Source organism: Schistocerca cancellata, chromosome 1, assembly GCF_023864275.1.
Source record: "Schistocerca cancellata isolate TAMUIC-IGC-003103 chromosome 1, iqSchCanc2.1, whole genome shotgun sequence".
Classification (NCBI taxonomy): domain Eukaryota; kingdom Metazoa; phylum Arthropoda; class Insecta; order Orthoptera; family Acrididae; genus Schistocerca; species Schistocerca cancellata.
In genome coordinates this window covers 1,118,604,054-1,118,742,283 of record NC_064626.1, presented here as the reverse complement: position 1 = coordinate 1,118,742,283, position 138,230 = coordinate 1,118,604,054, and the positions used below count along the sequence as shown (strand labels likewise).

At 38.8% G+C, this 138,230-nt stretch overlaps 1 protein-coding gene across 1 annotated transcript; it reads left to right on the top strand.

Annotated features, from left to right (window-relative positions):
- The first annotated feature begins 48,137 nt into the window (after positions 1–48,137).
- LOC126132772 (protein NPAT-like) lies at positions 48,138–134,993 on the top strand. Its single transcript, XM_049915182.1, has 10 exons — positions 48,138–48,180; positions 48,268–48,435; positions 65,962–66,104; positions 70,682–70,814; positions 85,244–85,415; positions 88,762–88,855; positions 102,263–102,506; positions 113,099–113,401; positions 132,866–133,437; positions 134,862–134,993. Exons 1-10 carry the CDS (start codon positions 48,138–48,140, stop codon positions 134,991–134,993), a joined length of 2,004 nt encoding a protein of 667 aa, XP_049771139.1.
- Positions 134,994–138,230: the final 3,237 nt, after the last annotated feature.

Sequence of the window (138,230 nt, the reverse complement as noted above, 5' to 3'; positions counted from 1 at the left end):
GCTGCTGAACATGATATCCCTCATCTCAATGACTGTTTCACAGCCTGTGCCACATGGAGCTTTCCCACCAACACCAGCTTTTCTGAATTGCACAGGTGGGAACACTGCAATACATCCTACGTTCCTGTAACCCTCCTGGCTTCAACCTTTGTTAGTCACTGTCCTCATCCATTCAGCCCCCTCCCTGTTCTCATTACAGCACTACACAGCCGTCATTTTACCGCCACACCCAGTCTTTTAATTTCTTCGTTTTGTTTCTCTTCCTTTTATTTCTCGCCTTTCCGCTACTTAACCCCTCCCCCCTCTGCACCTTCTCTCCTGCCCTCTGTCTAAACTGCAACACTTCACTGTCCGCCACTCCCATCATACTATGCATACTATCCCTCCCCCTCCCTGCCCCAGCCTCGTCCTTACCCCCACCCAGTCGCCATTCACATCACGCACTGGTGCTGCTGCTTGCTGCATGTTTCCAGCTCTCTGAGACTGCAGATGTGTGTGCTAGTTGCATTTGCCTGTGTGTGTGTGTGGGTGTGTGTGTGTGGGTGGGTGTCTACTGCTGACAAAGGCTTTAATGGCCGAAAGCTATAATTGTATGAATCTTTTTGTTGTGCCTATTGTGACTCAGCATCTCAGCTATATGGTGAGTAGCAACTTTCCTTCTCTGGTATTGTTACATTCCATCGTGGGTTTTTCATTGTTTGCTTTATTCAAAAGTATCTCAGATTTAGGAAGGATGGAACATCATGCACTGTCCAGCCTTCCTGATTCAGGTTTTCCATGATTTTTACAAATCACTTCAGGAAGACGCAGAGATGGTTTCTTCAACAAGACCATGGCCGACCGTCTGTCCTGTCTGTTCTCTCCTAATTAAACATATGTGTACATTCATATATTTTTATATATGTAGTCAGATGTATGGGTGAATTACATAAATAAACTGTCATTACAACACACCTTTCATTCTGCAATCCTCTTGGCCTCAGTCTCTGCTGCTCCTGTCCCACACGAACCTCCACTCATAATTTCATTCATCTTACATGTCCCACTCCACAGTCTTCCTCTCCCTCTGTTCTATCTCCTCCCAATCCACTCCTCCATATCACCATGTGCCAGAATGAGGTCACAGGTGCCAAATTATTATCCCCATGTGCTTGTTGCTTCTCCCTTCTAGCGGTCAGCCTTCTCACCAACTATCCCTCTTGCTCACCTGCTTCCCCCTCTCTACCACACCACTGGCATAATGTAGCAAATGTAGCCAAGAAGGTATATGTGTATGCCTGTATGTATCTACGTGTGTATGTACACTGATGTGACAAAAGTCATGAGATAGTGATATTTGCACATAGAGATGGTGGTAGTGTCATGACACAAGGTATAAAAGGGTAATGCATTTGGTGGAACTGTCTTTTGTAATACAGTAATTCATGTAAAAGGTTTCTGATGTGAGTATGGTCACACGATGGAAATTAAGAGTTTGAATGCAGAATGGTAGTTGGAGCTAGACACATTTCGGAAATCGTTACAGAACTCAATATTCCGTGATCCACAGTGTCAAGAATGTGCTGAGAATACCGAATATGAGGCATTATGTCTCACAAGGACAACACAGAGGCTGACAGCCTTCGCTAAACAACCGAGAGCCGTGGTGTTTGCATTTTTTTTTTTTTTTTAGTTGTCAGTACTAACAGATCAGCAACATTGTGGAATGACACACAGAAATCAATGTTGGATGTGTGATGAATGCGTCTGTTAGGACAGTGCAGGGAAATTTGGTGTTAATGGGCTATGGCAGCAGATGACCGACACAAGTGCCTTTGCTAACTGCATTACATTGCCTGCAGTGCCTCCCCTGGGCTCGTGACAATATCATTTAGACCATAGACAACTGGAAAACTGTGACTTGGTCAGATGAGTTCCAATTTGAGTTGGTAAGAGCTGATGGTAGGATCTGAGTGTGGCATAGATCCCATGAAGCCACGGACCCAAGTTATCAACAAGGCACTGTGCAAGCTGCGGTGGCTCCATAATGGTATGGGTTGTGTTTACATGGAATGGACTAGGTCCTCTTGTCCAACTGAACCGATCATTGACTGAAAATGATTACAATCAGCAACTAGGAGACCATTTGCAGCTATTCATGGAGTTCTTGTTCTCAAAAAATTATGGAATTTTTATGGCTGACAATGTGCCACGTCACTGATCAACAGTTGTTCTTGACTGGTTTGAAGAACGTTCAGGACAATTCAGATGAGTGATTTGGCCACCCAGATTGCCAGACATGGCTGCTATTGGACAATTATAGAGCCTACCTGAGAGATCAGTTCATGTCCAAAATCTTGCACTGGCAACACTTTTGCAGTTGTGGGTGGCTATAGAGGCAGCATGGCTCAATATTTCTGCAGAGTACTTCCAGCAACTTGTTAAGTCTAGTTGCTGCACTACACTGGACAAAAGGAGGTCAGACATGATATTAAGAGGTATCACACGACTTTTGTCACTGCAGTGTACGTATGTGCAAAGGACATTCAGTAATTAGAGAGACAAATAGATGTAGAAAAGGAACTATATTTTTTCAAAATGGGACTTTTACTACTTCTCAATACAATCCCCACCAATATTAATACTCTTCTCTCAGTGATGGAGTAGTTTCTTTATCCCTGATGCAAAGAAGACTTTGTGTTGTTGTTTTAGTCATGTTCCTACAAATTCTTTGACCTCCTCATTGTTTGTGAACTTTTTTTCCCTGTATTGCCTCCGTGAGTGGACTAAAAAAAATGAAAATCTGAGGGAACTAAATCTGCATTGTAGGGAGGATAAGGTAATATATCCCAGCTCATTTTTTCAGCAGTTACTTGAGTCAGCTGAGCAGTGTGAGGGGGATAGCATCACCGTGTAGCAATATCACGCCTCTTCTTTGAGATCCTCAGCATTCTTCTCTTGCTGCTGGATTTACTTTGTTCTTCCAGAGATCATTCCCACACCACCTGCTGTCACCTCCTATTGCCCTTCTAAGCTCTGTAATATCCTAGCCAAACCTTACAATACTCCCAAAGTATTAACCCTACCACAAGGTTCCTACCCATGCTCTCATCTATAAGACCTTCCCCATGCACACATTACAACCTCCTACCCCAGCCCTACCACCGCATATCCTACTATATTGTCACACTGTAACCACACCCAAGTCCAAATCCTAAATTGTAACAATATTCAAGTCCAAATCCAAAAAGCAGGGCATCCAATGAAGTACTGGTACAAAACTCAGCAATGAAAGCATGTTTATTATGGACACCAACATACAGCCACAACAGAACTGAACTCTTGGATGGAGAGTGCTACTGTTTATAGAGACATCAAATTCTGGAATATACAAACATTACAAACACGGAAAATTTTGAGAAACTTCCAGAAACACTAGATAATGATTAACTGGTGGTGATTGGGTTGAACTGGTGACCTGCAGCATCTTAGCCAGTGATGCTGACAAGTATGCCACACTGTGCATGCACCACAACTTGCAGCCCTCTTCTGCAGAAACAGAGATTGCTGTTTCAGAAGTTCTCACATCAGTCACTACAGCACCCTGAGTCTAGATCTTGTCAGTGATCCCCTTATCACAGCGCTGCTGGTGGATCCTGATGTTCTGCTCATGTTGTTACATTTTTTTTCACTACGATGAGCATTGGATGTAGCCTCTCCCACCTTTAGTTTTACTATCAATGAGGGGGTCTTCATTTCCTTGATGAGAAGCTCTCTTGTTGATCTGTGCCTCAGGACTGTAGTAGGCCTGCACACAGAGAACATGGACAATGACTATGTAGTATTGCCTTGTTGATGAGGGGTCATATCACTGACTTTGAATGTGATGTATAACAAGCGACGAAGGATACAATATGCCCAAAAGTAGCACTTTAGTAACTTTTCTGATAGTCCCACTTTCCATATGAGTATAAAAATCCACTCCAAGTCTCCCTGACAGTATCTCACTGGCCAGTGCTTGGTGTTATAGCATTCTCAGTCTCTCTACTCATTGTCTAGGGTCCGTGTGTGCCAGCTGTTTTCGCTTTTACAGTCATGGTGATGAAGTGTTTCACATAGTCTTCTTAGTGTCATCTGGTTTGAAGTAGGATCAGTGTTTCCATTGTCATTTTAGCCTCATGACTGTGGAGCAGAAAGAACAGTGTGAAACTTGTAGTATCTTGTTTCACATGAATATGACAGCAGGCAGTATTGTATCTCTGGTTGACATCAATGTACATCGAGAGCATATATGCTAAGATCTCATTAAACTGTTCGATAAGACCATTCATCTGAGGGTGCTAGGCAGTTGTCATGCTGTGCTGATGTGACATGAAATTACCTGTAAAGCTTATGGAGGAATTGGGGAGTTGTTCAATCTGTAATAAAACCAGAAAACTATAACCAATGTAGAAAAGTTGTGGGGGCATTGCACCATCTAATAGCATGCTAAACAATTTTGTTGCCCTGTAGTAATTTTCTGAAAATGTGTTATGGTCAATAAAAAACTACTGTCTAGAGGAACATTTCTGTAATGAGAATTTGGAACTGCTATAGGATTATGGCCACAGGAGAATGGACACTACAAGAAACATGTTATAGGATTATACTTTAAGTTTTTGTGACATAGTTATAAGTCATGTAAATAACATATGAAATTTGATCTGTTAACTTTATTTGAGAAGGTAATTCAGCAAAGTATGCTCTTGTAGATACACTTTACCATACATCAGATATATGCATAGATTTGAAGTTTTTGCTTATTATGAAGCACCCTTGAATCTTAGGACTTATTCCAGTTAGCACCAAAGCGTGATATTTAGCAGTCTTCAACCAACACGTTTTAGTTTATTTTATATATACTGATGGATTAATGAACACTGATATGGTTATTGACATACATAATGGAATGCTTCATACACACTATCCTTCTGCAGTGCATACATGAAGAGATCTCAGAAATAAATTAGACACATATTCGATTAATGTCTTTATAACTTACAATCTCATTTTGTAAGTAACAGTTAATGGTTTGATGCTTATAATCACACACCTACACAAGTTACACAAGGATGGAACACAGAAATTTATATGTTCATATGAAATCATGAAACACGTTACATGAAAATTTTGATTGTGATCACAGTTATTACTCATGTTATAAATTTATGTACTTTGAAACTGTTATACCAATTATATACTATGGAAATACAATACTACCTTATTGGTTTGCAATTTATATGAGATTTATTTACACTGAGTGAAGGAGGAATGTGAAGTCATACACACTAGAAAGTCAAAATAACTTGTTGTTGTTGTTGTTGTAGTCTTCAGTCCTGAGACTGGTTGATGCAGCTCTCCATGCTACTCTATCCTGTGCAAGCTTCTTCATCGCCCAGTACTGTGCAAGCTTCTTCATCTCCCAGTACATACTGCAACCTACATCCTTCTGAATCTGCTTAGTGTATTCATCTCTTGGTCTCCCTCTACGATTTTTACCCTCCACTCTGCCCTCCAATGCTAAATTTGTGATCCCTTGATGCCTCACAACATGTCCTACCAACCGGTCCCTTCTTCTAGTCAAGTTGTGCCACAAACTCCTCTTCTCCCCAATTCTATTCAATACCTCCTCATTAGTTATGTGATCTACCCATCTAATCTTCAGCATTCTTCTGTAGCGTCACATTTCGAAAGCTTCTATTCTCTTCTTGTCCAAACTATTTATCGTCCATACAAAGACTTTCAGATACGACTTCCTGACACTTAAATCAATACTCGATGTTAACAAATTTCTCTTCTTCAGAAACGCTTTCCTTGCCATTGCCAGTCTACATTTTATATCCTCTCTACTTCGACCATCATTACTTATTTTGCTCCCCAAATAGCAAAACTCCTTTACTACTTTAAATGTCTCATTTCCTTATCTAATTCCCTCAGCATCACCCAACTTAATTCGACTACATTCCATTATCCTCGTTTTGCTTTTGTTGATGTTCATCTTATATTCTCCTTTCAAGACACTGTACATTCCGTTCAACTGCTCTTCCAAGTCCTTTGCTGTCTCTGACAGAATTAAAATGTCATCGGCAAACCTCAAAGTTTCTATTTCTTTTCCATGGATTTAAATACCTACTCCGAATTTTTCTTTTGTTTCCTTCACTGCTTGCTCAATATACAGATTGAATAACATCGGGGATAGGCTACAACCCTGTCTCACTCCCTTCCCAACCACTGCTTCCCTTTCATGCCCCTTGACCCTTATAACTGCCATCTGGTTTCTGTACAAATTGTAAATAGCCTTCCATTCCCTGTATTTTACCCCTGACACCTTTAGAATTTGAAAGAGAGTATTCCAATCAACATTGTCAAAAGCTTTCTCTAAGTCTACAAATGCTGGAAACATAGGTTTGCCTTTCCTTAATCTTTCTTCTAAGATAAATTGTAAGGTCAGTCTTGCCTCACGTGTTCCAATATTTCTATGGAATCCAAACTGATCTTCCCCAAGGTCGGCTTCTACTAGTTTTTACATTCGTCTGTAAAGAATTCGCGTTAGTATTTTGCAGCCGTGACTTATTAAACTGGTAGTTCGGTAATTTTCACATCTGTCAACACCTTCTTTCTTTAGGATGGGGATTATTATATTCTTCTTGAAGTCTAAGGGTATTTCGCCTGTCTCATACATCTTGCTCACCAGATGGTAGAGGTTTGTCAGGACTGGCTCTCCCAAGCCTGTCAGTCATTCTAATGGAATGTTGTCTACTCCCGGGGCCTTGTTTCGACTCAGGTCTTTCAGTGCTCTGTCAAACTCATCACGCAGTATCGTATCTCCCATTTCATTTTCATCTACATCCTCTTCCATTTCCATAATATTGTCCTCAAGTACATCGCCCTTGTATATACCCTCTATATACTCCTTCCACCTTTCTGCTTTCCCTTCTTTGCTTAGAACTGGGTTTCCATCCGAGCTCTTGATATTCATACAAGTGGTTCTCTTTTCTCCAAAGGTCTCTTTAATTTTCCTGTAGGCAGTATCTATCTTACACCTAGTGAGATAAGCCTCTACATCCTTACATTTGTCCTCTAGCCATCCCTGCTTAGCCATTTTGCACTTACTGTCAATCTCATTTTTGAGACGTTTGTATTCCTTTTTGCCTGCTTCACTTACTGCATTTTTATATTTTCTCCTTTCATCAATTAAATTCAGTATTTCTTCTGTTACCCAAGGATTTCTACTAGCCCTCGTCTTTTTACCAACTTGATCCTCTACTGCCTTCACTATCTCATCCCTCAGAGCTACCCATTCTTCTTCTACTGTATTTCTTTCCCCCATTCATGACAATTGTTCCCTTATGCTCTCCCTGAAACTCTGTACAACCTCTGGTTTAGTCAGTTTATCCAGGTCCCATCTCCTTAAATTCCCACCTTTTTGCAGTTTCTTCAGTTTTAATCTACAGTTAATAACCAATAGATTGTGGTCAGAGTCCACATCTGCCCCTGGAAATGTCTTACAATTGAAAAGCTGGTTCCTAAATCTCTGTCTTACCATTATATAATCAATCTGATACCTTCTAGTATCTCCAGGCTTCTTCCATGTATACAACCTTCTTTTATGATTTTTGAACCAAGTGTTAGCTATGATTAAGTTATGCTCTGTGCAAAATTCTACCAGGCGGCTTCCTCTTTTATTTCTTACCCCCAATCCATACTCACCTACTATGTTTCCTTCTCTCCCATTTCCTACTCTCGAATTCCAGTCACCCATGACTATTAAATTTTCTTCTCCTTTCACTACCTGAATAATTTCTTTTATCTCATCATACATTTCATCAATTTCTTCATCATCTGCAGAGCTAGTTGGCATATAAACTTGTACTACTGTAGTAGGTGTGGGCTTCGTATCTATCTTGGCCACAATAATGCGTCCACTATGCTGTTTGTAGTAGCTTACCCACACTCCTATTTTTTTAATTCGTTATTAAACCTACTCCTGCATTACCCCTATTTGATTTTGTATTTATAACCCTGTATTCACCTGACCACAAGTCTTGTTCCTCCTGCCACCGAACTTCACTAATTTCCACTATATCTAACTTTAACCTATCCATTTCCCTTTTTAAATTTTCTAACCTACTTGCCCAATTATGGGATCTGACATTCCACGCTCCGATCCGTAGAACGCCAGTTTTCTTTCTCCTGATAATGACGTCCTCTTGAGTAGTCCCCGCCCGGAGATCCGAATGGGGGACTATTTTACCTCCGGAATATTTTACCCAAGAGGACGCCATCATCATTAACCATACAGTAAAGCTGCATGCCCTCGGGAAAAATTATGGCTGTAGTTTCCCCTTGCTTTCAGCCGTTCGCAGTACCAGCACAGCAAGGCCATCTTGGTTAGTGTTAGAAGGCCAGATCAGTCAATCATCCAGACTGTTGCCCCTGCAACTACTGAAAAGGCTGCTGCTCCTCTTCGGGAACCACACGTTCGTCTGGCCTCTCAACAGATACCCCTCCGTTGTGGTTGCCCCTATGGTACGGCCATCTGTATTGCTGAGGCGTGGAAGCCTCCCCACCAACAGCAAGGTCCATGGTTCATGGAGGGGGAGGAGGGAGAGGTCAAAACAAGTACCAAGTAACTATATGAATTTTCTTTATACACTTGCTAGTACATCATCTAGAAACACAACTGACTATATTATCATACAGTCATACAAATACTTATGTTACTACTGATTGTTAAGCTCATTATATGTCAATCTTGAAATGAAGTATACCATTCTGCAGATGAGTAATCATCACATCCATATGTATCTAGGACTTTGTGAAGGTTTTCCCCTTATTAGTTCTTGGCCACCCTCACTAATTCCAATGACAAACAATTTAGGGAAATGTGAAGCACTTTAGATGTGGATACAACAGTTTTGTTATACTTGTGAAGATATACAGAGGAAAGGGGAGAAATTCTGATATGACAAATGAACTACACCACTGTGAAAGAACAACTCACATAAGTTTACACATGATGAAACATCTTTAAATTTTACTCTGACTTATATCTATATCCCTTATAAAGAAGCTGTGTATCATAGTAGTGTCTTATCCTTAATATTTAGATCTAGACCATGTTGTGTAACATGCTTTCTCTCAAGGAACTCTACAGATAAGAAATGTGAGTTGTGGAATGCTTTGCAAATCTTCTGGCCTTGATGATTTCGTCATTCACAATAGAAGTGGTTATAACATCATGTCTATGAGGAATCCCTATGACCATTACAGGTGTTCTCCTAGTAGAGTTCAGCATTTATTTCTTTGAATAATTCATTTTTATACACATCATTAGTGCCCTGAATAATTATTGTACATTTTAACAAACTGGAGAGATTTTCAGCATTTATGTTTCTTTTGATCTCATACAAAGGTGCCACAGGTTTTAAAATGAATTTACATGAAAATCAACATGTAAGACTCCAGCAAGGTGACATCCATGGCTATTAGAGAATACCATTATTTTAAATCTGGAAATCGAAATTTGTGTTTATCTGCACATGTTTGTGAAGTTTGCTGTACCTGGAGATAGTTCCGTATTTGTACTGAATATTGCATTTTTAACCATGACTATATGGAGGCCTACTGTGTTTAGTATGTACTTCATATTTCCCTACACTCATTTCTGTCTCAATTCCATGACCGTTAACTGCTGAATGACACATGTTTTCTCACAGTTTGCTATGCACTAGAAGGCTTTGCATCATGGGCTCACTGTTTTCTGCTGGAAGACATGTGTTTTTACTTTGTCTGCAATGCACTTGCTTCATTGACCTAACATGTTCACAACTGTTTTAATTAGTATTAATGTCTGAATTGTTATGAAGGCGCTCTCACTGTTTTCTGCTGGAAGACACATGTTTTCACTTTGTCTGCGATGCACTTGCTTCATTAACTTAACATGTTCACGACTGTTGTCATTAGTAATACTGTTTAGATTGCTACAAAGGCTATGCATCATTTTTTAAGCATTTTAGAATACTGTTCACACATTTCCATATCACACTGTAGAGAAGTCAATACACTTTCCGTTTGTCCACTGGCGAACATTTCAGTTGCGGACTGATGACTATTCATCATCATCGTCAGTTATCTGCTATATTAGCAGGTCCTTTGCCTCTCCATTTTCTGCGATCCATTGCTTCCTTCTTAAGGCTGCTGTATGTTGTACGTCCATCATGTCATCCAGTATCTGGAATCTCTTCCTTCCTCACTTCCTTTTCCCTTCTACATAACCTTCTAAAACTGTTTTTATCAGTCCGTCATTCTTTCTCAATATATGCCCAATCCAATTTCTTTTTCTTCTCTTTATTACATCTAGTAACTGTCTTTTCTCTCCCACTCTTCTCAGTACCTCTTCATTTTTTACTCTGTCCATCCAACTTATTCTTTCCATCATCCGCCATGTCCAGATCTCAAAAGCCTCCAGCCTTTCTCTGTCTTTTTTCCTCATAGTCCATGTTTCAGCGCCATATAGAAGAACACTCCATACAAGACATTTTATGAGTCTCTTTCTGAGTTCTCTGTCCAGACTGCCGCAGAAGATTCTCCTTTTCTTATAAAACACCTCTTTTGCCATTGCTATCCTTGTTTTAATTTCTGTGGTGCACTTCCAGTCGGTGTCTATCCTGCTTCCGAGATACTTAAAATTTTGCACCTGTCCTATTGTTTCTCCATTCAGCACAATTTTTATTTCCTTATTTCCTCCTATTGCCAATACTTTTGTTTTATTTGTGTTAATTTTCATTCCATATTTTTTTCCGTTAGTTGCAATGGTGTCCACCAAATCCTGTAATTCTTTTTCCCCTGTGGCTAGAAGGACCATGTCATTAGCAAATCTCAAGCACCCTACTCTTCTTCATCCAATTTCTACTCCTTTGTCATCTAATGAGCATTGGTCAATCATATTTTCCAAGTACAGGTTGAAAAGAGTAGGTGATAAACAGCATCCTTGTCTCACTCCTTTCCCTAGTCTCATCCAGTTTGTACTTTCTCCTCTCACTTTACCTGAAACTTTTTGATTAAGGTATAATGAGTTTATAAGTCTTCTGGTTTTCCAGTCCACTCTCTTTTCCCTCATAATAGTCGCCAGCTTGTCCCAAACCACATTGTCAAATGCCTTTTCTAAATCGATGAAGCACATATATAGGTCGCTTCCTTTTTCAATAAACCTTTCTCCCAAGATTCGTAGGAGCCCTATTGCATCTCTGGTGCCCGTATTCCGTCTAAAGCCAAACTGCTCCTCGCCGAGATTCTCCTCTATTACTTTTTCAAGTCTTTTACATATGAACATGTCACACTCACAATTTCAGTAATTTAAGTTAATATCACCAAAACACTCCGTATGGTACCATTTTTGTAATGTAGAACAAAATTGGATTCCTTTATGAACAATTTTATGACATAATATACACTTTACAGACACCAAGAAATTAGTTTTCCCTGAACGATTTATACACACTTCAATGCTGGACGCTGTATTACAGTGCTTTTCTCAACACTGGATGAGCCCTGAGAGACCCTTAGACTGCTCTAACCTACGTACCTGCCTGATCCATACACTTGTCCACAAATTCTTTCTCAGCTCTGGCATCAGTACTGCCTTCAGTGTCTTGGCCTTACTGCTCTCAGGTACCTTCATCATCAGAAGAGATACTTCATGGACATCATTAATTCCAAATGGACACATAATATAATCCACATATAAGTGAGTTATTTGGCCACCTGTAATTAGTATGATGTGAGATGAACTTGTTTGTGAGACTGAGCGCTGGCAGACAGCCCCGGTGCTGAGGAGAGTGGCACAGTCATCCCAGCAGAGGCAACCATTGCTGGTGAGCCTGAGTACAAAAACTTCACATGAAATGAGCAAACCCCAAAGCTGGGAACTTGTACAGCTTTTGGTTGCCTAGAAGAAGAGATGATGTGCCAGCAATGGCAGAATATCATACAAGTGGAAAGATGGCTTCTTACAGCACTTGCAAATGTTAACGATAAATTACAGTCAAATAACAAAACAAATCTGAATATATCTGCAATCTTGGAAACATGTGGCATACCCAATGAGACAACAAAACTTGCAATATCTTTGAAACTATAGAAGTTAATATTTTACAGTGACTAAACATTTTCATGCTGAATCTCTGAATTAACAACTTTTAAAAATTCATGTGATTTCAGCAAACAATATCCCAGATGATAGCATTGCACTACGGCTATTATGCCTGAAAGCTACTTGTCTGTATCTGTTTTATTTCTTGATTTATTATATTTTACTTTTTCATTATGTAAATGTTTGTACATCATAATCTCCATAATAACACAGGAAATGAATGTGGCATCAGTACCTCATATCTTGTCATACTTGTGTATTTACATAGTCTGGCTTCAGCTACCAGAGACTGTGGTCGTGTGTGTGTGAGCTGTGTTTGTGTGTGTGTGTACTTATTTGATGAATATGTTACTATTTTGCCAGGTATTTATTTAACTATTGATTACAACTGCTAATACAGAATCATAGTAATTTAAGAAGTGACCAGTCATGTGTGTTAGCTGACAGGATTATTGAAAAGAGACTAAAAGATGTTTCTATCAAGCAGATGTAAATAATTGTTTAAACAGTATTTAATGACAATTTGCTGTCATTTAACATGAGCACACTTGACAAGAATACTACCTTATTTATTTATGAACAAACCTTTATTGGTAATTGTTGTGAATCGCCTGGCTGTTATACCAGTATTTAGGTACTGGCGTCATAAGGAGGTGTGAGTAATGTTGATTATTTTGATGTGTGTGGTTGGTGGATACATTCACCAGCAGCAATTCAGGCATCTAAGTCACATCTCCACAATCCCTCGATACAATTACCACTGTAAAAATCTAAATTGATTAATATATTAACTGTCTTTTGAACAGAGTGATATTTATCTGTTATTTCTTGAAGAAAAGGGTGCACTGTTCATCTCCATGGTAAAGAATGCAGTATAATACAATATTTTAAAAAAAAAGCTCTATCTCATTGTGACCAAATGTTTACAACATTTCCTTATTTAAATATGGCTGTAACATATTAGTTTAGTGTGCGAAGTTGCAAGTGGAGTCAGATAATGTCCTTACAACTTAAGAATGATGTATTTTTGGTGGAGACGGCCTTCAGCCAATGGAGAAGCAGGCAGTGGTGGAATACTACTGGAGTGAAGTGGACAGAGACTTTTTTCTGGGGTGCACTCAAGGAAGTGATTCTAGATGCTTTATGTTGAGTTCTTGAAGAAGGCCAACCTGCCTATAGTATCATGTGGTATTTGACCATGTAGGTGATTGATTCTGAGTGGTGAACAGCTGCTACAATACTCAAACTTTTTCGGACTGCATTACAGAATTGAAAAAGACAAAGTACGTATTTCTACTCATTAGCTCATGTGTGTTAATTTGTGAATCCTCATGTTGAACTCTGAACTATTTTGAGCTGGTGAATATTTCATGTCTCATGATTATGAAATGGACTTAGTTTTAGTGCACCTTGGATAACTATTTAGCTTCGGGATTTTTCTACCATTCTCGTCACACTCTCAACACACCTTTACTGCATTTGATAAGGTTATTTTTCTGCCTGTATTTTAACTAGAAATTGTAGGGCCACTTTCCATCTATTTGAGGTGCACTTTCTTGAATAAACGTTATTCAACGTAATTCACTGCCGCCCACATCAATTACAGACATTAGATTAGAACCCTTTTTATTAAATGATTCATTTATCTTTTATTTTTTATTTCTATGCATTTTATTAATTTGCAATTTTAGCCAATGCATGGGAGCACAGCTACAGGTTATTATTTGTAGCAAATTAGCTGTGAGGCATGAGATCAGATGTATGTGGCTTGAACCTATGACTACATTGAGGTATTCATGTTGAACAGATTCATGCATAGCCCAGTATCTAAAGTATGAACATCATCAGGTAAAGTCTCAACTGGCCTTCTCTTATGGGATGTGGATAAGAGAGGCATTACTCAGCAGAAAACTGTAAGGCAGTATCGCAAACCATCCCTGGATCATGGGAAAGATGACCTCATTGTTTAGTCCCTTAACCTTCAAACAATCAATCGATCAAAATCATTTATAGAAGTGCAGATAAGCATACCTCTAATTACAGACATATTCCCCTATGTCCTATGTTCTTAAAAATGTTTAAGAAAGTGTCTTATAATAGAATATTAAACAACTTTTCTGATAAGATCCTTTTAACAAAAGCTCAGTTTAGCTTACATGCGGAATTCTCTACAGAGAAAACAATAAGTGATCAAACAAATATAATTTTGGTAAAACTAAACATGAAAAATTATCTTGTTGGCATTTTTTGTGATCTAAATCGGGTTTTGGACTGTGTAGATCATAAATTCATACTAGGAAAATTAAGTTTACATTACCCTCACATGGATAGAGTCACATATAAACAACAGCAAACAAAGGATCGCATTAATGAATGCTACTACATGAATATAACTAAATTTTGAGTGGGTACATGCTAAAAATTGTGTCCCACAAGGTTTGGTGCTTCATCCCCTCATGCTTGTGACCTACATAAAGGATTTACCAAATATGTTGCAGATCTCTTCAAAAACTCAGAAATGTGCAGGTGATAAAAAAAGACAAAACAATAAAGGCCTAACACATACTGATGCCAGTACTAGACAAATGAGGAGAATAGCAGAACAGTCTTGCAACTGATTCACAGCATATAGGATAAATCTTAATCTTAAAGTTATATACTGTAATTTAAAACAAATGAAAATGATGAACAGGTACCAGAAGTACAGACCAGTGGTCTCACATTAAACATAAATCAATGTTTGAAATTCAAGGTTGACTCTTACAGAGAAGAAAAGAGCAATCAGCAACTTTCATTAATGATATTTATTCACATTAAGAATGCCATTACTTGTTTTGAACTGACAGGTTCATCATCAGACTGCTGTTCACATTAATATTTTTGCAATTTAGATCAAGATAAACTCATGCTGCAGTGTTCTTCTTCGGCACACCAGTGTAGAAGTGTGCACAGAATCATCTAAGTGAAAAATCCATGCAATACACACTTGTATTTATATGTAAGACTTCGGAATTTTCCTTTGTGAGAAACCAAGTGCACAAGACAGTGTGCCGATCTAAAGTTCTAGGTCCACATATTTTACTGTTCATGGGTGCTTCTACATAATCTTTCATTGATTGCATCTATACCCATTTGTATTGTGATATACTGTGAAATTTTGAATATTCGCAAGTGCCACAATAAACTCATACTCTATTATCAATTGCTCTTTTGAAACTTTTAATAACACTAAGCCTATTCTTGTTCAAAACAACTGTTCTCTAGTTTCACTGTACAATGAGAAATAAGTTATTTTGAAAATTACAAAACTATATTTTCACATGCTGCCAGTAGGAGTGTTTTGGACAAATAATTTATTTCTTATCAAATCAGTGTTTGTGGTTCACAGTTCAGCCAAAGAGTATATCACCCCCTGAATTTCATTTTTTATCAACGCAAATAAATGAATGGTTTTGAGAATTTGTCCTTTGCATAATCTATGAACAATTTGTGATTTAGTTACTGTAGAAGATTTTCTAACTAACATATTGTGTTACATCTAGTTTTCCTTTAAAGAGGTGTAGCCCTATATATTATTTGCATTTATTGTAAATTAACTCTATTTTTGAGTTTGCTAACAACTGTAATCAACTTTGACATTTTAGGAAGCTAATAATTTTTACCACAGGTTATTGTGTTGCTTTAATAAATACATGTTTTGTATATTTGTTTCAGTTCTTATAAGAAATTAGCAACTTTTTAGCTCAAAAGATTAAAAGATAATCAGCGGGCTTAATTTAAAGTTATTTGCTCACTGCCTTGCAATACATTGTACCAGCCAAAATGCAGCCCCACTGTGAATATTGTTCTCGAACATGGGATGAGTTGATTGACATTTATAAGCAGCTGGAAATCGTTCTGACTACTGTCAAACAATTGGCAGCTGTTGCAAATCGGTGTGTCGGAAGAGCTCCTCAGAGTCGTGTACCTGTGATACCTGTACCAGAGGTACCTCAAATACTATCCTCTCCTGAGGATCCCTTCTCCTCTGCAGAAAGTACTGGATCTGCCATTACTTGTCCACTTGACTGCAATTGGTGTGTCAGTGGTAGATCTCGGTGTCCTGTGCAGGATGGATAGGGACTGGGATTTTGTACCGAGTCCCCTAACCAACAAGTCTGAGGTACTGTCTTTCACTGAAACTGAAACTGAGCTAGTGGAACTCACTTCAGCTGTTTTGGGAAAACAGTTTTGTCCAGTGTCAGGAGGAGGCAAAAGCAAAAGGGTAGGGGTCTATTTATCATTGGCAGTTCAAACTTATGGCTAATGATGGTACTACTTAGGGAAATAGCAGCAAGGGACACGAAAGGACACCAGGTAACAGGTTCCAACTGCAGATTGTGGCACATGTTGGAACAAATGATGCCTATTGTCTAGGCTCTGATATCTTTCTTGGATCATTCCAGCAACTGCAGAGAAGACTGAGAGGACCAGCATTGCCTGTGGAATTTCAAAAAAGCTCACAATTTGCAACATTGTCTCCAGAACTGATTGTGGCCCTTTGGTTCTGAGTTGAGTGGAAGGACTGAGCCAGAGACTTCAAAGGTTCTGTGACAAACTAGGCTGTGACTTCCAGGACTTACGCCACAGGGTTGAGAACTGTAGGGTCCTTATAAATGGGTCAGGTGTGGATTACACATCAGAGGCTGCTACTCAGGTAGCTAACTGTGTGTGGGGTGCACACAAGGGCTTTATTAGATTAGGCAACTCCACGTTCAATCCAGGTAATAATAGCTGTAGGAAACTTGGAAGTATCAGTGTAAGATCAAAAGAACTGCCTCCCACAGGCGAGAGTACCAAAATCCTAATGGTAAACTGCAGAAGCATTCACAACAAAGTGCAAGAGTTTGAAACTCACATAATAATAGGTACAGAAAGATGGTTGAAATCTGAAACTGACAGTGGTGAGATTTTTGGGGAAAATTTAAATGTATATTGAAAGGATAGGGAAATGGGAAATTAAGGTGGTGTATTTGTCCCAGTAGACAAGAAACTCAAATCCACTGAGATAGAAATTGAAGCTGCATATCAGATTGTTCGGGTAAAACTCAGTATCTGTGGTGAGCATAAAATGATAATTGGATCCTTCGATCACCCACCAGACTCATCTCCAGATGTAACCAAAAACTTCAGAGAAAATCTGAGTTTACTTGTACATACGTTCCCCAATAACACTTTAATCATCGGTGGAGACTTAAATCATCCAAGAATTAATTGGGAAAATTACACTTTTGTTAGTGGTGGGTATGATAAGACACCCTGTGAAACTTAACTAAATGCCTTCTCTGAAGAATACCCACAACAGATTGTTAGAAACCTCACTCATAATGGAAATAAATTGGAAGTAATGGCAATAAACAGACGTGACCTCCCTGAGGATGTCCACATCGAAACTGGTATCAGTGACCATGACGTGGTTGTGGTAACAATGATTAAAAAAGTAAAAAGGACAACTATAACGAGAAGAAAAATATATATGTTCAGTAAACTAGATAAGAAATCAGTAGTGGCATATTTCAACAAGGAACTTGAAACTTTCGGCACAGGGCAGGAGCGCGCAGAGGAACTCTGGCTCAAGCTTAAAAGAATAGTTGACTGTGCACTTTTGATAGATATATAGCCAGTAGAACAGTTCATAATGGGAGGGAACCTCCATGGTATAGAGTCACTGTAAAGAAACTTCTAAAGAAACAGATGTTACCACATAATAGGTGTAAAATGAAGCATAGGGCTACAGATAGAGAGATGCTGAATGAAACGCATTTGGCTGTCAAGAGAGCAATGCCTGATGCCTTCAGTGACTACTGTAGCAGAATGTTGTCAAGTGACCTTTCACAGAACCAAAAGAAATCGTAGTTGTATGTAAAGGCTGCTAGAGGCACCGAAGTTAGTGACGAGTCCCTAGTGAATGAGACAGGAACTGAAATTGAGGATAGCAAGGCAAAAGCTGAAATGATTAACTCCAGTTCCAATTGTTCCTATACAAAGGAAAACCCAAGTGAATTGCCCAGTTTAATTCTCATACCACAGAAAAGATGAATGAAATAAATATTAGTAGCACTGGTATTGAGAAGCAGCTGAAATTGTTAAAACTGAACAAAGCACCAGACCCTGATGGAATCCCTATCAGATTCTATACCAAATTTGCAGTTGAGTTAACCCGTCTTCTAACTATAATGTATAGTAGATTCCTCAAGCAAAAAACCATGCCCTGTTATTGGAAAAATGCACAGGCCACTCCTGTCTACAAGAAGATTACAGAAGTGATCCATAAAACTACCATCCAATAACCTTGATATCAGTTTCCTGTAGAATCCTATAACATATTTTGAGCTCAAACATATTGAAGTATGTTTAACAGAATGACCTTCTCAGTGCCAACCAGCATGGATTTCGAGAACATTTATCACATGAAACCCAACTTGTATTTTTCTCATATGACATACTGAAAGCTTTGGATCAAGGCAATCAGGCAGATGCAGTATTTCTTGATTTACGAAAAGCATTTGACTCAGTACCATTTCTATGCTTATTGTCAAAAGTGCAATCATATGGGAATCAAGTGAAATTTGTGATTGGACTGAGGGCTTTTCGGTAGGGAGGATGCAGCACGTTATCTTGAGTGGAGAGTCTTAGTCAGATGACTGTAACTTTGGGTGTGACCCAGAGAAGTGTGTTGGGACCCTTGCTGTTCATCCTGTGTATTAATGACATTGCAGACAGTATTAATAGTAAACTCAGGCTTTTTGCAGATGCTGCAGTTATCTATAATAATGTACTACCAGAAAGAAGCTGCATATACATTCAGTCACATCTTGGTAAGACTTCTGATACAGAAATTGGCAATTTGTTTTAAATGTTCAGAAATGTAAAATTTTACACTTCACAAAATGAAACAACATAGTATCCTCTGACTATAATAACAATGAGTCACTGCTGGAATCAGCCAACTCATACAAATACTGGGGTATTTTGTAGGGATATGAAATGGAACGATCACATAGATTCACTCATGGGTAAGGCAGATGGTAAGACTTCAGTTTATTGATAGAATACTGGGGAGGTGCAATCAGCCTACAAAGGAGATTGCTTACAAATCACTCATGTGATTGGTTCTAGAATATTGCTCAGGTGTGCGGAACTCATACCAGATACGACTAATAATAGGGGATGTTGAATGTATACAGCCGAGAGAAGTACAAATGGTCACAGGTTCATTTGATCTACGGAAGAGTGTCACAGAGATACTGAAGGAACTCAACTGGAAGACTCTTGAAGACAGACGTAAAGTATCCCAAGAAAGTCTATCAACAAAGTTTTAACAACAGGCTTTAAATGATTACTCTAGGAATACTCTACAATCCTTTATGTATCGATCACATAGGGGTCATGAGGATAAGATTAGAATAATTACTGCATGCACAGAGGCATTCAGATAATCATCCCGCCTGGGCTCCATACGTGTAGAACAGGAAGAAACCCTAATAACTGGTATAGTGGGACATACCCTCTGCCATGCAGCTCAAGCTGGTTTGCAGAGTGTAAACACAGATGTAGAAGATACCCATTTATTGTTGTTAACTTTAGTTATCACTTTTTTTTCCCCATTGTGGTGGAAATTCATTGGGTAGGTAATTACGTTGCAATGCTGCTCCTGGGTGAACTTCATTCAACTTAATAGATGCACTCTTGTATTAATTTCTGTTGTCACTCACATGAATATATGAGTACTACGGAGAACTATTACTAGTTTGGGAAATAATGAACAATTTTAATTCGTTGTTATGAAAGTTAATTGTCATCTATAAACACTGTTGGCCCGAACTGAGGATTATAACATTGGCGATGAGGTGTTCACGGTTTTTGTACACCAAGTGCTACCATAGATCTCAAGCTTTGGCAACAACAGCTAAACGAGCACCAGGAATTGATAAAGCACTTGACTGGATTGGGAGAAAGAGATGGAATAGAGGTAGAGGAGGACTGTGGAGAGGAGGGTGTGGGTGTAGGATGACTTATGTTAGCATCCTGTGGCAGGGTGGACTTGGGCATGTGGGGCAGGGACTGGCCGAGATTAAGGTCACGATTATGGGATCAAAGAAAGTGTGGAAATGACATATCCACTAAAGTTGAGTATATTGTGTTCAGCGGTGTTTTCCATCACTGTGTCACCAGTTTTGCTTTTTGCCATAGTTTGGTGGTGGCCATTTCTACATCTACATGACTACTCTGCAATTCACATTTAAGTGCTTGGCAGAGGGTTCATCGAACCACAATCGTACTATCTCTCTACCATTCCACTCCCGAACAGCGCGCGGGAAAAACGAACACCTAAACCTTTCTGTTCGAGCTCTGATTTCTCTTATTTTATTTTGATGATCATTCCTACCTATGTAGGTTGGGCTCAACAAAATATTTTCGCATTCGGAAGAGAAAGTTGGTGACTGAAATTTCGTAAATAGATCTCGCCGCGACGAAAAACATCTTTGCTGTAACGACTTCCATCCCAATTTGCGTATCATATCTGCCACACTCTCTCCACACTGCCATTTTTTTGCACCCTTTCGATGTCCTCCGTCAATCCCACCTGGTAAGGATCCCACACCGCGCAACAATATTCTAACAGAGGACGAATGAGTGTAGTGTAAGCTGCCTCTTTAGTGGACTTGTTGCATCTTCTAAGTGTCCTGCCAATGAAACGCAACCTTTGGCTCGCCCTCCCCACAATATTATCTATGTGGTCTTTCCAACTGAAGTTGTTCGTAATTTTTACACCCAGGTACTTAGTTGAATTGACAGCCTTGAGAATTGTACTATTTATCGAGTAATCAAATTCCAACAGATTTCTTTTGGAACTCACGTGGATCACCTCACACTTTTCGTTATTTAGCGTCAACTGCCACCTGCCACACCATACAGCAATCTTTTCTAAATCGCTTTGCAACTGATACTGGTCTTCGGATGACCTTACTAGATGGTTGGACAGCTGGCTGGTGGTCTTGTCTACATAAGTCAGTGGAGAAGTTTTAGCAGAGTTGCTATATGATATGACTGCTTCATGATTAGTGAGCTTGATATGGACAGAGTATTTTATGGAGACATCAGAGAGGTGAAGATCAACATCCAAGAGGCTGGAGGAGGACCAGGGGTAGCAGATTGGAAAGAAAGTGTTGAGGCAGTGGAGAAGTGAGGGTAGTGTCCTGGTCTACATTTTGGATCTCCATGTATAAAATTTCCGTCTAACATCTAACATTTTCATATTCTAAATTTCATTAAAATGATGCAATAACCCTGTATACACATATATCTAAAAACAAAGATGATGTAACTTACCAAACGAAAGCATTGGTATGTTGATAGAGACACTAACAAACACAAACACACACACAAAATTCAAGCTTTCGCAACAAATGGTTGCTTCAACAGGAAAGAGGGAAGGAGAGGGAAAGCGCGCACGCTGAGATATGATGTCAGTTTTAGCATACATATTGGAATCAGAAACAGTATGTCTCACAGGTTAAAAAGTTTTAATATGGTTCTAGAAAGATATGGGTGAAATACAATTAATTACAGGAGCTCATACAGATGAGCCACTAAGTGGTTGATAAACACACAAATAAAACTGAAAATTCTGCAAGACTTCAACACAGTCCATACACAAGTATCTATGCCCATGCCTATCCCATCCCACTGTTCACTCTTCATTGCAGCCATCAACCACCTTATCCCCACCCCTCCTTTCTTCTCTTAACAGCTCTGCCCAACACAACACCCCACTCACTCAAGCTGCAACACTTGGTTATGAAGGACATCTTAGCAACATTTTCAGTCTTGTTACTGTGCCTACAGAACACTCACAGCCTCAATTATGTAGCGAGTTGTTACATTTATTCCTTCCATTACTGGTGAAAAAATTCTCCATAAGCTGCCTTGCATTTATTTTTTTCTCAAATAAACTTCATTATCTGTCAGATAGTTGTTGTTGTTTTTGTGGTCTTCAGTCCTGAGACTGGTTTGATGCAGTTCTCCACGCTACTCTGTCCTGTGCAAGATTCTTCATCTCCCAGTACATACCGCAACCTACATCCTTCTGAATCTGCTTAGTGTATTCATCTCTTGGTCTCCCTCTAACATTTTTACCCTCCACACTGCCCTCCAATACTAAATTGGTGATCCCTTGATGCCTCAGAACATGTCCTACCAACCGATCCCTTCTTCTAGTCAAATTGTCCCACAAACTTTTCTCCCCAATTCTGTTCAATACCTCCTCTTTGGTTATGTGATCTACCCATCTAATCTTCAGCATTCTTCTGTAGCACCACATTTCGAAAGCTTCTATTCTCTTCTTGTCCTAACTATTTATCGTCCATGTTTCACTTCCACACATGGCTACACTCCATACAAATACTTTCAGAAACAGCTTCCTGACACTTAAATCTATACTCGATGTTAACAAATTTCTCTTCTTAAGAAACGCTTTCCTTGCCATTGCCAGACTACATTTTATATCATCTCTACTTCGACCATCATCAGTTATTTTGCTCCCCAAATAGCAAAATTCCTTTACTATTTTAAGTGTCTCATTTCCTAATCTAATTCCCTCAGCATCACCCGACTTAATTCGACTACATTCCATTGTCCTCATTTTGCTTTTGTTGATGTTCATCTTATATCCTCCTTTCAAGACACTGTCCATTCCGTTCAACTGCTCTTCCATGTCTTTTGCTGTCTCTGACAGAATTAAAATGTCATCGGCGAACCTCAAAGTTTTTATTTCTTCTCCATGGAATTTAATTCCTACTCCAAATTTTTCTTTTGTTTCCTTCACTGCTTGCTCAATATACAGACTGAATAACATCGGGGAGAGGCTACAACCCTGTCTCACTCCCTTCCCAACCACTGCTTCCCTTTCATTCCCCTCGACTCTTATAACTGCCATCTGGTTTCTGTACAAATTGTAAATAACCTTTCGCTCCCTGTATTTTACCCCTGCACCTTCAGAATTTGAAAGAGAGTATTCCAGTCAAAATTGTCAAAAGCTTTCTCTAAGTCTACAAATGCTAGAAACATAGGTTTGCCTTTCCTTAACCTAGATTCTAAGATAAGTCGTAGGGTCAGTATTGCCTCACGCGTTCCAATATTTCTACGGAATCCAAACTGATCTTCCCCAAGGTCGGCTTGTACTAGTTTTTCCATTTGTCTGTAAAGAATTCGGGTTAGTATTTTGCAGCTGTGACTTATTAAACTAATAGTTAGGTAATTTTCACATCTGTCAACACCTGCTTTCTTTGGGATGGGAATTATTATATTCTTCTTGAAGTCTGAGGGTATTTCACCTGTCTCATACATCTTGCTCACCAGATGGTAGAGGTTTGTCAGGACTGGCTCTCCCAAGGCTGTCAGTGGTTCTAATGGAATGTTGTCTACTCCCGGGGCCTTGTTTCGACTCAGGTCTTTCAGTGCTCTATCAAACTTTTCACCCAGTACCGTATCTCCCATTTCGTCTTCACCTACATTCTCTTCCATTTCTATAGTATTGTACTCAAGAACATCACCCTTGTATATACCCTCTATATACTCCTTCCATCTTTCTGCTTTCCCTTCTTTGCTTAGAACTGGTTTTCTATCTGAGCCCTTGATATTCATGCAAGTGGTTCTCTTTTCTCCAAAGGTCTCTTTAATTTTCCTGTAGGCAGTATCTATCTTACACCTAGTGAGATAAGCCTCTACATCCTTACATTTGTCCTCTAGCCATCCCTGCTTAGCCATTTTGCACTTACTGTAAATCTCATTTTTGAGACGTTTGTATTCCTTTATGCCTGTTCACTTACTGCATTTTTATATTTTCTCCTTTCATCAATTAAATTCAATATATCTTCTGTTACACAAGGATTTCTACTAGCCCTCGTCTTTTTACCAACTTGATCCTCTGCTGCCTTCACTACTTCATCCCTCAAAGCTACCCATTCTTCTTCTACAGTATTTCTTTCCCCCATTCCTGTCAATTTTTCCCTTATCCTCTCCCTGAAACTCTGTACAACCTCTGGCTTAGTCAGTTTATCCAGGTCCCATCTCCTTAAATTCCCACCTTTTTGCAATTTCTTCACTTTTAATCTACAGTTCATAACCAATAGTTTGTGGTCAGAGTCCACATCTGCCCCTGGAAATGTCTTACAATTTAAAAGCTGGTTCCTAAATCTCTGCCGGCTGTGGTGGTCTAGCGGTTCTGGCGCTGCAGTCCGGAACCGCGGGACTGCTACGGTCGCAGGTTCGAATCCTGCCTCGGGCATGGGTGTGTGTGATGTCCTTAGGTTAGTTAGGTTTAAGTAGTTCTAAGTTTAGGGGACTTATGACCTAAGATGTTGAGTCCCATAGTGCTCAGAGCCATTTGAATCCTAAACCTCTGTCTTACTATTATCTGAAACCTGTTAGTATCTCCAGGCTACTTCCATGTATACAACCTTCTTTTATGATTCTTGAACCAAGTGTTAGCTATGATTAAGTTATGCTCTGTGCAAAATTCTACCAGGTGGCTTCCTCTTTCATTTCTTAGCCCCAATCCATATTCACCTACTACATTTCCTTCTCTCCCTTTTCCTACTACCGAATTCCAGTCACCCATGACTATTAAATTTTCGTCTCCCTTCACTATCTGAATAATTTCTTTTATTTGATCATACATTTCTTCAATTTCTTCATCATCTGCAGAGCTAGTTGGCATATAAACTTGTACTACTGTAGTAGGCGTGGGCTTCGTGTCTATCTTGGCAACAATAATGTATTCACTATACTGTTTGTAGTAGCTTACCCGCACTTCTATTTTTTTTATTCATTATTAAACCTACTCCTGCATTACCCCTGTTTGATTTTGTATTTATAACCCTGTATTCACCTGACCAAAAGTCGAATAGTCAATATAAAAAAATCAGACAGTGTTGAAGCTTGCCATATGCCTGGCAGCCCTCTATGATAAAAATTACAAAACAAAACACCTGAATGAATGAATTGATAGAGGTTTTTCTTGCTGATAATAAAAAGCAGTTTCACGATTTGCCTAATCACAAAACAGAATCTAAATAATATTCATGTAGACTTTACCACCTCGTCTAGAGTTCAGATCTCTGGTGCAGAGATATTCACAAAGTAATATAAAGGAAGAAATTGAGAATCCCTGCCAATTTAAAGCAAAAAGAAACATATATCTAGAAGTTACACTAGTCAATTCATGCTGATTCTTAGTATTTCATTTGCAAACTCAAAAAATGAAGTCACAATTATTTCATTACCCGCCAACTTTTATATTATTATATATTAAAAAAACTGTTTTCATGTATGTAATTAAAAGAATATAATTTTATTTAATTAGATCAACAATTGACATATTTGCTTTAGGTGACTGTTGTCTGCGGTTTCAAGAATGACAACCATGTTTAACAATGAACTTTCCCTTAGAATAATGGCTTCTCCCCCAGGCCAAGGTTTTCTCCAACAACAGGTACAGAAGAACATCTGTTACAGATAGAAAGTATTCTGCTGAGTTGACAGAGGAGCAGAAGCTTTATTTACTGAAATAAGCTAATCCTGTCTGTTCTCCACCTGTGAATTGACAAGTGTAGAGTCAGCAAACAGTGTGTTTTGTCAAGCACTGTGTTTTAAGTTGCGTACATACTGAAACTGAAATGTGTTCTCAGATCCTATTTCTGGATACTATGTATGGATACTGTTTGGAACCACACTTCAAAACACAGAAACAGCTATCTATAGCAGTGTCAGTACAGATCAAAGGAAACAATGTTTCAGGTCAGACACCACTGCTGCACAAAGCTAGGATATATTTATGTTTCGTGCTGTGTTGTCTGTTGTAAAGGGTTGTTAAATATTGCGTTTTTTTCTAGCAGTATTAAGTTCTTCTGAAAATGGGGGGGGGGGGGGGGGGGGGGGGACGACTGACTTGTTCAGGGCTGCTTGTGGAATATACAGAGCAAGCAGTACAAGAACAGCAATAAAAAACAAGACTCTCTGCAGAGGATTTCTGCTACTTTTGGTACTGACAAAAAAAAAATGAAAAGTAACACCACGTGTTTGATTCACTATAATCGCTTTTCTACAATTTATGTCTTGCTGGAGATTCAAAATTGGTATATGGAAACCAGAGCCATCTTCCATATTCAGCACTGTAGCAAGTTATTCCTGCCAGTTCTTGTATAGTATGTTTTCGTTCACCACCGATGACTATGCCTTTCATTTTGTTTGTATGAAACTTCACATATTAGTAATGCAGCATCAAATATTACAGTTTCCTCATTTCTCGACATAGTGTAACAGACAATAAGAAAACAATATGCAAAAAGGCTTGCAGATGATGCAAATACACTACAAAAAATGTTTGTGACCAGTATGAACACAGAGACAAGATATAAAATCTAGAAAAGGTTGTGAAACACCACAGGAAGCATGTTTTCACTGGAAATTTGTAAGCAGCTGTATAAAAAATAAATACAAATTTTGTAATGTTTGTAAAGAATTCACTTTAAAAGCACAGAGATAAAATTTGATTCCTCAAATTAGAACAGCTTAAGAGTGTTGTTTTAACAATGAAATAGACCAGCTCCATAAATCTGTCATATTAAATGCCCGTCACTGGTCTTTTGCAGTTCCTATCTAAAGATCATATAAAAGACTACTACTGCTTTACAAATATATCTGGAATTAGTTCAAGATCCAAACAGACTGTTAAATATCTGTCTTTAGAATCAGCCATTCAACCACTGCCTCATGGGCCAGACCTTTCTATATTAAATTGGCCAGATGACATAAAAGTGACTGGAGATTTTGAAAGTGTTGGTGATTTACAATAGTGATACAGATTTTGTGAAATTAGTTACTACAAATGAACCTCAGGATCTAAATGACTTGGTTCATAATCTCTGGTTACCTAAAAGTAAAGCAGAGTTACTTGCTTCAAGACTGAAAGGATGGCACTTTTTACAGGATGGAACCAAATCCACCAATACCAAAGTGAATTTGAACATTTACTTTCTTAATGGGAGAACCTAGTTTTCTCTAATAATGTTGATTATTTGATAGAGTCGTTAGATGTTGGACATAAACCTGGCTCCTCAAACACCAGCTTGAAAGGGGTCTTGTTATAGAATAGAAATAAGTTTCCATCAATTCCTATAGCTCGCACAGTTGGTATGAAGGAAAGTTATGTGAACATGCATTTCTTGCTATTCTGTATCCAATATGATGACTACCCTTGCCAGATTTTAAAGTTATAGCTATTCTATTTGAATTACAATTAGCTATCAAAAGATTTTGCTGCTTCCTGTGCATGTGGAATTGCAGGGATAGAAATAATCATTATATTAATAAAAGCTGGCCAAAGGGGAAGTCATTCAATCAAGGACAGACAAATGTCGTTATCAACCAATTGCAAATGCTGACAAAATCTTATTGCCACCATTACATATCAAACTATGGTTCATTAATAATTTTGTGAACTCAATAGATCATGACAGAAGTGCATTTCTCTTCCTAAAAAACAAGCTCCCGAGGATCAGTAAAGTAAAACTATAAGAGCAAATATTTGTTGGCAAATATTGGTTGAATGGATCACTTGGATTTTCATAAACCTTCTAGGAAACTACAGGTGATTTCTTCCCTAAGAACCTTGGTGCTGTCACCAATGAACATGGCAAACATTTCCACCAGGACATTGCTGAAATGGAAGAATGGTAGCAAAAATGGACTCCAAAGATTTTTATCAGTGTAAATATAATCAAAAACCTACTTCACATAGATTTCAGGTAAATAAAATGTATTCTAGCTAACATTTTACATTTACTCAAATGTATATTTACCAAAAATGTTAAAACTGTGATGACTCACAAACTGTGGGTGAAGGGAAAAAAATCTGTAAAAATATTTGAAATCAGCACAAAAAAAGTCAGTAAGAATCACTCATTATACTTCTTTTAACATTAAAAAACTTAAAATTTGTTGAACAGTGCTATATGAATATCTAGATTCAAGAATTGAAAAGTTTTTTTAAGAAAATAATAAATTTAATTCATTGGCCTTTAGCTGACACCACACAGCAAATTCATACGTGCATAAAATATACAGGCACTGATAGAAAATTAGTGTTAGAGTATTTGTTTCTTTGCATGCACACACACTGTAGACAGTACATACATACATATAGTCCAATATCATATAATCACTGTAAAATCAAATGTAGAATACTGTAAATTGCCTCTGTTGTTATGGATATACATCACTATTTTCTACAAAAATATCACGTATGCAAGTAAATATTACATTACCAAATGAAAGTGCTGGCAGGTCGACAGACACACAAACGAACACAAACATACACACAAAATTCAAGCTTTCGCAACAAACTGTTGCCTCATCAGGAAAGAGGGAAGGAGAGGGAAAGACGAAAGGATGTGGGTTTTAAGGGAGAGGGTAAGGAGTCATTCCAGTCCCGGGAGTGGAAAGACTTACCTTAGGGGGAAAAAAGGACGGGTACACACACGCACACACACACATATCCATCCACACATATACAGACACAAGCAGACATATTTAAAGACAAAGCGAAACTCTTTGTCTTTAAATATGTCTGCTTGTGTCTGTATATGTGTGGATGGATATGTGTGTGTGTGCGAGTGTGTACCCGTCCTTTTTTCCCCCTAAGGTAAGTCTTTCCGCTCCCGGGACTGGAATGACTCCTTACCCTCTCCCTTAAAACCCACATCCTTTCGTCTTTCCCTCTCCTTCCCTCTTTCCTAGTGAGGCAACAGTTTGTTGCGAAAGCTTGAATTTTGTGTGTATGTTTGTGTTCGTTTGTGTGTCTGTCGACCTGCCAGCACTTTCATTTGGTAAGTCACATCATCTTTGTTTTTAGATATATTTTTCCTTCGTGGAATGTTTCCTTCTATTATAACCATAAATATTACATTACCAACAGACGATACAGAGCAGCTGTTTAAAATAAGCCAGGAAGTAACAGCTTTCCCTATAATTTACTAGGTTAAATTGATATGAGGTAAGTGTAAATAGTATTATGCAGTATACTGATAGTTTACCCAGTTTTAATGGAGTGTGCATTAAGTTTCTGAGTGTTGCTTTTCTTTCATTATTACAGACCTTACTCATTCCACACTGCTGAAGGTGGTTGTTTTGGAGGGGATTTACAGAACATGATAATGAATAAACAAACAGAAGGAAATGACTGTCAGAAATGAAATTTGTAGGTAGCATTAATAATTGTCAATCATTATACAGCTATATTTTACTTACACTTGCAAAGGAAAGTTACCACTTTCTGTTACACAAATATGTGCTACTGCTTTCTTGCTTAGTATTAAAGTTGATGAAACCGATAAGAGACTATGAAGAATAGGTACCTACATGCTACGAGGAAAGAAGTGCTTTTACAATTAAAATTGTTCTTTGTTGTTTTACAAACACATATTTATAATCCTTAATTCTGGGTAATTCATACAAGAAGTGGATAATACACAACTTTTTTTTTTTTATTTTCTCTAGGCCGCTACTTGTAAAAATTCATCAGACTACGCATATTCAGACTTTTACAGTACTGTATATCAAATACCAAGTTCACTGTAAATCACTCTCTCTTCTTGCAATATATAACTGTTTTTCTTTAACTAACAGTACACTTTTGTAAATATTAATCAAGCACTAACAAATAAAGAGCTCACAGTTACTCTGTCTGTATATATACCCCTATTTTACTCACTCTCATGCATACTTCCACACTGAAGAGGTATACTCCCAAATTTTAGAGAGAAAATTCTTTAGGGTGTGGAATGATCAACAGAGAAACCGCACTTTCCTGAGCTGTATAAAACTTGTTGAATGATGGAAATCAGATACTGATAATAAATTTTTCAATGTACCAGGCAGACAGACTAGAACATACTGTCAGCTACAAGGATAACTGTCATTCAGAACAAAGGTTCGTTCATATAGCAAAAAATAGAAAGAGATGATTTCATGCAATCTTTTGAGACAATAGCCTAAGCCACTGTGCACAAAAAGGGGAGGGGGGACCCCAACTGGAAATACGTTGGGAGAAGATTTTCAGATCACTGATTTCTGTCTTGTCCTGTTTTGTTTTCCCTCCCTAGAGCCAACATATTGAATGAATTTACTAATTACATCTGTTCCCACTCTTTTTCTCTTTCATAGAATAAAGAAAAAAGTATCAGTGTTTGACTACAGTTCTATCAGTGAGGCATAGTTTATTGACTGGGGTACAAGGTTTATGGAAAGATTAAGTAATAAATTTTTTAAAAAGATTTCTGAGTGGCATATGTAAAATGATCTGCTGGATCAAAGCCATTATTTCTTGCAAGAAAAACTCAACTTTGGTGTTGGCTGAGAAACTATGAAAACTACAAATTATAAAGCTAATTACTAAGGCACTTAGTACACTAAATTCTAACTGTTAAGAACAGGATAAAGGCATGGAGAAGGAATGATGTAAAACGTGTTGTAAAAAAAAGATAATGCTTTTAGAAACAATATCACTTTATTCAGCTTGACACATTTATTACAATATATAGAATTCAAAATTCATAACTAAAAATCACAACTATTTATAAACAGTTTAGTTCTTTATACACAAAAAGCAACAATAAATAGATTCTCTAACAATGACCATGTCACCAAATGACTGCTGGCACTGGCAGATCAAACACAAACAATGTCAAACAACACACAGACACAGAAAGCTCTGTCTGTTGTTAGGACTAGGAAACTATTTGGTGTTTGATTTGAAACATAACATAAATAAATAAATAGATAGATAGAAAAATAAATTAGTACAACATGAGTACAAACAAACCAGTCTAACTTCAGATACTGGAGACAAAACTACAGCTCAGTTCATGTATCTTCTTTCAACAGTTTTCTTGGCATAAACATGCATCTTTTTGATTATCTAATGAATGTTTTCATTTTTAATTGCAAGTTTGTCTATCTTTAATACCAAATGTAAATACAATGGTTTTTTGGCAATATAAATACGCACTTACTGTAAAACAAGCTAATTTACAGTTTTATACATACTTTCAGAAAACAGTCTTAAAAATGCTGAAGAGTCATCAAAAAATATTGTCTGTACACAGTACTGTAAATAAATAATTACTGAGACAAGGGAGAAATTACAAGTTCTACAAATAATTTTTTGGAGTATGAACTATTGTGACAGATTGATCTATAGTATTATCTGGGTCTAAGTTTGGTTGGAAGGTTGCATGGTCAACAGTTTTCATTACATAATATCATACTTTCAATTGCCCTCACATGATGCAACTGAAGCTGTCACACAGCCACATGATGAAAATGATCTGAAATGGGTGGTAAGATTGGGGGGGGAAAAAAAAAAAAAAAAAAAAAAAAAATCCATCAACATCATTTCACTGTCCAATAATATTTTCATAGTTCACATAGTCTATTTCTCAATTTTAAATGGTCTTGAATCTTACTGCATGAAACCTAATAATTTTATTTTATTATTATTTTTTGAGAAAAATATTTCACAAAAGTTTCAATTTAGATGCATAAATTATATTTTAAATTTCATACTGATGTAGTCAGTCAATGACTTCTTTCCATTAGAGAAATTACACACAGTTCACACATTTTTGTCAACTGAACAGAACCAGCACAACACAGAACTTAAGTACACAAATCTTTATTATACTCAAAGGCAGAACTTGACCTAATACTTAAGACCATAGTTTCTATAAGCCCTACTGTATGAAATGACACTTTTCCGGAGTATATTACAGACACATTTACACAGATACAAACTAACCAGAGGTAAAGAGTACTTCACATTGAATGAGAATTGGAAAAGCAATATTATGTCAGCATTCCTCTAGTTACAGTCCTTTAACATGAAAATAACTCTGACAGTTGAGCAAATAGAATCACTCTGTTGCATAGTTCGTGCTCTTCTTAGTTGGTTCAAATGGCTCTGAGCACCATGGGACTCAACTTCTGAGGCCATCAGTCCCCTAGAACTTAGAACTACTTAAACCTAACTAACCTAGGGACATCACATACATCCATGCCCGAGGCAGGATTCGAACCTGCGACCGCAGCGATCTCGCGGGTCCAGACTGTAACGCCTAGAACCGCACGACCCCTCTGGCCGGCTCTTCTTAGATGTGTACACAATAATCGGCATGGAGCAGCATTGAAATACTGCATGATACCATGATTTCCCATTCCCTGTTGTCAATCACAAAGCTATTTTAAAAATTCTGTAGTTTCACAGAACCACAATTGATGTTTCTTATCAATAACCATACTCAGAAGCTTTAATTAATACATGTTCTTTCTAGATACCGTACATAAAAACACACTTTCTGGGATGATTCATTCCCAAAAGATAAGCATATAGTTTATAAATTTAAACAGTCACATAAAATATCCAAACTAGTATTGCACATGCAAGTATGATATAGGCAAACATGTAACATTTATAATGATCTATGTCCAATCAAGTTTGCTTAAAGCACAAAAGATAAAATTTTGGTGGAGTGTTCCATGAATTCATCAGAAAGAATATCACAGACAGCAGAATTATAAAAAAAACCATAAAATATTATAGTAATGCGGGAATTCAGATGTGCACATTTAGACAGTGCCACAATATAAATACCACCAGTATCAAAATATTAAACTAAAAATTAATAATAAATGCTAAATAAGGTTCAAGTGTGATTTTGTCCCTCCTACTAATCCTTTGTTTTAGTGACAGATTAATCTGTAGCATAGCCTGAAGTCTAGGATAGGACGGAAGGTGACAAGCTCAGATGCCAAACAACAAAGCTGAAGAAGAAAAAATGTTTGTGGTAACAAACTGAACTGTAGCATAGTCTGAGGTCTATATTCATTCCATATTGTAACACTTTTTATTACAAATAAGCTGTAGGGTAAATTCTTAATAGTTGTGCATGTCTGTGGTGAGTATATTGTTGCATATTATTTACAGTTAATTAAGTAACATGTGAAATTGCAAGGATAGGGGGAAGTACTAGATTAAGTCTTTCCCTAACAAGAGAATTACCTACTTCGAAACTGCAGCAATGGGATCATGGGAACCTATGGAGCAGCACTAGAAAACAACCAAATAAATAAAACTGATAGGCCTATTGAACATATGATTCTGGAAACTTAAGATTTTTCTTCTCATGAAGGAGTAGGCAGAAAAGAAATTTAGAAAAAACTTAAAGTACAACAAACAGTTACTGCAGGAGAGAAAACTGAATTTGCAAAGACAGAGTTAGAAGTAAATAAGGGCTACAAAAGCCACGATTCCAGTTCTTGGATGCTAATAATTGGCAATCAGCATATATGATAGTTACACTTTAAAAAATTCGAGAATACAGAGACAAAATGGAAAAAGAGAGAGGCAATAATGGAGACAAATGAGCGAATCACAATAATACTGGGAGAAACGTACTGGCAGAAAAAGTGAAAATGCAAAGCAATGACGGAAGCAGGTAGTATACAGAACAGAAGTAAGATGAGCAAATAGATAATAAATTTAAACAAATTAAGACTACCTCATTGGTACAAACATTTTCATGAACTAGTGCTGGTATTACCTAGCAAGCTTCCATGCCTCTACTCTTTGTGCTAGTGACACAATACTGGATTTGGGTGTTGCGTATATTTGGTTTGTTCTATTCAAAATGGTCACTTAGACTGATAAATTCAAGGTATTTTCTTTCTTTGGGTATGGTGATCCTGCTCCTATTTCCCACTGTATGAGTAAGTATCTGTGACTCTTCATTTATAAATATCCTCACACAGTATTGTCATCTTCCCATCCACAAAAGCATATATATTTGGAAGAAAATGCACATGTTATCTTAATACACAACACAAAATGTAAACTTTACAGTACTTCAAAATATTATATCTCACTAGATTGGAGTATATTTGAGTATATTCCTGACAACAGAGTGAAGTTGCGCTTGATAGTACTGCTGATATTCATGGAGAAAGATAAAGAAGGAATATAGTGTCCCTGTATGTTGGTACTTACATGGTGTATTGTGTATATTGCTCTATATGGAACAGAGTGTAGTCAAAAGAATGGATGGCAACAGGGCCAAGTGCATACACGTGTTCCATTCACTGTTTTATGTCCTTTGTTTCTGTGTTGCCTATCTTTGCCACTATGGATGATGTGATTCATGTTCAGCTTCACAATATGAAGTATAGGCCTATGCTGAACAATTGATTGATTGTTTGATTACATGCTGAAGTAGATTGTATATGTTTGTCAAACTAAATTTCGTTTAGATTTCATCTGCAACTGGGATAATATGTACTACACATAGTTCATCTCATCCTAGCAGGTGGTATAATTACTCAAACTTTTGAGCCAACATCACAAATTGTATTTGGCACAAAATACCAAAATTAATCAATGCCATATTTCATTAAAAAAAAATAATTTCCTTGCTGGCTTCCATACATAGTTCTTTCACATGTTTCACATAGCTAATTGCTCCAATATTTTTAAACTGGACCACAGCATTTAAAACCATGTTACAAAAAACGAGACAGAGAGAATACTCTGACTTTCATAGAAGAAGACGAAAAACGTTGATGTACTTTCACTTCAAATGACTATGAATTTATGTCAACCAAACTTTATAAACGTACACAGTGAAATCATACGGTACCTATACAACTTCACATAAAAATTATTTTTAAGATACTGACTCATTTCTGGGCACATGCATCATTTCGAAATTTACCTCTGATGGTACCCACCGGAATCGTTGACAAAAAGCCGTTACAGACAAATGAAGCGCAACATTATTAATGCACTAATACCACTGCAGTCCAGTCTTTAATAGATTAGAATCACTGCACAACCCCCCTTCCCACCGCTTGTAACAGTTTGCCGGTTAACGATTTTGATCGCAGTTTTGGTTCCCAATTTGTTGACAATTTGGGCTCGCACATGACCGACATTCATGGAAAACGTACTGTCTTCCATCACTTAAGTACATGAAAACTGCCGTACCACAATATACGCAAGAATCAAATCTTGAGTGTGGCTGATTTCTGAAATGTTGACGTACAGAATCAACCGACCGACCAAATCTCTCGTTACATTGCGGACAAAAGTTAGAAAAATCCTGCGGAGCTCGAGTAACAAAGCGTGGATGCCCTGCGTCGACTGTCACTCTAGGTTCGCACTGCTCTGTATCACGTTTCATATCTGATTCATTGCTTGTCATTATCGTATAGCACTTCCTTCCCAACTGCGCTTCCTGATTACATATCTTTCTTCTGTCACAGCGGGAACAGGGTGACCAACAATGCGAAGTTACTAGTGCTCATAGAACTTCTTGAAGTCCTTCTCCACATGGAAAGAAAACTTGCACATCCATGCTCCACCACGGCATGGGCACCGGCCTCTCGACTGTACTGCGTGCCATCTGCCATGTAAGGAGAAATTTCAGCGCGGAGGAAGCGTGGAAGAAATGAAGTTTGCGTTAAGCTCGGCGGAAGAGAAGAGGATAACGATGTCGGGTTTGCTAGACCATGCTGCTGTAGACAACGATCAGGTCCATTCGCCTATGGATAAAGTATTATGCTATCAGGTCTATGAGAACAATATTAAATTTTAAAACCAATTTCGATTGTAAAAGATCAGAAAAACAGTGAAATTTTAGGGCATGAAAACTCTTTTGGAGTGCTTTCTGCCGTGGGTTCAGAGAACACGTCGGAAAAAGCTGAGAAGTTGGAAAATGAATCGCACAAAGTAAACAAACCGTTGCTCGTTGAATCTAAGTCAAGCAGTGAAAATACTGCACCAGGAAAGATGCTCAAAAATTTGAAAACATGTGCGCACACCTATAATGACATAGATATGAATTCAGTAACGGAAACTGAGAACTAGCAGACTGAAGTATATCTGGTAAACATGCAACAAAAAAAAACAACACTGGTCAGTGCAGAAGAAGAACCTTGAATCCGCATAATGTGTGTTAGGAGCTAGTCATGGTTGTGAAATCTCTGCATTGTTTATGGGAAACATTCAAGGCATCTGGTTTCGTAAAGTCAGGGCTCCACAGAGTGAAATAACGAACCTAAGTAAATTAACTGATGTAGCTAGTTTGAATAAAAAAAGATTTTATCGTGTTAAAAGGATCAAACAGCGTCTATGGATACAAGTCGTACAAAGTTACTACAAAAATGAGGAAATATTAAATAAGTTAATTCATACATCAAAAAGATGGTGTCTGTTGAAGATCTACAAGTTGTGAACTCCGTATATAATGAAAGAAAACGTAATAAGTGTTCTTTTGTGAGAAATACAATGCGGTGTATGATAATATGTGCGCGGCATGTCATATTGTAATAAAAAACATCGGAAGAAAAGTACGACTAGATCCAAATGTAAGTACAAGTTGCAGTGATCAGCTCCTAAAACACAGATCTTTGCATCAAAATAAAAACGAAATATTTTGCAACAGAAGAAAGAATTATTAAGATGCTTTGAGACAAAATAATCAAGCTTCAAAAGGATTTGAAGCATCTACAGTCATATAAGAGTGCAAATACATCGCAAATTACGCTTAACATAAGTTACGGCGAGTTTATTAGGTCTAAAAAGGTCACCCGAGAAAAATGCAGCAAATATGTGTTCCAAATACCACGATAAAACCGTTTGAGTGTCCTAGAGAAAGGCACAAGTGCAGAAGAAATGTGTGAAAACAAAATTACAAACACAAGTAGTCTTAAATGTATATATATGGCAGGAAAAACAGGACAGAAACCATTTATAAACATACTGATTGTCACGGGCGTGGACTATGGTATAAATGCTCGTAGTTATGTGGAACCAGGAGCACCAGGAAATCACAAAAAACCTAACAGGTGGGACTCCACCAAATGCAAACGCATGTATAGTGGGGGGTGCCAACGATATTTATAGGAATGATTTGTCTAGTTCTGTCCAAAATCTGAAGGTAGTACTGGACTCTAATTAGGGCAAAAATATGATCGTCATTGGAATACCACATAGATACGACCAGATAAAAGACTCCTGTAAATAGAGAACTTATTAAGGCCAATAAACGGTTTGAGGAGATCTGCAAAATGTATCAAAACTCTCAGTTCCTATATGTTGACTACCTGCAGAGAGATTGTTTCACAAAGCATGGAATGTACATAAATGGAAAGGGTTAGAGACTTCTCAACTCTAAAACTCTGGAAATGTTGACTACAATAAATGATGTGTCTAAAATAATAGCACCAACACTTGGATGCCAACCAAAAAAATAGCACAGCAACCATCACCAACTGCAGCAGCTAATGCTACTTCAGCAGAACCAACACCACCACCAGCTAAATCGGCATCAGCAAACACAAAACTGCTATCAGATGCAGCAACAGCAACAACCACAAAAGCAACATCATCATCATCATAACAGTCAACAGCAGAACTACAACCACCATTGGCAACAGTAGCAGGGCCACAGTCACCAGTGACAGCACCATAGCCAGAATAATTATCATCAGAAGCACAGGCAACAAGAAAAGAATTAACACCAATAATGGAAAATGCTATGTCAACACTGGCAGAAGTAATAGGAGCACTCATCTCCTTAACAAGACAAGAACTTCACCAACATGCCATCTGAAGGAGCAGTCAACATTGGAAAATGGGCGTATACCGAGGAAGAGAAAAGCAGCGATTCCATCCCATCTCAATTATTTTTTGCTGAAGGGCTACAGGAAAATCAGAGTAAGATAAGTACAAGTGTAATGTTCTTACATATTAATGTGCAGTCTTTTAAGAACACACTTAATGAACTTCAGTATTCTCTGGAAAGCATAACTGCATTGTGATATCAATAAATGAACACTGGCTTAGCAATGAGGAACTAAAATTAAGTGTACCATTTGGATATGAATTGCTAACCAGCTACTGTAGAACAAGTACTAAATATGGTGGTGTATCTGTATATGATAAAAATGTCGTGAACCTAATCTATGAAGTTATAGATGTAAATAGACTGTGCATAGAAACAAAATTTGAGGCTGCAGCCCTAATTTTACCAAAATAGGAAATTATAATAGCTTCAGTATACCGCCCCCCCCAAAAATGAAGACATTCTGCAGAAACTGATACTAAATACAAAGATAACAGAACACTAATATTTGGTGATACCAATATAGACATCAGGTCTAAGAATAGAAAGGTTGATCACTTGTTAAATACATTAAGAACCCTTAACTTCAGTTGTGTAAATGACAAACCCACAAGACAGGAAGTATGTCTAGATAACATAATTAGTAATTTTCTACTGAACAAAACAGAATTCGACAAATGAAGCTAGGCATTTCAGATCATGAGGGACTATGGCTCAGACAAACTTTTAACAGTAAAGCAACTGAAACTTCCACAGACTTTAGAGAAGCTATAGGCTAAACAAGTTTTTAAGTAAATTGAATTTAATAAAACGAGATAAAACAATAAACACTGAAGGTGCAAATGAATCTACCAACAAATTTCTATAACTGTTAACTGAAAATTTTGAAGCATTTTGTCATAAATGCTGCAAGAAAATATCAAAGCAAAATCGATACACGAAACTACAAAATCTAAAAAGTATCACACCCCACATCTAAGTAGAATAAGAATCACAATGCTACTCTATCATGATAGGTCCAAGCACAATAATGCTGACTAGCGAATATACGTGAAAGTGAGAAAGATTTACAGGTCTAAAATCAAGGCAGCTAAGTGCAAAGCAAATGATATATAATACTGAACTCGCCGAATAAATGCAAAGCTGCATGGGAAATTATTAAAACAGAAACTAGCTGTGATGATAAAGTATATCAGACACCAATTCCACCTGATATTCTATCACGTTTTGTCAGCCCTGAGTCAGGTGACAGCAATAATGGAGAATGTGAGTAAGGCACAGGCACTGCTGCCAGAAATGAACAATAAGTAGACAGACAGCTATCACTGGACTTTTGTAACTGAGAAGATGGTCAATGAATTAATAGCTAAGCTCAGTAATTCTAGAGCAGAAAATTACTATGGCTCTCAAATCATGTTATTAAATATATCAGAACTCAAATTGTAACTCCACTGACTAAAATAATCAACAAAATTTTAAATGAAGGTAATTACCCAGAGTGCTTAAAAATGTCTATAGTTAAACCAGCACATAAGAAAGGAGATATAGCATCTCCAGATAACTATCGACCAATATCACTTAGAACTATAATATCAAAAATAATGGAATACTGCATGCATAAACAGATGAGTCAATATTTTGAACATAATGATATACTCACCTCCTCACAGTATGGTTTCAGATCCAGCCTCTCTATAGTCAAAGCAGTTGAGAGTATGGTAGCAAAAATATACAATTGTTTTGATGATAAAGATATTATCTGAGCAACACTGCTGGACCTCAGGAAAGCTTTTGATATGGTCTCCCACAATATTCTAATAGAAAGCTCTACCACTATGGAGTGAGAGAGAATGCCCTAAGGCTAATGCAGTCGTGCTTCGACAATAGAAAACAGTTAGGCAAATAATCAAATGTCAGAATGCCGCTCAGTTGTAATGGATATGTTCTTGGACCTTTTCATTATTTATATAAATGATTTACCTGCAGTTGTATCATGTGATGCTGTTCTATATGCTGATGACACAACACTCATCACATGTGATACCAGTCTTGAAAATGTGCAACACAGCATGGAAGTGGCAATGGAGAGGTGCAAATGTACTGCAGATGAATGATAGTAAAACTGAAGCTATTGTTTTCAATCTGAATGCTCCCAATCATGATAACAAAACAGTAAAATTATTAGGATTTCATATATATCGAAAGCTCAGCTGGGATACCCAGACAGGGAAGTCATGTGGCAAATTAGCATGTGTCATATATCTGCTTTACAGCCTGAGGAACAGTGTCAGTATAGAACTTCTGTTATATGCATATTTTGCATCCTTCCATTCGCACCTTAGTTGTGGAATACTATTATGTGGCAATTCCATAAGCCCAAATTTAATGTTTAAATGGCAAAAAAAGTCATAAGGTGCATAGCAGGAGTTAGCCCGTATGAATCATGTCGAGATTATTTTAAGAAACTAAATATAATGACAGTGCCTGGCCTGTATATTTATAACTGCTTTGTCTTTGTTAAAGAGAACCTGAGTAAATTTGACGTAAGAAGAACAATTCATGACCATAACGTAAGAAGTGGACACACAATTAATATGCCAAATGCTAGGCTTGCAAAGACACATAACAGTTACAAATATCTTGGTCCTGTCTACTTCAACAAATGACCTGAAAATGGCTACACAGTGCTAGTAACTAAATTTAAAACTAGTCTTTCGAGATGGATGAAAAGTAAAGTAATTTACTCGGCTCAAGACTTCCTTGAGCATGTGACAAATGCCCCACTTTCCTTATGAGAATGAACTATAAATTAACAGCAAACTATACACATGCCACACTGTGCAACTAGTTTATTACTGCTTCATGTAGTTCATTTATATTGTAATTAATCTGTTAGGAAACTTCTTGTTGTTATTGACATTTGCACAAATATGTATTGCTCCATCTTGGATAATTATATTGTAGTTAATAACATTTGTCATGTAGAAGTTTATATTATTATTATCATTATTATTATTGTGTTAAGACTGACGACACCAATTGCATGTAAATATGTTCAACATTGGAATAAAACATTCATATTTTGTATTTGTAAGCTTACTAATTGTGACTATCCCACATCGTCATGATTTAATATAGTGATCATATGTGAACCGTGAAATAAGTGCTGCAGACAAATATATTACTGAATGTCGATATTTTATACGTAAGCAGCTTGGAGCGAACGTTCCATACAGTCTACATCTGCATCTGCAGTCTGCCAGCCACCGTGAGGAGCATGGCAGATGATACGTCCCATTGTACCAGTTACTTAGGGTTTCTTCCTGTTCCATTCTCACATGGAGTGAGGGAAGATGTCTGAACGACTCTGTGCGTACAGTAATTATTCTAATCGATCTTCACGATCCCGATATCAGCGATATGTAGGGGACTGTAGTATATTCCTAGAGTATTAATTTAAAGCCTTTTCTTGAAACTTTGCTAACCGTCTTTCTCAGAATAGTTTACGTCTATCTTCAAGTGTCTTCCAGTTCAGTTCCTTCAATATTTCTGTGACACTCTTCCTTGGACCAAACAAACCTGAGACCATACAGGCTGCCCTTCCCTGTATATGTTCAATATCCCCGTTAGTCCTATCTAGTACGGGTCCCACACACTTGAGCAATATTCTAGAACTGGTCACAAGAGTGGTTTATAAGCAATCTCCTTTGTAGGTAGATGGCACTTCCCCAGAAACCTACCAACAAACGGGAGTCTAATACCTAGTTTACCCAAGACTGAACCTATGTGATCATTCCATTTCATATCCCTACAAAGTGTTACACCCAGGTATTTGTATGAGTTGACCGATTCCAGCAGAGACTAATTGAAGTTACAGTCAAAGGCTACTACATTGTTTCATTTTGTGAATTGAAAAATTTTACATTTGTGAAGGAAGTTGCCAATCTCTGCACCAGTTTGAAATCTTATCAAAATCTGAGTGAATATTTATGCAGCTTCTTTCAGTTAGTGCTTCATTATAGAAAACTGCAGCATCTGCAGAAAGCCTGATTTTATTATTAATATTGTCTGTAAGGTCATTAACATACAACATGGACAGGGCAGATCCCAAGACACTTCCCTGGGGCACACCCAAAGCTACTTCTACTTCTAACGATGACTCTCCATTGAAGATAACATGCTGTGTTCTCCGTACCAAAAAGTCCTCAATCCAGGCACAAATTTCAGTTGTTACTCCATATGATCGTACTTTTGATAATAAGGGTAGATGTGATATTGAGTCAAATGCTTTTTGGAAATCAAGAAATACATCATTTACGTGATTGCCATGATCCAAAGCTTTCAGTATGTCATGTGAGAAAAGTGCGAGTTGGATTTCAGATGATCGACGTTTTCGAAATCCATGCTGGTTGACATTGAGGTCATTCTTTTCAAGATGTCTCATTGTGTTTGAGCTCAGAATATGTTCTAAGATTCTACAACAAATCGTTGTCAAAGATATTGGACAACAGTTTTGTGGATCATTTCTACTACCGATCTTGTAGACGGGAGTGACCTGTGCCTTTTTCCAACAACTGGGCACAGATTTTTGTTCGAGAGACCTATGACAGATTATAGCTAAAGACGGTGTAACTCATCCACAAATTCAGTTTTGAATCTGGCTGGGATTTCATCAGGATCTGGAGCTTTGTTCAATTTTATCGATTTTAACTGTTTCTCAACACCACTGACAGTAATACTTATTTCATTTGCTTTTCAGTGGTAATTTTCCCATGTTTTCCTTTGTAAAGAGACATTTGAAAATGGAGTTAAACATTTCAGATTTTGTTTGCTCCTGTCTCGTTCATTAGGGACTGGCCACTAACTTTGGTGCCACTAGAAGCCTTTACATACAACAAGAATTTCTTTGAGCTCTGTGAAAGATCACTTGACAGACTTCATTTATATGTGCCAGGAATACAATTACTAGCCAAAATATATGCATTCGCTTTTAGAGGAAAAGTGCAGGAAAAAGGACAAGTGGCAAACAAATGACGATTGCAAAGTGTTTTAGCTGAGTTGGAAACAACAATGTCATTGACCAAACACAAATTACCAAACCATTTACACTGAAGGGGCCAGAAGGAAATAATCAAGTCACCAGATAAAAGCAAATTACAAAATGATTTGAACTGAAGAGGACAGAGGTGAATGAAACAACTTGTACAAGCTCCAGAAGGTATCTCGCCTACTGACTGTGACCAGTAAGCAGAAGCCACACACAAGAAAGAAAAAGAAATGTTTTTATTGTATGTGCTGTATTATAAATGCCGTTAGATAAGCAAATAGAAACAATCTCTACTAAAGTTAACAGATTTTGCTGTAGTACACTATAAGGTTCAATCACTCATGCATAAAACTGTCTTGCTCGACTATAAACTAAATGTAAACATAATATGGATTACTCAACATTGGCTACAAAATGATGAAGTAAAATTTGCCTCAATCTAACGACATACATTAGCAACTTATTTTAGCTGAGAGGTCTCCAAACATGATGGCTCTGCTATATTTGTGAAAGACCAAATAAATTTCTATGGTACCAACAAAAATTATATCGACCCAATGGAAAAAGACTGAAATTTCCATTACGAAGCTGCCAGAGCTTAATTTCATAATTAATATCATATTAGAGCACCAATGAGAAATCTACCAGTCTTCATGAGCAAACTAGAGGTCCTCCTGATCAGCATCAGTGCATTAAATATGAAGATAGTGCTTTGTGGCGATTTTCATATAGATTTTTGAAAAGACAGCAGTACCAGGCTTTGGTAAATATGACCAACACATTCAATTGTTGTTGTTGTTGTGGTCTTCAGTCTAGAGTCTGGTTTGATGCAGCTCTCCATGCTACTCTATCCTGTGCAAGCTTCTTCATCTCCCAGTACCTACTGCAACCTATATCCTTCTGAATCTGTTTAGTGTATTCATCTCTGGGTCTCCCTCTACCATTTTTAAACTCCATGCTGCCCTCCAATACTAAATTGGTGATCCCTTGATGCCTCAGAATATGTCCTACCAACCAGTCCCTTCTTCTAGTCAAGTTGTGCCACAAATTTCTCTTCTCCCCAATTCTATTCAATACCTCCTCATTAGTTATGTGATCTACCCATCTAATCTTCAGCATTCTTTGCAGCACCACATTTAGAAAGCTTCTATTCTCTTTTTGTCTAAACTATTTATTGTCCACGTTTCACTTCCATACATGGCTACACTCTGTACAAATACTTTCAGAAAAGACTTCCTGACACTTAAACCTACACTCGATGTTAACAAATTTCTCTTCTTCAGAAACGCCTTCTTTGCCATTGCCAGTCTACATTTTATATCCTCTCTACTTCGACCATCATCAGTTATTTTGCTCCCCAAATAGCAAAACTCTTTTACTACTTTAAGTGCCTCATTTCCTAATCTAATACCCTCAGCATCACCCGATTTAATTCGACTACATTCCATTATACTCGTTTTGCTTTTGTTGATGTTAATCTTATATACTCCCTAAAGATACTGTCCATTCCGTTCAGCTGCTCTTCCAGGACCTTTGCTGTTTCTGACAGAATTAAAATGTCATCGGCGAACCTCAAAGTTTTTATTTCTTCTCCATGGATTTTAATACCTACTCCGAATTTTTCTTTTGTTTCCTTTACTGCTTGCTCAATATACAAATTGAATAGCATCGGGAATAGGCTACAACCCTGTCTTCCTCCCTTCCAAATCACTGCTTCCCTTTCATGTCCCTCGACTCTTATAACTGCCATCTGGTTCCTGTACAAATTTTAAATAGCCTTCCGCTCCCTGTATTTTACCCCTGTCACCTTCAGAATTAGAAATAGAGTATTCCAGTCAACATTGTCAAAAGCTTTCTCTAAGTCTACAAATGGTAGAAACGTAGGTTTGCCTTTCCTTAATCTATTTTCTAAGATAAGTCGTAAGGTCGGTATTGCCCCACATGTTAAACTTTTCTACGGAATCCAAACTAATCTCCCCGGAGATCGGCTTCTACCAGTTTTTCCATTCAGTATGATCCCCAAAATACACTATCCAACAAGATTAGCAGAATGTATGAATCCTGTCATTGACCAAATATTTATCTCAGACACAAGTTAAAAATTTACAAGTAGAGTACTGAGCATAGGTTACAGTGATCATGAGGCATAGCTGCTGTGTATCTAAATAACTGATAATAACAGTTGCAAAATAATTAGTTGAAAAGAAACGAACTTTTTCTGAAGATAACATTAGAATATTTCTTACTGGCTGAGAAAAAATTGAGGTAGCATCTGCATTCAGTAAAATGTTGATAGCATGTGTTTTCAGAATATTTTTCATTGTAATTTTAATATAGCATTTCCAAAGGAACTAAAAACCGTAAAACTTAACAACAATAACCAATGGGTAACTACAGGCATGAAAACTTCCAGCACGAGAAACAGATTTCTTCTCTATTGTTGTAGGAATTTTAAAGCTACCCAAGGATTTGAAGATTATTCTTAATCCTACAAAAGAAGAAGGAAAAATTATGTGGAGTGTCAGTTCGATAAGAAATGCATCTAACAAATTGAGATCCATGTGGAGATTTGTGAAGAAAGAAACACGAAACTCAGTACCAAAAGAAGACAATGTGTCATTAACAATAGAGGGTCAAAAGCCACAGACTCAAAATGAATCGTGTCAATTCAATGAATACTTGATTTAACTAGTTGAAAATCGCATTCAGGTGAACTGTAAGGCACCAGTCCCTAGTTCCTCATCTGCCTCTATGGATAATAATGAATCTAATCCCTATAAAATTAGAATTAAAATTAAATCACTGAGCAATAAAGTGTCAAGTGTATTTGATTTCATATTAAAGGCATGTCCTTATAACATAGCAGAACCGATGGGAAACATTTGCAATGTTTCTCTAGGAACTGGTGTCCTTCCAGATATTCTCAAAACTGCTCAAGTTCCACTGCTGCTAAGAACTGTTCTCCTGATGAAATGTTAAACTACTGAGCTGTGTCGCAGTTAAGTTCCTTCTCAAAAATTCCAAAATATATCTTTTATGACAGGCTTTTAAGTTTAATAAATATATGTTCTCCTCCTACTGTACAACAGCATGATTTTAGATAGTCTGAATCTACACATAATGATTTTTAAATTCTTAGACTCTGTTTTAAAATCCCTGCTCAACATAAAGCGGCTGTAGGTATTTTTATAGACCTTTCAAAAGCCTTAGACGTCCAGGAGAATAACATTCTGCTCGAAAAATTAGAGGATTAAGAGGTATAGCACTTAGCTGGTTGTGTTTGAAACTAAAAAATAGCAGGCAGAAGCTATCCCTTCAATATGAATTCAACACTAGGAATAAAACAAGAAATAACTCCTTCCTTCCTAGCGACTTACGAATAAGATACGATGTACCACAGGGCTCAATCATAGGTCCACTACTCTTCTTGTATTGTGTGGGCGACATTGATGAATATATGAGTCCCATAAAAACTATCGTATTTGCCAATAACACTATCTTATTGTTTTCTGGATGCAGCCCAGAAACCTTGTAGTCAACAGCAGAATATTCAATGAAAAGACTTTTTTTGTGGTTCACCAAAAATAAACTCATTGTAAGTACTGAAAAAACTGTGTGTGTCAATTTCTATTTATTTCCTCCATTTAATTAAATGTCTATTCAAGCACAAATAAAAAATGATCCTCTGGAAAATGTGTCTCAAAGTTTTTGGGTCTGTGGGTTGAGCAATATTTAAAGTGGGACACACATATAAATAACTCGTCTAGCAAACTCTCATTCATCTGCTTTGGTCTAAGACTAGTAAACTCAACAACGAGCAAAACAACAGTACTACAGGCATACTATGTGCAGTGCTCACTGCTTCAATGTGGGATCATTTTTAGGGGACACACAGCTCACAGCATAAAGGTTTTTGGAATGGAATAAAGTCTCTGAGAATAATTTAATTCCTTAAAAAACGGAGTCCTGTAAATCCCATTTTACTGAGCTTGGTGTTCTGAATGTTCCAAGTTTACTCATCTAAGAAACTGTCTTGCTCACTGGGGGCTACAAACATTGCAAACATTGACTCTACTTCCGAAAAAAATATATGCAGCTGTTGTTCCGAATGCGAACATATTTTGTTGATGCTGACCTACGTAGAGAGGAGTGATCATCATAATAAAATCAGGGAAATCAGAGCTATCCGCGCGCTGTTCGAGAAATGGATAATAGCGTATTATTGTTATGGTCATTCAATGAACCCACTGCCATGCACCTAAGAGTGACTTGCGGAATATCTATGTAGATATAGATGTGAATGCAGGCATTTGAAATGGATTGTGGAATCTTTTGACGTGGCGTGACAGTCAATGTCTATTGGCCTTGACGTAGAAAGAAAAACTCATTTCATAACATGATTCCTAATTGTATGCATGCCTTTTTTTCTAGTTCCATCAGTTTGTCTAATGATGCCTGGTATACGTGGGAATTCCGCAGATGAGAGGTTAGAATTCTAACAACAATAGTAATCCACGAGGATAAAACAATTGGCTCAAGACGCTGACATATGCCAAGACGTAAAATCATTTGATTTTTAGATGATTTTATTAATTCTGTATTTACTGTACATATACTGTCGTACGTTTTCTGCTTGTGTTTGGATTGTTCAACATGACATTGGAATTCACTTTTGTCATGGCTCTATGTTTACGACGCAACATCAGTACGTTAGACTTCGGCTGATAATTGGACTGTACAGCTTTACTGTCAGAGAACATTTTAACGTTGGCAACCCTGACATGTTTACAAGTTTCAAGTTTGAGCGTCGTCTAGAAACGCTGTATTTACAATTCTGGCGCCGCTTTCGTTTCCAATATCTTTGGTTTAGTATGATCTGTGTGTGGAATGTTTTGGTGCTTGTGACACTAAAGGAAATTGAGAACATTGCAGATTATACAAATTTAGGATAATTAACTCTGTTATTGACAATGGTGACGTAAGAAGGAATTTGCTTTTGTGATGTTTGTTCAAATGTTGTGTGCAAAGTCTGTGGAATTTTACAGTTCAACAGCCTTAGCTGTTAATTTATATAGTTTACAGACTTGGGATGTGTGTGCATCGTACGTTCCATTTATCACGAAGTAAAACGAATGTTTGAAGAATGGAGACATTGTTGCCATCGGAAGTTGCAAGGCTTGTTTTAGGTGAATATTGTTTTTGCTCTGAGTGATCTACGGAAAATTGTTTATTATTTGTTGCTTGTGTTATGTAGGTGGGGAATTATTTTGCAGGTTATCTGCAAGACAATTGTGAGGATGCTGCAAGAATTTTTTTAGAGCAGTCATCTCACCTTGCTGAATGTTTGGAACTTGCGAAGCAAGGAAGAAAATACACTACCAAAGTTATGGGGAACAGCCTCATTGACTTGCTGCAGGAATACTGTGCAGTTCATTGCTTAGGTAAGTTTTAGTCGTAGTGTTTGTTATGGCGTTTCACGAATTGTAACCAGCCTTCAACCCTTGCACCTTTTCTTCCACGATTGATGTGGCAGTTCCTAGGTTATCCATGTATTTACAGTGAATCCTTCGCCGAGGATAATGCCAGTGATTCCCTTCGATTGTTCGTATCTTTTGTTAGTGTTCGTGTGAATTATCATGTTTATAAAAGTTGGTCCCTAGGGTAGGGAAGTGATGATAGATTTTGATTACGCAGTAGTATCCGTTTGTCATTGAAACCGATTATTTTCGTTTGCTTTAGTGCGAAATATGGTAGTCTCTTACTTTATTAACATTTCTGTGCAATAGATACGTCAAGTAATCAATTCAAACACATACGAAGAGGCATTAGTTTGCAAATTTGAGTTTTTTGATGTAGTTACAAATATGGGCGACATTTAAGTGTTTTGTATGGAGCTTTTTTTCCTTATATAGTGGTTAACGGTGGACTATGATATCAAAATATTAACGGTATTTTATAGAGCAGTAGACGTATGGAATTTTGATCAGTAAAATGAGAAGGAAGTCGGTTTGGGCAGAAAGAATGATGTACCTTTTTGAAATAGCAATTTTCGTTATTATAATGGCTTTAATAGATGGGAACACTAAGTTGTGGATCAGCATATTCCAGCTGTGTTATTAAAGGTGTGTTGTCGTGAAGCAGTGTCTATTAAATATGACAAGTTGACAATGAAATATTTCTAAAGGCTAGAATTTTGTGCAGTAATAGGTATTTCAAACTTGTTTGAACCTCGTTTAATTGTATTTTAAATTACGAATATACAACATATGTTGTGAAGTAATTTCAGATTTACTGAGATTGCTCGAAATTTAACTTTCTCAGCAGATTTATGGCAGGTTACATTCAGAGGAACTTTTAAACCAAGCTAGGTGTGAAAATTTTTTTTATACATTATGTAGTTACCAAGTGAACTAAATACTAAAGGTGTCTTCCAATAAAGGCATCTGTTTTAATTAATCAAAAAGGAAGAGATAAACATACTAGGCGGCAGACTTAGATTTTTTTGTGCTGGATCCGTACCAAGTAAAACAAATGGAGGTTATTGAACACATACAGAGAAGGGATGCATTCAATAGCCCCAGGTTTATTTGATTCACAACCATGCTCTCATCCTGAAATGGGCAGATATTGGAAGATAGAAGCCAACTATTCCGCAAAAGCCTTCTTGTAAAGTTTCACCAACCAGTAGTAGGTGAAGAATCTAGGAATATCTATCAGCCCCCTATGTATTACTCCTGAGGGGCCACATTTACAAAATTAGACTATCGACAGTGTTCATAGAAATATTTAAGCAGTCATTCTGTTTATGTTCCATACATGAATGGAAGAAGGTAAAAGTGTAACATGTGGTACAAAGGGAAGTGCCCATTTCCATGCACATCACAGTACGAGACTGAATTGATATATTGTTGATATATTGTTTATGTGACTGTCAGTAAGAGAAACAGGAGCAAACTACCTGTATGAATAAGAAGAGCTCACATGGTAAGCCACTGCTAGGGAAAGAAGGAAAAGGTGAAGAAATGTGGAACAAATATATAGAAGGGTTGTGCAAGGGATATGTACATGAAGGACATATAAAAAGGGCAGAGGAAATAGATAAGATGAGAATTATGATATTACAAACAGAATTTGATAGAGCACTGAAAGAATTCAATTGAAACAATGGACCTGGAGTAAACAGAATTTCCTAATAAGTATTATGATCTTTGAGAGAACAAATCATGACAAAAGTTTTCCATCTGAAATGCTGGTTATAAGCGACTGGGAAACTATATTGAGACTTTAAGAAGAATGTAATAATCCCAGTATTAGAGAAATTAGACATTGACAGGTGTGAATATTACTGAACTATCAGTTCAATAAGTCACAGTTGCAAAATACTAACACTAATTATTTACAGAAGAATTGAGAAACTGCTAGAAACTCACTGTGGGGAAAATGAGATGCAGTACTGGAGAAGTGGAGGAAGATGCGAGGCAGTATTGATTGACCTTATGATATATCATAGAAGATAGGTTAAAGGAAGGTAAATTTATGTTTATAACATTTGTAGATTTAGAGAAAGCTTTGATGGCGTTGATAGGAGGACATTAATTGAAACTCTGAAGGGATAAATTACAGGGAGCACAAAGTTATCTTCTACTTTAACAGAAACCAAAACTCAATTACAAGAGTTGAAGGACATAAAAGAGATGGATAGTTGACAAGAGAATGAGACATGATTGTAGCTTCTCTCTGATATTATTTGATCAGAGATAGCAAATAATGTGAAAGGTGCATTGAATGGAATGAGATGAGGTTATAAGATGAATATTGACACAACTAAAACAAGGATAATGTAGCCAAATTAAATAGGGTTTTGCTGAAGGAATAAAACTACAAAATGAGATATTACAAATAGTGGCTGGATTTAGCAGTTTAAGCAGCAAAATGACAATGGACAATGTAGAGACGATGTAAGATGCAAACTGGCCTACAGCAAGAAAAGCAATTCTGAAAAAGAGGCTTTGTTAACATCGAATATAAATGTAATTGTTAGGAATTCTTTTCTGGTGGTATTTGTATGGAGTGTAGCCTTGCATGGAGTTGAAATGTGGACGATAAGTAGTTCAGACACGAAAAGGGTAGAAACTTGCTGTTAAGATGTGGTGCTACAGAAGGATGTTTAAAACTTCATGGGTAGACCAAGTAACTAGTAAGGAGGCACTGAGTTCTATTGGGGAAACAATAAACTTATGGCACAACTTGACTAAGAGAAGAGGTTTATTGGTAGGAAACATCGTGAAGCATCAAGGAATCACCTGTTTGGTAATGGAGGGTAATAATTGCACAGGTTAGAAGACTAGTGTGGAGAGCTGCAGGTGGATGAATGTTGTTGTTGATATTCAAAGATGAATACACTTCCATGGGGTAAACTAGTGTGGATAGCTGCATCAAACAATAGTTCAGATTAGAGTTTGAGTTTAACATGAAATCTGTGCCAACTATCATTAAAAAGTCCACTCAGTTTTGAAAATGTTCTTGAAAGATAAAGATTATTGTGCTAAAGATAGAGGGGAAAGAAATATGACCCCCTCCCCTTTATTATTATTATTATTATTATTATTTTAGAAAGGAATTGGTTTGATTTGTGTTTATTTCTGTCATATTGTAATATAGGTGAATTTAGGCAGAGTTTGTGGTTTTATTTATTTTTGAACAAACCTTTGTGTCATTGACTTAAAGATCATAGAACATGTCATAACATTACAGAACCTTAGAGATCACAAAATCAGAATAGTAAAACTTTTCACCCCTGAATTCTTGAATGAAAATTTCAATGCAAACAGCAGTAATAATAATAATAATAATAATAATTCTTATTATTATCAGTACTATGAAATAATGGTTTCTCATTACTCCTGGTAACATGCAGGATTCTGTCCATATTTATCTTAGAATGACTAGAACAGCCAATCAAGTGTAAACTTGGGAATATTGTAGTTGATTCCAAATCTAATGTTTTGAGAGTAGAACAAATATTGAACCTGACAATGTTATGAAGATATTATGTACTGAGAGGATGAGAATAAGCAGATGTTAAAAAGGTGAACAAATATTGAACCTGACAATATTATTAAGATATTATGTACTGAGCGGATGATGATAAACAGATGTTAAAAAAATCATAGACTGTGCTGTGTTACTTAACATACTGGAGGAAATGGGAGTTGATGAAAAACTACTACGGATTATAAGAACATTCTTGAACAACATCAGATCCAAAATAAAATTTCAGGGCTAGTTCTCTAAACCGTTTGAAATCAGAACAGGAGCTCTACAGGAAGGTGGATTCTCACCACCCATGTCCAACTACTTGTTGGAAAGAATAATAAAGAATGGTTCGGGGCACTAAAACTTCAGAAACTTTGTGGATTGGGATTAGTAAGAAAAATTGTGTGGAAATCAACTGTTTGCTTTTTGCAGATGTTATGGCTGTAATGATGGGAGATTTTGTAATGGTATCATCTAAATTAATGACTGAAAGAAGTAGCAGAACAAACTGTCGTACAGATGACTTTTGAAGAAAAGAAAGTTATGTTAAATATTAAGAATAATACTGCCCAGTTAAACACCAGATACGGAATTATAAAATGTGTGAATAACTTTAAATGCCTGGGTAAATAGATTGCAGCCTATGGATGTGACAAAGCCTTAAAACAAAGAGCCAGGAAAATGGAAATAATGAAACAGTGAAAATGCCATTCAATCATAACAGCTCTCTTGTGCAGCTATGTGTTTTATCCTGTCTGAGAGATACTTATTAGCATAATTAAAATAAAAAGAGGTCATACTCATTATACTGAGTCCAAATTATAAAAATAGTGTCTATATGAAAAATGGAAAGAAGAAATATTTTTTCAAAGTAGGAAAAAAATTATTCATTCAGTATGTTAAGGCCAACATTAATTTTAGGGCAACATACAAGGAGTGAATGTTTCTAATTGGATGGAATTCTTGTTTAACATCTTTGACTCAGAACTGAATACATTCATATTCTGGTACATGAGCATCAAAAAAGATCTAGAAGATATGAATATATAATCAGAAGAGAGATAAATCAGAATCTTTTCAGAACAGCTGTGCTGATTGTTTGGGACTTTCTTGAGATGAGAAACAGACAAGTACACAATGCTCTCATGACTGGTGTGCTGTACAGGGTGAATTGATTTGCCTTAATTTAAAAAAATACCATAAATGAGAACTGTCATAGTAACAGCAAATTTGTCCTTAGAGGGTCAGCTGTCAAAATCAATAAAATAGTAAACATTCATTGTAAGAATGTCCTACATTTTAAATGCCTCAATTGTTTGGAAAAAAGGGAAGCATTTTGCCATGGTCTCTCAGTGAAGGCTATTCATTGAGTCTGAATGATTTGGGGGTACCTGTTGTTGTGTTGTCTTCATCATCATCATTCATCCCCATTACGGTCAGAGGAAGGCAATGGCAAACCACCTCCACTAGGACTTGCCTAATACGGCGATGCGGGTCTCCCGCATCATTCCCCTATGCTCTGTCAAAGAGTATGGGACTTCATCATCATCAAACCATAATGGCAAGATAGGGTCTACAAAAGTGAACATTTTTGGAAGGTGACTATCAACAGCTGTCAAGTAATGTATTAAAGGCATGCTTGATCGTCAGCTGCTCTTATTTTAAACCTAGATATCGACCGATTTCAGTCACAGACCATCTTCGCAGATTAGGGTTAAAACAGCTTTAGCCACTTCATCACATCTGTCATTACTTCAATAATAGCCATGTCTCATGTGTAGAGCATCTTCTCTTCATTACTGCTCTGTTTACACCTGTTATTAGTATGTTTGCTTCTAAAAGTCCTGTGTTGTAAACTGGAATTCATGACGTGTTCTACATATGAGACGTGACTATTATTTCGGTAATGAGACATGATGTGGCTTTAACTGTTTTAACCTTAATACGTGAAGATGGTGTGTGACTGAAACCGGTCTATATTTGGGTTTAAAATAATAACAGTTGATGGTCAAACATGCATTTTATGCACAAAACTTAATCTGCATTTATATCTGTACTGTGCAAGCCTCTTTATAGCATATGGCAGAGGGTACTTCTTGTACCACCATCATTTCCACCTTTATCGTGCCACTCATGAATGGGGCTTGCACAGGACGATTATCAACAATGAGCTCTGATTTGTTCACTGTGATCATTTTGTGAGCTGTAGTTGAGAGGAAGTAATATGCCATGAGTTGTGTTACATGCAATGTGGGGTAGAACTTTGCATCGCGGGCCGAGATGCTGCAGGTCGCCAGTTCTCTATTATTTTTAGAAGGTTCTTGAAATTTTGTATGTTTGTAATGTTTTCATATTGGGGAATGTTTGATGTTTGTTTAAATAATAGCACTCTGTGACTAGGAGGCAGCTATTTTCTGTCTGTTTGCTGGTATCAACAATAAACATGCCTCCTGTAAGCTGATGTCAGTAATAAACGTGCTGTCAGTGCTAAATATTGTACTTCATTGATGACTCTGCTTTCGAATTTCACTTGATTGTGCTTATGATTTGTCATTGTTTAGTGGAGAAGCTGTGTAGTTCAAACATCTATTCAGTATGTCTTGAATTAGGCAATGTAAAAGCCGTTGCATACATGAACAGGAGCTGGAAAACAAGCAGTACATCATTCCTAATGTCCTTATGTTCAGGAGAGCATCCACCATTGTTTTACAGGGACACCAGTCAGGCCCCGACAAAATAGCTGAAAGAATAACTGTGTTACCAAGTACAGCATATGGGATGACGTAATGTGTTTGGAGACTAACTACCTGTGCTCGGATAACACCACCTGGCAGTGGTTCAAGAACGCATTCACCCTAAGAGCAGACTGGTGGCTACTCCTTCAGCAGGGTCTGAGCAGGCACAGGGGGGGAGGGGTTTACCAATTGTTGAGAGATTCAGTGTTAGGTGCATTATGGAGCTCCTTGGGCAGATAGCGTTCAGGGCCGGGAAGAAAGCCAATGTGTCACCTGTATGTCTGCTAGTGGGCCTCATCCGAGATGCGGAAGCGGCCTTGCCTGTAGACATAAAGTGTACAGGTGCAGGCATCTGCAAATTGTGGCTCACATTGGCACCAGTGACACCTGTCGCATGGGTTCTGAGGCCATCCTCAGCTCATACAGGTGGCTGATGAACTTGGTGAAAGCTGCTGGCCTCACACGTGGATTGTAGGCAGAGCTCACAATTTGCAGCATTGTTCTCAGAGTTAATAGGGATCCTTTAATTTGCAGCCAAATGGAGGTCCTAATCAAAGGATTTGTCAGCTCTGTGACAGCGTTGCCAGCAGATTTCTATACCTATGTCATCGATTGCGCATTTGTACTACTCCCCTTGATGGGTTAATAGAGCACTCCCCCAAAAAACAGCTGCTTGGGTAGAAGAGTACTTGTGGAGCGAACATGAGGTTTTTTTGGCTAGGCGGTAGTTTGAGGTACTCTGATGAACACTTGCCATTTGATACACAGCAAGGGAAGTCAGACAACATTCAGAGTAAAGATACTTCGACTGTCAAAATTTTATTTGTGAACTATCGAAGTATTTGTAACAAAGTTACCGGATTTACTGCCACCCAGGAAAGTTCTCTTGCTCAAATTATTCTCGGGACCAAGAGCTGGCTGAAACCCTAAGTGGAAAGCTCTGAGATATCTAGTCAGTCATGGAATGTATATCAGAGGAGGGGAAGTGTTCATTGTAGTTGACAAAAATGTTGCCTCTGTTGAAGTCAAAGTTGAGTGTGACAGTGAAGTTACCTGGTCGTGTATAACAGGTCTAGGTGAAACGAAGTTAAGTGTTGGATGTTTTTACTGCCCACCCAATTCTGTTGTAACAGTTCTAGAGTCATTTAAAGAATGTCTATGGTCAGTAGTGCGTACATACTCAGATCATACATTGCTAGTTGGAGGCGACTTTAACCTACCGAATATAGACTGGGATGTCTATGGATTCATTGCAGGAGATACAGGCAGATAGTCATGCGAAGTACTTTTGAACACATTTTCTGAAAACTGTCTTGAGCAGCTAGCTCGGCAGCCCACATGCAGTGGAAATATCTTAGACCTTGTAGCTACAAGTAGACCAGACCGTATTGTCATCATCAGTATAGAAATGCGGTCATGATTTCATTATAGGAACTATGCTTACAAAAATTAATAAATCATTTAAGAAGGCTAGGAGAGTATTTCTGCTAGAAAGAGCAGATAAACAGTTGTTAGTGTCTCACTTAGACAGTGAATTGTTTCAGTAAGATTGATGTAGAGGAATTATGTGGAAAGTTTAAGTAGATTGTGAATTGTGGTCTGGAGAATTAAGTTGACTAAGGATGGAAAAGACTCACCATGGTTTAATAATGAGATTTGGAAACTGCTGAGGAGGCAGTGGCTGTTGCACTCTCGGTTCAAAAGAGAATGCGCAAATGACAACAAAGGTTAGTAGAGATTTGTGTGTCTGTGAAAAGATCTATGTGTGAAGCATACAACTGCTACCACTGTCACACTGTAGCAAAAGATCTGGCACAGAACCTGAGAAAATTTTGGTCCTGTGCAAAATTGCTAAGTGGGTCTAAGGCTTCCATCCAGTCACTTGTTGACCAGTCTCATGTGGCAATTGAAAATAGCGAAATGAAAGCTGATGTTTTAAATTTCACAATCAAGAAATAATTCACCTGGGAGAATTGTACAAACATACTGTCGTTTTACCATCAAACAGACTTCCATATGGCTGACATCCCTGGTGTAGAGAAACAGCTGAAGGAGATGAAAACAAATAAGTCAGCAGTTCAGGATGTAATCCCAATTTGGTTTTTCAAAGAATACACTATTGGCCCCTTACTTAACTCACATTTATCATGAATACCTTGCCCAGTGCAAAGTCCCAAGTGACCGGAAAAAAGCGCAGATGACTCCCAAGAAAGGACTCGCAAATTACAGACCAATATCCCTAGCATTGCTTAGCTGCGACCAATATCCCTAGCATTGCTTAGCTGCAGAATCCTTGAACATATTCTCAGTTCGAATATAATAAATTTCTTGACACCGGGACGCGTACGTCCATGAATCAGCATGGTTTTAGAAAGCATCACTCATGCAAAAGTCAGCTTGCTCTTTTCTCATATGATATACTGTCAACTATGGATGAGGGAAACAGGCAGATTCCATATTTCATTGTTTCCGGAGAGTGGTTGACGTGGTGCCCCATTGAAGGCTGTTAAAGAACGTACAAGCATACGGAATAGGTTCACAGATGTGAGAGTGACTTGAAGACTTCTTAAGTAATAGAACTCGAAGTGTTGTCCTTGATGATGAGTGTTCATCAGAGACAAACATATCGCCAGGAGTGCCCCAGGGAAGTGTGATAGGACAGCTATTATTCTCTTTACAGATAAATGATTTGGCCGTCAGGGTGGGCAGCAATCTGCAGTTGTTTATTAATGATGCTGTGGTGTACAGTAAGGTATTTCTAGTTGGTATGGTGAATGGCAGCTTGCTCTAAATGCTGAAAAATGTAAGTTAAAGTCAATGAATAGGAAAAACAAACCTGTAATGTTCGGATACAGCATTAGTAGTGTCCTGCTTGACACAGTCACATCATTTAAATTTATGGACGTAAGTTGCAAAGTGATACGAAACGGAACGAGCATGTGAGGGTTGTGGTAGGAAAGGTGACTGATCGACTTTGATTTATGGGGAAATTTATAGGAAAGTGTGATTCGTCTGTAAAGGAGATCACATATAGGACACTAGTGCGACCTATTCTGAGTACTGCTTTAGTGTTTGGGGTCCATACCAGGCCGGATTAAAGGAAGACATTGAAGCAATTCAGAGGCAGGCTGCTAGCTTTGTTATTGATAGGTTCGAACAATGCGCAAGCATTAAGGAGACGCTTAGGAAATTCAAATAGAAATCCCTGGAGGGAAGGCAGCATTCTTTTCAAGGAACATTATTGAGAAAATTTAAAGAATCGGAATTTGAAGCTGACTGCAGAACGATTCTGTTACCTGCAACCTACATTGTGCTAAAGGACCATAAAGGTAAGATACAAGAAATTTGGGTTCTTATGGAGGCATATAGACAGTCATTTTTCCTCGTTCTATTTGTGAGTGGAACAGAAAAGGAAATGACAAGTAGTGGTGCAGACTACTCTCTGTCATACACCATAAGGTGAATGCGGAGTATCGATGTAGATGTTGTATGTACTTTCCAAAACTCGGAGCACTCCCCATTTGCTCTATTACACAATTTAAAATTTGTGCAAAGTTTTAAAAAGAAAGAGGCCCTTTGTAAATAATTGCAAAATTATTAAATCATAGTTGTAGAGATTTTATATCTACTGAATTAATAAAAAAGGTGCAGTAATACCCGTTTTTAATTGATTCTAATAATCACAGACATGGGAAACTGAATGTTAAAGAAAATGTATAAAGGTGTGAACCATCGATATACATGGGAAAGTATTGGTTACAAGAATGTCTTGTACACTTAGTGCTGTGCAGCTTGTAGGAATAGTAAACATGTCATATTAATAATTATTTGCTTGACATAAGCTGCTTGTTGGTAGCAGTTTACTTTACCAGACTAGTTTTGGCTGTTGCCCATCATCTGTGGTAGCTTATACATAATGTTTTCTAGTGTATGCCAGTGACAGTATTTCATGATATTGTCATTGGTGTACGCTAAAATGATGGACAACATCTGTAATTAACATGGTAATACAAACTGCTACCAACAAACAGGCTATGCCAAACAATTAATTATTAAAATGGCATATTAGGTTACATTGATCAAACTCTAGATACTTGCAAATGGGCCAGAAGGAACTGGGGAAACAAAACAAAAAATATTGTTTTCAGTGATCGCATTCAAATTATGCCAGAATGTGACTGGGGAGTACAGTGCTTGAATTTTGCAGCTGAAAACCAGGCAGAGTAAAACAATCTTTTTTTTCTATGACACACAATTTTCAGTCTTCAAAATCTGCCAAGAATTTTGACTTTCCAACGTCTTGACAGTGGCTCGGTCCTAGATGTCAGAACTTGACCCAGCTTGACCAGTGGGACATCAGTAGCAATCATGGTGAGAACCTTCGAATTGCTGACAAATGGAATGCACAAGTTCTGTTGTTCTGAAACAGAGCTCTGAATAATTAATGTGCTTTGTTGAATGTTTTTGAATTCTTTCTCAACCCAACTAACAACGCCACTGGCTGATAACATGTAAAAGACTCATCAAATAAAAACATTCAGTTGACCAATGATTTGAAAACACAGGCAGAAATGCATTTAGTGATCATTATTAAATAAAAACACCAAGAAAACAAAATTATGACTTCAATGAAAATTAAATGACAAGGCAAACAATGCAGCATCTGTCGATCTAGTACAGTTGGTAATTCTTCCCACATAACCAGTGTATGCCACTTGACACTAACACAGCCACTTAGTGGCATTGATAAACACACAGGTATTAGCAAATACTCAGTACTAAAGGTTAATATGAACTAGTGGCTGCTCAGTACCCTCCACCCAAGCTAACTGTTAACCTAGAGTGCTCATTTGATTTTATTAGCTTTAATGACGACACTATAACTAAGGCAGCAGCCATTTATCATACTGTGTCACTTAACAATATCAGGCAATAACCCAGTTACAGCAAAGAGGCACTAGCTGTGAGTTAATCTAGTTTTTCAGTTTACACTAGAGCTCCTTTACAAGTGGTCAAGCATTAGCCCAATCAACACTGACATTAGAACACACACAATGGAGGTGGCCTTCCTAGTAATCTGTGCCCCAACTCTGATTTATCACTGGTAGAATTAGAAAACTTCATACTGTAGGATTGCTGTTGACAGCCCAGGATGCCCACTGCGCAAAGCGAGCAATCTTCATAGTGAACACACATTGTTCCTTGCAACCAGTTGTTAACCAGCACAAGCCAGACACTGATAACAGAAACCAACAACTGAAATTAGATACGCATACATCAAATCAGTTTGAGAAACACAGCCAATGAAATTAAGAAAATTTCATGAAACATGGCCAGCAATATCAATGAAAATTCATTAATACAGCCAGACAAACTCAAAGCTTGTGCTGACACACCTTCGCAATTCTCAAAACATGTGTCATCAGACAATCCAAATGTATATACCCATCCAAGTGATTAGCAAGACAACAGTGTTGCTGCTGGTTGTAATTATCACAACCACATTCAACTATAGTTGCTTTAGATTCCACACTGTTCAAAAGCAAGGCCTCCCAGATGATGTGCAAAATTCATTTCTCCATCACTAAGTGAAACATGCAATCCCTGATGCAGAAATCCAGCACTGGGTTTCAATCAGATTGCACAGATTCTAAGAACTGAAAGGATAATTAACCGTGCAAAGTGCAAGATAGATAAACTGTCGATAACTGATCCTCAACACAGTTTGCTCACAAAATGTAACTGCTCCAAATCACAAATAATAAGTCATTGCGGAAACCTCGCAAATTGAGCCGGAATCTACTTTCCAAGAAGTGATACTATAATCAACCAGGAACACAGCCACCTGGTCAAGAGCAGAGAAACCTGCTGCAGGCCACCTGCAATTACAATACAATCCCTTGTGTTGGCATGGTAAACTAGAGCACAGAGTATTATCAGGCCCCTACAAGAAACATAGAAGTGAAATTAGTTAACTCAAATAATATACACTTCAGTACATGCATCTAACTAGCAATTGCTACAGAAATCTAAAACTATTCATTGACGAATGTCGCACTTGGTGGGGAAATATATCAACTCTCCTAAAATAGCTTCTTTTACAATTTCAACCTCTAGCGAAGACGCTAGCAATTAAAGCCTTGGAATGCCTACAATGACATAAATTCAAAATCCAATGACTGCAGTGAAGGGACTGTATAACACATCTACTGAGACATGATGTCACCACAGATGCCACCACAGTCTCCCAAAGTTCAAAATTCCAGCTTACCGTAAAAACAGCTGTCCAACTTTGCTACCAAATGCCTCACATCTCACAAGACCTCTGCATATTGCATCTCATCAAAACAAGGCGCAGCCCGCAGATCTCGCTCATTCCTGTCGTCCACACTGGTCTCTTGTGACTGCCACACAGAGAGCTACCGGCAGCACGAGAATCCTCTGTGGCACCTTGTGGTCTGCTTGCCAACCTCCTGCTCTGTCCAACTACCATCTTTCATCCAGTGTGCAGCGTAAGATCCTTTTCCTCGATATTGAGCATGCTCCATCCAGCAACCCACCAGCAATGTCGCTGGAGTCAATTGTGCCTGCTGCAAAATCTATTGGGACGGATTGATGTAATACCATAATTGATCAGGGACACATATGTTCACTGAACGCAATGCAAAACCACTCGGTCAGCTCTGCAGCTCAGTTGGCGAAAATGGCAGGAAAGCAGTATGATTGCGAGAGAGCACTGTGCACTTGCAAGCATTGCGTTTTCAAAATCTTTGGAAGCCATGACCACTTGACTCAGGATTCACATGAAGCAGAAGTAATTGCACTGACCATGCTGTGAGATGGGGGCGCTAATGAGGCATACAAGGGAATGAGTGATATGCACTTGGCACTGTAATGAGCGTACACGTGGAAGCCGGTGTACAAATATTAACCAAGACAGAATTCACTTGCGAATCGCCAAGAGTAAAGAAATCTAGTGTGAAACAAATCAAACATCATCATGAGGGCCGTAAAATCAAATGTTGCTTGACTGAAGTACATATTCTCTGGTTTTGCTTCAAGTCAACCACACCAGTGAAGCAGCTCTCACGGAAACCAACGTTCTGAGTCTGAGTGTAGTGCAGTGCCACGGTTGCATGATAGATCACCTTCACATTCCCCCCTCCCAAGAGAAAATTCAAAATAATGATCAAGTGTCTCATCAAATTATAGAGGTGGCTTACCCCCAACCTAGAAAATTTGAAATAAAGATCAAGTGTCTCTACAAATAATAGGGGTGGCTTACTGGTAACCAACTAGCACGCCACCCCACTGTTGTGGCGTACCTCTGTCCACACAGTTTCAAATGTAACTGGCACTTTGCTGTTGTAAACAAGAGGAGCGTGTCTTATTGAAGTTGCAACTGCCAGGCGTGACACCAAGTCATTATTGCCCAAGCCAAGAGGGGTGACAGGCCTCTGGACTACCTCACCCCAGAAAATTCAGAAATGTAGCTGACTAGCCGCCATCATAAAAGAAAGACTGGAAATCACCTTCATCAAAGGAAGAATAGAGACTGCCTACAGACAACGGTGGGCTAGGTGCCGAGTCGTAAACTCCCCATGACGTCAAGGCTGATTTTCTTACTGAATCCCTCTTACCAGATAAATTTGGTTATCTGGCAGAACTTATATGGCTGTTAGTAAAACTAAAAATTGCTCATTCATTGCATCTACAGGGAATACATCTAATTACTAGAAGAAGGTCCACCGCTCGTGGTCTCATGGTAGTGTACTCGTTTCCCGAACACTGGATCCTGGGTTCGATTCCCGGCAGGGTCAGGGATTTTCACCTGCTCCGAGATGAGTGAGTGTTGTTGTGTCATCTTCATTATCATCATTCATCCCCATTATGGTCAGAGGAAGGCAACGGCAAACCACCTCCATCAGGACCTTGCCTAGTACGGCGGTACAGGTCTCCTGCATCATTTCCCTACGCTATGTATTCACTGCCTCTGCAGGGAATACATCTAATTACTGGAAGCAGACTGGATATGAGGGGTGTTAACTACTCGTCCTTTGCAATTATTTTTGATATTCGTTGGAGCTTCTACATCCATTATTTCTATCAGTTTGCCAAAAAAATAATACAATAGAAACCTGGTAATCTGTCCCTTTGGGACAGGGAGCATGATGTAATGCAAAAAAGGTTGAATTAGCAGAGGAACACTTTTGTTGACGCGTAACATCACAATACAATACAGTAGAACTTTTATTTTCACGTGGAAATACTTTTTGAAATTTTGTCCCATATGAAAACAGTAACAAAACAAAAAGAAACATCAGAACAACAAAAAAATCTTACACAAAAGTGTACTGTACAGTAGTACCTGTAATGTAAAATGTTGTTGTATCGTATGATAGCTATTGTTGCTGTGAGTGAAAGTTCAACAAGTTTACATAGCCTATTACACAGTACTACATTTACACACAACTGATTTGTACTTAACTGTTTAAAACATGATAAATCACATGGTGAAACATTTTCTGTTCTGAAGCAGGGAAAAAAGTCTGTAATTATCTTTTGAGTAGCATATGACAACCTTGATTTTGCCACAATGCTTTGCCATTTTGTGATTCACGAAAGGTCTGTTTGGGTAGAATTTTAGAGCTTTGTTCAGTGTATAGAAGAGCTATATCAAAAGCATTTTGAGCATGTGTGTGTGATACCCGAGCTGTATCATCATTGTCTTCATTGTTGTCATCATCTTCCTCACTCCCATTGGTTATTTGAGTTACATTGTCAATCATTTGGTTGTTAGTTATTTTTTCTTCTGTTGTGCAGTCAACATTCAGTGTAATTATCCACTAACTTATGTCACCGGGCTCAGTGTCTGATTGTGAAACCTGCAAGTCCCTCAAAATTGCTGGATTGTCTACATCTTGACTTTTATCAGTTGCTGCATGGGTTATTTCACCATAATTCTTTTCAAGTGTTTCTTTTGATGTTTCATCTTTATTTTCATTCGTTTTTGGACATAGTTTGCTCCAAGATTTTTTCAGGCGTTCCTATTGGCGTTTCTTCCCAAGCTTTGGGAGTTGCATAGATTAAATCTTTTACATTTAATGATTTCATCATTTGAAACCAGCTGCTGCCTTTTTGTGTCCTCTTTAAAATTGATCCAATGTATTTTTGACGATAACGCATCTTCAGCCACTTACAGACCCTCTTGTCCATAGGTTGGATTAGATATTTTACTTTGGCAGGAAGAAATAAAGCCTTTATTTAACCTTTTTGAGTTCATTTTCTGATGGATGACATGTTGAATTGTGAAGTATCAATATGACAATTATTGTAAGTTTTTCTTCATTTAGGTGTTTTGTAATGGCAGGAACAAACTAGTCATAAAACCAAACTTCAAGAGTCTAGATCCCCTACAAGCTGATTTTTAGTTACAATGATATACATGTAGTAGTGATGGCATATTACTGTTTTTGAACAGCATTGGTTTTTTTGCCTTTCCGATCACAAATAATTACATCTTGTGACTTAAATTACCATTACTACAGAGAGGAAGAATTATTCTATCTTTGGCAAGTTAAGTACCTGTTATAACTCATTCTGTGCAGAAAGAGTTCTTGTAGGGACCATTTTGTAGTCTAAAACCAGACTCACCAAAGTTATGCACTTACTCTTCAACTAAGTTTTCAAATTTCAGTACAAATTCATTGGCAGCTGCTTCTTCAGCAGACAGCTTCTCACTGGACATAATTAGATTTTGAATTCCATGTCGTTTTTCCACCGATTTAGCCAGCCTTCATTTGCTGTAAACTTCTCATTTTCACTGATTCCATTTAATGTTTCACCCAAAATCAGTACCTTTTCTTTTGCGATTGGTCCAGACAATGTTGTTCCTTTACTTTACTCCTGCTAAAAATACATCCACAAAGCATTGTCTAGAATTCTTCAAAGTCTTGTGTATTTTCGTGCCTTCCCATTGTCAATCCATCATTGTATGACTTTCAAGAGTTTTCGTACATTTTCTTGACTTAAAAAAGAGTTTTCCTATTTTTTCTCCAGTCTTTAGCAGTTGTTATGCCAACCCCTAACTCGAGTGCAATAGTTTGAAGAGACTCATTTGTATCTAGCCTTTCAGGCACTTTCAGTTTCTCTGCTAAAGACAGCATCACATGCTTATGTCTAGTTGATGCCATAATTTAGTTTTGCATACTTAAATGCAGTATGTAAGAAGAACATTATCACTAATTTATAAAACAAATAACACTATTAATTGAGTTAGAAACAAATTGATTTAATTACTGCACCTATCAACAGTCGTCCGCAGCTCGTGTCGTGCGGTAGCGTTCTCGCTTCCCACGCCCGGGTTCCCGGGTCCGATTCCCGGCGGGGTCAGGGATTTTCTCTGCCTCGTGATGACTGGGTGTTGTGTGATGTCCTTAGGTTAGTTAGGTTTAAGTAGTTCTAAGTTCTAGGGGACTGATGACCATAGATGTTAATTCCCATAGTGCTCAGAGCCATTTGAACCATTTTTTTTATCAATAGTCAATTGCCTACTGATCCAGACACCAAATGATGAGTGACCAGTCAGACTTGACTTGACTGTAGTGGTGGCTCACGTATGTAAGGGCCCCTCCACACACCACCATGGAGAAGTGCTTCTCTGCCACACCTGGGCCTTCACATGGCGCAAAACTGCGCACTGCCACTGACGATGGGTACAGTTGTTTTGTGGTGACCTGTTGCTTGGCTTGTCAGCAGCACCACAGAGTGGTGTCATGTGAAAGCCAGTAAAACAGTCACCGGAAATGAGATGATCGGACTGAGTGGGGAGTTGATTTAATGAGGTTTTACTGTACCTCATGAAACTAGTCAGCCAGACAACTGGCAGACGCGTTTCAACAATAATGGAATGTCTGTCACTGGTTGTTAAAAACTGGTTGTAGATATTGAAAAATAATGAAACATTAGTTGGTATTATACTGTGTAAAATGGATTATGAATGTGGCACAAGTAATTTGCAAACTGGTGTCCTGAGTATTTGAAGCCATGTGGACTGATTTCTTGACACAGATGATGATGTTGACTGTTTAACTGTAACAAAACGAGAACCTAGCACTAGCTGCTTGCACGTTTCATATGAAAGTAATTAAACAATAGTTTTTACAACCCACGTTAAATTTTTTTTCTGTATTTCAGTATCTGAGCGCTCACAGAAACTGCCCGAGAATGCAGCAGAACAGTTGAAACAGAGTGCTAGTTTGGTGCAAAAACTGAAATTTTTGATAGATGCGTCAAAGTCGGGCCAGACGTTTCTGCTTAGTATTACAGTTCCTTCGCAGGTTGGTATATTACAGTGATAAATCTTTTTATTGTTTTAGTACTTTCTTCTCACTACTCTTTAACACAGTTATGCTGTCACCTGCAATCAAACACATTAGTACCAATTTGGTTGCCTGCTTCTTAGAACATAGAGGGAAGTTATCTACCAAAACAAGCTAAGTGAGATTTTCATTTCATAGTTGTATATTCCATTTAGCTTACAGTGAAATAGATGGATGTTTTGAAGCAATTAATGTTTCTTTTTCAATTTGTATTTTAATAGAGAAATTTATCATAAATACAGTTTGAGGAAAAGAAAGAATCCAGGTAAAATGTACTTACTGAATTGTCTATAACTATACCAGGCATATTTCTGGAACTAGGTAAGAAATGGATGTTCTGCTTTCACTGAATGTCATTTCGCATTTAACTTATACAGTGGTTCCAACACTGGTGGAAAATTTGGTTAATGGTGCCTCTCGAGCAAACTGAAATTATAAGACAGTATTCCTGTTCATTACTTGCACTCATGAGGTGAAATTTCAGTACAGCCATTAATACACATAAGAATTATGTACTTTATCCTAGCTTTTGGAACTAAGACAATCTATCCTTTTCTTCTCCCACAGGAAGGAACTGTTAGTTCCAAAATTCAGGATAGTGTATATACTTGTATGTGTCTTTTATCAGAAGTACTGAATTTTGCCTTCTGAGAGTAATTAGCTGGTATACTGATTTGCAATTTTATAGTGATCTAATTGTCGTTATTACTCTTACTATTCCACCATTTAGAAATACAGTATAAAGAACACCTACAATAATTTTACAAGGTCACTTCTTAGTAATAATTTTAAGCTTTTGAATAAGCAAGATATAACTGCCGGGGTGCCGTGATGTGACTTTATTTTAGTCAGTGACTAGTTCCGATATCATTATCATGATTATGAGATGATGATCATTATTATTATCTTCAACAGCCAGTGGCCAGCATAATTGCCCAGTACTGGGTAATCATGATGAGGTGCTGAAAACTTCCGTGATGGATAATTAAACTTTAGAAGTAGTTACTTTTGAATACATTACGGGAAAGGCAGTGATCAATGTCTTACAAATATTTACTGTTAAAAACAGTCTTGATCACGATTTATTTATCAAGGTGACCGGTTTCGACCACTACTGTGGTCATCTTCAGACCATTGAGTAGGAACCTCTTTCTGTTGGAGAATCACTACTCATAGTGATTCTCCAACAGAAAGAGGTTCCTACTCAATGGTCTGAAGATGACCACAGTAGTGGTAGAAACCAGTCACCTTGATAAATAAATTGTGATCAAGACTGTTTTTAATAGTAAATATTTAGAAGTAGTTATTTTTGTACTTTTATTATTGGCATCTTAGCTTCCATATAATGTGACATTGTTTCATATTGGCATGAAATTTTATAATCCTGAAGTTGCTGTGTGGCATTTATGCTGAATCCAACCTTGGTCGTCCCTTGGGTCAATTTCCATCAGCCTTTGTTATATTGCCCAGTTATTTGAAATATGACCCAATCTAATGACACCAGTTGTCCATCTAAAAGCTTTTGTTTCTATGATTCATAGTTAATGCTATGGCTTCTTTATGGCAGGTAGTACCATTGGTTACGCTGTGAAATGTTCTTGTGATAGTGTTAAAGTTTAAGCTGTAGAGAGAGTGCTGAAGTGTCATAGATGGCATGTACTAGAAGTACAATTTTATGTTGGGGCATAACCAATGGACTCTTATGTGAACAGTGTATGAATATGCTTAAATAAATCAAAACCAGGAACACGCATTAAATGGTGGTGATTTTTACAGTTTTAGTACATACATTTTATATTACAAAGAGTAGTATACTTGAAATTGTTGTAGTACTATATTGCCAATGTAATGATTCAATCATCATTGTCATCAGTTGCATGACAGCCCTATGTGAGCTTTGGTCTTCTGTAGAAATTTATTCCTGTCATTCCTGTTTAATGCTGAACTACTCCAATTCTGAATTCCAGTTTTCCTTGTGTTTCCTCTTTACACCTTCCACCATAGCTTTCGTTCTCCAGCTCTCCTGGTTCCTTCAACACTGTGTTGATTGTCTTCCTTTTACTCTGTTATTAGCTCTGATATATGCCCTGCCCATTCTGGCTATTTAATCTTAATGTAACCGACAATGTCTGATATTCAATAGATTATATAATTCATAGTTGAAGCTTCTCCTTCAGACAACTTATTCTTTCAATGGTCCAAGAATTTGTCTCACAATCTTTCTTTCAAATATGTCAATTTTCCTTCCATCGAATTTCATTAATGTTCAGATTTCCTCACCATATGTTACCACTGACCTCAAAAAAACTTTATACATTTTATCTGTAGTTTTCTTGAATAGCAGCTTACAAGGAGAGATCCCAAGGGTTGAGATTGACGTTTTGAAACCACCTATAATGTGATGTAGATTACGGTCCCAATTATCTTGCCTTGCAGCCATTCACTGTGGTGGACCCTCATTTGCAAGTAATCAATGAAAGAATTTCATAATTTTTTGTGATATTCTAGAGTGTTGAAATTGGTGGTCATAAATTTAGTGGTGGTGTAGCATAATGGTTAGTATATGAGACTGACGTGTAGCAGGTTGAAATTTCAGATCTTATAAAGTGATTCAGATTTTTATTATTTTTAAATAGTTGTCAAAATGACTCTAATTTGAAAAAATTCGTAATCCTTTGTCATTTCATTTTGACCGACATATTAACTTTTTCATTTACTATTATTTTTCTCTTCCATTCATTTTGTTTTCATATATAATCATTGTGCATGTGATTTTCATAATTTTTATTAATCTATCACAGTATTTAAACATTTGAAAATGCCAATCTACATGTTAAAAAACAAAAGACGATGTAATCTATTTATATTGGCGGTGGAGTGATGTCAGAAATGTATTTTTTGTTATGTACAAGATGTAGATGTACTTTTTTGTATGATAATTGTCAGACAAACATTTGAAACAGAAATTCTTTTTGCACTATGGACAAAACACAGCTGAGAATTTAAAAGAAAAAAAGAATTATAAATAAATGTGAAAAATGAGGAATAGAAATAGTGAATTGTAACAACATGGATGAAAATGTAAGATTATCAAATGGAAGAAATAAAATTGAAATTAATACAAAAATAATTAAAATAACATGCACAAAGATTCCAAATAAAAAAAATGGCGGGGGGGGGGGGGGGGGTAAGAGTAAACATAAAAGTTAATGCTCTGATTGAAATGAGTGACAGGGTTTTGAAATTGAAAAAAAAATTACATTTAAACCAGTTAACTGGATAAAAATAATGATAAATTTCATTTTGATAACTATTTAAAAGTAGAAAGCTTGTAGCTCCTGACGAGATTCAAACCCACAACCTTCAACACGTCAGTTTCATATGCTAACCACTAATTTTGTAACTTTTGATTTTAACACTCTGGAAGATCATGCAAAAATGCAAAATTTGTTTCTGTCGGCCACTCGCAAACAGCGGCCCACGAGGGAGAATGACTGCTGGACGTCATACCTGGGATCCTAACCTATATAACTGTACAGATGGATTCAAAAACTTGATCCCACCCCTGGGAACTTCTCCTTGTTAGATTTCAGATGTTTTCTGAGGCTTTGGCATTAGTTGTTGGTGGACAGTATTCATTTTGGGATTTCAGAGCTGACATTGGTCTTAAACTTTACTTCCAATTCAAGGTAAGTGAAACTGCACATGACAGTAAACTCTTGGGAACCAATTTTTATGACAGCCGTTCATTATGATAATCTTTTGTTGTTTTAAGCATATACTTAGTTTTCCCTTTGTTTATCTGTCAGTTCATCTTTCCAGCAGCTCCTCCAAGACTTGTAAAAGCTTCTTTCATTGCTCCTATGTTCTTTCAGTTGTATCAGTATTACCTACATCTATCAGTATCACACTGATTTGTGCAGGATAGTCCCCATTGTATTGACACCTGCATTCAAAAGAAGGCAGGATAATGAATCTCACTCCTTACTCCATTTTCATGGTCATGGCGCTTGATATATTCTTTATCATAATTTGACTCCAGGTGTTTTCCAAAGCAGCTGTGTCTGACATAATCAGTTCATTAGGAATCTCTAACTCTCCCATTCCAACATCCAGCAACAGCTCCTTCTGTCTCTATAGTCATTGGTTGATTGAACTCCATAAGTATCACTCTCACTTTTTGTTAGTATCAATCCTCTTTAATTTTAAGAACATTTTTGTTTTTTCTGTATATTTCCTCCCATTCCTCCAGCATATCCTTGTTTTCATGGACATCCATTCTACATTATTCTTTTACATTATTTGCTACTAGTCAGTTCATTACATTCTTACAGCATGCTAGGTATCTAGTTCATTTACAGTGCTAGTGGAGAATGCGATTGATTTTATAAAGATGTGTGTGATTGAAATCTGTTACATTCTGAAATACTCTTGTGATTCTGTAAGTTTGAATGACCCGAACTATCTCTATTTTTAAATTGATACATACTTTCTTCAGCAGAATAGTTACAACTATGATAGTTTGTTTTGCATAGGGTTCGGCTAGCCAAACAGGCAGCACACCGGCTTCATCTGGACGATCAAAATCATGGTTGCAGTGTTCCTCAGAGCGTGCAAAACGTTCGGGTGTACGGAGCCAGAAATCAAAAGAGAAGGACGACAAATCTGGTATGTACATACATCAGCACTTCACTAATTGGGTGTAAATTATGCATCTTTAAAAATAAAAAATCATGGAAAGAGCAGTAGCTTGAGGGAAACGTGAAAAATTGTCTCAGAACTGAAGTATTCTATTGCCAAAGTAACGCAGTAAGAAAACTATCATGTGAAAATCCATGGAACTGCAATTCCCGTACATTATTCTCAGCGCACAACTAAATATTATGAATGGAATGGAAATGGTTCTGAGAATGAGAGAAAACATCTAGTATAACCATCTCTTTCAAATGGCGTTGAGGCACCAATTAATGTATGATCACCTGTGGAAGACCATCGATAGATTGTAGGCAGGCCAAAGTCAGAGAGAGGTGGCCATGTGATTAAGTTTTCATGGTTCTACTGCTCATACACAGTAGCAAAAATTTCTAACCACATTTGCAATAATCAGAGTGTTCATCCAAATGTAGCCAAAGGCTATATAACTTCCCAGTGACTGACATTGAGTGTTATTCAATTATTCCACAACCAGTTTTGAAGCATAGAGTTTCATCTTCAGGTGCCACCAAATAATTATGGGAACATAAATGTGGGCAGTCAGCCCAGGCAGTCAAGAGGGGCTACAGCTGTGTCAAGCAAATGCTTGGGAGTGTAGGACTAGTAGTCACAGTGCCCGCCTGGACAGTATGACACAGAAGTCCGTGTCCATATCCATGTCATGCTGTCCAGGTGGGCACTGTGGTTGCTGGTCCTATGCTCTCTTGCATTTGTCTGATATGGGCATGACCCCCATGATTGGCTAGCCCAACTGCCACACATTTATGTTCCCATAATTTTTTGTTAGCACCTGAAGATGCAGCTTTATGCTTTGAAACCAGCCATGGAATAAATTAAGAAGTTGCTGGCAATTGAAATGTATTTTTATTCTATAAATATGTTTCTCAGTTGCAGATGTTCACTTGATCAAATATTTTGTCACTCTAAAGACTTAAGACTTTTAGCTTGACAACTATGGTCTATCAGTGCTGCAGGTATCAAGAGGATGATACTGTTGATTGCTTTGTGTAGAATGTTTCATGAATATTTCATGTGTATAGGGTGAAATGTCACGTGTGCACATTGTAGGAAGGAGAATTTCGAGTGAGTGTGCCAACATGTGTAGTCGATAACTAACCAATTGAATACTGTTGTCTTCGCAATTGAGTCTGGCGAGAGATCGGAACATTTAATTTTCATCAAATATCAGTGAAAGATATGCCATTGGGGAAGGCTGCTACATTTTTCCATGTGGGAGTTCAATTTCATAGGAATGTTTGAATTACATCCATGGTTCTTCTGTAAGTCCTTTTAGTTATACAATGATTTTGTCCTACAACAGAACTCACTTTGTCTACAAATATCTTCAATAGTAAGCAAATCCCCCCCATGAACCATGGACCTTGCCGTTGGTGGGGAGGCTTGCGTGCCTCAGCGATACAGAACGCCGTACTGTAGGTACAACCACAACGGAGGGGTATCTGTTGAGAGGCCAGACAAACGTGTGGTTCCTGAAGAGGGGCAGCAGCCTTTTCAGTAGTTGCAAGGGCAACAGTCTGGATGATTGACTGATCTGGCCTTGTAACAATAACCAAAACGGCCGTGCTGTGCTGGTACTGCGAACGGCTGAAAGCAAGGGGAAACTACGGCCGTAATTTTTCCCGAGGGCATGCAGCTTTACTGTATGATTAAATGATGATGGTGTCCTCTTGGGTAAAATAGTCCCCCATTCGGATCTCCGGGCGGGGACTACTCAAGAGGATGTCGTTATCAGGAGAAAGAAAACTGGCGTTCTACGGATCGGAGCGTGGAATGTCAGATCCCTTAATCGGGCAGGTAGGTTAGTAAATTTAAAAAGGGAAATGGATAGGTTAAAGTTAGATATAGTGGGAATTAGTGAAGTTCGGTGGCAGGAGGAACAAGACTTCTGGTCAGGTGACTACAGGGTTATAAACACAAAGTCAAATAGGGGTAATGCAGGAGTAGGTTTAATAATGAATAGGAAAATAGGAATGCAGGTAAGCTACTACAAACAGCATAGTGAACGCATTATTGTGGCCAAGATAGATACGAAGCCCACACCTACTACAGTAGTACAAGTTTATATGCCAACTAGCTCTGCAGATGACGAAGAAATTGAAGAAATGTATGATGAAATAAAAGAAATTATTCAGACAGTGAAGGGAGACGAAAATTTAATAGTCATTGGTGACTGGAATTCGAGTGTAGGAAAAGGGAGAGAAGGAAACGTAGTAGGTGAATATGGATTGGGGCTAAGAAATGAAAGAGGAAGCCGCCTGGTAGAATTTTGCACAGAGCACAACTTAATCATAGCTAACACTTGGTTTAAGAATCATGATAGAAGGTTGTATACATGGAAGAACCCTGGAGACACTAAAAGGTATCAGATAGATTATATAATGGTAAGACAGAGATTTAGGAACCAGGTTTTAAATTGTAAGACAATTCCAGGGGCAGATGTGGACTCTGACCACAATCTATTGGTTATGACCTGTAGATTAAAACTGAAGAAACTACAAAAAGGTGGGAATTTAAGGAGATGGGACCTGGATAAACTGAAAGAACCAGAGGTTGTACAGAGTTTCAGGGAGAGAATAAGGGAACAATTGACAGGAATGGGGGAAAGAAATACAGTAGAAGACGAATGGGTAGCTTTGAGGGATGAAGTAGTGAAGGCAGCAGAGGATCAATTAGGTAAAAAGACGAGGGCTAGTAGAAATCCTTGGGTAACAGAAGAAATATTGAATTTAATTGATGAAAGGAGAAAAAATAAAAATGCAGTAAATGAAGCAGGCAAAAAGGAATACAAACGTCTCAAAAATGAGATTGACAGTAGGGGTAAGATAGATACTGCCTACAGGAAAATTAAAGAGACATTTGGAGATAAGAGAACCACTTGTATGAACATCAAGAGCTCAGATGGAAACCCAGTTCTAAGCAAAGAAGGGAAAGCAGAAAGGTGGAAGGAGTATATAGAGGGTCTATACAAGGGCGATGCACTTGAGGACAATATTATGGAAATGGAAGAGGATGTAGAGCAAGATGAAATGGGAGATACGATACTGCATGAAGAGTTTGACAGAGCACTGAAAGCCCTGAGTCGAAACAAGGCCCCCGGAGTAGACAACATTCCATTGGAACTACTGACGGCCTTGGGAGAGCCAGTCCTGACAAAACTCTACCATCTGGTGAGCAAGATGTATGAAACAGGCGAAATACCCTCAGACTTAAAGAAGAATATAATAATTCCAATCCCAAAGAAAGCAGGTGTTGACAGATGTGAAAATTACCGAACTACCAGTTTAATAAGCCACAGCTGCAAAATACTGACACGAATTCTTTACAGACGAATGGAAAAACTAGTAGAAGCCGACCTCGGGGAAGATCAGTTTGGATTCCGTAGAAATATCGGAACACGTGAGGCAATACTGATCTTACGACTTATCTTAGAAGAAAGATTAAGGAAAGGCAAACCTACGTTTCTAGCATTTGTAGACTTAGAGAAAGCTTTTGACAATGTTGACTGGAATACTCTCTTTCAAATTCTAAAGGTGGCAGGGGTAAAATACAGGGAGCGAAAGGCTATTTACAATTTGTACAGAAACCAGATGGCAGTTATAAGAGTCGAGGGACATGAAAGGGAAACAGTGGTTGGGAAGGGAGTAAGACAGGGTTGTAGCCTCTCCCCAATGTTATTCAATCTGTATATTGAGCAAGCAGTAAAGGAAACCAAAGAAAAATTCGGGGTAGGTATTAAAATCCATGGAGAAGAAATAAAAACTTTGAGGTTCGCCGATGACATTGTAATTCTGTCAGAGACAGCAAAGGACTTGGAAGAGCAGTTGAACGGAATGGATGGTGTCTTGAAGGGAGGATATAAGATGAACATCAACAAAAACAAAACGAGAATAATGGAATGTAGTTGAATTAAGTCGGGTGATGTTGAGGGTATTAGATTAGGAAATGAGACACTTAAAGTAGTAAATGAGTTTTGCTATTTGGGGAGCAAAATAACTGATGATGGTCGAAGTAGAGAGGATATAAAATGTAGACTGGCAATGGCAAGGAAAGCGTTTCTGAAGAAGAGAAATTTGTTAACATCGAGTATTGATTTAAGTGTCAGGAAGTCATTTCTGAAAGTATTTGTATGGAGTGTAGCCATGTATGGAAGTGAAACATGGACGGTAATTAGTTTGGACAAGAAGAGGATAGAAGCTTTCGAAATGTGGTGCTATAGAAGAATGCTGAAGATTAGATGGGTAGATCACATAACTAATGAGGAAGTATTGAATAGGATTGGGGAGAAGAGAAGTTTGTGGCGCAACTTGACCAGAAGTAGGGATCGGTTGGTAGGACATGTTCTGAGGCATCAAGGGATCACCAATTTAGTATTGGAGGGCAGCGTGGAGGGTAAAAATCGTTGGGGGAAACCCAGAGATGAATACAGTAAGCAGATTCAGAAGGATGTAGGTTGCAGTAGGTACTGGGAGATGAAGAAGCTTGCACAGGATAGAGTAGCATGGAGAGCTGCATCAAACCAGTCTCAGGACTGAAGACCACAACAACAACAACAACAGTAAGCAAATTATCACAAGGAGTGGCCAACCTGATCTCTGAACCTGAATTCGATTTGGCGTTTTAGAGAAGCTTGCACTCTTCCTTCCCAGTGCCAGTGTCGTCCTGAAATGACACTTATCCTTTGAGGCTGATCTAGGTGTTAGTTTTTGTTAGCAGGTACTTTTGTAATGCACTTCTCATTTCAGAATTTTAGAACTGGTCATTATTGTTTTGTCTATGTATGTGGATCATCGTTTGTAGCATTTTGAGGAGACTTTTATCAATTTTTGTTATTGTCGATGGGACATTACCATGACCTGCTGTGATCACTAATTTTGCAACCCTACATGAGTTATATGCATTTAAAACATAGCTATTGCACTTGGAATCTGGTCTGCAAAATGTATACAGGGTGATCCGTTGATCGTGACCGGGCCAAATATCTCATAAAATAAGTGTCAAACAAAAAAACTACAAAGAACGAAACTTGTCTAGCTTGAAGGGGGAAACAAGATGACGCTATGGTTGGCCCGCTAGATGGCGTTGCCATTGGTCAAACGGATATCAACTGCCTTTTTAAAAAATAGGAATCCCCATTTTTTATTACATATCCGTGTAGTGCGTAAAAAAATGTGAATGTTTTAGTTGGACCACTTTTTTTGCTTTGTGATAGATGGCGCTGTAATAGTCACAAACATATGGCTCACAATTTTAGACGAACAGTTGGTAACAGGTAGGTATTTTAAATTAAAATACAGAATGTTGGTACATTTGAACATTTTCTTTTGGTTGTTCCAATGTGATACATGTACCTTTGTGAACTTAATCATTTCTGAGAGCACATGCTGTTACGGCATGATTACCTGTAAATACCACATTAATGCAATAAATGCTCAAAACGATGTTCGTCAACCTCAATGCGTTTGGCAATATGTAACAACATTCCCCTCAACAGTGAGTAGTTCGCATTCCGTAATGTTCGCACATGGATTGACAATGCGCTGATGCATGTTGTCAGGCGTTGTCGGTGGGTCACGATAGCAAACATCCTTCAACTTTCCCAACAGAAAGAAATCCGGGGACATCAGATCTGATGAAAGTGCGGGCCATGGCATGGTGCTTCGACGACCAATCCACTTGTCATGAAATATGCTATTCAATACTGCTTCAACCGCACGCGAGCTATGTGCCGGACATCCATCATGTTGGAAGTACATCGCCATTCTATCATGCAGTGAAACATCTTGTAGTAACATTGGTAGAACATTACACAGGAAATCAGCAATCATTGCACCATTTAGATTGCCATCGATGAAATGAGGGCCAATTATCCTTCCTCTCATAATGCCGCACCATACATTAACCCGCCAAGGTCGCTGATGTTCTACTTGTCGTAGCCATCGTGGATTTTCTGTTGCCCAATAGTGCATATTATGCCAGTTTACGTTACCGCTGTTGGTGAATGACACTTTGTCGCTAAACAGAACGTGTGCAAAAAAATCTGTCATCGTCCCGTAATTTCTCTTGTGTCCAGTGGCAGAACTGTACACGACGTTCAAAGTCGATGCCATGCAATTCCTGGTGCATAGAAATATGGTACGGGTGCAACCGATGTTGATTTAGCATTCTCAACACCGACGTTTTTGAGATTCCCGATTCTTGTGCAGTTTGTCTGCTACTGATGTGCGGATTAGCTGCAACAGCAGCTAAAACACCTACTTGGGCATCGTCATTTGTTGCAGGTCGTGGTTGACGTTTCACAGGTGGCTGAACACTTCCTGTTTCCTTAAATAATGTAACTATCCTGCGAACAGTCCGGACACTTGAATGATGTCGTCCAGGATACCGAGCAGCATACCTAGCACATGCCCGTTGGGCATTTTGATCACAATAGCCAGACATCAACACGATATCGACCTTTTGTGAAATTGGTAAACGGTCCATTTTAACATGGGTAATGTATCACGAAGCAAATACCGTCCGCACTGGCAGAATGTTACGCGATACCACATACTTATACGTTTGTGACTATTACAGCACCATCTATCACAAAACGAAAAAAGTGGTCAACTAAAACATTCATATTTCTTTACGTACTACACGAATATGTAATAAAAAATGGGGGTTCCTATTTTTTTAAAAAAAAAAGAAAAAAAAAAAACGCAGTTGATATCCGTTTGACCTATGGCAGCGCCATCTAACGGGCCAACCATAGTGCTATCTGGTTTCCCCCTTCGAGCTAGACGAGTTTCGTTCTTTGTAATTTTTTTCGTTTGACGCTTATTTCGTGAGATATTTGGCCCGGTCACTATCAATGGACCACCCTGTATACATATGGACTTCATTAAGTGAGGTACACAGGTCATTCCATGCTAACACCATTGCTCAGTGAGTGTGGCACATTGTCAGAAGAGAGTAGGTATTCCAGGTTTCCTTCACACGGGGTCTGCTGCTGTACAGTAATACGTCTATCAGAGTGTGTAAGTGAAATGGCGTGGCAACTGGAAACATTATCCATAGTTGAGGTATAACATTCTCCAAGGTTGAAGTATGTGGGATAATATGATTCTTGTTGGCAAAACTTCTCAAATGTACACAGATTTACCACAAAATTCTAGCGATATGTAGACCAAATGCAAAGTCACATCCAGCTGTAGTGAAATAGTGCCAATAATTTAACCAAAACCATATAGATGTCAGTGATGATGATTGGGGAGGAAGGACATCAACATCAACCACAGAGCACCTGGTTTAGCTTGTTGGAATGATGAAGAGTTAATGTGCACACTATCTGTTTGGCTGTAGTTAACTTTCCCCCACACTGGCCTCCCATAGCCCTTGCAAAACCGTAGAACCCACTTTGCAATGGGTGGGAGAACCCCATTGTCTTGATTGCCAAGACAACAACTCCCCCTCCCCATTCTCCCCCCCCACCACCACCACCACCACCACCTGTAGCATCATTGAACACCTGACCCCCTGACCCGCTATAGTTTGAACATTTTGAATGTTGTTTACACATACTTACTGATTATGTTGAAAAAAATTAAAAGTGTGGTGTAGTGCAGTGTTCAGTAAAAGTTAGTTAACCTGCCTAATAATGTGTGTGACTTTTTGATGTCCGGAAGTCCCATCGTTCTTGTTTTGGAGTTGTATAGTGGAATGTGTTTCCATATACGATGATGATTTCAGCTGTGGGCACAGCACATTCCATGACAATGTGAAAAAGCTTAAGATAGTTTTAAACTCATGGATATCATGGAACTAGTTGCCTGTAAGTATTTCATGGCTGTTTCTGCAGATTATTTCTGCAGCATCAGGCAGGACATATTAAGATGTTGGTTGTCATCTTTCTAACGGCACAGTGATAAACTATTGTTGTTGTTGCCAGTCCAGAGAGTGGTTTGATGCTTTTCTCCTCTTCGGTTCATCTTGTACAACACACGTCAGGTCTGCTATAATCTTTTTCTCTCCCTTTCAGTTCAGCAACTCTTCATTAGATATCCAATCTGCCCATCTAAGCTACAGCAATTATCTGTCACACCACATTTCAAAAGCTTCTATTCACTTCTTATATGTCTGTTTTATTGGCCACATTTCCCTTCTTTACAAGGCTACACTCAAGACGAACACTTAGATTTATATTACATGTGAAAATATTTGCCTTTATCAGAAAAGATTTTCTTGCTATTACAAGACTCCATTTTATATCCTCTTTTTTTCTGCTTATTTCAGTCCCCCGGTAGCAGCACTCATCTATATTTTCTGTCTCATTTCCTAATTTATTTATTGAACTGTACTACATTCCACTACTATTAATGCTTCATATAAAATGATCACAAGTCTTGACACAAGCAACTCCCAGGAAAGGTGCAAAAATAGAAAAGTGAATGCTTGTTGATGTTCAGTAGTAAGAGATATTGTACCAAGTGACACAGACCTATCACAAGTCTTTATTTAAAGACTTATGGTGATTAGTATTGACTTGGAAACATTCATTTCCAGATAGATTTTACTGGCTTGTGCGTAAAAGCATCATGTTGCAGTCTGTTAATGCTGTGTTCCTGTTGGACTGTTCTCCTGAACATCGAAGACATGAGTGGAAATCTCGCGTATCAATAATATGTGATATGCATACTCTGCTATTATCGCTGTGAAATCCACTGAAACTCAACAATGGAAAATCCAGGATGGGAGAATGACAATAATCTTGTGTGTGTGGCGCGAGCAAACGTGTGTTTTGTCTGATTCCTACGAAGGCCTTTTGGCTGAAAGCTTACTTGTTTGACAGTCCTTTTGTTGGTGGCTATCTACAGCTCAACATCACTGCTATAATGCCACTGACATGAAATGTAATTAGCAGCATTCTCACATGCTGGAAACAATGTATTTTAAAAACTCGAATCACAAACTTCATCCCTTACATCACATAACATAACTTTAAGTTAGTTGATACTTCTGTTGCTGCAAAGTAGAACAATTTCATGATTGTTAGTGAAAAGCACAAAATTAAGGATGTACTATGATATGTTAAGTTTAAGTACGCAAAGCTAAACAGTGTTACATTTCATTAGCTGTATGTGATGGATCTCATAGAGAGTGGTCTCTAGGATGTGGAAATAAGTTAAAAGATGTACATTTTATTGAAGTGTAGTACAATGAAATAGCTTAATATTAAGAAATATTACTGTATTACAGTGCTAATGTTACTTATAAAATAGTTTAAAATGTTAATAGTAAGAGTTCCTACAAAGATACTCTTCAGTTAAGTTGAAGGAGCTAGCCAAACGAAAGTTTTTTATTAAATAAATGAAAAGCACCAGTTTGCTTTTGTTCTACAATATATTGTAGAACAAAAGCAAACTGGTGCTTTTCATTTATTTAATATAATGTTGTTCTACCAAGAACCGATGGAAGATTCTGTTAATATGAAAGTTTTTTAATTTAGTCTTAAACTCCATCATGCTACCTCCAAGATAATTAATGTACTATGGCAGGTTGTTAAAAGATATATGTCCCCATATATCTTGCTGCCGTCTGCAGTAATATTAAGCCCTTGAACTTTTTGTAGTAGTTGTTTTAGGTCATGGTGTTGCACATAGTGAGTCAGGAGGAAAGGACACGCTTCTTTGAGAGGTGATGGAATTATAAATATACACCCTTTACTTAACCATATCCTACATACAAATGTTTGAGAATCACACACATCAGTCACATGTCCTCCTACATCAGCACTCATATGTGCATACAAACGAAGTGACATTAGACTACATAATGTCGTCTTTAGAGACCATTTCAATGCACACTTCACTTGTGCGTGATAGGTGATACAGTATATAACTGAAACATATCCTTGGCATTCGATCAGTTGCCATGGAGTTGTTTCTTGGTTATTCAGGTTACCTGATCTTACCATTTTAGATTACTGTTTGTGGGGTTGGCTTGAGAACAAAGTCTACAAGTGCAGAGTGACACAAAGAAGAAACTTCTCATTCATATTTTGTGTATGTTTGCTCAAGTGAAAGACTATACAAATGAGCTCAGATCAGCAACGCAGCAGCTATCTACAAAAGCTGCAAAAATGGATGGGAGTTGGGCTTTTTGGACATATTTTCTGAGGAAATGTTTACAGTTAAAAACTGTTAAGTCACAATGTTTCATTTGTCCCGCTCTCCATTGTTTTCATTAGTTTTCTCAGAAATGCTTAAGAACAGGACGTATGTTCTTTTGTTCACAATCACAAATAATATCACCCCTCAAAGCGTGTGCCTTTCCTCCTGGCTCATTCTGTATAAGTGCTTTTTACAATATTTCAAAAGATGACAAATATTGGTGATTACTAATTTTCAAAATATTTTGGATGAAAAGTATAGTAACCTTTGGCCGAGTAGTGTGCCAAGGATGTGATTGATATGCATGTGTTGCTATTTCAACTGTTTGTTTATTCAACATTAACTGACTCTGTACATGTTTAGAGGATGAAGGTCCACACAGGAGTACAACTGAAATGTCCTTCATGTAGTGGAAATACTGAGTCGCAGCCAGGCACAACAAAATACTGATGATGTGCCTTTTTGTTATGCCTGTCTTCGATTCAACATTTCCACTATATGGCAAGTAGCAATCTATCCTTTTCATAGTATTGTCATTATTCCATCTAAGATTTTCCATTGTTTGAAATGTCCTTCTATAACAATGTGTAGCAGAGGCTAACATGATGAAGCCCACGATCGTCAGTAATGATGGTGAGCTGAGGGAGCAGGCCTTCTGGAGTGGCTTTTGGAAAGCAGCAACTGTGATCCTGATGAGTGCCCCAAGTCCAGTGTAGTGGAGTCTTCCAGAGTGGCAGACATATGGCCAGTGGCTGTGATCCTGGCAAGGACCCGAAATGCCGTGTCTGATGGGTAGTGGCAGGGGCAGGCGTTGTGGTTCAAAGTGTAGGCTCAAGGGTGGCTGGTAGCCGATCTGGAGACTGGAGCATTTTAGATTACTGTTTGTGGGGTTGGCTTGAGAACAAAGTCTACAAGTGCAGAGTGACACAAAGAAGAAACTGGTGTGACCTAAGTACCCGTCAGCACATGTACAGTGTTACGTGGTCAAATTACTGTGTGGACACAAATATGTGCAGGCAACTGCAGCACTGTTTACCGTGACCTCCATGTCATGTAACAGCGTGGATTGCACCCCAGCCTGCAGGATGTTTGGCGGTAAATACCTCAGCTACGCTTCTTTTGACAAACAACTTGCAGGGGTCGGCCTGAGAAGCATATGCATGAGTATGGTGATGGAACATGCAAGGGCTTAGCCTTGCATATACTACATCCACCCCCCCTTGAGGGGATGGTGTACTCTTTCCAAGAAGGCAGGGTTACAAACAGGCATTGTAGGTGGTGACACGGAAGTCTGGGGCGGAGGCTGGGCTGGCAGCGAAGAGTCCATGGAGAGGCAACTCAGGCCCATAACAACACACAATGGGATCCGCAGAGCCACCAAGGAGGGTTTCTGGATGCAGGGACTGCCAAGGATGGTATTGTGGTGGTGTGGTTGAGGTGAGTACTGAGAACAGTGTCTAGAGGGATGACCATGGCAGATTTATGATGACTAAGGTGGAGGCTACATGATTGGCTGTGGCGGTGGTGGTGACAAATGTAGTGGTGACGACTGCCAGGAACAATAGCATAAGGGCCAGCCATGACAAAGCCAGTGAGTGAGTGAGTGAGTGTCGGCATTGACAGGGCTGGCAAAGACTAGAGGGCCATCTGTGGCAGGGCTGGTGATGACAAGCAGGTTGCCCACAACAAGGCCTGTGATGAAAGGCTTGGTGTATGATGGCGTCACCTGTTAGGTCTGGGTCGATACCAGAGGGGTGTCTGGTATAGAACACTGTGAACAATAAACATGGTGCCACTCGGCACGACAACATTGCAACAAATCTGACGGTAGTTGGCCTAGCATGCCACATGTATTAAAATGCCTAGATGCCATGTCTGAACACTGCAGAAAAAACTGGAGAATCTGAGAGAGCTGATCAATGCCCAGCAGCAGGTACCCAGTTGCCCGACCCTGGGAGTGATGGACTGGAGGCAATGAGAGCTCTGGTAAGTGAGAATAAACAATAAGTGGATGAGAACCTGAGTGTACACAGAAACAAGAGAGGCCCACAGACTGATGGCAGCAAGTGAGAGAATGCACATAGCAGCAACTCATAAACGGAGCACCTCAAGTATGCAGAAGAGAGATCATCACCAAGAAGTCACATCTACCAAGAAATGTGAACATGAACTGCAAAGTAACCCTTACCAAAACGGGTACAGGCCAACAATTGAACACAGGTACTGATCCAAGAATTGATCAGTCCACATCCAGTAAATGGGGGTACAAGTGCACTGTAGTAATGCAGGTACAGTCCTGACCTGTTACGCCATTGGACACGCTCACACTGTAATGGGATTTGAATATGTATTGGCACAATAGCCACAGAATGAGAAGTACGAGACAATTAGCACACAAATGGGATTGACGTGGTTGAAAAACAGGGAGACAGTTCAGAAAGAATGAAACCTGGTTCCAACAAAGCTAATAAAGATACATCAAGAAAGACTCAAACACATGTGGAAATGCAGTCTCGCTGTCCATACCCTGTGCAGGCGCCGCATCCACGGGAGGAGGACTGGCTGTAGCTGTATTGTGTGGGCAAAATGTGACATGGCTTTAGCAGCATCAGGCTCAACATGGCAGAGGGGAGGCAGTTGGGTGACAGACAAGACAACGAGCAGGTGCTGGAGTGGGCAGATCTTGAACAAGCACTGCAATAAAAATCCACACAAACTGTGAGTGTTGGATGTATCACAAAACCATATCTTCATTGCCTACAACAGTTATGGCAGACAGAGGAACAGCACTTTGACACAAAACTATTTCTTGGCCACCAACTATAGTAACCTTTGCCTAAGTGGTGTGCCAAGGGTGTGTTTGATAAGCACGCATTGCTGATGCAGCTGCTTGTTTATTGAACGTAAATGACTCAGTACAGCTTTAGAGGATGAATGTCCACACATGAGTACATCTGAAACGTCCTTCTATGTCCGTCAATAACAACGCATAGCGGAGGCAACTATGATAAGCCCACGATCGTCAGTAGTGACAATGAGCTGAGAGAGTTTGCCTTCCGAAGTGCCTATTGGATGGCAGCAGCTGTGATCCTGGCAAACAACTTGTATTCAATGTAGCAGGGCGTTCTGAAGCAGCTGACGTGTGGCCAGTGGCTGTGATACTGACAAAAGAAGACAGCATGTCTGATGGGTAGTGGCAGTGTCAGGTGTTGTGATCTGAAGTGTAGGTTTGAGGACTGCTGGTGATCGGTCTGGAGCCCAGAGCTGAAATGGCTGTCGAGAGGCTGAGTGGCGACCCAAGTACCCATCAGTGGAGGAATACACACGTGGTGTCACATGGACACATGACTGCATGTACACAAGTAGGTGCTTGCAACTGCAGCCTTGTTTATCATGACCTGAATGCCATGTATTGGTGCTGCTTGTGCCCCCAAGGTGCTGTGGTAGTTGCAGGGGGCCTGGTGGTTAACAGCTCAGTGACTGTGGACAAACAACTTGCAGGTGTTGTGCCCGGACTGCAAAACACAGGTGCAAGTATGGTGGTGGAATATGCAGGAGCCTAGCGATGCTTATACTACAACAATGAAACATCATATAGTGGAGAGATGCTGAGTTGCAGATAGACATAATTACATTCCATCCTGGATTTTCCATTGTTTGAAAAATGAAACATCTGTACCAGTGGGTGACCTTAAAAATATCATTGATCAATATTGATTAATTTAATTCATTCACTATGTTCTGTTGACTCTGCTGTGAAGGAGAATGTTTGAAAAATAAAACAGGAATGCCCTAATAAATCATATGTTTGTAACAGTTTTTCCTCATTATGAAAAGGATGGATTGCTACTCACTATGTAGTGGAGATGTTGGGTTGCAGACAGGCACAACAGAAAGTTTGCTAAACAAGTGAGCTTTTAGCGAAAAGACGTTCTTCCAAACTGGACAACACACACACACACACACACACACACACACACACACACACACACACACACACCAGCCACAGACAGTGATCATGTGCATGAGTTGTGCTTGCATTAGTGTGTGTGTGTGTGTGTGTGTGTGTGTGTGTGTGTGTGTGTGTGTGGGCGCGCGCTTTTTGTATATTTTTGACAAAAAACTCAAGATCAATCTCTTTATTTATATTTTTTCATAATTTTGTCATTTTTCCATCCTGGATTTTCCATTTTTAGTCATTTTGTTACCTTTCAGTAAGGAGGTCCAGCAACAACAGTGTGGAAGCAACACCTCTACATAGCCTACCTGGCCTGTCCCCGGCTGGCAATTGTTGGAACAGTTCAAGGGACCGAGCAGACAGCAATGATGATCAGGCTGATGCTCCTGGTTGTTCACCATCCAGTTGCTCTACACCAAGGAGGAAGGGGTAAGTAAATAAGATAGTTTAGCATTGAGATTTGTTCTGTTTAAAGAACCAACTGATGGTAGTACTTGACTTCTTACAGGCTTTTCAGCCATCTGTGTACTCCTTATGCTTTATTTCAATGTCCCTTTACCTTAGTTCTGAACTGGCAATATCTGAAGTAAAAAAGGTTTCAACTGACTATAGGCGATGTCTGAAGTAAAAAAGGTTACAACTGACTATAGGCATGCCTTTGCTCTTATGAGGCTTGAACACGTTGAGAGTGTGCTTTTTCACTGTTAATATCAAGAGGAGTAATTAAGTCATTTGACAACTGAACTCTCAAAGTTTGCTGCAGTGTTAATGTTATTCATGTAATATTTTTGATCTGTGTACTTATTATGGAAGCACAGTAAATAACAGCAGTACAAAAACTTCTCAAATGACATTTTTAGCATGGAAAAGGACAAACTTAATGAAGGCTGTTGTTCAGGTACCTCACAATTATATCTTTCTGTTTCTCTCTGGCACAGAAGGTTGGTAACCCATACATACAGAAACAAGAAAAGAGATACAAAATAAACACTTCATATAACAACAAACATTAGTTTTCCTACTACAAATCAGATGTGTTTCACACAGTTAGGTTCAAGAAAAACAAAGCACTAAAACAAGAAAACCAAAAGGTCTTGATGGAAATCAAACAATGGAAATTCCATTCCAGGATGGAATGTAATAATATTATGAAAAGAAAAGTTGCCACTCCCCCCCCCCCCCCCCCCCCCCTTTTATTAGCTCATCTTTTTAAGGCTACACTTGATTTGTTATTTATTGCAATGTTTGTATCATCGGCAAACAAAACAAATGTGGCATCTGGTAATGTTACTCATGAAAGGTCATTGATATACCCAAGAAAAAGTAAGGGCCCTAAGATGGAACCTTGTGGGACCCCACATGTAATTAGTTCCCAGTTGGATAATGCCTGATAGCTTAATACATGTCCCTTTCCTAATAACACCCTTTGTTTGCTGCCAGAGATATAAGATTTGTACCATTTTGCAGCATTTCCTGTTACACCATAACATTCTAATTTACTTATAAGGATATTGTGATTTACACAGTCAAATGCCTTTGACAGATCACAAAATATACCAGTTGCCTGCAATTTTTTGTCTAATGAATTAAGTACATTTTCAATGTAAGTGTAGATAGTCTTCTCAATATCAGAACCCTTTAGAAATCCGAACTGCGACTTTGACAGTACGTTATTTGTGTTAAGATGGTTATATAGCCGTTTGTACATTACCTTTTCTAAAATTTTTGAGAATGCTGGCAAAAGTGAAATTGGATGGAAATTTGATGCTATTTATCTCCCTTCTTGAAGAGCAGCTTAACTTCAGCATATTTCAACCATTCAGGAAATATCCCACTGATAAATGTCTGATTACACAGATAGCTTACTATGTTACCTAATGTTTTGTTACTATTTTTCCTAATATCAAACCACATGGGGAATTGGTGAGAGGCAAGTAGAATTCTGAAGCTGTTTCTGTATGTACTTACTATCTACAAATTTTTGTCAGATCACACTTTGTGTATCAACCAATGGAAACTCCAGTTCCTTTGCTGAAGAACGCTTTGGCTGAAAGCTATAATGTGTAACAGTCTTTTTGTTGTGTAAAAGCCTTTTTGTTGTGCATTGGGCCGACTTTATGCTAATATTGTCCGTACTTTGGTATGTTGTTGGTAGTGTGTGAGAACACCTCTGACAAGGAGAGATCCCCTTAATGGGACTGAGTTTTTGAAAACATCTGTACAGTGATGTTGGTCAACATCCCAGGTATCACACCCTTCATGCATTCTTCTTGGTGTCCCCTCATTTGCAAGTAATCGACAAAAAACATGCTTAATTTTGAAACTTCCTGGCAGATTAAAACAGTGTGCCAGACCGAGACTCGAACTCTGGACCTTTGCCTTTTGCGGGCAATTGCTCTACCAACTGAGCTACCCAAGCACAACTCACGCCCCGTCCTCACAGCTTTACTTCTGCCAGTACCTCGTCTCTCTAGTTTCCAAACTTTACAGAAGCTCTCCTGCGAATTTTTACTTGAGATTCTAGAGCCTTAAAGTTGGCAATAATAGATATAGAGGTATGGTAGCATAGTGGTTAGCATATGAGCTTGACACGCAGATGGTCGGGGTTCCAAATTCATAAAGTGATTCAAAATTTTTAGATCTTCATTGAAATGAATTTGATCATTACTTTTATTCAGTTAAATGATTTTACATGTAATTTTTTATGTTTCTAGCCCTCTGTCACATGTTTATCATCATATTAACTTTTACACTTACTCTAACTTTTTTCCTTTTTTTTTAATTTGGCTTATTTGTGCAAGTGATTTTAATGATTTTTGTATTAATTTCTGTTTAATTTCTTCTGTTTGATCGTCATATATTTTTGTCCATGTTGTATTCATTATTTCTGTTCCTCATTTTGCTAGAATATCTCCATTCTTTTGTCCATAGTGAACAAGAATTTGTTTGAAATGTTTGTATGATGATTACTATCCAAAAAAATACATCTTTTATTTAACAAGAAATGCATTTTTGGTGCCATAGCACAGTCAATATAAACAATTATTTCATATTTAATTTTTTAACTGATAAATTGGCATTTTCAACTATTTAAATATTGTAATAGGTAAATGAAAATAATTAAAATCACATGCACAAAGGTCCCTACTAGAAACAGAATGATTGAAAGAAAACATAAGAGCAAATAGAAACGTAAATTTGACAATTAAAATGATGCAACAATGGAACAAAAATTTATAAAAACTAAATTTAAACCAATTAATTGAATAAAAACAGTGCGCATCACACTCATATGCAACCACTATGCTACAATGCCATTATATCTAGTGCTGTCAGTTTTAAGCTCTAAAACATCATGCAAAATTACAAAATTTTGTTGTTGTTGATTATATGCAAACAAGGGTCCACCAGAGCAAATGGCTGCAGTATGAGATACATTGGACCCTAACCTTCATCATCGTATACAAAAAATCAATCCCACTTCTGAGGACCTCTCCTTGGGAGTAAAATTTTTGCTAATATCATAGTGCAACTTTTTGGTTAAAATGTGGTTGCGGGGATCGAATTAATGGAGAAGAGTCTTTGAACATTTTGCCATTGATGTTAACAAAGCAGTGTTGAAGACCTACAGTTAAGTTTCGTGGGTGTGTGTGTGTGTGTGTGTGTGTGTGTGTGTGTGTGTGTGTGTGTGTGTGTCTGAGTGCGAGTGCACTTGTTCTGTAGTTTAATTTTTTATTCAGAGAGTGCTGAGGTAAGGGTAAACTTATTTTTGCAGACCACCACCTAGGAAAAAGCTAAGTCCATCACTGAGTAAGCTGAAGAAGACACATTCAGAGGAAAATGATTCAAACGAAAGTGTCGATATTGCAGTAAGTATACGTCTGCAGTTTTACATCTGATCACATTTAAATCTTACACGACTGTAATGTGATGGTCGCACGCTTTCATTGTTCGTGATTCATGGAAATTATTCTGTTGCCACCTGCTCAATAAGGCGGTTCTTTGTAGGAAATGTTTGACTTTCCACTGCATGTAGTCACTTTGAGAAATATTTGCTGTGCAAACACCATGTGGTTAAGAAAAATTTTCCCCCTTTTAAATTCCTTGTCTTTTAAGCTAGTGTCCAAAAAAGAAACATAATACGACAATGGAAGTGTGTCGGAATGAGGTAAAGCTACAAGATTTGTCAAAAATATGAAACCTATAAGTCTGAAACCAGGGTGTATACGACCCGGAACATCCGGGAAAAACCCGGGAATTTTTTCATCCGGGAGGAAACCGGGAAAAACGCGGGAATTTATCGGAATTCCGGGAATTTTTCATTGTTTTAGCTTTCAGTTAAATTTTTGTAGTTTTTATTGCAGAATTGATTCTCCAGCAAAGAATGTTATTGTATCCTGCTACTGGAGAATGATAATGCAGCAATAAAATATAAATGAGAGGGAAAAAAATAAAATTTTTGTGGCAAAGGAAATGTGCAATTTACAACAACAAAACACTGAGCACGCACAAGCATCTGCAAATACTGTAGCAAGAATATGTCAAAGGCCGTAGGGCGCAGACTGTAATTCTTCGTAACAATAAACTGCTTGCGATGAGCATGACGTCACAACTGTTCACATTAAGGTTCGTTTGACCAGTTGCCAACGGTCTGTTGCGCATGCGCATTTGACTCGCTTATAAGCAATACCTTCTCGCGCGCCTGCTCCACGAAATGGCGCTTAAAGTTCAACGCTGCGAAGAGTCAGGCTGTCATCTTCAGCAGAAAGAGGCTGCCACCGGACCTACGGCCGGTCACGATCATGGGGGGCCCCATCCCATGGTTGAGGACCGGCAAATACCTCGGGGTGACGTTGGACAGGCACCTGACGTGGCTGCCACACGTCCGAGGCGTCAGAGGTCGGGCCGTGGGGCGCCTTCGTGCGCTTTACCCACTGCTCAACCCTTCATCGACACTTCCTCCACGCCACGGCCTCACCATGTATCTGTCCCTTGTCCGGCCGGTACTGGAATACACGGCCGTGGTGTGGGGTAACGCGGCAGCGACGCACATTGCGACGCTCCAACGCGTGCAAGCTACCCGACGAGGCTGCTCCATGGGGAAGGTGGCATCCCTTTCCTGCGGGATCGCTTCCGGCAAATCGCGAGAGTGTTCTACAGCAATGCAGAACACTCTGGCAGCCGCCTGATTCGTGGTCTGGGCCGCCAGGTCCACCTACTGCGAGAGTAATCTTCTCTTCCAGCCCAATGTCGAAACGAAGGCCATCACATGAACGACGTCCAGTGAGGACAGCTCAACCCGTTAGGTCCCACTGCACCCCAAAGAGGTCACCGCAGGAATAGCAGCTCCGCTGCTTAAACTGCCCCCACACCTGGCATATGTAGCCAGCGTTTTAGAGCGAGAGCGAGAGCTTCCCGCTACTTGAAGTTTGGCTGTTACCTGTATCGGTAGTAGCAGCAAGCAGCCAGATGCAAACGAGAAAATTTTTCTCGCGCACCCTAGCTGCCAGATTCGCGCTTGCACAGAGTTGTCTTAGATGTAGTGGGGAGGGGGCTAGTCTCCACGTGACCCGTTTTTACGTTAAGTGATTTCGCTGCTTCTCTTCGTGTACAGCTCCCACGTCAAATGAAAACAAAACGGATTTCTGTGGCCAGGAGCTATCAAGTGAATTAAAATACATTCATATAATTACGGAGGGCAAAAAATATTATTAATTTCAGTTTTCCTATTTTATTTTGTTTCCAAGTTAGTAGCAGTCAAGCATTAATCGCCTTGTAGAACAATGAAGTTATTTTTGCAAGTTTGCTAAAGAAATTTGGCTTTATTAATCTTTCCGCTGAGGCAACCATTTTATTTGAAACTAAGAGTTTCATTCTACAGTATTGGCTAGTTCCAACTGTTCGATGAATTTCAAGTGCACGTTATCATAGTCTGCCATGTATGGCATTACGCCGTAATAAAGAACCAAAAATGAGATCGTAGAGTACTGGTACTCCAAGAAAATTTACATCCCAAAAACAACACTGAAAAGCTTAATATTAGATGGGACCTACTTCATTGTGAATCTGGAAATAGCCAATTTGCGCTTCAAGGCGAATTATGTATTTTAGTATGGTTTACGAAATTCCGATGCTCTTTGGAGTATCCTGTGATGCCCTGTTTCTTTTATTGTGTAATGTAAGCTCTCTTAGTGCTTTATACACACGAACATGCGGGCCTCCTACACCACTGTAGTTGCAGACGCACAATAATGCCTGTTTCCTGGCAACTGGTAAATCGAACCTATTTCTAACAGTCTCCGGATAGTATTGCGAGCGGTAGTTAGAAAAGCTTTACTTTCAAAGTAAATTTCTTTTTACTCAAGATGAATTATGTTACGTGTGAGAAAGTGGGATGGATTTCTAAATCACAGAGCGTTCGAAACTGAACTTTTTGAGGACCAGCCACTTACAAGAATTTCGAGCCGAGACATTTATGTCATAATTTTAAATTTACTAGTACATTTGTGTGATGTATCTTAAAGTATAACACACACAAAAAAGATCAATATTAGATGTGAAAGCTTAGCTTCTGTTGTAGAGTGTTAGAGACCAACATTATATGTGAAAGCTTAGCTTTTCTTGTAGATATACGGTACTGTGTACATTAATGTAAACCGTTAACTTTTCCTCTTGTGTGTTCGCACGTAACCAGTGATCTTGCTATTGGCTGACTATAACACGTGTCCTATGCTCTGAATAGCTGCTGTCATCGGCTGGCGAGATCTCGTGGCTTGAGATACGATTCGCTTACAAAAGGACATCGCAACCTCGGTTTCAATGCTCCGGAAACTAACGCGCTGTGTTTGGTGCAATTAGAATTTATACTTTCGTAATACAAAAATATGCAGCGTATATGTTGCTGAAAATCAAAGGTCTTTCCAAAACTTCTCTCCTTTTAAGTTTTACAGTTCCGAGAGAAAATCTACGGAAGATCTACTGTCACTTCGCACAGAAAAAGTGTATTTCCACCCGGGAAAAAGCATATTTTTTAAACGGGATATCCGGGAGAAATCCGGGAATAATCCGGGAATTTTTTTTCCTTGTCCCCGTATACACCCTGGAAACAAAAGGTATGTATTAAAAAAAGTGGGTAGGGAAATCTCATCCATAGCAAAATTGTTAATATGGGATATGGTTACATTTGGTTGCCATACATGCTTGGCAGTAATCTAAATCTTCTTTAAGAGTTAGTGTAAGAGTTCTATAGGCAGTGGACCTCCAGAATCTATTCTGGATATGTTCTGTTGGCCTTATTGCTGATGCTTTTTTGTGGATATTATCATCTGCAATAAATTCATCTGTTAGAATATGCCAAAGGGGTAAGAAATATCATCTGTGAAGATGATGCTTGGTTGGATTGGGCCAACTACTTCGTTGCAAGGTCACTCACATGATTGCAAGACCACATTTCTTTAACTTTGAATTTTAAACATATTTCCTTAACCACCAATAAAGATGTAAAGCTGCCTATGAGTACCCATCAGCATATCATCCCCCTGTGATAGGCCTCCACCATTGTTCATTTTTTCAGTCATTCAGTGTGTTATATGCATCCCTTCAGGAAGGAAAACCTTCAAATGGGTCATGATATATGTTTACAAAAGACAAGAAAATCATGGAAACATAATCTGTATATTGTATTAATAATAAACTATTATTGTAGTTCTTGTGATCTGACATCTTCCCAGCATATTTATAACTTGTAGAATTTTCCGGTGTACTTGTAGAATTCTCAGGTGTCTGACCAGGTCATGTTGTGAATTCTGTCGTGTTCAGCCGGGTTATATGGTAACTATTCCACAGCATTTCAGTAAACAGACTTGAGACTTGTGTCTTCAGGTGATCCCTGGTGCCTATCATCAGGGACACTTGTAGGTGGAAACGAGTGCCAGAAATACAAGCATTCTTCAAACTGTAATTCTTAATGATGTTCATGCTTATTCAAGTTAAATTTAAACCCAAGTTTGTTAGAGAGCTGCTGTTTTGAAAAAAAGCTACTGCTTCTTCAGTTACACTGAATAGTAAGTAACTGCTGTATATCTCATATTGGAAGCGTAATATTTACTATTCAAAGAAAATAGTTGCCTATATTTGTAAATATTGATTTCTATTTGCAGTATATAACCAGCTAAATGGCAGGTTTACACTATTACTTGCCGTGTAATTAGCCAGAAGTTTCAGTACTTTATTCTAGATATTCAGATAATGTGTAGAAAGAGTGACTCAGGAGGAGGCTTTTAATTTTTTTTTCCGAACTGAGTGGGATTCCCAATCTCTATGTTAAATGGAAAATTTGAGATAACTTTCTCCAGACTCTTTTCTGAGCCCTAAACCAGGAGGCAAAGTCTACATGAAAATTATTTTGTGTTTTGCCTTTTAATTATGTAGATCACAGTCTGCTGAAATTGATTTTTATTATTAAAAGCAAAAACTGTTAAGTAGTAAATGCATTGGGAAGTGAGTAAGAATTCCAGTATTCTGAAAAAGGTTGGAGCAAGGTGTACAGTTGTGTATATGGTAAGCCCAATTGGAAATGACACCTTTGTGTATAAGGGTTGTATGTAATCCCAGTGAGTGAATGTGTTTGTTGAGAGAGGGTAGGTTGGTATTCCCAATTGCACAAGCAGAGTTAATAGCTTCACAGCAAGTTCCTCATTTCTGGAGAATTGTTTCCACAGTTAGTTGCATGGCAGATTTTTCCTGATCAGCACAAGGAGCGGTTATCCAATGTTTTCGTGTAGGAGGGGAGCAAGCTTCACAAATTTATCACAAGATGAAAGAGTTGTATGGAGTGCTGTGTCTTGCATGGTGCACAATATATTCCGGTGGATCAGTGCTAAGAGTGGGATGTGTAAACATCGATGACATGCCACACCATGGGGTGGCACACTTTGTCACCACCATTGCTGTGATTTTGGCTGTGGAGGAGCTCATACGCACGATTCGTCAGATTGCCACATGTGACACCACTGTTGTACTTCTGATAAGCGAAGGAACTGTGCATCACATGATCCACAAGAAGCTTCGTTATGGCAGAGTTCATGCAAAGTGGGTGCCCAAGTATCTTTCAGACTATGGGAATGATTGTTTACCTGACCCATGTGTTGGCTTTCATTGCTCACATTGTGAGATGCAATGAAATGTGGTGTCACGGTTTTGACCCTGCCACGAAACGGATGACATGGGATGGAGGCATCCTGGCTCCCCTGAAAGTAAGTAAGTAAGTAAGAAAGAAAGGAGGAGGAGGATGATACTGGTAAACTGGATCCATCAGCAACCCAGGAGTTTCTACACTGAAGCCATTAACTCTCTTCCTTTGCACTGATATCGATGTATCAATGTCAGTGGCAATTATGTGCAGTTGTACTGTTCCACGTGAACTGTTGTTATAATATTTTTATTAAAATTTCTTTACTTATAACTGTAGTGTCCATTTCATTTGGGCGCACCTTATACATTCCGCGATATTCTTGCTGTTCACTTCTGCTAAATAAACATTTCATTACTTTATGTGCATTGCCCCAGAAGATATCTCCATAAGACAGCAAAGAGTGAAACTATGCAAAATAAGCCAACATTCTTGTTGTTAGATCAACACAATGCAAAGCTCTTCTAGGGTCTGAACATGCTGATTGGATCTTTTTGACCTATTGGTCCATATGTTAATCTACTTTAACGTGTTATTCTACTAGATCTCAAGGAATGTTAGACTGGGTGTTTTGTTTAGTGTATAGCTATTAAGACCTACTTCTGTTGTTAGTAATCATTTTTACTTGTTTGAAATCATATTATATGAATATCCATGAGATAAAGACTTTAACTGCTAGCTGTGATCCACATGTAGGCTTATTCAGCTGTTATTTGAGCTTTCTATGGTAAGGCTGGGTTTGGGTCCTTGATTAATAAGCTTGTGTCTTAAGCAAATGATACAGCTTTTGACTACCCACTACAGTTACGGGAAGATAATTAATCATGCTCAAGAACAAGAGTGGGCCCAGTACTGATTTTTGTGGGACTCCATGTGTTACATTACCCCATTATAAGGTTAGTAACATGGCTGTGATGCTGTCTGTCAGTGAGATCCACTGCTTTCTGATAGGATTATAAGACTCCAACCACGTAAGAGGGATACCATCAATGGCGTAACTTTTTAGTTTGCTGAGTAGTACCCCTAAAACTTTGTCATCTACACAATCAAGGTCTTTGCCAAGGTGACAAAATATGCCAACAGGATAATTTTCTTGTTTGACTCCGCCAGGATTTTGTTTGTGACTTCCTATGTTGCTTCTGTTGTGGAGAACCATTTTGGAAGACAAAACGGAGAGGCATTTAACAAGCTGTGCTCTGTTCAGTCAGTCAACATTCTACAGATATCAACAAAAGTTTTGTACCATCCCTTTGTTTCGAAATTCATGGCACAGAAAACAAAAATTGGCTTTCGGCAAGCATATATGTTCATTTACAGTGTGTCCAGATCACCAAATCAAAAATAAAACATTGGTCAGGGTGTATACGACCCGAAACAACCGGAAATCCGGGAAAACCCCGGGAATTTTTTCATCCGGGAGAAAACTGGGAAAAACCCGGGAATTTTTCATTGTTCAGTTAAATTGTTGTAATTTTGACTGGTAAGAATTGATTCTCTAGCAAAGAGTATTACTGTAGAATACTGCAGAATAAAGTATAAACAAGAGGGAAAAAAATAAAACTTTAGTGGCAAAGGAAATGTGCAATTTACAACAACAAAACACCGAGCACGCACAAGCGTCTGCAAATAGCAAAATTGTGTCAAAGGCTGTAGTGAGAAGACTATGTAATTCTTCATAACAATAAACTGCTTGCTATGAGCATTACATCACAACTGTTCACATTAGGTCGTTTGACCACTTGCCAGCAGGCTGATGCGCATGCGCAGTTGACTCGCATATGAGCAGTACCTACTCACGCAATCCGCTACTTGAAGTGTGGCTGTTAGCTGTATCAGCAGTAGCAGCAAGCAGCCAGAGCCAAACGAGAAAACTTTTTCTCGCTCGTGCCCTAGTTGCCAGAATCTTGCATGCGCAGAGTTGTAGTGGGGAGGGTGTTAGTCTCGACGTGACCTGTGTTTGCGTTAAGTGGCTTCTCTTTGTTTACAGCTCCATGTCAAACAAAAACAAAACGGATTTCTGTTTCCAAGGAGCAATCAAGTGAATTAAAATACATTCACATAATTACGGAGGGCAAAAATATATTATAAGTTTCAGTTTTCTGATTTTATTTTATTTCCAAGTTATTAGCAGTCAAGCATTAATCTTCTTGCAGAACAATGAAGTTATTTTTGCAAGTTTGCTAAAGATATTTGGCTTTATTAATCTTTCTGATGAGGCAGTCATTTTATTTGAAACGAAGTGTTTCATTCCACAGTATTGGCTAGTTCCAACTGTACCCTGAATTTCAAGTGCACGTTATCATCTTCTGCCATGTATGGCATTATGCCATAATAAAGAACCATAAATGAGATCATACAGTACTGGTACTCCAAGAAAATTCACATCCCAAAAACCACACTGAAAAGCTTAATATCAGATGGGACCTATTTCATTGTGAATCTGGAAAAAAACCTATGTGCACTTCAAGCCGAATTATACATTTTTGTATGGTGTACGAAATTCTGAAATTCTAATGCTCTTGGGAGTATCCGCTGATGCCCTGTTTCTTTTACGGTGTAATGTAAGCTCTCTTAGTGCTTTATACATACGAATGTGCGGGATTCCTACACCACTGCAGCTACGTATGCGCAATAATGCCTGTTTTCTGGCGCTCTCCGGCAACTAGTAAATAGAAACTATTTCTAACAGTCTCCGGATAGTATTGCGAAAGGTGGTTCGAAAAGCGTTACTTTCAAAGTAAATTTCTTTTTAAACAAGATGAATTATGTTACTTGTGAGAAAGTGGGATGAATTTCTAATTCACAGAGTGGTTAAAATTGAACACTTTGAGGACCAGCCACTTACAAGAATTTCGAGCCCAGACTTTATGTCATAATTTTAAATTTACTGGCACATTTGTGTGATGTAGTTTAAAGTATAACACACGCAAAAAAAGATCAATATTACATGTGAAAGCTTAGCTTCTGTTGTAGCTTGTTAATCTTAGAAACCAATATTATATATGAAAGCTTAGCTTTTCTTGTAGGTATACTGTATATATTAATGTAAACTGCTAACTTTTACTCTTTGTGTGTTCGCGCTATGTAACCAGTCATCTTGCTATTGACTGACAGTAACACATGTCCTATGCTCTGAATGTCTCGCATTCGGGAGGACGATGGTTCAATCCCGTCTCCGGCCATCCTGATTTAGGTTTTCCGTGATTTCCCTAAATCGCTTCAGGCAAATCCTGGGATGGTTCCTTTGAAAGGGCACGGCCGATTTCCTTCCCCATCCTTCCCTCACCCGAGCTTGCGCTCCATCTCTAATGACCTCGTTGTCGACGGGACGTTAAACACTAATGTCCTCCTCTCCTCCTCCTCTGAATGTCTGCTGTCAGCGGCTGGCGATATCACATGGCATGAGATATGATTGGCTTACAAAAGGACATCGCAAGCTTGGTTTCAATGCTCCAGAAACTAATGCGCTGTGTTTGGTGCAATTCTAATTTATACTTTTGTAATGCAAAAATATGCAGCGTATATGTTGCTGCAAATCAAAGGTCTTTCCAAAATTTCTCTTTTTTTTCATTAAAAGTCTTTCCAAAACATTTCTCCCCTGTCATTACTCTCTCTCTCTCTCTCTTTTTGTTTTTGGGGGGGGGGGGGGGGGGGGGGGAGTGTATAAAACGTTAACCGTTCAAAGGATTGATAAGATTTACAGTTCTGAGGGAAGATCTAAAAAAAACATATTTTTTAAATGGGATATCTGGGAATAATCCGGGAATTTCTTCTCATTGTCCCCGTATACACCCTATTAGTGTAACAGCAAAATCATCTGTTTCCCATGGGCAGTTTTCCACATCACTCTCAACATCATCAGTAAGTGGTTCAATGTCCCCTTGCTTGGATGCTGGCTTGAATTCATCGTGACATACCATTAATGAGATCATCAAGCCAGCTCTGACCCACATTGTTCCACTCTTCAATGGCAACTCTGCATTAGTTGCGCAGAGTATACGAGCATTATTGAAGTTCAGAAGCAATCTCAGATATGTTCCATTGGATTGGTGTTGGGGAGCAGGCAGGCCACTCCATTTTGGTGACCCCAGCTTGCTGAAGGAACCTGTTCACAGAAACAACACAATGAGTACTCAAGTTAACATCCATCAAGATGTTAGTGACAAGCTCCTATTATTGGTTACAGGGTTTTGTAAAATGTTAGTGATACGCTCCCACTAGTGGTTGCAGAACCTCGTCTCTGTTTACATGACCCTTTATAGTGCCACCCCAGAATGTCACTGCACCACCACCTTGTTGCATGTGTGGGTGACAGTGCAGGAGATTTTCAGTACTAGCAGGTTGTCTTCAGATACATTGTGTGCAATAATCAGGCTACACACAGATCCAAATTTTGTCCAGAAATGACATCTAATGCCAATCACGGGCACCCATTCTGCATGATTTATTGCCCACCTGTAACAGTGACCATGATGTTATGGCATACATTGTGGTTGTCATGGTCATTGGGAATGAAGATACTCATCATACATTCATCTTTTGACAGTTTCATGTCTTTGAATGCCAAATTCAATTCTGGAGCAGTTGATCCACAGTTCCCTTTGACTCAAAAGTTGTATATATCGATCATCCTCTGCACCTGTCGAGATTGGACAGCCTGTGTGGTGTGTGTCCTTAACACTGCCTGTCAGTTGAGATTGGACAGCCTGTGTGGTGTATATCCTCAACACTGCCTGTCAAGTGAAACTAATTCCGTGTCTACACCACATCACTTTCACTTTGGTGCATACTTCGAGCATCTTACATGGTTGACAAGTGTTCTGCGTGCAACATGATGATGTGGATGCAATCATTGATCATGCTTGCCATTGTGGTCTGCTAGATGTTCACTCTATTGTACCACACATGTGTCTGATGCATCCCTACTGGTGCTTTACTTTCAACTGAAATCCTGCAATCCACTTAAGTGTGGTTGATTGGTACAGGAACAGTCACAGTGGCAACACATCTATGTGGCATATTGGGATGAAGCAAATGTTTTGTTGATATTTGTATTACAGACAACTTTCTCAAACACATTTGAAAAGACTAAACTGGTCCCTCCCCACAGTGTTCCCGTGATTGTACTGGCTACCAGTTCACCACCTGAAAAATGTATGTTAAAACGCATTCTACAAACTGAAGCGTGATTTATTTGTGGATAATAAATTCCTCGTTATATTTTTGTTTCAATCTCAATGTTACGGACTCTATAATAGTGATGCATCTTTGCTCTGCCTTGAGCAACACTGCAGATAATTGTGTTGAAGGTATACTCAGTTTCTACTAAGCAGTGATGGAAAGATGTTGTTTGTATTGTCAGTTGACCATTTTCTGTTGTACAGTCAGCATTTTCTGTCTCCTAAACTGCTACCAAAGCCTTAAAATAATATTTTGTGGCACATCTAATGCTGAAAGCTGTTAGGACTGTGGTACATATCTGGGTATTCTACCAGTAAAACAGTGTTCATGTACTTTCTTTGTTTTATTATATTGCATACTTAACAGAGAGAATGAATAAATGAGTGAATGAATAAGCTTACATAAAGCACAAAAAAAGTAAATAACTATGACTTGTCAGGTTAGGAGTCTTAAAGATGTGTGTCATAAGTAAAGGATTTATTGCCTTCATTATCTGTATGCATGGATCAGCTTGTGTTTGCAGAGTGGTATGCACAAATTCTCCATGTATGAGTGTCCTACATTCATCATACTGTTACTTGTATTTATGCAAGAATGAGTTCAAATACCTGGAAAAATGCCACATGTGAGTTACAATCTGTTTATTAATGAGAGTGCTACTTACAATCAGTTTATTAATGAGAGTGCTGATCCCTGACTGATGATGAAATGTGGGTTTCTTATGTTAAAGTGGAATCCAGAATAGCAATCTATGCAGTTGTGTCATCCATATTTGGGAAACAAAAAAAATTGAGTATGCATGACAAACAACTTCCTGTCATGGGTTCTAAAGGATTTGTTGGATCTCATGCAGTTGGGAATATTGGAGTTGATATGTCAAATAAGTCCAAAATTGAGACCTGCCATTTAGAATCAACATTGTATAAAACTGGAATTTCTTGATTTAGGGCAGTGCCCAGTCACACTTCCTGAGGGAACTTCCCAGACAATTCTGTACTTCAGTTGGGAGTCTCTTGAATGCCATTTGCATTGATCTCATAGATGTTTTCAGCATGGTTGATTAATGCTGTACTTTTGGCTGTACAACTGAATTGTTGTTTCCATTTTATGCACAATATTTCGATGACTGGCCCAGTCACCTTCATGTGCTGCAAGGTGTTGTTAAATGTACTTGCTGCCTGGAATCAACAACTCGCTTGTATATCTGAAACCACATTATTAAACATTTGCACTACCGAGTAACTATTTCACATCAGTACTTGTCATGGAATGGTTTACTACTTGAGATGTTGGACAATTGAACATTGAGGACTTGAGTCCTGGGGTGGTTGAAATAGCAGGTAATGGGGTTAATCCACAACAAAGGAATATGTATTATTACCTCTTGTACCAAGTGAGCAAATGAATATGTAGAGAGAATTATAATGCTATTATGAATAGAGTATCTTAAGCTGAAATGGCATAAGAGTACTCTGACAACCGTGTTTCAAAGCCTCGGATAAAAGCATTGGTTACTGGTTGGAGGCCATTAATTCAGCTTGCAGAGTGATGAAGTTTTTCTTTCCCTTTTCATCATGTTTTTCCAAGTGTCTGTGGCAGTGTGTGGCTTAGCTGCTTGATTTACTCTATATACAGCACAGTTGAGTGTTCGTGTAATGATTGGCACACATTATGAAAAATTAAATAAGTTCTGTCCCTGGGTTTATTGGTATTCATTATTATTATTGTTATTATTATTATTATTATTCCAGTTTGGCCAACTCAAGACCACTGGTGAAAAAGCTGATTCATGATGTTGAATCCCCCCACCTGCTGCTGTTTTCTTTTTTCTTCTGTCCTTTTCCCTCCTCTGTTCTTTAGGGTTTTTTCTGAAACTTTTGAATTTTTGTACCTTTTCCCTGACTTCATGTCTGTCATTTCATCCTCATCCGGCACGCAGGTCGCCCAATATGGTGTTGCATGTAATAAGACTTGCACCAAGGCGACCGGACCTGCCCCGTAAGAGGCCTCCCGGCCAATGACGTCAAACGCTGATTTCCATTTTCATGTCTGCTTCCTAGATCTTCGTGTGTTGTTCCATTTAAGAAATCTATATTTGATCACTTTCTCCTATTTTGACAGTGTCAGTTATAATTTAACTTATATAACGATGAAAATTGTATTTTTTACTAATTGCCAATAGAAGTTGAATACTTATTTTTGTAAGCCTCTTGGTATCCATTACTTTCATGTGGCTGTAAAATGTAATCCTTCACTTTCTCATTGTAGCTCTTATAATCTCAGTTTTTTTCATGCATGTCCTTGTTGCATCTCAGTTTCATACTTTGAACCCAAAATCATTCAAATTATTATGCTTTCCTTCTTCTGCAAATAATGTAACTGTTTGGCTGTGTTTATGGTCTTGCATTCTGAGCTATAAAGTAACCTGGTTTTAATCACCACATCGTGATGCCTCAATTTCACCCAGAGCATTTGGCTGGATTATTTCTCCCAAGTACTTAAATTCAGAAATTCCATTTATTTTACAAATTTTGATTCCATGTATTTTGCTGCACCTTTAAAATTGGTCATGGATATGATTTCTTTCAAACAAAATTTATAATCCAATTTTTTTTCTACCTCTTGGAGAAAGTTCGTCTATTTTGATGCATCATATAAGTTCACTGCTAAGATTGCTAAATCACCAGGAAGAGCTGAGCAGTCAATTTCAAGGTTATACCTCTTTCTTCCAACTTTCACTTTATTTATTTCCTTTTCTATTATTTTTCTCCATTCAAATACTCATAACAATTTAGACAGTCCATCCCCTTGCCTCACATATTGGCATTAATGTGATGACCAAATCTGTGGGCACAGTTGATACATGTGTGTATTGAAAAACATTCTTTTTTTTCTTTTTCTGTAGCTACTGCAACAAGCACTTTTGGAGAATAAGCAGCTGCATGAAAAAATAGCAGAGAATATTAATAGAGTTATGAGGATACCCAGTGATGGTCCTTCAGAATCTCAGCTTCCAGTAGCACCTCCCCCGGAAAGCCTGCCAGTACCATGTGATGGCATGATGAATGAACTGGATCACGCTATTAAGACCATTGTACATCAAACTGAACAGGACCCTTTGTTTGAAAGTTTTCTTGAAGAAATACTAGGTGAGTCCTGCCAGTGTGTTCAATTTATTGCAAATTTCCAAATAGTTTGTGTTGTGAGCCATGTACACTACTGACCATTAAAATTGCTACACCACGAAGATGACGTGCTACAGACGCGAAATTTAACCAACAGGAAGAAGATGCTGCGATATGCAAATGATTAGCTTTTCAGAGCATTCACATAAGGTTGGCACCGGTGGCGACACCTACAACGTGCTAACATGAGGAAAGTTTCCAACTGATTTCTCTTACACAAACAGCAGTTGACTGGCGTTGCCTGGTGAAACGTTGTTGTGATGCCACTTGTAAGGAGGAGAAATGCGTACCATCACGTTTCTGACTTTGATAAAGGTCGGATTGTAGCCTATCACGATTGTGGTTTATCGTATCGCGACATTGCTGCTTGCGTTGGTCAAGATCCAATGACTGTTAGCAGCATATGGAATCGGTAGGTTCAGGAGGGTAATACAGAACGCCGTGCTGGATCCCAACGGCCTCGTATCACTAGCAATCGAGATGACAGGCATCTTATCTACGTGGCTGTAATGGATCATACAGCCACATCTTGATGGGGACGTTTGCAAGACAACAACCATCTCCATGAACAGTTCAACGACGTTTGCAGCAGCATGGACTATCAGCTCAAAGACCATGGCTGCGGTTACCCTTAACGCTGCATTACAGACAGGAGCGCCTGCGATGGTGTACTCAATGACGAACCTGGGTGCACGAATGACAAAACGTCATTTTTTCGGATGAATCCAGGTTCTGTTTACAGCATCATGATGGTCGCAACCGTGTTTGGCGACATCGCTTGTGAACGCACATTGGAAGTGTGTATTCGTCATCGCCACCCGGCGTGATGGTATGGGGTGCCATTGGTTACATGTCTCGGTCACCTCTTGTTCGCATTGACGGCACTTTGAACAGTGGACGTTACATTTCACATGTGTCACAACCCATGGCTCTACCCTTCATTTGATACTATACATTTCAGCAAGATAATGCACAACCGCATGTTGCAGGTCCTGTACAGGCCTTTCTGGATACAGAAAAAGTGCTGCCCTGGCCAGCACATTCTCCAGATCTCTCACCAATTGAAAACGTCTGGTCAATGGTGGCCGAGCAACTGGCTCGTCACTATACGCAGTCACTACTCTTGATGAACTGTGGTATCGTGTTGAAGCTGCATGGGCAGCTGTACCTGTATACGCCATCCAGGCTCTGTTTGACTCAATGCCCAGGTGTATCAGGGCCGTTATTACGGCCAGAGGTGGTTGTTCTGGGTACTGATTTCTCAGGATCTATGCACCCAAATTGCGTGAAAATGTAATCACTTGTCAGTTCTAGTATAATATATTTGTCCAATGAACACCCATTTATCATCTGCGTTTCTTCTTGGTGTAGCAATTTTAATGGCCTGTAGTGTAACTAGGTCTGAAAATGAAAAAAAAAGCTGTAAAATGGCAAGAATTTAATTATTTTATTGTGCTATAACAAACAAATTATGTATCTTTATTGCTTCTTGTCTCTGTGGCACGAGAAACCATGAACTTTGGCGTAAGTAGTTAGTTGCATGTTCTATGGATTATATTTGTAAAGAGACATTATTACATGGTACATACAATTTGTACTTCAGCTATGTGAATTCACTTAGCAGTATTTGTGTGTGACTAAATTGTCATCATTCTGTTATGTTACTTCCTTTAATAACTGTTTTTTGGCATACTAGTTATCGAAGCAAAACAGTTTTAATTTTGGATTTAAGACCAATTTCAAAGGGCAGTGTTTCTAATATTCTATAAGTGCATGTATTAATATTGTGTGTGTGTGTGTGTGTGTGTGTGTGTGTGTGTGTTTACAAGCACACACATAAAGTATGTAGTTTTATATTGAAACATATTGTATTATTACCTGTTTCTCCAAAAAGATTATTTATTACTGCGTTTCTCCGAAAAGGACCTGCACTTCATATGAATAACGGTTGGTACATGTCTGAAACATGAAAGTTCAGTGGAGGGACTGATATCTATACTGAACCACGGTAAAAATTACAGATTATCCATCAATACTCTCTCAGAAACTTCAGATTACTCATTTAATGAAGAAATAAAATAATTTGAGAACTTGTTTTGAATCATCCCTGTATTGTGCCTTTAGTTTTGATTTGTAAATTTGCTCTGATTATTTGAAATTCAGTTGATCTGTCAAATAATTTCTTGAGAATTTAGATTTTTTTAAAACAAATTTATCTTATAAATGTGTACAATTTGTATAAATAATTTAATTGGATTAAGAAAAAAATCTTCTCACCAAGCAGTGGCAGAACACACACATAAAAGGAGGTTACAATTAGTCAAGCTTTTGGAGCCAGTAGCTCCTTCTTCAAGCAGAAGGGCAAGGAAGAGGGATGCAGGAAAAGGACTGTAAAGATTTTGGAAAAGGGGTAGGTTTCGAAAAAGTCACCTTGAACTGCAGGTTACGGAAGACTTACCGAATGGAAAGAGATGGAAAGATTGATTGTTGGGGACTGTGCTGGACGAGATTTGAAAACCTGAGAGCTTAAAGGTGGTAGACAGCGTAAATCACAGGACAGAGATTACTGCTTAAACATTGTGCATGAGTTAATAAGAGTGAAAAGCTAAGTGCACATAACAGAGACGTGGGAGGGTGCGGCGAAAAATAGACAAGGTAAGAAAATGAAAGATCTAGAAAACCAAAATGGAGTAAAAAAAGGAGTAGTTACTGTGATGAAATGCTGAGACGAAAGAAATTAATGTACATTAGGGCTAGGTCCCACCTGTGGATTCTGAGAAACTGGTGTATGGAGGAAGAATCCAGATGGCGTGTGTGTGAAACCAGCACTGAGGTCACAACTGTCATGATTTAGAGCGTGCTCTGCAACAAGTTATTGTGTTTTGCCAGTATACACCATCTGCCTATGGCCATTCATCCTAACTGATAATTTGGTGGTAGTCATGCCGATGTAATATGCTGAACAGTTTTTACGTAATGAGATTTTCACTCTGCAGTGGAGTGTGCACCGATATAAAACTCCCTGGCTCAATTTTACATAACAGCTGGTATATAATGTGTCATTTTACAGATGGTTCTCCCTTTGATAGTGTATGTTTTGACAGTTACAGCTCTGGAATAGGAGATGGTAGAAGGGTGTGTAGTGCAAGTCTTGCAGTGGTGACAGACACACGGATAGGAGCCATAGGGTAGCGAGACGGGTGCAGAAGGAGCATAAGGTCTGACAAGAATATGTGGAGATTAGGAAGACAGTGCAAAGTTTTTCTAGGTGTGGTGGGCAAAATCTCAGAATGGGACTCATTTCAGGGCATTATTTTAGGAAGTCATGGCCTTGTCGAAGTATCTGAGTAATACATTTCAGACCAGGATAATAATGAGTGACCAGTGGTGTGCTCCGAAGTTGTTTTTTGGTGGGAACATCAGTACCAGGATTGGATTTGGTGGCCCAGGAAATTGCTTTTGAATTAGGCTGTGGGGTAATTATGACCATTGAAGGCTGAGGTGAGAATTGTGATGTATTGCTGTAAAGAGTCTGCATCTGAAGAAATATGTTTACCTCGAATGTCAACTCTGTATGGCAGGGAACGTTTGACATGGAAAGGAACGCAACTGTCGAACTATAAGTACTGTTGTTTATTAGTAGGTTTAAACATATAACATGTCAGCCACAGTCGCAAATAGAAACCAATCTTTACGTAGATTTCAGCCAAAATAATTTGGTCTTCTCCAGAAGCTATTGACACCAAACTATTGTGTTCCAAAGTTTGGCAATGTCAAGTATAAAACTGTAGCACCGTAGTACCCAGTCATAAATCTACATTACTTAGCTGAAAAGAAACAGCAGGGCCCATGCGCGTACAAGGTTGATAGGCCGTGAGAGCTGTGCCAGAGCCAATTGCAGGAAGCAGCTATGCACCGAGCACCGCTGATGGTCATGCGCATGCGTGCGTGGAAATATACATGCTTAACAGTAGCTACCTTTACGTTAGGGATTGGATTAATATAAGCATTAAAACTGTTAATGGTGTTATATGTAGCTAAACTTACTTCTGAGGAGAAAGAGAACCCTACAAATGACTTTGGAGCGCGTAAGAAAGACTTGCTATATCCGGCAAAATTATTGTTCAATTTTGAATATCTTAGTATTCGACTAAAGAAAGTGGAGTCAGGCGTCGGCGACTGCAAAGGCAACGTACCATCAGGGCCAGTGAAGAAAAGGCTGAAAACTTTCGAAAAATTTCTTATTTCTCAATTGTAGCTGGTCATTAAGTAGGTTTTCTTTATCACGCAACAGGTGTTTAAAGATTTTCAACTCCTCAAGGATGTCAATCCTAGTGCCTTTAACCTCGCAATTTAATAGCTCTGTGTTGTTTGGTGGATTGGGAGCATGGGCCAATTGAACGAGGTGCTCAGCAAAAGTCAAGCCATGTGTGCCATCACCACTTTTCGTGGGTATATGTTCTTTATATCTAGCTGAGAGGGCTCTCCCTGTCTGGCCGATGTAATAACTCGGGCAATCACTACAAGTGATTTTGTACACCCCAGAACAAGATAATTTGTCATTAGTATTCTTTAACGAGTGGGCCAAGTTCTTTTTGAGGGTGTTATTCATAGAATATGCTATCTTAAAGCTGTGGCTCTTTAAGAGTCGTCCTATTTTATAAGATGCTTTGCCTCTGAAGGGAATGGAAATGAAGCTAGTGGAGTTATCCTCTGGTGTGACACCTAGTGTAGATGAGGTCGCAGTTTTTTTTTTATCTGTTTTCTTGTTAAAGAGCGGTCTCACAATTTCTGGTTTATATCCATTATTATAGGCGATAACTGCTAGGGTTTGTAACTCATTCTCCATTGCGTGTGCTGAAAGAGGAATGGTGAGCGCTCAGTGTATGCAAGAATGGAAGATGGCTATTTTGTGGGCTTGGGGGTGTGTAGAGTCGGCTGGGATGATATTATCGGAAAGGTTATTTTTCCGAAAAATCTTAAACCTAATACGGTTGTCCTCTATTGCCAAATTTAGGTCTAAATAGTTCAAAGAGATATTGGGAGATTCATTTTCCAGCGTAAAGTTTATTTTCTTGTGGAGTTTATTAAAAGTTGTGAAAATTTGGTCTGTATCATCTTGAGAGATGTTAATTATGAAGAGCAAGTTGTCTACATATACTTGCTGTAATTGTAAACACTGTCCGGCCTGAGTAGCACAACGGCAACACATAATATCCTGTTGCAGAGCATGCTCGCCACCCACCTGGCCTTAATTTACATTAATTTCTTTCATCTCACCATTTCTTCACAGTAACTCTTTTTTTTTACTCCATTTTAGTTTTCTGGATCTTTCATTTTCTTACCTTGTCTATCCCCCCCCCCCCCCCCCCCCCCCCTTCCACCTCTGTTACGTACAACGCACATAGCTTTTCACTCTTATTAACTCGTGCACAATGTTTAAGCAGTAATCACTGTCCTGCGTTTTACGCTGTCTACCACCTTTAAGCTCTCAGGTTTTCAAATCTTGTCCGGTGCAGTCCCCAACAATCAATCTTTCCATCGCATTCCATCTGGTAAGTCTTCCCTGACTTGCAGTTCTGGGTGACTTTTTTGAAACCTACCCTTTTTCCAAAGCCTTTCCAGTCCTTTTCCAAAACCTTTCCAGTCCTTGTCCTTCATCCCTCTTCCTTTCCCTTCAACCCTTCTGCATGAAGAAGGAGACAGTAGCTTGCCTAGTTGTAACCTTCTTTTATGTGTGTTTTCTGCCTCTGCTTGGTGAGTTGATTTTTTTATCTATCCAGTTACATTATTTTTTTCAAAAATTGATTGATTTCATTGTTATATGCAGTTTGTATGGCAGTATTCTGTTGACCAAGTCTGGAATGTAATGTCAGCATGCAAGGCAGCAAGAAAATTGTTGAAGGTTTTGTGGACACATTGATAAAGGATATTTTAAAGATAATGTACCAGATAGTCTTCTACTTAAATAATTGTGTGTGGTACAATTATATTGTCTTATGAATATTACTGTATAATATCGACCAATCATTTTGAGTAAAATTTGTTAAATCTATGGAACTTGGTTTTGAAATAAACATTGATAGATTCAAAACAAATGAAGCAAAACAGAAAAAGTTCTCTGAATGTAGTTGAATGTGCTTTTTCTATCACTTCTGATGGAAAAAATAGCATGAATTATTCTGCGAAGACAGCTAAGGAGTGATTTGATATGCCCACAGTATGTGCAGTCAGTTATCAATCAAGGGATTATCACTGAGACATTTTTGATGGTTTTATTTGGTAGATTATAAGGAATCATAGATTTTAGGTCATTCCTCTTGCTACTGCAAGCAAAAGAGATGGCTCTGAGATGTTACTGTGAGTCACTAATGTGAAACCTACTCTATTGGGGTGGCCTAATACAAACTGGCACAATGATGTGTGTGTGTGTGTGTGTGTGTGTGTGTGTGTGTGAGAGAGAGAGAGAGAGAGAGAGAGAGAGAGAGAGAGAGAGAGAGAAGTTTATGCTGTCCATGATAATTTTAAATGTTTAGGTGTAAGACTAAGCACCAGGTTGACAGTGAAAACAATGTGGGATATATTCCGTCTTTTGTGGCAATAATAAGTCTTTTTTAGATCACAAGAAAGCCTATGTAGTTGATAATCCTTCTGGTATTAATGAAAAATACAAAACCAGGAAAAACCAACATTTCTTCCTAATTATATTTGTAACTATTAAACTAACATAAAGTTAATATTTCTTTTACGATTTACATAATATTTACAAATAAGTTTTGAAAGCAGCAATAAAATATAAATGCTGAGGGAAGATAACTCGATGACAGTGTCAGAACAGGGTCATTAATTTGGAACCATGCAATATTTTCCAAATAATCACAGAACAGAAAGGCACCGTTTTGGAGCTACATCTATAAAACGACAGCAGTCAATGACATGTGCATGGAAGTGTATGCATTTCAACCAATTTCCCCCTGTTAATACTTGCAATGGTAAAAAGTACAGTAATTAAATAAGCTAGGCAAACTTTAAAATCTATCCATGGCTCACTACATTATAATTAAATTTTCTGTGATGTTTGCTGGATAAAGCTTGAATATTAAATCAGGTACACTAAAAGTGGTTCTGTTATTTATAATGAAATCTGAAGGCAATTTGTTTTAATTTGCTATTTACATAGGGCATGCCTGAACTTTCACTTCCACAAGTACTGTATGTCAGTTAGGGTGAATTAAGATTACTGTGAAAAAGAAAGTAGAAATTAATTTAAATTTTCTCTCTCTCTCTCTCTCTCTCTCTCTCTCTCTTTTCACATTATTTACAGTAAATGCTTGAAATTCCTGCCTCTAGTATTGCTACAATGCAACAGGTGCAGTGAAAAACGACCACACCCCCAGGAAGCTCACTCCTCTTCGTTGAGTACGTTCTTGGCTACCACGGGTCCCAGTCTTTGCAGCACTACCTCGCCTTTCTGTGCTGCAAACTTACTCTTTGACTATCTTTTACCTCCAATGACTTTCTGTCGGATGGTCCTTTTGGTGCAGGCGCTGCCTGGACTTAGTTCACAACTTTGGTCTTGTTTTCTAGTTTCACCTCCAGCACTATGTTCAACTTCCATTAATGCTTACGTGGCCCCCATTATTGGGTTTGACCTGCCATCTTTTCCAAATTTTGCAGCAGTGCGTGTCACGCAGGGAAGGTCATCCACTGTGGTGTATGCTCCACCTCTGTGCACTTTCATGCTGGTTCCCTTCCTCCTTGTATGCCCAAAATCTAGCACGGTAGCCATCCACTTGTGAAAGGTCATCAAATACTTGCATGGTCGTAGCCCCCGACCACACAGGGATCGCTTTGTTGGTGCTTGCGCTGCATAGTCCCCATGTGTGCCATGGAGTAAGTGCCCATCATGACTGGGACACAGGGACTCCTTGCAAAAGCTTTCTGGCCAGGTAGCTCATGCTGTGACTGGGTGGCGCTCATGGGAAGAGCCCTGTTCGTAGTGGGTGGCATCATGGTGGATAGTTCACACTTGAAGCAACTTAAACTTTCTCCTGCTGGTGGTTGCATGGACCCACCAGTCTCTTCACTTGGAAAGGCCTTTATGATTCCACTAAGTACTATCCCAATGCATTCCATTCCCTGCACACCATGAGAGGAATGCAGGACTACACGACAAGGAGCAAAATCCTTTCCCCAATACCTTGTCTGTACCAGGACTGACAGGGACACTTTTTTGGCCACAAAGCCTTTATTTTTTGTTGGAAGACATTGAGGACAAATATGGATAAGTTGCAGCCATCTCTAAGATGAAGAGCGGTTCCCTCCTGATTCAAATGTCATCTCCTACCCAGTCGCAGGTACTGCTTTCTTATGAATTGTGATTGTCTAGCTCGACATCAGTCTCAATATGGTCCAGGGTATCATCTTCCATCATGATCTTCTGCAATCTGATGATGAGCTGCAGGCCAATTTAGAATGGCAGGGTGTGTACTTCATCCGGTGCTTCCATAGGGGACCAAGGGAAAACAGACTTGCTACTAGGTCCTTCATCTTGGCCTTCGAGGAAGTCAAGGTGATGGTCTACCAGTGTGATGTGAAGCCCTGTATTCCTCCTCCTTTAAGATGCTTCAAGTGTATGAAGTTCAGACATGTCGTCCTGTTGCAATGCCACCTCTGTCTGCAGGGATTGTGTACATCCTCTCCACACAAACGTTACTTGTGCCCCTTCCCCCTTCTGTGTAAACTACAGAGAGCTTCACTCTCCCTTCTCACCAGATTGCTCCATTTTTAAGCATGAGAAGCAAGGCCAGGAATATAACACTGGACAAGCTCACATATCAAGAGGTCAGTAAAAAGTGTGTGTGCTAATCCTATACACATGACATAATCTTTCACTACAGCCGCAACATCATCGCTTTCTCTGTCAATGGTGCTTTCCTCTGTTGCGCCTCTTACAGGGAGCCCCTCAGGCCGGTAGGAGCCCCCCAGGCAGGTTGGAGCCCTTCTGGTGCGTCCACCAAAACCGCTTTGGGAGAATTGGCTCTGCACCTGCCAGAGACTCTGGTCCCCATCCCCCAGCCAGAGGCGCCTCAACCTCCTTCAGCTTCCCTAGCTGGGAAGAGATCCCTCTGGACTCTTCCTTCCATGGTTCTTGCTGGTCCACAGCCAAACGCCGGCCTGTGACCGAAGGAACCACAGGCTGCTGGCCTTTCCTTCCATGGTTCTTGCTGGTCCACAGCCAAACGCCGGCCTGTGACCGAAGGAACCACAGGCTGCTGGCCTTTTGACTTCTCCTTCTTCCTCTATCCCAGAAACCAATTCATGGAAACCTCCTCAGTCCTCGTCTTCTAAGCAGGAGGAGGACAAGAAGGATAAAAAGATGTCCTCTAAGGTGAAGGAAACTCCGGGGCCCCCTGCACCACTGGACTCTGCATGTACTATTCCTGTGTCCTAGTTGGAGATCCCGGTTGACTCCTGAGACATTAGATCTCCCCAGGCAGTGTGCCGCAGAACCTATGTCAGTGGATCCCTCTTGTCTCAATTGGTGACAGCATATGACCCTGAGCCATAAGCTACCACCTGCCTGAGGAAAATTAAGGAGACCACAACCTAATGGCAGTATTCCCTGCATGGTTCTTGCAAGGAATCCACCATCGTCTGTAGACTCCACATTGGCCACACTTGGCTGACCCATGACCACATTCTAAGACGTGAGGATCCCTCTCACTGGCAATTCAAAGCCCACCTGCTAGTGGCCCACTTAGTCATAGACTACCTTAATTTGGCTGCTTTGAGGTGGCATCTTAATCTTCCTGACACTCTCCCTCTGGTGCTAGCAGATGACGCCAACTTGACTGATATGATGTTACATTTTGTGCTTCAAGGTGGCTTCTATTCATACCAGTACGGTAGGGCTTTTTGGCCTCATTGACCACGTGAGGGGTTGGTGGGGCATTCCTGCCCCCCTCCCCAAAATGACCAGCGGTAGCCCATGCTGTTTGACCAAGCCTGGCCTCTACACTTTCCACCTTTGTATACTCATATCTTTTCTTTTTCATTTCTTGGTTTTAATGCCTTGTCTTGACTGATCTTCTAACGATTTGTTTGTGCTCTCTTCTTTCTTGGCTTTTATCATGATTTTTATTGTGTTATGAATATAATAGAGGGAAACATTCCACATAGGAAAAATATATCTAAAAACAAAGATGATGAGACTTACCAAACGAAAGAGTGGGCAGGTCGATAGACACACAAACAAACACAAACATACACACAAAATTCGAGCTTTTGCAACCCCCGGTTGCTTCGTCAGGAAAGAGGGAAGGAGAGGAAAAGATGAAAGGATGTGGGTTTTAAGGGACAGAGTAAGGAGTCATTCCAATCCCGGGAGCGGAAAGACTTACCTTAGGGGGAAAAAAGGACAGGTATACACTCGCGCGCACACACACACATATCCATCCGCACATACACAGACACAAGCAGACTGCTGCTTCTTCAGCTGTTATTAAAAATGTAAGTCACACTATTGGAAGTATTTTTTTTTATATTATTATTAGGTCCTATTGAGGAGGAAGTCAGCTCAAGTCCAGCAGCTGGTGACTGCGAGAGCGACACAGAGGAGACTGGCAGCGGCAGCCCCCACCCCCGTGAGGCGGCAGCAGAAGAAGAGAGCCTGAACACGCCACGGACTTCCCATTCCGTGGATGAGGAGTCGACCCCAGCCCCAGGAGAGGTGCCGCTAAAGCAGAGGCTTCGCAGTGCGCGGAACCGCATCTCAGATGGCTCATTGCCCACTCCGTCTACCCCCTCTGCGCACGGAAATCTTAGCTTGAGATTGGCTGCTGAGAGTCACGAAAATGGTAAGTAGGAAAGACCATCTTCTGTTTATCAGAGCCACGTTGCCACACAAACATGGACAGTGCTGCAATACTATTGAACAAGGAGCTGCAGTATGTAAAGTGACTGGATTTACTTTCAGGAGAAGGATTTAAATCGCAATCCAGATCTCCAAATTTAGGTTTCCTGAAGTTTCTCTGAATTACGTATGGCTAACAACTTATTCATTCCTATGAAAAATTCCTCAGATGATTTTGTGCTCTATCCTACTCCAATCCAAGTTTGTAGTTTGTCACTAGTTTCTCATGATCAAAGGATTTGTTAGTTACAAGTTCCATAGATCATTTGAGTGATTCTTCTTTCGAAATGATGTGGAATGAGTCAGTTTACAGTATATGTCTACATGCTTAGTGTTAACATTAATGAACACATAATTTTGTTTGTCCTACTCATGCAGCTACACTTGAAAACGCAGTATCACATTTGTGTCAGAGAAAAAAAAAATTAACTGCAGAAAGACACTTCTTACATCATTATAGAGATTTCATTTCAAAGGTTTATTAGGCTTATCAGACATCTGAAGGACTGGCATAAGGTACTGCAAGTATGTGTTCACATTTTTCCTCCAGTGTGATGACAGTGCCAGAAGAGAGATTGTTTTGCTTATTAGAGTGATGAAATATGAGTTTGTTGTTCAAGTAAGACATGGATTTAATCTCCACCCCCATCAAAGGGGGAGCTTGTCACAAACTAACTCATCTAGCGTGTTCTGACTAGTGAGACATTAAATGTTTTAGACAGGAGTAAAAGCAGCAGTGTGTGATAAGAACCAAGATGAGCACTTAATGTTTGCATACAAGTTGAGGAACAGTACCAAATTATAGCATTTTATCTCTGTCTATTCCCATTTTTATGGCAGTTCAGAGTCCGGAAGTTTTGTTTTTTTAAATATGTTTCTTTATATTAGGTTGCTTTGTTGTCTGTCTGTATGGTACAAATTTTGCAGTTGATTTTTTTAAACTAACTTTCTGAGAACTGGATGACAATGGAATAATAGAATCATCTTCCTCAGATTGGAAGCTCCTCGTGACGCTTTTCCGCATGTGCAACTTAAGTTTTGGGTTGTTTTGAAATCTGTTTTATGCAAAACGTAAGACAGATTTCAAGAAAACCCAAATGCAACAATAACTCACTTTCTTTACTTCTTATGTGTGGCAGAAGGTGCTTTGTCTTTGTGTACCACTGCCGTTTCCCCCTTTTTTACTGTTGCAGTTGCGAGTGGTTCACAGGAAAAACAATCTCTGGTAAGCCTCCATGTGAGGTCAGATCTCTTAGGAGGAAGCAATATATTGGTTGGATTCAGGTGGAGAGAAACTGCAATAAACCTCAAATTTACCCCATGTCTGTGTTATAATCTCAGCAAAATGTTTGAAATTGATTGAAAAATTCACACACGCAAGACTAAAAGGCAGAAAATAATTATTTGGATAAAAATCAGTTTTTAATCTACCATGTTTTTAAATTGGACTGGAAAGTGGAAAATAATTTCTCCTACCTTCAGATAGTTTCCTAAACCCATACAAGTAGTCTTGAAAATCCGTGATTATGAATTTTTGATAACTATGAAAATATTTGTAAGATTCATAATGGAAAATGTGGGATGCATGCAATACATTATTGATATGTGAATAGTTCACCTTGTTACTATTATCTGTTGCAAGCACTCCATATTTTACGTTATAAATTTTACAAGTATTTTCATTGTTAAAAGTACACAATCACACATTTTCAGGACTATATGTATTGGGTTCAGAATCTGTATGAGTCTAGGAGAAATTATTTTATACTTCTAGTCTGAGTAAAAAATGTGGTATATTAAAAATTGATTTTCATTTAAATGATTACTTACATTGTGATGGTACAAAATTACACTTGCTGTTATTTTGAAAATAAATTACATTCTTTTTGTCACCCAAACATTGTGAAATTTAGACATTGTATACTGTATGGTATAAGGATTGTAAAACAAAATACCTTATCCCATTATGTAAAACCCAGGTATGAGATTTTCTCTGCAATTCTTATATTATAAAGACAACTTCTAATTGTACATTGTTTGAATGATAAATAAAAAAATAGTAGCTCATTTTTAAATTGTTAGTAAACATGTTATCACAATATTAAAAATGACCAAACTTCCAAACTTTGAAGTGCCATAAAATGAAAATGGCAGGAGATAAAATGTCAAAATTTGTCATGGTTACTTATTTGCATCGGAAGAACAAATAAACCAAGTTTTATCCAAATACGAGATAGTAGGTAAGAAAGTGTTTTCTTCCTATGTGAGTTGACATGTAATGACCAAGTTGTCATTTCTGAAATTATTTAGAGTGTAGGATACTACTGGTGGCAAATTGTAGCATGTGGTATGATCGATCTCCCTCAGGAGACACCGCCTTAATGGAACACTGTCGGTGTGGGCGAGGGGGTTTGTGTAATCCAATGAAGTGGAGGGCTATATCGGTGGTAGTGTAACTACCAGCAGGGCCTCCCAAGCCGGACAGGTCTCCATAGAGGATCCAGACAAAGTGTGTCTCACAACGTCTCGTCTAGTGTCTTGTCCTGTCCTGTCCTGTCCTATCCTATTCAATTCTATCCCATCCCATCCTATACACTCACTCCCTGTCCTTTTCCTCCCTGTGATTGTGTTGCAGCAGACATAGTCCCCTAATGTGGACAGCGGAAGATCCTTGGAAACCAGGACATCATTGATGCACATAGGCCTTACTGCAAAGGGATGGATAGCGTTCTGTAGTCGTGGTGAAGACAAGCTATCTAAGGGGTAAGGCCCTGAAATAAAACCTTGGCAGGTATCCAGGCCATGAGATGGCAGCCCCACCAGGACACTCGGGGGCTGTGGGCTGATAACCTGTACCACCAAAAAACACCTATCACAAAAACTTAAAGGAAAAACAAATGGATGGATCTTAAAGATACGACCTTTGGCCTGAAGGGGAGAACCCGCATTGGTTTTTGGAATGTAAGGACGATGAGAGAGCCAGGGAGGCTAAGACAGGTTGAAAAAGAGATGGAGAACTATCGACTAGATATATTGGGACTGAGTGAAATAAGGTGACCAGAATCTGGGGAATTCCACAAGCACTGGAATGGAATCCCCAGGAAACAAGGAAGAGAGGAAGACCTAGGAGCACATGGAAGAGGACAGAGGAAGGGGAAGCAGAGTGAGTTGGCAAGACCTGGGCAGAATTGAGGCAAACGGCCAAAGACAGAGATGGATGGCGAGCTCTCCTGGATGCTCTATGTCCCCATAGGGGCCAAAGGAATTAAGTGAAGTGAAGGTATTATCTACTGCCTTTTGATAAGCTTTGGAATAAAAATAACACTAAATTTGCTTATGGGAGGACGGCAGTTCAAATCACCATTCTCCTAGTGTTGCACTCCATTTAGGCAAATGACTTTCCCCACTCCCTATTAATGACTAGGAAAGATTATTGTGATAAAATAGTAAAGTGGGGTTGGGTAGGGAATAAGTCGTGAAACATATATACTGTGCGAGTTGTTTTATTTCATGTTTGTGCAGAGTTGGAGAGATATGCAAATTGAGTAATCAGCAAGGCGCAAGGGCGATTAAATGTCTTCACATGCTGTGGGCAGGACCTTTTATATCTTGATGTTGCAGCTTGGCAGTGCCTTGACTGTCAAGGAGCAGACACCCTCTTCAAGAATGTAAACAGCAATGAACAAATTAGCACACTGGACTCGCATTCGGAGGATGATGGTTCGCACCCGCGTCCTACCATCCTGATTTAGGTTGTCCATTATTTCCCTAAATCACTTAAGGCAAATGCCAGAACAGGCATAGCCGATTTCCTCCTCTGTCCTTCCCCAATCTGAGCTCATGTTCTGTCTCTAAAGACCACGTTGCCAACGAGATGTTAAACACCAATCTCCTCCTCCTCTCTCCAGCAACAAACAAAGGGAGCTCTAAAATGAAATATTCCTTGCTTCTAGTCGAGCCTTCAAGGTGGATGTTATATTTAATTTTTATTGTACCTGCTCCAAGTTACAAAGTAATTGTTATCTGTACACTGATTGAAACAAATGCAAGATAGTCAATGATGAAATGTTGACATCATTTCGTAATTAGAGTAGATAATGTTTTTCTTCCACCAATGACAGCTGCAAAGGAGAAGAGTTCAAGTCTTTCCAGGGTTAAGTGCAGTTCTACGGAGATACTGCTTTGCAGGACTTCCACATAAAGAAGATAATTAATGGCGACTGAGTTACCTTAAAGATAAATTACACACTATATGCCGGGTGGCAGATTTCAAGGTGAATTTCAAGGTGGTTTTGGGAAGGGCAGATCATGCTCTGAACAAATGTTTAATCTGAAGACAATCATTTGCCACAAATTACTTAATTATTTGAAAGCATTTAAGTGACTTTTAAAGCGTGATAGTCATGATTCAGCTGTAGGCGAGTGATCTAAAGAATAGTTTGGCAATTTGTTAACTCAGGTTCAGTTCCTGCACGTACCAAATTATTTTTTCCATTTAGTTTTACTCCTCCCAGTGTTAAACTGTGATATAAAATTTAAATATATTTGGACTATTCAATTTATGTACATAAAATTAGTATACTGAATTCAGTTACAATAAGTACCATTGTAAGTCAAAAGGCTACAGGCCACAATGTTGTAGTACATTGTAATAATTTTGCAAGAGCTACCACTGCCTGTTACAATCCAACTTGCAGTACCTCTCAGTAATGTTCACCTACACAGACAAAACTCGTCAGCTTCACAAATCAAGATTATAGGATTCCAGTCTTTTCAAACAATTTAGAGATTTTTACATGAAATAATATCAACAATCAAAATTCAATGCATTTATAAATCTGGGATACAAACCACCAAGCAGACAGCAGAAAACACTTCCATAAAATCAATCATGGAAAAAAATGCATTCAAATTGTCTTACTGTTACTTTAATAGCACTTTTATTCAACTTATAATATTCTGTACTGTCATTAATTGTTACATTCAGCAACTGTCCGAAAAATTATTGCTGAATAGTTTGGATTACTTTGTAAGCAAACAAAACTGAATGTTTCATTAATTGGCAGGTTAGATATTCATGAACAACACTTGGTTATATTACAGTAGTAAAGGTACGGGACCGTAGTCTAGGTAACAATGATTGAAGTTAACTGCAAGAACAAGGTCTTAGAATTTTACATGGATAGCTTTCTTACAACGATTGAAGTTAACTGCAAGTTTAAGGTCTTAGAATTTTACATGAATAGCTTTTGTATCCACTTTTCTCAGTGATATTCACTTAGTGTACCTTATGAAAATTCTAAGCTAAACTGTTGTGAACAGCTGTGAACAGCATACAGGTTGTTATTGATGTTGAGAGGATGGTGTCGACATATGTGACAACATTTGTTCCAGTCATTATCAGACAACTTTGGTTAATAGCAGATGAATTTGGTGCAGGCTTTTGAGTTTAATTCATCTGCCCACTTACGTTGCCCCCACTGTGTCCCATAAAATATGACTTGGCCTCACATTGATCAACTTCTTATCTTGCTCAAGCTACACACATCTACTTTATATTGTGGCTAGTACTGGAGTTCTGAGCATTCACTCTGACATAACTAAGCAATACCAAGAGGCATTGCTACCATCACAGTATACTGTCTGACAAAAATAAAAATACGTAACTTTCCCTAATATTTCTTAACTGTCGTGACCCAATGTAATAATAATTTACATAAAATTACAAAGATTGTTAAATATTGTGTTACAAAATATTTAACAAATATCGAAAACATGTTTTATTCACAGATAATATTTTGATGTTATAGAGAAATAAAATAGCTTGGTACAAGGTTATTTGCTGCTTAAGAAAACGCTGGAAAAAAAGTGATGGTGCATGTGCCCATTTCATTGATCTACCCTGAAAAGGACATACTCAGTGAAATGACCAAAAAATGTGTAGTGCTCTCCAGGTGCCTAATTATATTCGTATGCCTCTGTTTGTGTAAACATATTTACAAATCGTCAACTTATTTTTAATAAAGGTAAAAAGTTAAGTATAGCTTAGATACTGTATAGTAACAACATTATGAAACATTGGAAATGTTCTTCAGCCTATATAAGTGTAACATACTGTAATAAGAACATATAGTCTGCCAATGCTGGGGTGACAACAGTAGAAATCACGTGCTTTTGAGGTGAAGCATTTGTTTAGCCATGTTCAGAGTGCATTTTCATCCTGAAGGGAAGTTCCTTGATGGTTGTTCAATAGAGAGCGGAAAAATTTGAAAATCTGAGGGTGCAAGATTAGGTGAAATAAGGTGGGTAAGGAACGACTTCCCAGTTCCTGCATTGTGTTTTTTGTCAGTCCAGCAGAATGCCGGCTGGCATCGTCATGAAGTAGCGTTACTTGTCACAGTCTTGCTGGTCGTTGTTCTTGGATTACATCTGCAAGACATCTCCATTGTTGACAATATATGTCAACAATGATGATCACACCTTGGGGAAGCAATTCATGGTGCACTGCACCATCACTGTTCCACCAGATGTATAACATTACCTTTTGTGGATGCATGCAGATCTTTGTTTGGGCTCAACCATTCCTTTCTTTCCTTTTGTTAGCATAAAGACACTACTTCCCATCACCAGTAACAACACAATTTAGGAATGGTCGAAATTGTTCATAAGCCAGTTGCTGATGAGCAAGCTTGGATGCACGTACGGCCATCTGATGGTTTTTGTGATTCTGGCTTAGAGCATGCGGTACCCGTACACCCAATTTTTGTGTATTCCGCATTACGTGCAAATGTCACACGATGGTGGAATGATTGCAGTTCATCACATTTGCCAGTTCTCAAGTACACTTATGTGTTGTGTCATTGTGAATAAATGCATTTAAACTATCTTCATTAAACCCCGAAGGTCTTTCTGAACCTTGGGAGTCACTAATGACAAAGCAGTCCTCCTTAAAACGGGAGAAAGATTTTCTTGCCATGCTCTATCCAGTGGCATTATCCTGAAACATGGCACAAATGTTTCTGGCTGTCTCCGCTGCTGTCACCACGCTATTGAACTCAAACAGCAGAATATGTCAGAAATAATTAGATTTCTCCACTTGGCACTCAATTTTCTAGTGTCCACAGCCCCATTCACTATCTCCAAATGATGAAATGTTAATATGTAAACTCAAATAACAACAATGAACTACAAATAAAAAATTGTAATTGATAAATAAACCCATAGTGGCTAGAATACCAAAATGCAAAACAAAAACGCTACAAACTTATGCACCAACCTAATAACTTCTGACTACAGTGTGACAGTCAAAGTTACTTTGAAATTATTTATGCAGTAGTTAAACTGCAAGGCGAATATACTTGTTTCAACTCACAAAAAACATATTTGTAATCACAGAAAGGGATCCAAAATAAATTACTATTACTTTGTGAAAAAAAAAATTTCACTCAGTAAACATCTGCACAGTAACACTTTTGTGTGTACATGAGCCAGTCACATCTCTGTCCAGTCATTGCATTGTTGCCGCTTCCACTTTGGCAAGTCTGATCTTATTGTTTGTTCATGCGGATCCATTGTTTGAATGTCTTTCCACATTTGACGCATTCGAGTCCCTTATACTTACACCTCCTTTTCTTCCAACGACGCCATCTTGTTTTTAAAATTAATGCTGTGGTTTATTCTACACTGTCCATATTTTCTGCAAAACAGATACGTATAACTTGTACAACCAGTATAATTGCACCGAAAACCATTTCACACACAAATTCTGCTAGTAATTTCCTATAGTTAAAAAACTAGTTTAAAACATTTCTTGTATTGTATGTTACAGTGAAAATATTTTCATAAATTTATTTTATCTTTGTTTGGGTTTGTAGATGGATTAGATCATTGCTCCTCTTTGAAGAATAACTTCTACTCAATTAGAAGAAAAAGAAAAAAAAAAATGCAGTTGACTATGTTGGTCAAAATAACTCATTAATCATCAACAAAAATAAAGAATTTTTGAAAATATAATGTAATTTGACAGATACAAAATCTAGTTGCCAAGCGGTGGCAGGAGAACACATGTGTAAAGGTATTTAAATTCACAAGCTTCAGAGCTAGTGGCTCATCCTTCTGGCAGAAGGGTTGAAGACGGGTGAAGAAAAAGAACTGGTGAGGTATAGGAAATGGGGGGAGTTTGGAAAAGGTGCCCAGAACCCGGGTTCAGGGGAGGCTTATCGGATGGCATGTGAAGGAAAGCATCATCACATTTATGTATATTATCCTAACATGTATCATTAATCCAATCAGTTCTTTGTTGATGTAGTTTTAAATCCGCAATAGCACATATGACAAATTATCTGCCAGAAGTTGGATACACAAGACGGTAAGCATATGGGGCATGCTGATAATTCTGAAAGGTCCATGATATCTAAATGTAAACTTGGAAATCCTGTTAACTTCACCTCATTTCTCATGGGTTTATGTAAGGGCAAGATTGTGGTAACATGTTCATACCTGTTCGTCCTTCCACACATTTTCCCGCATTTGTTTTTTCTTTATTGCAATGCAGGACTATACTGCGGTCCTGGCCAGTAATATTTTTGCTGATTTGAAACCAGTAGGCCCACACATTAGGGAATTAATTATACCTTCAAATTCCTCAACATACCTGCCCCACGTCCTGTGATTATGGTGGAAATATGTGTGACAAAATCTTCGTAGCTCGCAAATTTTCCCTCAACAGGGTTCACGGCTGTATGGTAAGCTGAGGTGTGAATCACAATAGTCCCTTTATTAAACATTTCCTTCAGTCCACATTTTCGACTTAAATTGTGCCCCATTATCAGTAAGAATAGCTTTTGGTTTTCCAATATGCACCAAAGAATCATCGGTCAGTTTGCTACAGAGTGCGGTTTCATAAACTTCGAAAGCGTCTCAACTGCGTGAAGTGGACCTGAGGTGTATGGACACTACAGTGCAGGGTTGTGGTGGCAGGTCATGGCGAGGGAGGCTGTTGGCAGCTTAGACAATCAGCATCAAAAGCGAAGACATTTCATTGCTACTAACTCAACTACACTCGTAGTGTCTTGGAGGAGGCAGTGGCCACATCCCCTCACAGCATGTGGCAAGGACTTTATGCAGCGGCATGCACCCCAGTTAGCATGACACGGGCATTTGCAAATGGAGCCAGTGGTATGGAAGACCGCTGGCTTTCCGAAAGAGGTGTCAGCCTCAGGTGGTGGATGTTCACTGACAAGTAACAGTATGTGACACCTAGGCGCCCACTCCAGCACATAATCATGCAGACTGTATTGCTCTGGTGTTGTTAAGCTGCCCTCCAGCGCAGGGATCAGGTCTCTGTGGAAGTGGGCCAGGAGGCAGCCTGTTGGTGGAGAAGCATCAAGTCCATGGATGATGGTGTGTTGTTGGAGGTATGGTATTGCGTGCCGTCTTGTATTGCTTGGTCACCTGTCCAAGCCCTCTCATCCCCATGGGCACTGTGGGACTGCCCATCCTTCTTCTAAAATTAATGTTATTTACACTGCCTTGCAGCCCACAAATATGCAGCCCAGTGGTGTAAAAATGGCTTTGCTCATCCTGGAAGAGCTCTGTTTTACCATTGTGTTGCAATATTGTGGTGTTTGGCCTAGTGTGCTTTGTGATGTATAAACAGCCCCATTGATGCAGCCAGCATGCTGACACTTTAGTACCTGCTGGCTATCTTTTAACTGCTGTGGCTGAACTGCTAGTTTCTGCAGTAACACCCAGAAAATAGTGGCAGTGCTGCATTACCTCCATCTTCTGGAAGATCTGGTTACAGCCCTAGACTGTTTTGCAACATAACTTAGCATGCTTGGATTGCAGTGTGCAATATTTACAATTTTGTCTTCTAAAGTACTAGGGGGTTTGAAGCACAAGATTCAGGTGCTGTTAGTTTACTTTACAGGTGTAGCATTCTACCCCATGTGTAAATAAGCTTCATCATCGTCCTAAGTCTTCTGTTACGACTAGTAGACTAAATTTTCTGCTCTCACTTGCAACAGGCAGGCAGATCCTAACAACATTTTTCAACACAACTTACTACTGTTACCATTACCTTGGAATCTCCCTACATGTTGCTTAATCTTAACCATGGGCCGCTTGCCTTGTGCACTAGTGCTTTGCAATGTTTTGAATACTAGGGATACATTCCTTAACACTGCTCATTTTAAATGTCCGTGCACACAACAATGTTGACTTTTAATTTCCATTTCCTGTCAATCGTACAGGATTGGGGATCCAGTCCACTGGGATCTGCACTACTAGGGAAGGAGTAAGGGAGGAAGGTGTGACTTGGATGGGTGGCTCTCTGCGTCAGATAGATGAAGGCTGCACAAAACAGAGTGAGAGCTACTAAGGTACTGGATATTCTGATGTCCAAGGTCATGACCATACAGCATTGTTTCTCCCTATATTGCATCACATTATGTAGCATCTGCTCTGCTGAAATATACTGTTCTTGGGTCTCTATGAGCTGGTGCAAGGAGAGGATTAGGTCTTGCCCAAGGTATTACTAGGAAAGGTCAAATTTTGTGCTGAGAACACTCCCATCAGTTTCTCTGGTCAGTATAGCTGTGGCTGTGTTATGTTCAATGTGGTGACTCCTGTATCAGTGGCTGACAGCTGGAATGTTGGTCCCATTGTGTCACAAGCTGTTCCATTAATCAATAATCAACTAGAGTACAGTTCCAGTCTCTTCCCTCCTGAGAACCTACCCTGCGCGTAGCAATTCGCCGCCACCACTGAGATGTTGTACACAGAATAGTTAGAGTGCTTCAATATTAGTAAGATTTCTTATAATCTGACTTGTCCAAATTTCACATTCAAATTTCATGCATTTTTTCGGTGCTTGCGTGAAAGGTTGTGTAATATCTGCAGACTCCTTCACAAATTTCCTATAATTATTGGACAATCCTAAAAACTATTATAGCTCATTGCTCATTTTAGCAACTAGAAAATCTTCAGCTGTTTGTACCAATTCCGGGTCTGTCCTTACTCCTTCTCTAAATGTACGCTAAGTACTGTACTTCCTACTAGGCAAAAGACACTTCTCTGTATTTAATGTAAGATGTGTGACACACAATCTTTTAAAAACCACTCTTATCTGCAGTATAGGCTCACTCATATCGCTCCCTCATATTTCTTGAGAACACAATTATATCATCGAGGTACACCAAACATTGACAAGGTTTCAGTCTTTTCATTACCCTGTCCAGCAGTCAGTGAAATGTTGCTCATACATTCTCCAGTCCAAATTATGTCCCTGGTATTGATAGCGACCACAGGGGACTGAAAGTGCTGTCTTCCTCCAGTCCGTTGGAACCGTTTATAACTGATAGTATGTGCTCCTTAAATCTGTGCTAGAGAAGTACCAGCAATGCCCCGAGTTATCGATGGTCTCCGTGATATTGGGAATGGGGTATCCGTCGGTTACCATCTTACTATTAAGGTGTCAGTAGTCACAGCAGAATCTATATTTCCCAGAACTGTCTGCTGACTTTTCGGGCATGACCACAGCAGCTGCCCCCACATGGACTAGTGTTCTCCTGTATTATTTCATCAGCTAGCTGGGGTTAATGAAATCCTCGATAATTGGTGTTAAATGCTGAGGTACACAATACAGTTTCTGATATACTGGTACTGGCAGCAGCACCAGCACCTCATATCCTATTGGAATTCGGTGCTGTGTTATGGATGGTACCAGTAGTGGACTCCAAGGACAAAATAAATTGTCAACTCTACTATACCCTGTGTCACCTAGCATGGCACTTCCGCGCATAGAGACGGAGCGGAAAAAAAGTGTGAAGAGATGAGAACTGCGCATGCGCGGTAGCAGAGAGCGGGCAAATAAAGTCCAGTTGCCGAACTGCATTGCTGCGGACAACAGTGAGACTCATTTGCCTATTTACATTGTATTATATGTTCAAATCTATGAGGTGAATAATAAGTATTAAAACCGATTTCGATCAGTCGCCATGAGAGAAATATTAATTCATGCCCTGATGATGTTGCGTCCACTGCTCCACAGATTTACTCTGCGTGACGTCGGGAAGTGAGAACAACTGACAAAGCTTTGTGAAAACGTGAAGTACATTTTTCTCAAAATGACAATTGTCTAACAACAAAGTAATTGAAACTGCTTGCAATAATTACCATTTATTGCAATTTGAACTGCATTATAAGTAAAAATTTAATACACAACAAAATTAACTTCAGGCACAAACTGAAATCATTATATTTGCTTGACAACTTCTTCTGCTCAATAGAATTTTTAAAAATGTGTAAGGTGTGTGTGTGTGTGTGTGTTTGTGTGTGTGTGTGTGTGTGTGTGTGTGTGTGTGTGTGACTATAGTTAAGTGTAATCACTGCATGTAAAAAAGAATTAGTGGTAGAAAAGATTATTGTAAAAATGGTCAGTAAGTTGTCATATTTTTCATTGTTAATGGACATTAAGAGTGTAAACTAACACGTTCGATATTACAGTGAGAGACCGGATTTATAATCCATTGAACAAGCAAACAATTTACTACCATCTACAAATAACTCCAGGGAATCTGACCAATAACATCAAAAACCACCAATATCTCAGCAAGTAACAGTTACTGTCATTTTTGGGTCTTATCCAGTTTGTGCCTGGAAAATGACAGAGATTTATGTGGTGGGAGAAGCTTAACTTTTCCTTGGGCAATATGTTGAACATTATAGTCTACATAATTAAAAGGATACAAAGTCCTAATCAAAAATTTTGGTAAACATTTTTGGAATACAGTGATCAATAGATTATTATATTTTGACTAAAGTTCAGTCTTGATCACACCATTTATGTTTCAATGACATAGGTAACCGGTTTCGGTTATTTTTACATAACCATCATCAGACCTGTGGATTAATTTTAGGAAATACTAGAAACTAATCTTTAAATAAAATGAAAGTCTCTAATGATGTCAAAATTTAACAAGATAAAATAAAATTAATTATACCCATGGCTCCCTTAGGATGGTAGGTGGAGCTCTCCTCAGCTACTACGAAGTCAGCTGATTGTTATGAGTGCTGAGCACGAGCTTAAATATGCAGAGGCTCCGCCTACTTCCTGTCACACTACTTCACAACTGCCAATCAGCGTTCATAATATGACGCCATCGTCAAAGTATAAAAGTAGGAAATACACTAATAACATAAAATTGATTCATTTAAAATATCTGATTAACAGATAGTTAGTATGTGTACAGCTTATTTATATTTTAGATAAAAACAGTAAACTACAATGTGTAATAGTTGTGCCCTCTATGGGAAACCTTAATACTATTACAGTGTCAGTTACATCAAAGATGTGAAAGTCCTCGGAGTTGTGGTATATATCGATTATACCGAGTCGCCTACATCACAATTGCATCTTTGTTGGATGTTGCAGAATCGTCTTACTTTAACTGTAGTTTTTATAGCAATATTCTTTATAGCAGTAGGGTAGCAGCCAAGAGTACGTTCCGCATTATGTATGTCTGAATAACTGATGAGACTGCTGATTAAATTTTTAGAACTCATCGATCTAATAGTTTTTATAATAATCAATGTCAATTTAATAAAATTTTTATATGTTGTACAGCATATTTTACATACATAGCTTTTGCCATGGGTGTAACTAGTCTTATATTTTAAAACAAAAGAGTAGGTGCTTTTATTATAAAATTTCGTCAAAAAGGTCGTAAAAATATTTTTCGCGAAAATCTAATTGTTCATTGAGCAGCATTGATGATTTGGTTTTCAAATGAGCATATATCTCGATTTCTTCTAAGATATTCATAAGTAAGCCTTTATTTGCATAATGAAGAACTTGTAAATTCTGCTCTACTGTCCCCTCAGCATGATTATTGAATGCTATATGATGGCTGAATACAGACTTTGTTCGTGAGGTACCCGACGTATGTTCTTTGTACCTTACTGCAAAATTTCGACCTGTTTGGCCGATGTATATTTTCTCACAGTCTCTACATTGGATCTTGTACACTCCTGATCTGGTAAATTTTCCATTATCTTTACTTACGGTATGTCTTAATTTTTGTTGTAAAGTATTGTCAGTTGTAAATGCTATTGTTATTCCAGAATTTTTGAATAAATTAGTAATTCTATCTGATATGTTTCCCATATATGTCATCTTCATATATTTTGGATTACCTATTAGTGGAGTACTTTGTGATTGTTGCACTTTATTAAAAATGATATCTACCTGTCGTGTGTCGAAAGAGTTGGTTTTTGCAATTTGTTTTAAGATGGTCATTTCCTTTTTGATCTCATTAGCTTCTAGCGGCTTATGTCATCAAGACTGAACTTTAGTCAAAATATCCTAATCGAAAAGGCTAGGAAGTTCTCATCATTATGTACACAACTGATACGTTGACAGCACATTTTTTTAAATCATGAGCCTTTAAAACTAAGAAATATTATTACTTTGTTCCAAAATCTGCATCGTAATACCATCATCTTTACTATTTGAGTCTGTTCCCGAACAATCTGAGTGTAAATTTACGATGATAATTCAAGGCTTGTGTTCATCATCACTTCCCTGTAAATACTTCTTTCTGAAGCTTTTCAGCGTGCCACACAGACTGTGCCCATGCTACAGGTGGGATGTTGTCTGTTACCTCATTGTGCATTGCCTCATGCTCAAGTGATTCACTGTATGTTATCTTGAATGTTTTGTTTTTTTCTTCCACATAGCCTTAAAGTAGTTCGCCCAAGTTCATTGCATGGGGCTACAATGACAGTGACACATGGGTAAATGCAAAACTGTCTGATCCCATTCACGTGCAAGGAAGTCAAGTTTGTACGTTCTGTCTCGTGACTTGTATAAATTAACGAGCTGCAGGAGACGGACAAGAGTCTGTTTTATACAGTGCTTAATATTTTTACTTTTAAGCCGGGGAAAAATATTTGCTTTTCTTGTGTTTGTACTTGATGTTTCCTCTATAACAGTTGAATTATAATTGGCAATGACTGTCTTCGAAGCAAGGTATGACAAGAATTGTGAATCACTTCACGGAACTAACAGCGTTCATTGCCGAATGGTAATCACTGCTGTTTTTCTTACACGTAAATACAAGTTTATTCTCAGAAAGAAAACCAGAAGAAGAGTCAGCATGCAGAATAATTATCTGAGAACCTATCCCTATGAGAACTTTAAAACCGCCAGTACCATCACTCATTTTCCAGCAGATCTTCTTGGAATGATTCTAATTGACCCTTGTTTTCTCAAGGTAATACACTTTTGAACTACCTCCTTCTATTGTATTGTCAGTCTTTATACGGGATGTAGTTCGTGCTGCACCTAAGTCACTTCTGTGAACTAAAAACACTCTTCATAACATATCTGGAACCAACATCTTTTAAAATTCTTTGTCTTGGTGAAGCGCTTACCATCGAAGCTTGCATAACTGATACACGTTTTTGTTATGTTGGGCATTCATCATTAACACGGAGAACTTTAAAACATTGTTTTCAAAACCATCCATTCGTGTTACAGGTTCCTTGCGATTTCGATGCTTTCCAGGTGACATGAAACCAACTGTTTCTATGGTTCCTACAGATCTGGCACTTTCATTTGCATTTCTCTTTACAGTTCTCCTGCTGGCACCACATGGTTCTGGAGTCTGTTCTGGTGTTTTCCAGTGTCAAGAGCAGGAGACACGCTTTTAAATTCATGTTTGAAAAAGTTACAAATGCGGTAAATAATCCCCCTCGTCTGTTTGTGAAGCACTTCACATTTATTGTTGTCACCTGACTTTTCTTTTAATCACACTTGAACATTTACAATATATACATTCACAGCTATACTACTGCAAGGAAAAAAAAGGAAAAGAAATTGATATGGAATGAATAATTTGGTTGTCACGAAGTACGGCAACAGTGCAGCATGTAGGAACGAGATTCTCGTTCTCCAGCTGTAACTATCTGCTAGCCGCTTGGACAGAGAATGAATATTATTGGCTGCTAGTGGAGGGAATGCGCAGAATGGCTGAAAATTTGCCTGCCTTCTCACATGATGCAGACTTTAGCTATCCACACTGTCTTATCCCTCCAGATGCTCTGCCTTCGTACATAGCTCAGTTTTAATGGTGGCCTGCAACTGATCATGATCCACATCCAAAATATTCCAGTCCTTCTCCTCCAGGACGTCCAAATTTGCATTGGCACCTAACAGCCTCTCTGGTAGTTTTCTGCCATTTTACTGTTCTCTCGCTCTCCTGTACTTGTACAAGGCTACTTCTTACAGAATAACGCGATGTATCCAGTACATTGTTATTGTCTAGTGGCTGTATTATATACAACATATCGACAAGTAACTCAGGTTCTACACTCACCCAGAGTGACTTCCCAGTGCCCTCTGGCACAATATTGTGCGAATCAAGCTTTAATGTTTTTGTACACAGTTTAATTGATTCATCCATTAGGTTACACAAACCTTGTGACAGTACTATGTTGGTGACCGTGCCTGTAGCTGGAACATCGTCCCTCTAAGTTCTACCGTATATTACTGAAGGTCAGTTTTGGCGTGATGTTTTGATAGAAAGTCCAACCCCAGAATCATACAGTAACCTTTGGTTACGAGTGGCTCTACCCCCACACATTATTTAAATTGAACTCTTTCTTCCTGGCATTTAATAATGCTGACCCTAATGACTTCATGTCATTGTCTCCTACTCCACACAACCTGTAGCATGGTGGCCTTAACTGCTTCCGATCTACAAGGTCCTGACTTGCCTCTGATACGTACACCCCTGTGTCTAATAAAAAATTAGTTTCCTGTCTCTCACAGTTCCTATTATACTACTTTCTGCCTCTGTGTATTGATGGTAGGCAATGAAAACCTCTTAACTCCATCTGTCTGTGAAACCCTCGTAATTCCCGTAACCAGTAATTCCACTATCAAAGAGAGAGTTCAAAGCGCATGGATTTTTGTACCCTGTTCAATAACTAGGCTTCTACTATATAGTGACATATGTAGCAATATTATCTGTATCAAAACCGTTTTAGCTTTTCCTGTAAAATATAACAAAATGAAGTTGCGAGGTTTTCATTGCCTGCCATTGGCATGTGTCTGTTGCATCGCTGCTCAATGGACTTGGGATTCCCTTTTGCTTTTAAATCTTGCCCACTTTCCCCTTGCATTTTCTCACCATTACTCCAGTTGGAGTGTCCACTCGCATCATTCTTACCCCGTTGAGGCTGTTTACATTGCCTGTGAACATGGCCTGATCACCCACATCTACAGTAACACTTCACATTAGTGGAAAGCAATCCTCACTTGTCATTCAGCTCTGTTGCTATATCCGTTTCATCAAACTCTGTAGCCAACATGACAACAATGTACAGATCTCTTGGGGTACCCATGAAAACCTCTCTAGACATATTAGGCAACGCACCCTTCACTAACATGTTAAGTGCCCTGTGTTTTTGGCATCCAACCATCCATTATATTGTTACTTGCAACAGTTGATCATCTGACCAACCTCTCACCTTTGCCAATAATTCCAGGTCATCCAAAAAAGAAATTACATCTTCAGCTGCCAGACCAAAGAAAGGAGTAATTAGGCTGGTGGCAGCTATATCTGCCTGATTAGACTGTCCAACTAATGCTGACAGCTCATCCGGAATTGCAATTCACTCTAGTAACTCTGTTTTCAGGGTGCACTCAGCCTCGTGATGCCAATTGAGGAGCTACTCAACTGAATAGTAGCGTCTCCGATCAAAGAAAACCATCATAACGACCGGGAGAGTGGTATGTTGACCACACGCCCCTCCTATCCACATCCTCAGCTGAGGACGATAGGGCGGTCGGATGGTCCCGAAGGGCCACTTGTGGCCTGAAGACGGAGTGCTAGTAACTCTGTGTTGAACACTGCTTTGCGTTCTGCTGGAAAAGACCCTGTGTCCCATACTTGTCCTTGTGGAACATTTGTTCCCAATTCTCATAAGGTTCTACACAGTATAAATTTACACTAATGCGCACACTTACTGTTACCACACCACAATTTATACTTTATGCCTCATCGTCAGCCATCTAAATTCAGTACACTGCCTAGCAGTATGCTCACAATGGCAGCACTTAAAGCATTCTACTGATACTGACTCTGCACAAGGTGCTTGTTGCCGCTCTTTGTAAGTTTCAGTAGCTGTATGATTTTAACGAACACAGAATTTCATTGCAGCTACTGCTCATTTAGCTTTATCTCCATTGTTTGGTATGTGAAATGCAAAGAGAATCTACAAAATAGAGTATTACTACCAATCTACTGATATGAGAGTGCTGCCACCTGTGACATTATACATAAAATCCCGCTCTTTTCAAATATTCATCGTACAGGTAGGAATCTGTCGTGGAAACTACAGAACAAAATCAGTGTCAGCCTTTGTTGATCAGCCTTCATACTACCAATATACCACTTACAGTTCTCAGGATGTTTCTTCCACGATTCTTATATGATATCTGATTCTGAGTGTTGTTTGCACAAATAATGTAATTCTCAGAGCCAATTTCTGCAAAAAGCCTTTCACTGTTACTCTCGTGTTGGCATTGTAGGATTTTGATGCCTTCACAGTTTACTCTAAGATAAATATAAAAATACCTTATTATTTTTTTTAACATTTACCTAGTGAAATGAAATGACACACTGTGATGATAATTTTGATAATATTATAGAGGTGCTTACATATCGTGTCACAAAATACTATTGAGCACAGAAAATGTATTTTGTTACACTCACAAGTAAAATTTCAAAGTTATAGAAAAACTAATTGTTTTGCTTTTATGACTATATCATCCATAAGAAATATATTGAGGAAAAACACAACACTAATCAGTGTTATAGTTTTAAAAATTGATGCATGGAATTAAAGCTGGCAGACAAGAGCAATCAAGAAAAGGAGGATGTATGAATGAGCCTACCAACTTCCAGGTTGAAGAGAAAAAGAAGCGCATCAGTTCTGTCATTTCTGGCAACGTGAAAAATGCAGCGTTGCACCATAGTTCACGGTCCACATTAAGCTGTAGTTCCCCCTTTACTTGGCTGGGCAAGTCAGTTGAAAGGTCACATGAAGACAAGGGCATACCACGTCAAAAGGACCATGCCTAGTAAAGCTTTCCAATAGTCACATCAGCTGTCAGGTTGAGGACAGTTTTATTTTACAAATATATAGCAGGCATACACATTCAGAACAGAATTTCTGTTGTTAAAATATGTAACAGATTGCGTTTGCTTGCCAGTTATGAAAATTCTACACATTTGTGTAGGTTTAAATTAAAGCAGTGTTTTGTTGTTCTCTGTGTGGCGTGTCTACTATTATTATTTTTCCAATTTTTAATGCAAGATTTTGTTTTCTTTCTTTCCAGAAGCCCCATCACCAGCAACAAAGGAACAGAGGAAGAAAGAGAGCCTGCTGGAAGAACAAAATGCTGCAGCTATCCAAAGCATAATAACAGCAAACATTGAGAAAACTGTCGATGACAGATCCAAGACTGATCTTGAGAAGGAAGCTAATATTAACGCTGACACACAACAACTTACTGGCACCCATTCTACAGAGATCAGAGACACTGAAAGTGCCGAATCTCAGCCAGTTGTCAGTTCTCACTCAGCGAATGCAGAAGCAGAAAGTAGTGTCAGAGATGCAAGTGTAAATCCTGGGCAGGATTATGTGACAGAAATATCTGTGCCAGATAACAGTATTGCCTCAGAGGCTGCTGCAAACAGTAGTTCACAACTACATGTGAATTACTCAGGAAGTAAAGATACTATTTCTGGAGGTATCCCCAGTGAATGTCAAGGACCCCCTGTTGGAGTTGTGAGGGCAGTCACAAGCCACTGCAATGAGGGCAGTGCTGCAGTCAACAGCGGTGCCATGTTTGGCTCGGCAGCATCAGTCACTGTACCAGTTTCAATACAGCCATCGTGCATTTGGGAGGTAAGAACAGTTTAAATTGTGTAGTTATTATTTAATTTGTTTTTGTGTGATGGACTTTGTGTAAAGCATCCTAAATGCTGTCATACAGTATTCTGTGGCTAAGTCGTGAAACTGTTTTTCTGTCTCAAAAAATGATGACCTACTTGAGATTTTAAAAAGGAAAAAAGATAAAAGAAAAGTTTTTAGATATGAACAACAACTTTTGAATATGCATGTGCTTGTTCCTTCACACAAGGTTGCCAGCGACCAATCAGTTGTTTTTCAGATGAATGTTATTCACTCGGTTTTTAATGAATAATGAAAAACTTCAAAGTTACATGTGATTTTTAATGTGTGTTAAGATCTGATGGTGATGAAATGAATTTTATGGCATTATTGGCCAGAAGACCATATCTGGGGTCGGTCGACCACCTGGTGCAGTTCTTTCTACTCTATGTCACTTTGGCAATTTGTGCATCGATGGTGATGATATGAAATTATTAGAACAACACAAACACTGATTTCCTGAGCGTAGAAAATGTCCAGTCCAGCCAGGGATTTCACCTGTGACTATGAAACCACAATCTAGAGGTAGTGGTGCTAATCGCTAGGACCATGAGCTGTGACATAAAGAAAATGTGACACAGGTATTGTCATTTTTCATGAACACAGTTTTCTAGCCTGTGCAGAAAATTCACACACATAATCAATTATGGCCAGTTTTCCCTTGATTGGGTCATTCATTTCAGCTCAGATGCGGAGTTTGCGAGTATAGGCATGTTTCGTGTGTGTGTGTGTGTGTGTGTGTGTGTCCGTGATGGAAGGAATTTTGGCAGATTTTGGAATGCAGTGAACTATATGCATTTGCATTCGTGATCATGTTGGAAATAAACATTTTGAATTTCGAGTGGATGGTATCTCACTTTTGGATTAAATGTAATGTTGAGAAAGGCAATGACAGATTCAGTGGTAACTGTCACAAAGCAATGTTGTTGTCTCCTAATAAATTTGGGCCATTGATGCTGAAAATGTCAGTTGCACGTCACATCACAACATGCTCCAAATGAGGAGAATTTATGCAAATTGTATGAGGATTCTCATTGCCTCAGTAGAGGAAAACTCAGTTTATTTATTTCCCGCCCAAGTGGAAAAACAGCCTTGTTACTTGTAATTGTATTTTCATTTTATTCAAGCAGCACTTGCATTAGGATCACAAAATAACCTTAATTCTCATGTTTGATCTTGTGTACATTCCCTCTAGCTTCAAATCAGCACTTGCCTTTACCTCTCAATGCTTTACAGAATTCGGAAAGTCCTATTAAAACTGCATAAGTTTTTGTTTGCAGTACTTCGTGTTATTCGGACTGGATGACTTTTTGTTTGCAATACTATGTGTTATTCAGACTGAGTGACTTTTAGTTTGCAATTCTTCCTGTTATTTGCAGACAGTTACTCCACCTGAGAAGCATATTTTAGTTGGGAATGAACTCTCAACACCCAGGCTTGAAATGAACTTAAAGGAACCTGCTGAGTTTCCATCACCAACTCACAATTTGGCACATATGCATCATACATAAACATGCATAGCTGTACTGTCCACTGATCCATTTCCACTCAAATGGCTGTATATATAGAGCCCAATGATCATTCACTTTCCCAGCCTACCTACCTGACATATACTAGCTGTTTCAAGAAGTTCAGTTCCTGTTTACTAACATTATATTACTGCAAGAAAAGAAATCATGTGAGCAGGACCCAGATGTAACTAGAATTCATTTGTTGCAGGTATGTGGGTGGGTGGGGTGTAGGTATAGCTCCTGGTAGACATCGCCTTTGCAATCTGCTTTGAACCTGTTGACTGTCATCTGTGTTGGAGTGTTGTGCAGTTTGGAGTGATTATCTTAACTAACTGTTTCATATGTGATGTGATTTTTATTTCACATCGTCTTTTTCTTGAAAGTGCATTATTTTAGTGGAGAAGGGGGGGGGGGGGGGGTGGACGACGACAATATACTGAGTCATTTTTCGGATCTTATTTACTGACTTCAATGCAAAGTAGAACTTTGTCAACTCCCTCACAATCTTATGCTTCAAGTTAATAATATCCACAATGTCAAAGCATCTACTTCGAAACATGATGTATGATTGCTGTTGAATTCTGTTGATATTACTTTCCATTGACAACAGTATGAGGATTTATCATATACTTTAGGTTGTTATACAATGACACAACATGGAGGCATATGATAGTAAGGATTGAAATGCAGTGGTAGCAAGAGCTTTTAATGTGCAGAATATATAGTACGGAAACAGTAACACGGAAAATCTTCTATAATGACTGTAACTAAGTTTATAAAGCAGAGTGTGTTTCTAGTATGACTTTTCTCAGTGTAAATGAAGTTTGCAATGAAAATTTTTTGGGTTATCTGCACTAACTGTGTTACAAAGTATTGCCATTGAACAATACTTCTAGAACAACAAAGAAATTATTAGTTTTATATATATTGTTTTCACTTGTAGCTGAATTTGCAATAATCACTAACTAATAATTGATATGGCAACTCAAAAAATTTCATTTGCGACCATAACAAATACTAAAGTCAAAACTCTCTGTCATGTGACCAAACCAAATGGCTTCAGTCTACCTCAGTGTGTGCGGAAGACCGCTATTACCGTCTAGACAAATCATGGAGTATGTAGGGACCTTAGTTTCAGCTGGAAAAAAATAGTGCCTGGTCCATCTTGCACAGTTTGTGAGATAGCCCAGACCACACATTGCATCATGCAGGAGTGTACTTTAACAAAGTATTCAGGCAGTTAATAATTCTGCAAACAGAAACATTTAAATTGTGTATGCACATACATGTACAAGTGTTTACTTATTACATTGTTTGAAATCTACATTTCGTTATGTACATCTACAGGTCATTTTGCAGGTATTCTAAAATAAGCTGTGTTAAAGTGTGTTGTGTATTTGACCAAGTTGAATGGTTTCAAGTTGTTTATGTTTGACTGTGTTTGATGTTTTTTTTAAGTCACTTCAGTCAAAAGGTTCCTTAAAGATGCCGTGGCAGATTTCTTCCTCTACTTTAGCTAACATGACTCCCCCAATGATTGTTAAAGTGTATGACTTAACATACCTTGTGTTTTTAAGTTTGTTATGTGAATGATGTGGCATATGTGCCCTCATGGAAGCTTTTATTTATCTGACTTTATCAACACAGGTATTACACAAGAACTGTAAAGGACTCAGGAATAATTCTATAATACTTTATGAAGTAGTACTTTCTAAGTTGGTTTTCCCAAGACAAAAGCTATTCTTCTTGAAGTGTCTGTTAGTTCAGATTATACATCGTTTGTGTTACTATCACCCAAGCCAAATGAATCAGAGACAGTTGCTACTAATCTAATGTGTTTATGCGTAATGTTACTTGATTGTCCAATGTGATGCAGATTCTGCACACCCCGCTCAGTGTGAAACAAATTACCTTCATCACTGCCACCATACTGGAATGAAGATAGTCTTCTGTCTGACATGAAGCCAGGGTCAGCAAGTTCTTTATATGGACATAATTTACACAAATATCTGCTTGACACACCCTTTTCTTTGTAGAAAAGATTTGTTTTGCAGAAATAAAAAAAAATATTGAATAAGAAGCTCTCATGTGCACAGAATTTAATGGAAAAGTCTTAAATGTAAATTACTATTAGTTATGTTTTTTGTTTATGAAGCTGCTACTACATCACACATACTGATAAAATAATGCAACAGTGTAATGTGATTGGATGGATAAAAAAAAATTCTACTCACCAAGCAGCAGTAGCAGAACACACACATAAAAGGAGGTTATAATTAGGCAAGCTTTTGGAGCCAGTGGCTCCTTCTTCAGGCAGAAGGGTTGAAGGGGAAGGAAGAGGGGTGAAGGAAGAGAACCCGGGCGGGATGAGAAGGAAAGACTGATTGTTGGGGAAAGAACTGTATGAGATTTGAAAACCGAGAGCTTAAAGCTGGAAGACAGGGTAATATACAAGACAGAGAGTACGGCTAAAACATCGTGTACTAGTTAATAAGAGTGAGAAGCATTGTATATAAAGGATGAGAGAACTAAATCGGAGTGAAGAAAGGAGTAGTTACTATGAAGAAATACTGAGATGGAAAAAATTAAATTAAGGCCAGGGGGGTGGCGAGAACCAAGGACATGTTATAGCACTAGTTCCCACCTGTGGAGTTCTGAGAAACTGGTATGTGAGGGAAGAATCCAGATGGCGTGTGGGGTGAAGCAGGCACCGAGGTCATGATCGTCATGTTATAGAGCATGCTCTGCAACAGGGTACTGTGTGTTGCCAGTATACAGCCTTTGCCAATGCCCATTCATCCTGACTGATAATTTGGCGGTAGTCATGCCAATGTAAAAGACTGAACAGTGTTTACATAACAGCTGATATGACGTGTCATTTCACGGTTGGCTCTCCTTATTCTAGCATATGTTTTCCCAGTTACAGGGCTGATGTAGGTGATGGTAGGAGGGTACATAGGGCAAGTCTTGCAACAGGGACAGTCATAGGGGTAGGAACCGTAGGGTAGGGAGATGGGTGCGGAAGGAGCATAGGGTCTGACAAGAATATTGCAGAGATTGGGAGAGCAACAAAAAGTATTCTGGGTGTGGTGGGCAAAATCTTGACCAGTATAATACTGAGTGACCAGTGGTGAGCTCTGACATTGTTTTTTGGAGGGATCAGAAGTATCAGGATTGGATATGATAGTCCGGGAAACTGTTTTTGAACTAGGCTGGTGGGGTGACTATGTCCAGTGA

Excerpts from the sequence above, each read along its gene's own strand:
- LOC126132772 (XM_049915182.1), top strand. The coding sequence starts at position 48,138 with ATGGAGACATTGTTGCCATCGGAAGTTGCAAGGCTTGTTTTAG. Across the intron at positions 66,105-70,681 it reads GTATTACAGTTCCTTCGCAG|GGTTCGGCTAGCCAAACAGG; the intron begins GTTGGTATATTA and ends TGTTTTGCATAG. Across the intron at positions 85,416-88,761 it reads TCTACACCAAGGAGGAAGGG|ACCACCACCTAGGAAAAAGC; the intron begins GTAAGTAAATAA and ends TTATTTTTGCAG.